Raw genomic sequence first — 123,047 nt, 5'->3', positions numbered from 1 at the left:
TACCAGCTAGTTCTGGTAGAGTAGCTGGTAGAGTACTCTGGTAGAGTAATAGGACATGGATCTCGGCTCAATCTCAGAATGACCCCTAGCCTTGAGAAAGTCCGTGTTTCCTACCCAAGGACGGATCTGCCTAACTGGCCTCTCGCCACCTGCAGGGCGGCTGCTCTGACCAGATCCCTAAGACAATTTTTAACTGGCTCTCTCTCTGGTCTCCATTTCTCTCCTTGCCTTCCCTCTGTCCTTTCCTCTTTCATCCTGGGATCTCACCTGGGACTGGGTCGTGTTCTTTTCGAATTGGGGGACCCAAGAGATCACCGATCTTGCCCCTTCTCTAGGAGCCAGGGATCACAGAGAGCCTGCTGTGAATCTGACCTAAACACCAAAGCCTCCTGGCCCCCACCTAATAAAACAGGCTTTTTGTCTTTCAGAAGACCATGCTCACCGTGGCTGAAGGACCCCAATTCTGGAATCTTAGTGAGTGGGAACCAGCCCAGGCATAACCAGTGACCTCCTGTACTCTGAGACTATCCTCAGGGGATGGAGGAAGAGGGATGAGGAGGTAGGAAGGGGGGAGGGAAGACGGAAAGCAGGCTAGAGGTGGGAAAGAGGGCTGGGGGGAGGGGCCAAGGGTGGCAAGTGAAAGGACTACCCCAGCCTGCTGACGAGTGCAAATTATATTTATATATGTGCTAAATACAGTCACTATATTGGAGCTTTTCACTAGATCACAGCATACAGAACCAAAGGTTTGCATTTCGTATGGAATGTATCCAAAGAGGCCAGCACCACAGTAGGAGAGCTTGCAATCACACACCCTGACAGTTTGGACGAAAGAAAGTTCGCAGACTTTTATTTAAAATGGGTTTGTTTGTTTGTTTGTTTGTTTGTTTGTTTTTGCAGGTGTCATCGTACCAATGCATGCAAAGCATTCCACTCCCAGAAACGACGGCAAAATGAGGTAATAGGAGCAATAAAAAACATTAGTATCCTTTCTAAATAAATAAATTATAATTAAAAATGCAAAACAACTATAAAAATAATTAAATAAGAACCCACGATATCTACAAGTTAGTCATAAATTATGATTGTTAAATATAAGGCATTTAAACTCACAAAACCCTGTAAACTAGCAACGTGCCATGTTTTTTATTTTTGTGGGTTTTTTCTTTTTTTTTTCTTTTTTTTTAATTTTTCTATCAGCTGAAATCGCTCTAGCATTTGCTCTACGCGCGCGCAGGAGATGAGACACAACGGGACCTGACAGACGTTGCTACAGCCCCACATGGGGAATGTTTGTCCCGCAGGCGGGGCGGTGTGGGGGATTTCTTCAGGAAAAAAAAGTCTGGTGGTTTTTCTTCACCATTGAAAAAACTGTGCTTGTTCGGTAGGCGTAAAGAGTTAAGAATGCTTGCACGGAGGCTGGGGGCCTTTACAGAAAGGAGCTTGTGGCCTGTCACAGGTGGTGGCGAGGGTACTTGGGGGACCTGGGGGCCTGGCCAGGAGGAGGAATGTGCAGCCCTTGCTGCCCTCTGCCTGTGCCCAGCTGGATTCGTGGCATTGGGTTGATTGGTGTCCTAAGTGGACCTGCTGCGCCATGGCTGCGGTTAGGAGGCCCAACTTGAACCCGGGGCCGCTGTCAAAGGCACTCATGCGTCTCAGTCAGGAAAGGGTCTGAGTCCCTTGAGTTGAGCAGGAGAACTATGTGTGTCTCTCTCCTGGAGACGGTAGATGTGAGATGCTGAGGCCTGGCCTTTCCTCCTTTCCACTCTTCTCTGGCTCCCTGGCCAGACTGGGCACCTGGATGGAGCAGAGGCATTGGCTTTCCTCCACCCAATCAGGGGTCCCGAAATGGGAACCGGGAGGGTCTAAGTGCTACTCCAGCCCCCACCATCAGGGCACAAGGACCCCAGGTAGGTGGGAAGGGCATGGAGAGGCAGGATCAACCCTTCCCTGTCCAGGTCCTTAGGTTAGCCTGGGGCATTCAAAGAGCCTGCACAAATGGGAGCAAGGAGAAATCGTTCTACCCTCTCACTCAGGCTACATGCCTCAGCCTCTGAAGCAGGTTATGCGTGGGCACTGAAGGCCTCTCAGCAGCATGGGCAGCACACAGCTCTACAAACTGAAGGATGTGTTGATGTTAGAAAGAGTCACAGGATGTGTGTATTGGGAGAAATTTAGCGAGCATCCAACCCAACCCCCTTGCATCACAGCTGAGGTAACTGAGGCCCAGCAGGGCAAGGGGTGTGAGTGGAGGGTTCAGCATCTCCCAGTTTGCCAGTGAAGAGCCAGGACTAGAACCAGGGACACTAGTTCCAGTTCCCTCCTAGGTCCCTGCCAGCCATGCAGGACAGCCTCAAAGACAAGAGCAGAGTGAGAGGCCCCAGAGAGCAATGACCTGCCTAGACTATCCAACCACCTCTGAGCCACAGTCACCTTCTGACGGAATCTTGGTTTTGGCACAGCCATCGGGGAGGAACAGGAGAGAATTCACAAGTTCTGGTGGCTTTTGGTCACCAGCTCCCTGAAATCCTGACTCAAACATACTTGCCCCACCTGGTGGGTATCCAGCCTTTGCACTGGAGACTGGAGTTGGAAAAGGCCACACTCAACAGGGCTGACCTTCATCGTTGGACTGTTCACCATAAGCACCGTTGGGCGTGTGCAGTTCCGCCCGTCCTCTCGTAATTCTACCAGGCAAAGACATCGCCTTAGCAATCATCTTCCTCTTCTCTTGACCCAGTAGACATTCAGCAGAAATTTTAGGAGACACCAGAAGATGGGTTCTGGGAGTAGCCTTCATCTGGCGAGTGGATAGACCACCATTCTTTCATGATGGTGTCCGTTGTGCTAGAAGGATCTCTCTCTCTCTCTCTCTCTCTCTCTCTCTCTCTCTCTCTCTCTCCCCCCGAGTCCAATTATCCCCTGTCAACTTTGACCCTGATACATCCTCGTGGAATTTCTTCCTCTATCTGATCAGCACCCTTGTCCCTTGATACGAGGGCACTGAGACTGGCTAGGACTTGAGGTTGGGGTAGACTCTGAGTGCAAACGAGGGATGAGGATGGAGGACCAGAGCAAAAGAAGGTTACAGAACACCAGGTGACCTGACATTTTCTGCACATGATTAAGAGCTACAGTTGGGTTAGAATTTGGCAGATTTTTTCCCCCCACCTCCAATATTCTGTCCTCTCATTTCTAAAAAAAATCACGGAGTGGGCCAGAAAGCATGTTGTAATATGGTGTCACTAGAACATTCCATCTCCTTTTCCACTCCAATCACTAAACCCTCGGAGGCTCCCGTGAGAGGGTAGAGAGCACACAACGGGCTAGATAGTGTTAACTCTCAGACCCGGGTGAAAGAGACATGGGGGACATGGAGGACACACTGGCGTCTCTCCCCACTGGGACTGAGGCCCAGAGAATGGAACGGACTTTCCCAGAAGAATCAGAAGACCGAGGGACTAGGGACACGGGCCTCCCAGCCCAGCCAAGTAGTCTCATATCGTAGCAAAGGCCGTGGTCTCTGAGAACTGACCAGGCAGGACCCTGGAGGACACTCAAGTTACTCCCGAGGTTATGGATTTGACCTCAGCCCTGTGTGCTAGCTGAGAGCACTTTTGCCAAGGCTAAGTGTATGTACACGGCCAATGCTACTTCATCTGTAGCGTCTGGTTAATTGTTTGCATAGGGAGGCAGCGGCTACATTGCCTCTTTGTGGCAAGATGAGAGCTCAGAATAAGGTTAGGAATTGGCATGAGCAGGGGGTTGCTGGCTCCCAGGAGCATGGAGTAGCTGTAGCCGGAGGCTGTGTGTCCCCTGGCTCAGCGTGGGACCTAGGAAGACAACTGGGCAAAGCAATGGGCCCTAGGACTGGGGAGCCCACGTTGCGATGGACCGCCTTCACCAGCGAGGGCTCTGCTCTCTTCAGCTTGCCTAAATGCCTCCGAAGCCCAGCGAGACCCCATCTGTCACCCCCTTCTCAGGTGCCCCTCCCCCTCCCCCCCCCCCGTGCACTGTAAACATGAGAGAAACAAAGCCCGAGGGGAAAAAAAAACAAAAAACAACAAACAGGAACCCCCCTCCCGCCTCCCAACCGGGGTGAAAAATTATTATCCTTTTTCACCGTAAACAGGATTTGGCTTTTTTTTTTTTTCACCTTTGATTCTTTGTTTTTTTTTTTTTCTTTTTTTTTTTTTTTTTTTTTTTTTTTTTTTTTTTTTTCTTTTCGCTCATAAAGATGGGAAGATTGGGGCTGTCGGTTGGTTGATTCGGTCAGGCACCAAAACAAGAAACTCAATGAGAAATATTTGGTGCAAGTTCAATAATAGCGACATGTCCACCACAGATGACTACAGCACCACACACGACATTTTTTCTTAAGCTAACATGCTCCGGCCGCCATCCACAGAATAGCTAGAGACCCCTACATGGTTTCTACGTGGTCAAGAGGTATATACACAATCAATCCTTCAAAGGACAGGACTGAGGGGCCAATCACCAGCTAGTACCCTCGAGCTCACATCTAGTTCTCAGCAGCTGGGCCCCCCTTCCCGCCCCCGCTCTGGGCACAGCCAGCTCCCCTCCCCTCCCCTGCACAGCAAGGCGATGAGGCAGTCACCATTCTGTATGGGTGGGTCCTTCCCGCCCCTCCTCTCCCTCAGATACCAACTCCTCTTTCCACAAAGTGTGCTTGCAGGGTTCTTCTCTACGTCAAATGGCTCAGAAGGCAAAGTTTGGCTGCAAGGGCTATGGCCGTGGGGGGCGGGGTAGGGGGACCGGTGAAGGAAACGGGCATCCACTGGCTAGTCTCCTCCCTCAGCTGTCGGCTCCCAGCTGTGTCTCAATGTCCACCCGGCAGATGGGGCATTTCTTGCTCATGGCGAGCCACTGGTCCACGCACAGTTGGTGGAAGAGATGCATACAAGGCAAGCGTCTGGAAAAAGAGGAAAGTCAGGTGACCAGGTGATGGGAACCCTTGGGGATAAAGAGGGCTCTTGCAACCCAGATCCTAGTGTGAGGCTGTGGCTGAGATGGGAAACCATGCCTGGAACTCTCGAAGCCTTCTTCCATGAAGGCCTTGGCTTTGTCTTAGACCAGTCCAAGCCAACATCACAGTTTGTCTCCATGACTCCATCCATGCTCATGCTTACCACATCTAGATAATTTCACACACCACTTGGCTAGTGTAACCATGAAACGCTGTAGCACCCTAGAGTCCACACGGAGTACGTGCCTCCTTCCTTGGGCTTGCAGTACAGTGAAAGGTCACTAACCCCCATGGCAGAAGGGGGAGGAAGTCAAAGGAGTGGCCGCTTACCTCACATCTTCCCCATCCTCCAACATAGACAGACAAATTGTGCATTTCTCATCCGTGTCTGACTCTTCACCTTCATCTTTTTTGCCCTTGCTGTCTTGGGGTCTTCGCTGTGATCAGAGGGGAAAAAATGTTTTAGTTATCTGGTACAGACTCCTGCTGGCCATTGGCTTTCTGTCACAGCCTCCTCTCCTCTGGTAACCCCTTCGTTCCCTAGGGACCAACCTCTATCCTAACCCCTAACTGCTCACTCTTGCGTCTGGAGAGAGAAGGTTAAAATCGAGTGATGAAAAGGCCAGTAGACTGTTGATGGTTGTCCTAGACACTGTTGGAGGCCCAGTGTTTGGAACGGAGCGAGGCTCTTACTCATCCTGTCCTTGGCAAAACTACACACTGAATTTTAGCTTCCCCTGTCTCCTTCACATTGTCCACTCCCTCTTACTCCCTGTCCAACATGTACCCCTGCCTCTAAGTCTAAAATGCCTCATTGATTGATTGATGGATTCCTTCCTTCCTTCATTCACACACAGATTCCTCATTCACTCTTTCCACTGATGTCCATTCATCTGTGCTCTCGTTACTAGATGAACACAGAATTTCTCCACCACCATTAACCCCTGTAACTTGTACCACATGGTTCTATATTGTTTTCTATCATCGAGTTTCTCTCCTTAGCCAGGAAGTTCCCTTAAGGTAAGCGGCAGCTCTAGTGTGAGGTTCAACACCATGTAGCTACTGTGCATACATCCTGATTTGCACGTTTCTACCCACAGTTTTAATTATCTGCTAACAGTTAACCACTCTGAAGAACATTTTAAAATGATACATGTGGCCAAGTACAAGGCACTCCATTGCCGCTTAATAAATATTCTTAGGAAGGAAGACTCTAGCCATTGAATTAAATCTGTCCACCTCCCATGTCCCTGCCCCCACGTTGCAGACGTCTGATCCTAAGTCTGAGAGTAACCACAGAAAGAGAATCAGTCACTCTGCCCTTTCTCTAGAGACAAGCAAACTGCAAAGTCATTTTGCAAAGAGAAGTGCCAGCAAAGTGAAGACCAGAAAGTGACACTGGGACCAGGCCTAGATGTCGTTCTACCTACTCTGGTGGTTTAGTCTGGGGTGCCCTGCCCTGGCCAGGACACACAAGGAAACCTATTGCTTTCCCCCTTGATGTGCCCCATGTACCAACTGCAAATGATGCTAGGCTCCTGCATTGTCCTGTATCCATTATCCTAAGAGTCTGCCATGCGTTGTTTTTAGTATTAATAACATCATGGCAATCTGCCTGCCAAAGGGTCAGCAGTCTTCATGGGAGGACTGGCCCTGCTAGAAAAGAACAGCCCAACACAACAGTGTTGAGCCCCAGCTTTATGCCTGGGTACCGTTGCTTTTATCCGCCATTTCTCATGGTTTCCTTTTCCTGTCGTAACTTTACTCCAGCAGCATCTTGTTTGGCTACTTCTAGTCTTTATTTCTCTCTCTTCACATCACATTTCTAATTCTCAGTCTTTAATCTCTTAGAACTTTCTTTTGCTCCATTATTTACCGAACTTTGTGGTGTGGGACATTAATTAGGCGAATGTGTGTTACATTTGTTTCTACTGGGGACTAGTACTTCATTGTGTAAAGGAGTGTTACATTTGTTTCTGCTGCCTTTGTCAACACTGTAAAGATACGTTACATGTGTTTGTGCTGTTTTGTTTAATGATGTAAAGATGTGTTGCTGTTTTACCTTGCCTGCCTAAGGTACCTGATTGGTCTAAAAAAAAAAAAAAAAGCTCAACAGCCAATAGCTAGGCAGCAGAGGAATAGGCAGGGCTGGCTGGCAGAGAGAATAACTAGGAGGAGAAAGCTAAGCTTGGATGAAGAGAAGAATGAAGATGAACTAGGGAGAAAGAGAACATGCCAGGGGCCAAAAACTAGTCAGCTGCCGGCCAGACATGGAGACACTGGGAAGGTAAGATAGAAAATAAGAAGGAAGAGAGGGAGGGAGGGGGGGAGGTGGGGAGGGAGGGAGGGAGGGAGGGAGGGAGGGAGGGAGGGAGGGAGGGAGGGAGGGAGGAAGCCCAAGGCAAAGTGTAGAAGAAAAACAGGTTAAGTTGTAAGAGCTAACAAGAAAAGAGCCTAAGGTAAGGCCAGGCATTCATAACTAATATTAAATCTCCATGTCAAGCCTTGGGTGCTGGTTGGTGGCCCCAAAGAAAGCCTGCTACAACTTGGATTTCAACTTCAACTTTTTTCAGCATTTATTTAATATTCACTATTCATCTCCCTTCTTATTTCCTCAACGTTTCTTTTTAACTTTGATAATCTTGGGTTTGTTTGTTTGTATTGTTTTTGTTTTTTGGCTTTTCAAAACAGGGTCTCACTGTGTAATATTGGCTACCCTGTAACTCAGACTCCCCTCCTCTGCCTCCCAAGTTCTGTGTTTAAAGGCATGCGCTACCATGCCCAGCTTGATAACCTTTATTATTTTATACTTTGCTTTCATTCCTATTCCTATTTTTAATATCCATATTCTATTTTGTTATCAGTTAAAATATACTTCTTGTTTAATATTATTTTAGTCTTTGTTTAGAAAAAAATAGATCGTTTTAACGTTGTATTTGGATCCGCAAATTTATGAGTTTTTTTGTTTCGTTTTGTTTTGTTTTTTACCTTACATTCTTCCTTTTCTTCCTCTTCCTTCTCTCCCATACTTTCCTCTTGGTTCTCTCTTGAGTTTTAATTCTCCTATCTTTTTTCTCACTGATTCAGCCCCCTAAGCTCATATATTTATATGATTCCCAGTTGGTGGGATTGTTTGGGGTGGATCGGGAGGGGTGGCCTTGTTGGATATAATCACTGGCGGGCAGACTTTTAAGATTTCAAAAGACTGCCAATCTTGGCATGCTCTCTCTGCCTCCTGTTTTTGGTTCAAGACGTGGGCTCTCAAAGGTTTCTTCTCGCCTTTGTTTCGCCACTGAGGTCTCCAACATCCTGAAACTATGAGCCCAACTCAACATTTTCTTTTCTAAGTTGACTTGGTTATGGCATTGTGTAACCACAGTAGAAAAGTACAAAGTGCAGAGGAGATGCTTATTTGATGATTCATGGTCTCTGATGCTGACACTTGGCACATAGGCAAGAACTGGGAACAGCGACGCCACTTGCTGCTCCTGAGCACAAGGTAGGAACAAGTCCTTGTGTATGAAGCTGTATAATCCCACTGAAGCAGCCATGTTAAAAATAGAAGAGATGGCCCACAGTCCACAGCCACACAGCTACACCCAGAAGAACTGAAATTCAACACTGGCTGTCTGAATTCAGTCCCAGGTGATTCCAACTACTGCTGTCTTGGGTCTTCGGAGAGTGGATGAAGTTCTCCGGGTGCACCATGGTGAGCCATATCTGTTACCCATATGGCCCAGTCTCAAGAGAAATGGCAAAGCTTCTCTTGAGAGTTCAAGTGTGAGTGTTTATGCACACTTCATCAATGTGTGCAAAGACCAGCAACTTCAGTTTCCTCCGCTTGGATATTTACAGCCTGAGATGGCTCACCTACAGAAACTACTACTAATACCTGCCACCCCTGCACTCCATAATAAACATGCTGAGGTTGCAGGTTTGCGGCAGTAATGTTAGAGATCCCTATCTGAACCCAGCTTCATTGTATGTGCTGTTGTGATTTTAAAAAGCAGCACTCAAGAGAAAGATGCCATGTGTCAGGGCTTGGACGGGGGGTGTTTTTACTGGGGGGCAGTGAATGAGAAAGGGAGGAGAGAGGGTAGAGGAGAGACCAGCCTCTGGGGGCAGGAGCAGCAGAAGAGACAAGAGAGGCAGGAGACAGACAGTCAGTCAGACAGACAGACAGAGACAGACAGAGAAATGAGAGGTGGCCAGGGCCCTTTTTAAAGGGAACATAGCGAATGTGCACAGGTGATGCTCTCAGTGGCTGCAGCTGAGGGCGTATCCTGTCAGGACCCCAAGGACAGGCCAGTACAGTTCCCTGAGTGCTAACATACATCTGTCCTTTCTCCATTCCCTCACAGCCCCTAGCCAGGACCCAAGTCACGAGCAGGATGTAGCTCCGCCTCATAGCTTCTTCTCCTTAGATGAATATCTTGTACTATGTGGTAAACATGTGACAAATGATGGACCAATCCTGGCCATTATTAACTGAAGTTCATTAGTTTCTATGAATTAAGGTTTGGATCTGAACTGTTAAATGTTTGACTGCACACTGACGGCTTTGGAGAGTAGCTGAACCTCAGGGTATTGGTCTTATTAATTGATTAATCTACTGATGCATTCCTAATTTGATAACATTATAGGTGGTGGGAACTAGGAGGTGAGGCCTAGTTGAAGAGAGTTGGTCATTGTGGGTGTTCCCTGGAAGGGTATACTTCCTTACCAGCATTTGTAGCCTCTCTGTTTCCTAACTACCAGACCCCTCACCACAGTCCCAGAACCAGAGACAAGAAACCATGGAGAGACTTCCCAAACTCTGGACCCAAAACAATCTTCCCACATGGAAGTTGTTTGCCTCAGGGATTTTGTCACAATGGGCAAGTTAACTAACTCAGGGATCCTGCCTTGTGTTTTTGGTAAATGTGTAACGTCACCTGTTTACATTATGATGCTGTACAAAATAATTTGCTGCACTAATAAAATCCCTGGCCCTGTTCCTATTCCCCCCCCCCCCCACAATGACAATCCCAGATCTTTTTTCTTTCTTCTTATTCTTCCTCTAGTATTGTTTTCCAAACTGCCATATAGTTCCAAGTATCCAGTTTGCAGCCTGTGGGGCCGCCTTCTTTCACTTTTCAGGGTATACTTAAGCTTCCTCCACAGCTGCCCATGGCTTAATGGTTACTTCTTTTTGTTGTAAAAAAGTAATCCAACATGGATGTTTATTTACTTGTTACAGAACAGTTTGGCTTCTTCCAAGTTTTCATTTGTTTTAACTGAAATGATGTTTTTAAAAGCTCCTGTTTCTGGGTATCAACCCTACAGATCTACTTCTAAGGTCAGTGGGCACAGCCCATTATTCTGAAACTGTCCCCAGAAGAGCCCAACCCCACACTGTTTAGAGACCTTCTTTGCCCATTTGTCTTTACGCCATAGGACTTAGGATTGTTTTCTATTAGCCTTGTGTGCAGGAGCCCCTTTGCTCACCAGACTGATACAAACACTGATGTATCTGTACTCCTACGCATGCACAAACACACGTGACCACTCTAGCCAACAACTACACTCAGCCTTTCTCCCTTCTCTGTCAAGAGCATCCCATCCTCCCTCCTGGCCACATGTGCTATGGGCCAATGAGAAAATCCTGAGGCTCCAGGTAACCACAGCAACGGCTTCTGGGCTTTGGGCTGTCCCGCGCAGACAGGCTGACCACCCCCATCACACCCCTGACTGTGTATCCAGTCAACACAGCCTCACCTTCTTGTATTTGTGGGGGAAGGTGAACCTCTCAATGGTGTTCTGTACAGCTCCCCGAGTCACGTTCCCCAACCTGTCCTCGAGCTGCAGCAGCTCCTGTGAAGAGGAAACACAAGCGCATGTGCTCGACCTGCACAAACACACATAAACACACCCGAGGAGGGTGAGCAATTGGAAGATGTGTGCAGAAAGCAGCCACACAGCTAGCCAGAAGCACTTGTGTGAGGGGGAAGATGCAGTTTCTCTTCCTCTCTTCCTTTCAACCCTGGTACCCACCCCCCCTCCGGCATCTCCCCATCGGCACGGACAGGCGGAGCCAATGGTGTAGGAAGGGTAGCTCACCAACTAGTCAGTGCCACGTGGGGCAGCCTACCTCGTAGCTCTCCCGAACAGCAGAGGTGTGTCGGCTAGGATTCAGTCCCTGGAGAGCGAGGAAGTGAAGCTGCGGGTAAGGGTAGTTCCGAATTTCATGGACAACCTGACAGGGAGAAAATGATCCGACAGAGTGACAACTCAGACTTCTCCTGGCCCAACGGGCAACTCCTCCTCCCTCATCCACCGGCCAGCACACGGTGACCCTAACCCCTTCTTGTCTTCTACTCTGTTCATGACGAGCCAAGCTTGTACATGGGCCCTGATAGCCGTCACCACAGCCATGCTGACCCTGGCTGAGCGCCTGCTACACGGTAGCACTGTTCTGAGGAGCGCTGGTGATTAACAGTTTCGCTGCCTCACATGATGGAAACTGCAGGTACAATTATAAATTCCCATTTTACCGAGGGGGACAAGTAAGGCACAAGGAGGTTACATAATCAGCTCATGTCACTCAAGCAAGTGACAAGAGTCAAGACTCAGGCCCAGGCAGCTGGGTGGCAGGAGCCTCCTCTGCTATCTCCAAGAGCAACAGGATGGCTATCGGTGCCAGGCCAAAAAGAAAGAAAACAGTAACCAAGTTGCATAGTATTGTAACGCCGAGTCTCTAAGTAAAAATGAACTGTTACAAATCCATGAGGAACAAACTATTATCCTTTTAAAATAAGGCTGTAGCCCCAGACTTGCTGAGCTGTGCCTTCTACAACCCTGGCTAGGAACCAGACTGGCTACCATCAAGTTTCCCACTGCATCTACTGGGGCCAGTTATTTAATCTCTGTGGGCCTCAGTTTGCCAATATGCAAAATGGACACAATGCCTGGTTGTGTGGGGTGCTGGCAGGAAGACATAAGATTAGTTATATGAGGTGCTCACAATTGTGTCTGGTATGTAGAAAGTGCTCCTCCCCAAGCCACTGGGTGGCTAAATGACAGAGACAAGTTCTGAGAAGGGAGAATTCTATTTAGGGACAGCAACAAGGGTTTCTCTTGGTATTATGTGTCACTTGCAACCCCAAACCCAACCTGATCTTTCTAGCACATTCTGGGTTCTGTAGCCCCAAGAGGCTTCAGGGAGGTCCCTCTAGGACCTCTTGTGACCCTCGACGCTACCCTGTGAGAGAGACACAGAGTGGTGTCTATATTCCATCTCACCAAAAAAGTAAAGCTCAGGAAGACAAGAGTGAGTGAGTGAGTGTGTGTGTGTGTGTGTGTGTGTGTGTGTGTGTGTGTGTGTGTGTAGGTCAAAGGTCAGCCTCAGGTGTTGTTCCTCAGGAGCGGCCCTCTTTGTTTTGTGAGACTGAGGCTCTCAGTTCAGCAGAGGTGCACGGATAAGGCTAGGCTGGCAAGCCAGTGAGCCCCAGGGATCTACCTGCCCACACTGCCCCAGCTGTGTATTATTAGCACACAACCACCGTGCCTGGCTTTGTGTGTGCTCTGGGAATCAAACTCAGGTCCTCATGTTTCTACAGAGAGTATTTTACTGGCTGAGCCACCTCCCCAGTCCCCAGGGCAGCATCTTTCAGTACTGGGCATTTCCTACCTCTTCCCCCCCCCCTCCCCGACAGCCCTAGGCAGTGCTGGCTTTTGGACCAGTCGCTCTCGGGCTGAGAGTGGAGGGCAGCCGCTGGTCCGCCTAGGAGCCAGGACTCAGGACCCTGGGCACCGCAGAGCCCTGGCCTCAGCTTACCACTAGCATGCAGGGAGGAAGTTCACATCCCCCCAGGGTCTTGTCACTCACCATCTGTGTGGAGGAAGAGTTCCTGGGGAAATGGTGCATTCGAGGAGTCGCTAGGTAGTGCTGATAGTGCTGAGGGGTGGGCCGCACCTGGAACTGGGCAGGGCTCAAGCCAGCGTCCACACTGAGATCCCTGTGGGGACAGCGCATCGTGAGCTACAAAGTGGGAGAGGTGCCAGCCGCTTTCAGAAGAGAGCTCTCACATACCACCTTGGGGCAAAGTCAGACTCGGCTGCTCAGAGTGGGAGAAAATGGCATCAATACATCTTCCTACAAGCTGCTTAGCATCTCCATGTCCCTCTTGAAGCCGCATCTAAGACCTTTCGGTCTGAGGCACCTGGAGCGGCCCAGATCATAAGAAGCATTTTTCAAGAACCATGTCCCTTCCAAGGAAGAGAGAGTCCAAATGGAGTAGGTCAGGGATACCGAGCAAAGGAAGCCAGGACCAACTGAGGATGGGCAGTAGCCGTATTTTCACCATTCAGTAAAACTGCAGGCGATGGACCCCTGTACTGTTCATCCTGCGGGCTAGAAAGGAATCCTAGCCCAGCCAGCCACTTCCTAAAAGTTTAGAAAAACTCACTTAATTTAAAGATGTGTTTCACTAAAACATTTCCAAATTGATGGAAACTCTAAACCTACAGGCTCAAGTCATTAACAAATTTCAGCAGTGTAACACAAAAACGCCTGGTTTGCAGAGTGAGTTCCAGGACAGCCAGGGCTACACGGAGAAACCCTGTCTCAAAGTACATAACAATCATAATTTTAAAAAAAAATGAAGATAAAAGTTTAAAACCAACATGAGATTAAAGGAAAAGGCCCCCCAGAACGAGAAGGTGGGCACAAATTGTCAAGTTGTTACAAAAGCAGCCAAGAGAGAAAGGGTTGGCATCAATAAGAAAGAATGAAGTCTGCACCCAGTCCAAAAAAAAATTCACAATGAAGGTGGCGTAAAGGCTTTTTCCAATGAGCACGGGCAGGGAGGAGTAGTGTTTCAGGCCAGCCCCACAAGAAACAGTCAGTCGGGAAGAAAACGATACCAGTTAAAACTTAGATCCACACAAAGCAACAAAGAAGAATCAGTGGCTGCCGAGAAATGGAGCTAAGTCTGGTTCTGGGGGGGTGGGGGTGGGGGCACAAGAGAAACCAGAACATTCTGATGTAACCAAAGGCAGGAATGCCATGGAGGTGCACCGGGGTCATGGCAGAAGGAATCTTCAGAAGAGGCTTCCACCAGCAGCCAGGTTTGGATGATGTGCACATCAGTAACCATAACTACAGAAAGATATTGAAGGCCATGAAATACACCAAATGTGTGCTCAGATGATGCTGAACAAAGCATCCTCTCTGAAATGTGCCAGGGGACCAGCTCCTACCCCAGGGTGAGCCCAGGGGTGGGTCCGCACAAGACGGTGGAATGCAGACCAGTCTCCAGGATCCTTAATCTTTTTTTCTCGGGGCAGCAGGGAATGCAGAGGTTGAAAAGAGAAAGAAGAAGAAATCTGGATGTAGGAGCAAGCTAAAGGCAGGGATGACTCATCCCACTGCTCCTGACGCTCCCAAGGGTGACCCCACTGTAGGGTCCCACATACCGTGTCAGAGCCTGTGCTCACGTTCAAATCACTCCGCTGTGTACAAGGGCTCTGGGTGCTCGTGTGTGCTGAATTGAATCAAACTGCATTGACTTGGCTGCTGAGGGACAGAATTTAATCCAGACTGCAATTAAATCTTCCTAATTTGAATCTGCTGATTGGGGAAAGGCTGGGAGGAAGTTGGCAGTAGTGGGATCCAACTTTTAGGAGATTGTTCTGTTCAACTGGGAGTACCTGAAACATGCTGAGGATGGAGGACATCAGAGCACACTAACAACACTCCTTCTGGTGCCCAGAATCCGTTGCAAGGGAAACAAAGAATTCCAGGACACACTTGACCTTCGTTTCCCCAATGCCACCATTACAGCCTACTTGTTTCTCTCTGTGAGTCTTCATGTGCACCTGAGTACACATACATACACATATGATGGGCATGCATATATATGCATGCACACCTCTCTGTAGAATAAGCTGACACAGTAGACCACTGTCCTCTGAACTAAACTGCCGCCATCTTCCTGAGATCTGCTATGACTGCTTGGGTATCAGTCAGGATAGGGCCTGTGGACTGTTGGCATTCCCCCAGAGAAGGAGGGAGGGGGTCACTGAACTTCCAGGCAAGGCTGCTTGGGGCTACCCATGCTCCTGTGTGCAGCTCCCCATCCGCACACTGTAAGGAAGCCGGATGCACTCATTGGTTCTCAAGGGGATACTTTGGTGAAATCAAACTTCTGATTTGTCATTTGGACCTTGAAGGTGGACACTTGTCCCGTTTCCCCAGGAAAGGAATTTTAGCAACAGCTACTCAGAACCCCACCGCATCCACTGGTGTCCTTTACCTAGAAATACCCAGTGAATTACACATTGTCTTAAATTATTTGGAGGGGTCTAGTCTGACTCTAGTTAAGACCTGATCTTTCTTTCCTGGGTGACAGCTGGAGAGGTGAATGGGCTACAAAGTCCCAGAAGCATGGGAGACTGCAAGACCGGGGGTGGGTGGGTGGCTACCTGTCTTTAAGACATAACATCCTCCGTCTTCCTCTTTAGCTCCTATCCACAGCCCTTACCTCTACCTCTACCCAAGTCACACTCCCTGCAGGGCCAAGCTTTGTCATTTATCCGTGGATTCTTGCAGGCCGCCCTCTCCAGGAAGCCTTCCCTGACACTTCTGCATTCTCCTCCCAGGCTGTCCTCTAGAGTCTACTGGCTGCTAGCTCTACTGAGCTTAGGAAAGGTTTCACATCCTGCCTCCTTTCTTTATGTCAGGACCATCAACACAAGCCGCAGACTTGGCCCAGGATAGTGTGCAGTGACACTGTGCTACTTCCTGTAGCCAGGCCCTGTAGGCGACCAGTAGGCATGGTAGACTAGGGTCTAACCTCCATCAATGAAAGCAAATCAGAGACTCCATGGCGCTGATGAGGCCTCCCTCCCTCCCTCCCTCCCTCCCTCCCTCCCTCCCTCCCTCTCCCACCCTCCCTAGCATCTTACTCACTCACCAGTCAGTGCCCTCAGCCAGATACCGGGGCTGAGGTGTCTGCAGTTGGTGGCCAAAGTCAAAGCTGGGGTGGAGGCGGTGGGGGGTGGACAGACACTCGATCCTGACTCCGCCTGTACAGAAAGAAGCCTTTGTGTTAGCGGCTGCCTGGGCCAGCCAAGGTCCCAAAAGTTCCGAATGATGCTCCTTCCACCTACTGAGGGTGCCCGCACTCTGCTATCCCCCACAGAACCTGGAGATCCCAAACACCAAGGAATTGTCCAGGTGAGCAGAAACTGGTCCCCTGAATCCGCCCATCTGCTCCCACTACTCGCTTCTCTCCATCACTCTCTTCAAGAGCTCTCCTTCTCCAGGAAGACTTCCATGAAGACACCACCAAATCATGGCAGCCTTTCTCCTGGGCTTCCCACAACACTATCTGGCTGTCCCCAGACAATCCAACCATCTAGTCACCAATGCTTAGGGACCTATCTATCACGGAGCCTGAGTTCTCCCAAACACCCTTAGGAGTCTCTGAAGCCCTTTAGGTATCTTGAAAGGGGGAAAAAATCTATTTTCCTTTTCACCCTTTAGTCTCTTGCAAGCAAATGGTAGAACTTCCCAGAAACTTTGTGATGTAGGGCTCCTGAAGATCTAGTACAGAGGCAGACATGAGGGCATAGAAAAGCTCTGTCAGGTTGTGTGTCACAGAGACAAATGCATTTTGAGTGGTTCTTCTCACTGAATTGATACATGGCCATTTTCATTTTCACAAGACTATTGTACAGGCCCGGGAACCCACAGGTCACTCCAGCCAGGGTAGCAGAGAAGCTAAATACAGATCTTCACTTCTCCTTCCTCTCTCCAGATCCAATCCCCAGTCTCACCTCCAACTCTGTAGCAGACCACATGCTGTGGCCTCTCCTCACCCTCTGTCAGATCCTCTTAGAACACCCTGCTATCCTCCCTCCTGTGGATGCACTTAGCACCCCTGTTTAGTCCACACCCATTCCAGAATGTCAGCTCCCTATACCTAGAAACCCATTTTGCCTGGAACCCCAGTGGCCACGCCCATCAGGATCCCATAAGAATGTCTTACCAGGCAACACACAGTCACCACACTCCCCCAAGAACCAGAGAAGACAACAAAAATCAAAGAACATAACACCCATCCAACAAAGACAAGACCGGATATCAGCACCTAGAATTGCGACCTTCCAAACCCAGATGCCTAGACGCCAGCATAAAAACACAATCAACAACATCCACAACTATATGTCTCCACTAGAGCCCAGCTCCCTGTCACAGCAGACTCTGAGTATCCCAGCATAGCAGAAGCACAAGACAGAGACCTTAAAACAGCCTTTGTGGATACAATAGAGGTCTTTAAAAGGGAGATGAGTGAATCCCTTAAAGAATTCTATGAAAACACAAACCAACAATGGAAAGAAAGGAATGAAACAGTTCAAGACCTGAAAGTGAAAACCAGTTCAACAAAGAAAAACCACACCGAGGGAAATATGAAAAATTTAGGAACTAGGAACAGAAACATCAGAGGCAAGCCTCAGGAACAGAACACAAGAGATGAAAAACCCCAGGCACTGAAGACACAATACAAGAAATGGATACCTCACTCCAAAGAAAATGTTAAATCTAAAAAAAAAAAAAATTCTGGCACAAGACAACCAGGAAATCTGAGACACTCTGAAAAGATGAGGTAAATGGAATAACAGGAATAGAGGGTGAAGAAATCCAGGTCAAAGGCTCAGAAAATATTTTCAACAAAATCATAGAAGAAAATTTCCCTAACCTAAAGAAGGAAATGCCTATCCAGGTACAAGAAGCATACAGAACACCAAATTGAATGGAACAGAAAAGAAAGTTCCTTCAGCGCATGATAACTAAAACACTAAGCATACAGAACAACAAAAGAAAACTAAAAGCTGCAAGGAAATAAAACCAAGTAACACACAAAGGCAGAACTATTAGAATTACACCTGTCTTGTCAGTGGAGACTTTAAAAGCCAGAAGGGCCAGGTCAGATAGTCTATAAAATCTAAGAGACCACAGATGCCAGCCCAGACTACTATACCCAGCAAAACTTTTAGTCACCATAGATGGAGAAAATAAGGCATCCCATGATATAAGCAATGTCTGTCTACATATCCAAACCTACAGAATGTGCTAAAGGAAAACTCCAACCTAAAGAGGTTAATCATATCCGAGAAAACACAAGAAATAAATAGCCCCAGACCAGCAAATCGAAGAGGGGAAACACACAGATGTATACGCACACACACCAGGGCAGCCAGAAACGCATGGTGAGATCCTGTCTTGAAAAAAGAAGAGGGAGAAGGAGGAGGGGGAAGAAATACTTAAAGACTTTCTAGAATGGAATGAAAATGAATAAGCAACATAAGCAAACTCATAGGACGAGTTGTAAGAGACAAGTGAGTGAGGAGCCCGCCTTCTGGTGCCCTGCTTGGAGCCTGTCCCAGTGACCAGCCCATCCGGAGTCTGCCAGGGTCCTAGTCTCACCTCCAACCACAGGAGGAGGTAAGCTTGGGCCTGTTTCCTGTCCCTTCTGGGGCCCTACTCAGAGCCCCCTGAGGACTGGGGACTGTGCACAGGGTAACCTGTCCCAGTGATACAGCCCATCCAGAGTCTGCCTGTGCCCTAGTCCAGCCACCGCCCACTGGAAGAGGAAAGACATCGGAGTATTGGACCTACTTGCAGCAACCGGCAGAGAAACTAGGCCCTGTACCCAACAGGAGAGGGAGAGACCACACCAGTATGCACTGGAAGAAGAGATGGGTAGACAACAGTCAACAATAGAAAGATCAATATGACACCACCAGAGTCTAGGGACTCCACACTAGCAAGACCTCAATATCCCAACACAGATGAAGCGGAAAATAATGACCCTAAAAACAACTGCATGAAGATGATAGAGACCCTAAAGAGGACATGAGAAAATCCTTTAAAGAAATGGAGGAAAAGACAAACCAGAAATTGCAAGAAACAATTCAAACAGTGTAAGGTTTGAAAGCTGAAGCAGAGACAATAAAAAAAAAACACAGTCTGAGGGAATGCTGGAAATAGAAAAGCTGGGTAAATGATCAAGAACTGCAGATGCAAGCATAACCAGCAGAATACAAGAGATGGAAGGGAGAATCTCAGGCATTGAGGAAACACTAGGAGAAATAGATTCATCGACCAAAGAAAATCTTAAGTCCAACAAATCTCTAACATAAAATATTCAGGAAATATGGGATACCATGAAAAGGCCAAACCTAAGAATAATAGTTATAGAAGAAGGTGAAGAAAATATATTTAACAAAATCAAAGAAGAAACTTTCCCAACCTAAAGAATGGCATGCCCATGAAAGTACAAGAAGCTTACAGAACACCAAATAGAGTGGACCACAAAAAGAAACGGTCCCCTTGCCACACAATAATCAAAACACCAAACATGCAGAATAAAGAAAGTTAAGAGCAGCAAAGAAAAAGGCCAACTAACATATAAAGGCAAACCTATCAGAATTACAACCGATTTCTCCATGGAAACTCGGAAGGCCAGAAGGTCCTGGATAAATATTCTACCAGCACTAAGAGACTACGGATGCTAGGCCAGACTACTATATCCAGCAAAGCTTTCAATCACTATAGATGGAAAAACCAAAATATTCCATGACAAAACCAGATTTAGACAATACATATCAACTAATCCAGCCCTACAGAAAGTTCTGGAAGGAAAGCTCCAACCCAAAGAAGTTAACTACACCTACAAAAACATAGACAATAGATAATCCCACTTTGCCAATAGCCAAAAGAAAAACCTGGGTACATCTACTCATGATACCAACAACAAATCCAAAACAAACAAGAATTAACAATCAACGGTCATTAATATCTCTTAATATTAATGATCTTAACTCAAGAAACAGGCTAACAGAATGGATACAGAGACAGAATCCATCCTTCTGCTGCATACAAGAAACCCTCCTCAATCTCAAAGATAGATGTTACCTCAGAGTTAAGGGTTGGGAAAAGATTTTCCAATCAAATGGACCCAAGAAACAAGCAGGTGTAGCAATCATAATATCTAACAAATTAAACTTTAAACTAAAATCTATCAAAAGAGATGAAGAAGGTCATTTCTTATTCATCACAGGAGAAACCCATCAAGATGAAGTTTCAATTCTGAACATCTATGCCCCAAATACAAAGGCATCCTCATTTGTAAAATAAACATTACCAAAACTCATATTCCAAATAAAACCTCACACACTTATAATGGAAGATTTCAACACCCCACTCTCAATACTAGACAGGACCACCAGACAGAAACTTAACAAAGAAACAAAAAGAACTAACAGAAGTTATGACCCAACTGGGTTTAACAGACATTTACAGAACATTCCATCCAAACACAAAAGAATATACCTTCTTCTTAGCACATGGAACCGTCTCTAAAATAGATCACATACTTGGCAATAGAGCAAACCTCAATACCTACAAAAAAAAAACTAGAATAACACCCTATATCTTATCAAACCACCATACTTTAAAGTTGGAATTCAACAACAACACAAATTGCAGAAACCCTACAAGCTCATAGAATTTGAACAATGCACAGTTGCACCATTCCTGAGTCAATGAAGAAAGAAAGGAATTAAAGACTTCCTAGAATTCAGTGAGAATGAAGACACAACATACCCAAACTTCTGAGACACTTTGAAAGCAGTGCTAAGAGGAAAGTTCATAGCACTAAGTGTCCACATGAAGAAAACTGGAGAATAGTCACACTAGAGAATTAACAGCACAACCGAAAGCTCTAGAACAAACAGAAGCAAACTCACCCCAGAGTAGACGCCAGGAAATAATCAAAATGAGGGCTGAAATCAATAAAGTAGAAAGTAGGAAAACAATACAAAGAATCAATGTAACAAAGAGTTGGTTCTTTGAGAAAATCAACAAGATAGACAAAACTTTATCCAAACTAACCAAAAGGCAAAGAGAGAATATGCAAATTAACAAAATCAGAAATGAAAAGGGGGACATAACAGTGGACACTGAGGAAATCCAGAGAATCTTCAGGTCATACTTTGAAAACCTGTATTCCACAAAATTAAAAAAATTAATGGAATTGGACAATTTTCTGGATAGATATCGCTTACCAAAATTAAATCAAGAACAGATAAGCAATTTAAATAGACCTATAACCCCTAATGAAATAAAAGCAGTCATCAAAAAGTCTCCCAACCAAAAAAAAAAAAAAAAAAAAAAAAAGCCCAGGGACAGATGGTTTCAGTGCAGAATTCTACCAGAAATTCAAAGAACAGCAAACACCAATACTCCTCAAAGTGGTTCCACACAATAGAAGCAGAAGGTTCATTAACAGACTCTTTTTATGAGGCAACAATTACCTTGGTACCCAAGTTACACAAAGACACAACTAAGAAAGAGAACTACAGACCAATATCCCTCATGAACATTGATGCAAAAATACTTAATAAAATACTGGAAAAATTGAATCTAAGAACACAGCAGAAAAATCATCCACTATGACTAAGTAGGTTTCATCTTAGGGGATGCAGGGATGGTCCAACATATGAAAATCCATCAACATAATCTACCATATAAACAAATTGAAAAAGAAAAACCACATGATCATCTCACTAGAGGCTTTTAAAAAAAAAAAAAAAAGCCTTTGAAAAAATCTAACACCCCTTCATGATAAAGGTCTTGGAGATATCAGAGATAACAGGAACATACCTAAACATAATAAAAGCAATGCACAGCAAACCAACAGCCACCATCAAACTAAGTGGAGAGAAACTCAGTGTGATTCCTCAAAATCAGGAACAAGACAAGGCTGTCCACTCTATCCATATCTCTTCAATATTGTACTTGAAGTTCTAGCTAAAGCAATAAGACAACAAAAGGAGATCAAAGGGATACAAATTGGAAAGGAAGAAGTCAAACTGTCACTATTTGCAGATGATATGACAGTTTATATAAGTGACCCAAAAAACTCTACCAGGGAACTCCTACAGCTGATAAAATCCTTCAGCAAAGTGGCAGGATACAAGATTAACAACAACAACAACAAAAATCAGTAGCCCTACTAGATACAGACAATAAGGGGCTGAGAAAGAAATCAGAGACATATCAGCCTTTACAATAGCCACAAACAACACAAAATATTTTGGTGTAACATTAACCAAATGTGAAAGACCTATATAATAAGAACTTTGAGAAATTAAAGAAGATACCAGAAAAATGGAAAGATCTCCCATGCTCTTGGATAGGTAGGATAAACATTGCCAAAAGCAATCTACAGATTCAATGCAATCCCCATCAAAATCCCAGCACAATTCTTCACAGACCTTGAAAGAATAGTCAACTTTATACAGAAAAGCAAAAGACCCAGAATAGCCAAAACATTCCTGTAAATAAAGGAATTTCAGGAGGCATCACCATCCCTGACTTCAAGCTCTACTATAGAGGAGCTGTAGTCCTGAAAACAGCTTGGTATTGGTGCAAAAATAGACAGGTAGGCCAATATAATTGAATTGAAAACCCTGGTATTAACCCACACACCTACAAACACCTGATTTTTGACAAAGAAGCTAAAATTATACAATGGAAATAAAGTTAACTTCAACAAATGGTGCTAGCATAACTGGATGCTGGTGTGTAGAAGACTGCAGATAGATCCATATCTATCGCCATGCACAAAACTTAAGTCAAATTGGATCAAAGACCTCAACATAAATCCAGCCACACTGAACCTCTTAGAAGAGAAAGTGGGAAGTACCCTTGAACAAAATGGTATAGGAAACTGCTTCATGAACATAAAACCAGTAGCACAGACACTGAAGTCAACAATTAATAAATGGGACCTCCTAAGAACTGAAAAGCTTCTGTAAGGGAAAGGACAAATTCAACAAAACAAAACAGAAGCCCACAGAGAATGGAAAAAGATATTCACCAGCCCCACATCTGACAGAGGGCTGATTTCCAAAATATACAAAGAACTCAAGAAGCTGGTTACAAAAACACCAAATAATTTAATTAAAAAGTGCGGTAGAGAACTAAATAGAGAATTCTCAATAGAGGAGTGTAAAATGAATGAAAGACACTTAAGAAAGTGTTCAACAACCTTAGCCATCAGGGAAATGCAAATCAAAACAACTCTGAAATATCATCTTACTCCTGTCAGAATGGCTAAAATAAAAAATTCCAAAGACATTTTATGCTGGAGAGGATGTGGAGAAAGGGGAACAGTCCTCCACTGCTAATGGGGGTGCAAACTTGTACAGCCACTTTGGAAATCAGTGTGGCTGTTCCTCAGGAAAATGGGAGTCAGTCTACCTCAAGATCCAGCAATTCTACTCTTAGGCATATACCCAAATGATGCACATTCATACAAGGACGTCTGTTCAACTATGTTCATAGCAGCATTATTTGTAATAGCCAAAACCTGGAAGCAACCTAAATGCCCCTCAACTGAAGAATGGATAAAGAAAATGTGGTACATTTATTTTACACAATGAAATACTACTCAATGGGAAAAAAAAAAAAACAATGGAATCTTGAATTTTGCAGGCAGATGGATGGAACTAGAAGAAACCATCCTGAGTAAGGTTCACAAAAAGACAAGCATGGTATGTTACTCACTCATATATGGCTTTTAGACATAGAGCAAAGGATCGTCCGCCTACAATTCACACTGCCAGAGAAACTAGGGTACAAGGAGGACCCTAAGAGAAACATACACGGTCCCCTGAGAAGGGGAAAGGGACAAGCTCTCCCGAGCAAACTGGGAGCATGGTGGTGGAGAGGGAGTGTGGAGAAAGAGAAGAAGAGAAGAGGAGGGGAGAGGAGGACATGAGGGAGCAGGAAGACTGAGTCAGGGGAAGAATAGAGGAGAGCAAGAAAAGAGAGACAATAATAGAGGGAACCATTGTATGTTTAAGGAGAAATCTGGCATGCCCAGAGACCTACAAGGATAAACCCAACTAACAATTAAGCAATAGTGGGAGGCTATCTTAAATGCCCTTCCCCAATAATGAGATTGTTGACTACCTCATATGCCATCCTAGAGCCTTCATCCAGTAGTTGATGGAAGCAGAAGCAGACACCCACAGCTAAACACTGAGCCAAACTCCTGGAATCCAGTTGCAGAGACAGAGGAGTGATGAGCAAAGGAGTCAAGACCAGGCTGGAGAACCCCACAGAAAAGCTGACTTGAACAAGGGGGCAATCATAGACCCCAATTTGATGGCTAAGATACTAGTATAGGACCAACCCAGACACCCTGATTGTGGATGTTAGTTAGGACGACTGGGCGGTCTATGGGGCCTCTGGTAATGGATCAGTATTTATCCCTAGTATTTGAATGGACTTTGGGAGCCCATTCCACATAGAAGGATACTCTCTCAGCCTAGACACATGGGGGAGGGCCTAGGCCCTGCTCCAAAAGATATAAGAGACTTTGAAGATCCCCCATGGAAAGTGTCACCTTCTGTAGAGAGCAGAAAGGGGATGAGATGGGAATTGGGAGGGACAGGGGAGGAGAAGAGGATGAGGGAACTGGGATTGGCATGTAAAACAAGCTTGTTTCAAATTTAAATAAAAAAATTATCATAAAAATGAGGCAAGTGAGTTCACAGAACTAAGTGCCTACATTTAAATAAAAAAAAAAAAAAAGTAGAGATCCCAGTAATAACCTAACAGCACACCAGAAAGCCTTAGAACAAAAAAAAGAAATCACTCCCAAAAGTAGATGACAAGAAATAATCAACCTCAGGGTTGAAGCCAATAAAATGGAAACAAGCAAATAAATAAAAATACAATGCAAAGAATCAATGAAACGAAGAGTTGGTTCTTTGAAAAAATCATTAAGATTGACAAACCTTCATAGAAATTAACAAAAAGTTGGAGAGACTACGCAAATTCATAAACTTAGAAATGAAAGGGGGAGACATTACAACAGACACCAAGGAAATTCAGAGAATCATAAGGAGTATATTAAAAATATACTCCACTGAATTGGAAAATCTGAAAGAAATGGATCATTTTCTGAATAAATACCACTTACCAAAGTTAAATCACAATCAGATAAACAATTTAAACAGACTCATAACCCCTAATAAAACAGGAGCAGTCATTACAACTTTCCCAACCAAAAAAAAGCTTAAGACCAAATGGTTTTAGCACAAAATTCTACATGACTTTCAAAGAAGAGTTAATGCCAATACTCCTCAAATTATTCTACAAAATATAAACAGAAAGAACATTGCCTAATTTGTTTCATGAGGCCAGGGCTACCCTGATACCCAGATCACATAAAGACCCAACAGAGAATAAGAATTGCAGACCATTTTCTCTTATAAACATAGATGCAATTTTTTTCAATAAAATACATGCAAGCTGAATCCAAGAACACATTAAAAAGATCATCCACCCACAAGAAGGCTTATCCCAGAGATGCAGGGATGGTTCAACATAAATAAAAAAAAATAATTCACCATATAAAGAAACTGAAAGAAAACACACCACACACACACACACACACACACACACACACACACACACACACACACACACACCACATGATCATCTCATTCGGTGCAGAAAAGGATTTAACAAAACCCAACATCCTTCATGATAAAAGTCTTGGAGAGATTAGGGATACAATGGACATACCTAAATGTAATAAAGGCAGTTTACAGCAATCCCATAGCTGTAACTCAAAGCAATTCCATTAAAATCAGGAACAAGGCTAAGTTGTCCACTTTCTCCATACCTATTCAATACAGTACTTGAAATCTTAACTACAGCAAAAATATGAGTGAAGAAGGTTAAGAGGATACAAATTGGAAAATAAGAAATCCATGTATCTTTATTTGCAGGTGATGTGATAGTATACAATAATGAGCCTAAAAGTTCCACCAGAAAACTCCCTCAGCTGATAAATACTTTTAGCAAAGTAGCTGGAAACAAACTTGGCTGACAAAAATCAGTAACCAGCCTATATATAAATAGCAAATAAACTGAGAAGGAAAACAACATCTTTCACAATAACCTCAAAAAATATAAAATATCATGGTATAACTAAGCTTGTGTGACAAAAACTTTAAGACATTGAAGAAAGAAATTGAAAAAGACTAAAAGATTGCCCATGCTTATGGATCAGTAAGATTAAAATGTAAAACGTAAAAGTAAAAATGGCCGTACTACCAAAAACAATCTACAGATTCAAAATTCCACACAATTCTTCACAATCTTGAAACAATAATTTTCAGCTTTATATGGAAACACACACACACACACACACACACACACACACACACACACTGAAAGCTAAAACAATTCTGAATAATAAAGACCTGTCGGATGTATCCCTATCCCTGCTTTCAATTGTACTACAGAGCTATACTATTTTTAAAAAATGCATAAGTATTGGCCCTGAAATAGACATTTTGATCAATTGAATTGACTTGAAGACCCCAGGCATAAATAAACACACCTTTTTTTATAAAGAAGCAAGAAATACACACTGGAAAAAAGACAGCATCTTCAATAAATGGTGCTAATCAATTGGGATGTCTGCATGTGCTGAATGTAAATAGATTTATACTTATCACCCTGCACAAAACTCAATTCCAAGAGGATTGAGAACTGCAACATAAAACCAGATACACTGAACCAAATAGAAGAGACAGTGGGGAGCAGCCTTGAACACACTGTCACAGGAGAGGACTTTCCTGAACAGAGTACCAATAGTACAGGCACTAAGACCAATGGTTACCAAATGGGACCTCATGAAACCAAAAAGCTTCTGTTTAGCAAAGGACACCATCATTCAGACAAAGACGCAGCCTATGGAATGGGAAAAGGGCTTTTTGTTTGTTTGCTTGTTTTGTTTTGCTTGTTTGCTTGTTTTTTTTTTTTAACTACACATCTGACAGGGGGATAATTTCCAAAATATATAAAGACCTCAACAACAACAAAAAAACTAGAAATCAAGAAAACAACCCAATTACAAATGGGGTACAGATGTAAATAAACAGCATTCCCAGGAGAGGAAACTCAAAGGCTGAGAAGTGCTTAGCTGTCCGCATCCTTAAGCCATCAGGGAAATGCAAATCAAAGCTACCCTGAGATTTCATCTTATACCAGTCAGAGTGGCTAAGATCAACAAAACAATGCACTGCTCTCCTGCACTAGTGTGGATGTGGAAGAAGGGGATATCCTCCATTGTTGGTGGGAGTGCAAACTTGTACAGCCCTGTGGAAGTCAGTATGGTGGTTACTCAGGAAGCTGGGAATCAATCTACCTCAAGATCCTGCTATACCACTCTTGGGCATGTACCCAAAGGACACTTCACTCTGGTCACAGAGACATTTGCTCAACTATGTCCATTGCTGTTCTATTAATAATAGCCAGAAACTGGAAACAAACTACATGTCCCTCAACAAAAGAATGGATGAAGAAAATGTAGTACATATACACAATGGAGTGTTACTCAGTAGTACATTTACACAGTGCTTTTAAAGCAAATGAGAACATTAAATTCTCAGGTAAATGGATGGAAGTAGAAAAAAATCATCCTGGGTGAGGTATCCCAGACCCAGGAAGACAAATATGGTATGTATTCACTTATATGTGAATATTAGCTCTTAAGTCAAAAATAACCAAGCTACAATCCACAAGAGGTTAGGTATAGAGTAAGGGACTAGAGGGAGCAGACAGATCTCATTAGGAAAGAGAAATAGTTATGGATGGTAGGGTGGGGGTCGGAAACAGGCGATCAAGTGGAGGAAGGATCGTTTGAGGGGTAGTATGGAATCTTTGTACAGTAAAAGCTTCCTAAAATGCACACATATACAAACACAAACTAAATGAAATAAGGGGAGAGACAGAGCCCCAGCTGGGTATCTCTCGTCGCCAAATGAAGCTTCCAGTAGCAGGGCTGGTTACATATAATTGAGTTCTTGGCCAAATGGATCCAATAAGAATTCCCAGATAACTCAGGATGTTGCCAAGACTGTAGGTTGCTCTCCACAAACTAACAGCTAGGCCCATTGCAGAAGACAACACCTACACAGCCCATTGGACTTGGAGAGGTTGAGCTGGTGTCCAGACAGAGCCTTCACCCCTACATTCTAGTGTTTCTGGCACAGGAAGGAGCTCTTCATGCCACCAAAAGTGAGACAAACACCAACCCAGACACAAATCCTTTGATCTATGACGTGTCCTGCCTGCAAGACGTGCTAGTACAATGGTGGCACAAAGCCTGTGGTAGAAACCAACCATCATCTGATTCAACTTAAGCCCCACTCGAGATGGAACCCATACCCAGCCTCAGTGATCAAGGACCTGAGACTGGATTAACCCTGGGACCTAGGGTAAACTCAAATACTACTGATCTTAAAAAATAATAATAATAAATTAAAAGGCAATAAAACGACTCCTAATGACATTCTGCTATAGTCATAGACTGGTGTCTTGTTCAAATATCATTACAGAAGTTTCCGTAATGCCACAGCCAGACATCTCTCTCTCACACACACACACACACACACACAGAGAGAGAGAGAGAGAGAGAGAGAGAGAGAGAGAGAGAGAGACTTTGGAACACACATCTCTAAGTGGGATGCCTCCATCAAATCCCTCCCCTCGGAGCTTAGGAGATCCTGAGGAAGAGGAAGGGGGAAGAGTCTAAGAGCCAGAGGGGATGGAGGACACAGGAGAATGATGTCTTCTAAAGCATCATGATCAACGATCGCATGAACTCACAAACGGGCAGCACGCACAGGATCTGCACGGGTCCTACACCGGGCCCTCTGCGGATGGATGCACTATGGCACCCAGGTTAGTGTTTTTATGGAATTCTTGAGGAGGTTTCTCATTCTTGTCTCTTTTGGGGGGCTCTCTTCCAACTGTTGGTGTTTGCCCAATTCTGACTGCTATCTTTTGTTTGTTTGTTTGTTTTATCTTATTTTATTATCTTTTAGAAGCCTGATTGTTTTCTAATGGGAGACAAAAAGGGAATGGATCCCGATAGGAGAGCAGGTGGAAAGAACTGGAAGGGGTAGAGGGACGGGGAACCATAATCACCATATATCATGTGAGAAAAGAATCTATTTTCAATAAAAGGAAACGAATTAAAAATTAAAAAGAGAACATTTTATAAATTTAGCACGAGGAGTCAGTTGTTACTTTTAATGAATTAGTAGATACTTTAAGATTTCTAACGTGGTAAAACCATATGGCAGTAGTTATTTTTCAGTGTGAAAAGGGCCCTGAGACCCAGAAGACTGAGAAGCACCCAGCTGTGCTCATTCATTTCTTATTTACAGCTGAGGTGCAGAGAAGGATAGTGACTTGACACATCAGGACATTTGGTCACTGCTAATTTTATTTGGTTTCGTGGACACATAGGCAATCTCCAACTCTAGCTTAGAGCTAGAACCAGTTATCTCCTTTGGTATTCTGGTATAGTTTGGGAAAAATCAGCATCAGGCTGGAGGGGACCCGAGAAGCCTATAGTCAAACCTCCCACGCTACAAACGTTCACCGTGAGCGTCCCTGGCCGCTGCTTACCCAGCTGCTGACCTTGAACCTAAGTGATGTGAGGACTCAGGCTAGACTCTGACCTGAATGAACACCACTAACTGAGGCAAAAGCCATCATCACCTATGGAAACACTTGTGACTGCACCCAAACTTGGCTGTTAGAACCCCTACCCCCTTCACGGCCCCGCCCTCTTTCCTCGGCCCCGCCCCTGCCGACCTGGGATGCGAGACGAGCCTGCGGTGCTGCGCTTCCAGGAGCTGCTGCTGCAGCAGGTATTGCTGGTGCAGGGCCTGAGGTAGGAAGGAGGGACCTGTGACGTCCTGGAACTGCAGGGTGGGCAGCGGGGTCAGCGACTGGTGCAGCGCGCCGCTGTGCTGGTGGGCCGGGGCCATGTGGGCGCTGAGGCCCGGCTGCGACTGCACGGGGTGTGCCAGCGGGAAGTCCGGGGCTAGCTGCTGCGGCTGCGGGGGACCCAGGTGGAAGTGGCGGCAGGAGGTAGCGTGAGGATGCTGAGACCTTTGAAAGGGGGCACCTGTAGAGGCAAAAGACAGAGAGGTCTCCGTGAGGACCTGCAAGAGCTCTCCACCTGAGCCAGGTCCCCACCCCTGGGCAACCCGGAGCTGGTGAAAAGCAAGACCTTCCTAACACAGCTGATCTACAGCTTGAATATGCGTGCCACCATCTTTGGCGCCCCCATGTAAAGGTCCCATGGGCCTTAGCAGAGGAAGAGTGTTTGCTTTAATGTCCAGAGAGGTAGCCCTTTTATAAGTAGCACTCGTGTTAAAGGGGTTCAACAGCCCCTAAAGCTGGCCTCGCTTTCTTAAGTTAGACTCCTCCCATGCAATATCTTATGTGCACACTGAGAAAATTCAGGGCAACTTAGCCAAGCCCTGGGCTTTACGGAGCAATTTCTATTCCAGCATAAACAGCTAAAATAAAATAAAATTGTTGCGGTTGCAGTTTTAAGCGGGAAGGGGACCATTTTACCTTTTAAAATACCCATCAAGCCTGGTGTTGTGGGCTCAGGCCTTTAATTCCAGCTCTCATGGGGCAGGTGAATCTCTGTGAGTTCAACCCTAGCCTGGTCTACAAAACAAGTTCCAGGACATCCAGGACTGTTACACAGAGAAACCCACTCTCCAAAAACCAAAACCAAAATAACAACAACAATAAAACCCTGATAGATACAACACACATCTGCCTCTTCCCCAGCCCCACTAACATAAGAGCAAAAGGCTAAGAAAAAGATAGGGCAGGGGGAACAGGAGAGGTGATACCAGCAGACAACAGATGTCAAGAGAGTTTGGAAAGCAGATGGCAGAATTAGCAAAACTGAGAAATCAGAAACCCATCACCTACCAAAGGGGCAGGGGCAATCAACAGGTGGTGGGCAGATGCCCCATGAGGCTGCAAGGGTCAGGAATGGAAACAGCAGGAGACAGTGTGGGACTAAGTCCAGGAAGAAGGATGCTAGGTCAGCAACAAGCATAGTTCCTTCCCTTCCCGTTCTTCCAGAAAAGGCCTAGTGCATGGTGGGAGGACGCTTAGGTGCAGAAGGCAGGGTACTAGCAAAGCCAAACAGGTGAAATTCTGTCCCAATGTCTGGGAACTTTGGGACCCCTACTTCCCTCTGTCACCAGCCTGTGACATTGCTCTGCACTCTGCACACAGGAATGCTGGGATGGAAACTGGGACTACTTCTTCCAAGACAGTCCTTGTTCCCAGAAGTGCTCTCTAGGTGCTTGTAGTTCAGAACACCCCAATAAAATGTCTAGGTCCCACCAGCCTCTGTATCCTGAGGCCCACCTGTTGGGAAATTATTTCTCATATGTATGTACAGAGCTACTAAACAGCTGTTAGTGACCTATTCTGACATAAGCAGACAACCCAAGGGCGAGTGGTCTTCTGAAGAAGGCTACAAAGTGGAGAGAACACAACAACCTTTATATGAGAAAGAGAAAAAAAAATCCAAGATAAGAGAGATAGCACAAGGACCAGGAAAGAAATTCCAATATCTTTTGCCAAATAAGATATGAGCTCTGTGAAGCAACAGGAAGTGCTCTCACAAGGAAGGGTGACAAAGATGGAGAGCACTTGGAAATTAAAATCACAAGGTGGAGTCTGGAGTTTAGCAGGAGGACCGGAGGGAGAGCCGCAGACATTCCCCCAGGACGCACATGAGACAAAACCCTGAACTTCACTTGTAAGAGAGAAAACCCAGGAGACACTCAGGAGAGGAGCATGGGGGAAACTTTTTTAAAAAACTACTTCCCAGACGGAAGGTCTGTTTTTCCAGATAGGAAAGGTGGCCTCTGTGCCCAACAGGGCAAGCGATGGCAAGAACAGCACACCAGGACATAACGATGAAATGTGCAATCAATAAAGACAAAGAGACAGTTCTAGAACACTCCAGAGTGCACAGATCTGCAAACAGTCACAAGTCAGAAACCATACTGTATTCTCAGATACACTACGAGCTGATACCATTAGATATTAGAAGATTAAAAATTACAAAGCAAGTGCCTTCCAGGTATGGGGGGGAGGGATTGGACACAATATCTAGAAATCTGTGTCTAAACGAACTATTAATCAACTGAGGATAGAGGAAAAAAGCCATTTCAGAGTTTGTTTGTATTTGTTTGTTGACAGAGTCTCGTGTAGCCCAGGCTAGCCTCTGTTGGAAAGAAGTAAATGGAGTTGTTTTTAGAGATCAAAGCCAGCTCTGCCACTAAATTATGTGAGACACACACAGGTAATTTTAAATTTTCACACCGAAAGAGACAGGCAAAGTTAATTTTAACTCTCGTGAATTAAGGAGGTTCATAGAGATGGGCTGACATGAAATTGCCCTTCTGGTGAGCTTTATTGGGAAAGACAGCCTTACAACCACAGGGGCCATGGCTGGACCTTGAAATGGGAATGCATAGGAACACACACAGCAGCAATGCATAGGCGACATCATGGGGCCTTGAAGCCCTTCCAATCCAGAGAGCAGAGTCTGGGACTCTTACAGGTATTCAAAGGGATGATAGATGCCCTATCGCATGGTCTAGCCTTGCCTGGCCTACTTGCCAGGAGGTAGGAGGCAGGAAGACACTGGGGTTGTTATAAACTTGCCCTGGACCTGGACAGCTGAGGGAGGAAGGCTGGGCTACACACACACACACACACACACACACACACTCACACACACACACACACACACACCTTGTAAAGGGCTGTGTGCTCTCAAGGTGCCTGTCAGCCTTTTGTCCTCAAGGACAGACCGGTGGGCAGTAGTTTTAAACCTGTGGGCCAGGACCCCTTTGATGGTCACCGAAGGCCATCTGCATATCAGATATTTACAGTACAATTGGCCACACAAAACTACAGTTGTGAAGCAGCAAGGAAAATAATTTTATGTTTGGGGGTCACCACAGCATGGGGAACTGTAGTAAAGGGTCGAAGCATTACGCAAGTTGAGAACCACTGGTCTAGAACTTACTGTGTTCAAGGATGACCTTGAACTTGTGATCCTCCTGCCTCTGCCTCCCAGTGCTAGGAGTACAGGCATGCACCACCACGTTCAAACAGTGGCTTTGCTCCTTCTGTAAGAGGCACTGGCACACAGTTAGAAAGAAAAGCAACGAAACAGGGCCCATGCTCTGAAGAGGTGAGATATCCCCAAGCATACAACTGCACAGGACTCCCAACGGCTGGGGAATCTGAAAGGCGGTCAGGGAAGAGGAGGATGGAGATGGCATGTGATTGATAGAGACATCCGTAAGAATCTGCATAAATGCCGTAAGAAACAAGGCAGCCATAAAGGGGCAGTGATCATCTCCAGGGAAATAAAAAGTTACGCAAGCAAGCGTAATTATTACACACTACTTGGCTCAACAATGAACAATATACATTAGCCATAAAACAAACAACAAGCTGTATTAGAACGAAAAAAAAATAGCGTGAAGAGCATAAGCAATGGTCTGGAATTTTTAAGTCAAAAAATAGCAATCTAATGGTTTAGTTTGAAATTTACATAATAGTGTGCATAATTCGGGAAGTAAATGCCTAGCTCGTAAGAGTTGGAAGCGTAGGGCACTGGCGAATTTGACTCTAGAGGAGAAGGTAGAGGTAGACAGTAGCTGTGTGGCTAAAGTCATCTCACACTGAAGTTTGTAAATGAGGCACGTCTCCTACACTTTTGTAACCTACAAAAGTGACAAGAAAATAAAAACAATTCCTGCCTGACTCCAAGTCAGTCAGAGAAAGAAGATTTGCCTAAAACATCAGTTTCCATGGACATTTGGGTTAGTCGGGTTCGGGGTACCCAGAAACGGGAGCCTGAGAGAGCAGACACTAACTAGTCTCCCCTTCTCAAGCCTCCATCCATCATCACACACAATAAAAGAAGAGGAATCAAGTCCGTAAGACAGAGGGAAAGGAAGGGGGCATGCGGAAGTAAAGAGCTGCTCTGGGAAGATACAGGGGCAGCAGACAAGCAGAACTGTGCAGGGAGAGAGGGGTGGAGTTGTTTGCTCGTTCTTAAAGGGTACTGGAGAGACTAGAGCCAGCTCTGCCAGGGAATTATGAGAAACACACATGGGTGATTTTGAATTTTCACATTAAAAGAGACAGGTGAAATTAATTTTTAATGACATATAGCAAGACACCTAAAACAGTCTTTCTGCATGTATTCAGTATAAGCGTGTTTGAGCTATGTTTCTATACAAGTCTCCACGGTTGGCTGTGTTTTTGCCTTTCTAATCCTTCCACCCAGCATACTTCATGGTGTGTGGCCTCCCTGTGGACAGTGCAGCCATCAGGAAGAAGCCAACACCTAGAGCTCCAGCCTGCAGCCTTTCCCAGATGGTCTTCCCTCAGATGGGATGGCGAGCCCTCTCCCTCCTACCTGTGGAACCCACACGCCATAGCCTGGTGTTAAAGCTTCATACTTCTAGTCTCCCTAGGTCCTGTATGGTGTGGATGGATGCTCAGTGCATGCCTGGGTATCTGTCTGATTATGGGAGGAAATGAGGGGAAACAGAGGGGCTGAGGGGCTGGGGCTGACTGAACTCAACCCTGCCCAAAACTTACCGAGACAGAGAGGAGTAAGGAGGCCCTGGCTGAACCATGGGTTTAACAAGCGCAGGGCAGGGACAGATCAGGCCAGTGGCCAATGTGCTCTACCTCTGCCCTTCTGGAACCTGTCCTGCTGCCAGGAGCAGACGCTGCCCCTCCCATCCCACAGCCCCTGCTGCCCATCTCCAGACCGAACAGTGGAAGAGGGCAGACTAAAGCTCCTGGCCAGTGTCACTAAATGCAAGTTTCTCCTGCAGAGGACTCAGCTGTGGGACTGACAGCATCCCCAGTCACCTGTATCCCCAGGGAGTTCCTGGGTCTCATCACCAATACAGGGGTGCATAGAAGCTCGGTTTGGCCTCCAAAACCAACAGGAAACTCAGGGGAATGTGGAGTCTTTGAAAGCCAACAGCCAGAGACATCCGAGCAACCCTGACATCCCCAAGTCCCCCGCCCTTTACTAGACAACCCACATTTTTTCCCATTAGAGTCATTCCATCCCATTAAAAAATAATTTCCAGATGTCTCTGATTATTCTATGCATTTATCATATTTCCCCGGGGTTAAAATGCCACCAACTGAAAGATTCATCATGAACTAAATAACATTTTCAGTGAGCAAGGAAATAAACAACATAAACCCCACCATATTAAATAAACACATCAATTATAAGACAGGAATTACTATCAGAAGGGGGAAAATATATGTCCTAGGATTGTGGAAATTGATGTTGACAACTACCACCTCTTGAGACTTGGCCAGGAGCAGTGCCTGACAGTCAGGGGCTGGGCCCAAGCGATGCAGGTGCAGGCTGGGGATGGGAAGGTCAGGTCAGGCCTGAACAACTGGGACCAGAGAAGCCCACAGGCGTGTGTGTGGAAGCCCACAGGCGTGTGTGTGTGTGGTTCACCTGCTGCTCGGCTGGTGCACATGGGACACAAGACAGGTGCTCCACAAATGCCTAGGAAGCGGTTGCTTCATGACTCTCAGAAAAGGAGCCCATAGCAGCCAGTGGCTGGGGAGCAGGTGGATCTGAGGACTGAAGAAGCCCCACAGCCCCAGTCGGGGGAGAAGAGGAGGGAGATGTGGGAAACACAGGGCCAAGGGCTTGTGGGAAGATCGCCTGTCTGGGGTGACAGTGGCAAGCTCTCAAGTCTGAAAGGCTTACGATTTGCATAGCACACACCCTCAGAGTGACTGACAGATGGAGATTTAAGTCTGGATGTCCCCTGGAACCCATGGTGAGAAGAGAGGGCAGGGCCAAAGGAGCTAGGGCCTTGACGAGCGATGCAAGAGGCTGTCCAACTCCCAGTGTGGTGGTATTAGGAGGTAGGGCCTTTGGGGGGTGAAAACTCTCGTAAAGGGATTGGAATCTTTAGGAAAGAGAACCCAGAGAGCTCGCTGGCCGTTCACAGTGTAAGAACACTGCTAGAAGGCACTAGCTATGCTAGCTATGAAAAGGAGCACCTTCCCCAGACACTGTGTCTGCCCACACCTTGACCAGACTTCCAAACTCCAGAACCGTGAGCAGAAATGTCTGTCCTTTGCTGTTTACCCAGTTTGGGCGGTTTTGTTCCATTCGCCCAAGAGGTTCAGGATGGGGTCTCCCACAGAGGACAGTTGTGACAGTTCATCTTTGTTGTCAACTTGATGCCACTGAGAATCACCGTGTAAATAGCTCTGCAGCCATGGCTGTGAGGAGTTACCTAGATTGGCTTAAATGAGATGGAAAGACCCACCTTAAAAGTGGGTGGTATCATTCCATGCGCTGGGGAGCTAGAATGAGTAAGAGGGAGAGACAAGCTGGGCGTGGCATTTGTCTCTGTTTTCTGACTGTAAACACAATGTTGCCAGCCACCTCTGTTCACCACCATGTCTTCCCATCCACGACAGATAAACTGTATCCCCTTCAACTGTGAGCCAAAATAAAACCTCCTTTATAACAAGATAATTCAACTAATACAAGGGTGCTGCAGAGGCTGGAAGAGGGTAACTAGCGGATGCCCTGCTATTTGAAGCCTTCTCTGACTGTGGATGAAAGTCGTGGAGTCAGAACTGGGCGTAGGTGGGAGCAGAGAGCCCAGCTAAGACCAGAGTCCCGGAAGCACTACGGAGGTCCAGGAAGGCCAGGCAGGAGTTCCTCCAGGAAGACAAACGGGGGTGGGGGGGGTGGGGGGAGAAGAGAGTTCAGTTCATTCTGCAGGCGGGAGCTCACACCTCACAGTCTCAAAACTTCAGGGCTGAGAGACACTGCAGTCAAGTTCTCAAAGATGGAGCTGTCCAGGTGTCTTCTGTCCACGGGCACATAAGGCACAGGCCAATCTAAAGCCTTGTGCCCACTTGTTCTGGGATAAACTTCCACTGACTCCTCCTAGGGGGTGGATGCAAGCCCCTGGGGGTGGAGGGGAGGGAGGATGGGAACCAGGCCCTCTAGGCCGGCCTCTAGGGAGGCTGGCAGCCTGCCCCCTCCTGCTCAGGCTGGTTCTCAGGGTGTCTAGTTTCCTGTTGTCCCTAGCTCATTGACCCAGGTTGCTCCCCCACCAGTCCTGGGGCAGAACAGAGAGCAGGCACTGGAGCAGAACCCATGGGCGAGGGAGGCAGACGAGAAGGCTAAAGAGACCCCTCCCCAGAGGCACTGTGCTGGTACCGAGAGATGGCAAGGCCAGCAGCTGGGGGAGAAGGGCCCGGCCTCCTCCCTATAGTTTTGTATAAAGTTTACACAAGCAACTGAGAGACCAAGTCCTCTACAGAGCCAGTATCTGACCACAGAGGCCTCTTGGCAAGTCACTTCAGGTGCAGAGCTCCGTCTAAGATGTCAGGACACCTCCCTTCACAGTCGCAGAACACTTCTCTGAGCCTCATTTTGACCTGTGAACTGTGTATTTTGCTAACAAGGACCCCCACATGGATAGCTTTTAAGTGGGTCTCTCCTCTCATCCACAGGAGAGCCCAGCTGAAGGCATAGGAAGATTCTGATGAACCATATTCATGGTGGCCTGCAGGGCCCCACAGCTGGACAGACCTGACTCATCCCCTGCTAAGATGGGCATCTGATGCTGTGAGGTGTTTGCAGACGGTGAGGACCACCAGGGGTCACTGCCTGCATCTTCCTGAAGCCTAGTCTAAGCATTCTATTGCCACCAAGCCCTCTGCCAGCTCCTCTCTCTGCCTATGTAATCTTTTCTCCCTTCTTTTCCAGCCCCCTCCCAACCCCTCTGGGCTCTCTATGGCTACTCTGTATAGGGAACAGTGGCACCTTCGCTGCCAAGCTGCCATCCTGTCCACTCTTGACTGCCAGGGCAGATGGCAAGTGCCCTTGGAGCCCTGCAAGCTCACCCCTAATGCTGAATTCACCCTTGTGCTTCACTTGTGGGGTTTGTCTTGTATACTTGGCATATGTTTGTTCGAGAACTTCACCTCCAATAAAAGCTTTGAAGTGATTGCCCTCAGGGCAAATGCCATTTGGCAAATGTACTTTCTCTTTAGGGGCTTAGATGCATTCTATGAGGGGACAGGAATTAAGATAAGGGGGGAGGGAGGTAAGAAAAAGACGGAGGGAAGAAGAAAACCTCCATTATCCTAGAGAAGTAAGGGTTAGGTGACAATCTGATAAGAAAATTGATTATTTGTGATATTGCCAACTATCCCAGCTAAGTGAAGCTAAGGTGGTGAAGCATTCACTCTGAAGATGAGGAAAGGCCTTGAGTCCATGAAAGCTGGGGAGGTATGTCCTAGGGCTCCCGGTATTTGGAATGGAGTTTAGACACATTGAGTCCTAGTGTGCTGTGTCCTGCCCCGTCTGTCACAGAATCCCTCCTCCCTCTACAGGACCCTCATACACTTGTGCATGTCTGCCCAATGTCTTCCCAGAGGTGACTCCTCCTCAGGCCTGGCTGCTGAACTCGAATGGCATGCCTTGGCCCTGGCGGCCCCCCTCCCCTCCCCTCCCACGCATTTCCCAAGCTCCCTTAGGATGTGTCTATTCCTGCCTAAGGAAGCCTCTGCCTCTGGCATCTTGTGGAAAGATGTGGAGGTATCAAGGGATGCACATAGTGAGATGGCCCAGGCTGGCCGTGCTGGTCAACAGCTCCAGGCCCTCTCTCTAACCCGAGATCAGGACGAGTCCAAGAGCATAACAAAATAAGAGCCTCCCTAGCAAGACAAATTGTACCAGGTGTCCAGAAATCCCCTTGCCTTTGCCAGAGTTTAACTGATAGAAGGGCAGAAGTATCTAGGGTGCTGAACACATTCAGACACTGTGTATTTGAGTGGACGTTCATGAACTGGCCCCTGATGGTGGGAATGGGGTTGTGAGGCCACTCAAATTATCTGACATGAGGAATGGATGGAAATCTAGCTGTGAGCAGGGAAGCAGTCAGGGTTATCATCAAAAGGACCAAGCCCTTCCGACAGGGAGATTGGGGTCCACGTCAGGAGGGCATCCTTCAGGACGTGCTTTGACCCCCAAAGTGCCTGATCACTGAAGATGCCACAGAGAAGGGGGTGAATACCAGGGGGTGTGGGGTGCTTTCTGGGCTTTCCAGAAAGACAGCACATGTTCCTGGCATTATCTAGCCCCTGCTCTCCTTGTGTATGGGTGGTCAAAGGTGAGGTCGCCAACTGGTCAACCCCACGTATGATGACCTTGGTGCTGGGGGTGTACTGAAGGGGCTGGGCAGCAGGGAAAGCAGCCCTAAGTTCTCAGGGTCTGAAGACCTGGTACATGAGCCACAGTACAAGGAGAGTAAGACCCTCTTCAGAGCTCCTCCACGCCGATTCCAAGAGCCCCATTCCCCTGGGACAATATAGTCTGCAATCCTGTTTCCTGTATCCTCGGTGCATCCTGAGAGACGTTCAAACCTGGAATCCTTGGGATAAGGGAATGTATCTCTTGTGGTTCATTTGGAAGCAGATGCTTGGGGAAGTGCCACAGGAAAAGAGGAGGAAGGATACCCAGCGGAGAGTCGTGAATGACAGGCAGCCTGGCAGTCTGGGGTATATGTATAAGTAACTGCTTGACTACACCAGGCAAATTGGAGATGGAGAATGGGCTGCCTGCCCAGAACCCAGCTGCCTAGGCCCCTCTTCCAGCCTCCCTTTCCTCCAGGTGATTCTGCTCAGCTATTGTTCTGCTCTGACAGCCCTAGGAGACCTATTTCCAGGCTGAGCCTCTTGGGCAGCCTGATGTCTGCTTTCCTCCTTCTCAGTATTTTGGTCCCCTGTCCAATGGAGGCTCACACGGGAAGTGATATGCGCAAAGGGGTCCTTTACAGCCCAGAGCAGCTTTGAGATGCTTCCCCAGGGCCAGGCTTTGATCTCTGATGAAAAGCACAGCTTCTCCCAAGGAGCTGGATTCTGTCTCTCAAAATGGTGCAGGGAGGGGGCTGTGCGGCCCGAGGGAACCCATTTGTCCATGGCTTTTCGGCAATTATTGGCAAGCCTTCACCTAGTAGCAAGGACCAAAGTCATGACACCATTTGCCCCACGGGCCAGGAGAAAAGGACAAAGAGAGCTGAGTGGTCAGAAACAGGATGTAACCACAGAAAGAAAAACATTTAAAACCATTAAGAAGTCTGCAAGCACTCATTCCAACTACAGGCACAACAGAACATTTTCTGGAAAGCCTCTAGAGTCCGAAGACTGTGCCACATGAGGATAGAAACAGGTCTGCCTCTTTCTCCTCTATCCAGGCACCTGACGACAGATATCAGCACACGGAAGCCTCACTAAACGAAGATATGAGGGAGGACACGTGAACGAATACCTGTAGCATCGGGGCTACAGACTTCAGGAGAGTCCAAGTTAACGCCTCCCCGCATTTTAACCCTGTGTGCATTTGCAGATGTCGAGCATCCAGGTAGACACAGGCAGGGAGACTAGCTTTGAAGAAATGCAGAAAGAAAGGCCGTTCTTTGCAACGAGCACACACACAGTCGTGAAACCAGTCCATGAAGAATGGGTCAGCGTGAGTCACCATCAACTAGCCCGGAGAAAGAAAGCCAGAGAGGACGCCCCCTGCTGCCACTGCGGCACAGGTACGAAGCCGATTCCACGTCTGCATTCATAATTGGACAATGACTGGGCGCTGGTGGAAACTGTGGCAGGTGGGCCCTGACTGGAGGAAGTGAATTGCCGTGGGAGGGGGAGGGGTTGGGTGTCTTTGAGGGCCAATATCTTGTGTCTCTCTCTGCTTCCTGACTGACATGAGGTGAGCAGCCTCTGCCACATGCTAGTGTGTCCCCGATGTTTGTCTCACTTCGAGCCCAAATCAATGAAGCGAAGCAACCATGGTGGAAACCTCTGAAACCATGAGCTGATAAATAAGCTTTTCCTGCCTTAAGATATTTTTCTCAGACCTTTGTCACAACAATGGAGTGCCAGCACAGCCAACATACATAAATCAGAAATTCTTCTCAGGTCATGAGTTGTAAGAATTTCCTAGCTTACATCCTTAATAAAAGCTAAGTTAAGGCCTGGGGGGGAGGGGAGTGGGGGGAGGGGGTGGTGCATGCCTTTAATCCCATCACTTGGGAGGCAAAAGCAGGTGGATCTCTGTGAATTTGAGTCTAGCCTCATCTACAGAGTGAGTTCCAGGACAGCCAAAGGTACATAGTGAATAGCGAAATCCTGTCTCAAAAAATAAAAACAAACAAACAAAAGAAAGAAAAGGGGGGGAGGACTCAATAATATTCTTAAGATAAAGGGAAACCTCCAAATATCAACATCTTCCCTGATGTGTCCCCTCTACATAAATACATCTCACTTAACTGGGTACTCAGAGCAGTGGAGCAAATTCAGAAGCCCCCGCACCCCAGAGGTTGCAGAGTATAGCTGATACACACACAGACCAGCCTGACCCGTGTGTGTGGACAGAACAAGCTACAACATCCTCCCTACGCCTCTACTGCTCCCTGAGAATCCTGACATCAGATCACCTTTCCTGTCTTCCTGTCTCTGCCTGGATCTGACCACTGCGTAGTGATGACAAAGGGTGGCACACACGAGCTCTTTCAGCAAGTTTTTGTAGGGGCATCTGTTTCAAGAGACCATGTTCTGGGATTTCAGACAACAGCCTGGTGAAACATTGTTGTTCCAGTCTCCCCATCCTCCCAAAAGACAGCTGAGGGGTGGCTGGGCATCTGCTTGCCTTTGGAGGGAGCCAGTGAATTAAATTCCTTCCTGGAATCCTCCATCTAGTACTCGTGTGTGTGTGTGTGTGTGTGTGTGTGTGTGTGTGTGTGTGTGTGTGTGCCTGTGTGTGTCTATATGTCTCTCTATGTGAGAAAAAGTGAGAGGGAAAGACAGAGAGATACAGAGAGAGGATGTTTGTAGAAACGAAAGAGAAAGGAGAGAGGAAAGTTGGAGAGAGATAAGATTATAAAGAACAGGAAGGGAGATAATAAAAGAAGGGAGGGAGGGAGGTGGGAGAGGGATGAGTTTACCTGGGAACCAGAGAACTGAAGGCTTCTCGTAGCTGGCAGATCACAGAGGCCAGTGTTACAGCAAGGCCCATTTCTGGTCTTCTCATGTGACTCCATCAGCCCTTTGGCTGTCTCTGGTTTGTACTGTGACTAGCCCTCTCTTGCCTTTCCCTAAGCAGACCTGAGTTCACTGGACCTTGTCACCTATGCTAATCGTTTAGAACCCTACATAGTTTCTTCAGGGCAGCATCGCTTTCACCAGGCCACCCATCTGGACCAAGAAGCCCCTGAGGTCCAGCTTTCTTGCTCTCTTGCTGGAAAGCCCCCAGGAGAATACGTGGGGCAGATACCTTCCTATCTCTGGCTCTAGCTTCTGATCTTCAGGGTGAGCCTTTAGCATTCTGATTATCTAATGTGGCGGGTGACGCTGTGATGGATGTCCCACCAAGTAGAACAATTTCAGCCTCTGGCCCAGAGCTAACTGTAGACTCTGGGCTGGGGAGACTTTCTGGAAATGAAGCTATCCCAGATTATGAGAGCATCTATTCCCCTCTGCCAGCCCCTCTTTCTGTCCAGCAGAGGGCAGTCTGCCAAGGGCTGCACCCCAGTCTGGCACTGCCTTAGGGAAGAACCAGGAACTGCACTCTGGGGGTCCATGGTTCAGTAAGAGCATTCCTGCTAGGGCCAAAAACTCAGAGAGGGGATTGTTGCTTTGGATTAACCACGGGTCCTCTCATCCATTTTCAGAGTGGAGATGTGTGAAACGGGGTAATACATTAAATCCCTACTGTGCAGGGTGGGGGAGTGGGAAACCATGGCAACCCCAAATGAGGTAGCAGGGCTGGGGCCAAAGCCTAGTTCCGCCCCGCAGCTGGGGATTGAACAAAGTGCACAATAGGGCTCTCTAGGTCACATTGTCATGCCACAGAGTTAGATGTTACTCAGAACTTGACTTATTCATTCAGAATAATAAGGTTATAAAGAACAGGAGGGACATGATTGCATGCCTACTATGTGCAAGTGATCTTCTGGGTGCAAGGAGTCTGGCCACAAGAAAAACAGTCAAAAACCCCTGGCCTCAAGGAAATATGGTCTCCTTCCGCAATGCTCAGGTGGCTACCACGTGAGAAAGGTGGCTAGTTCAACACAGCAACACATGTACCATAGTACAGAGACTTGACGTGAACTTATATAAAAACAAAACAAAAACTCTTTACATTGATTATATGTTGAAATTTTAAAAGTAAATAGTGCATATTATTAAAATTAAGTTCCCCTGCCTCTTTTTACTTTTTTATGCGGTTGCTACAAAAGTTTAAATTACACGTGTCTTATGCCTTCAAGGACTGTGCTCTAGACGCTGACTAGATACAGAAGAATTTAAGTCACTTATGGATGATGGTAGATGACAGTAGCTGTGCAGAGATCTAAAGCAGGGAAGGATGAGGTGAGGGATGTCCCATTGTAAACAGGTTGGCCAGGAGAGCCTTCCCTGGGAAGAACTTTTTGCATAAAAAATAAAAGAAAAAATGAAGCAGGAAGGTAACCCTGCAGATGCAGATGAATTGTGTGTGCAAATGTCCTGTGGCGAGAGTGACCCTGGAGGCATGCTAGGAGATCTGTGTGCTGGGATCTTGATGCGACAAATCGTGGAGGTGAACATTGGATCATTCAGGACCTTGTTGGTTATACATATTGACTTCCACTCTGAATGAGATTAGGGGCCAACAAATAAAAGAATGTGACTTTCTCCAAGGAAAAGGCAGCAACCGAACAGGAGATAATGGTTTCTTGGGCCAGGACAGTAATGTTGCAGACTGAGCAAGGACTGGCCAGGTTCAAAACTATCTTCTGTTCCAAGTAGAAGGAGCCAGCTTTGCATGCGGATTCAACATGGAACTCAAAGACAAAGGACAAGGAGAATGCTTGATCTCTTTACTTGAGCAACTAAAACAATGGTATAGTTGATACTTTGCAAACATGGCCGCCTCCTCCATACAGTCACCCACTGTAGCTCTTCCTGTCAAGAACCGTTTCCTGTCTCTCGAAGCTCACTTGGTCATGTGACTGACTTTAGCCGAAAACATCTAGCAGAAGTGTCCCCATGCCAGTTCTGAGCCTAGACCTCAAAAGACTTTGAAGTTATCTCTCTCAATATCTCGTCTGTCCCTCTCCTCACTCCTCACTCAGCACAGGCTAACTTCTGCAGGACGAGAGGTCACATGAGGCAGACTGTCCTAGCTGAGGCCACTTTAAGCCAGTCTTATAGCTGTTTAGCAGCAGAGCACAGATTAATAAGTAGGCCCAGATAAGACTGAAAGGACTTCCTAGCTGAGCCAAGTCCAAGCAAGCTGAACAAATAGTAATAGTGTTTCTTCCTGGGTCAAAATGACGGACTATATTGCCATTTAGTGAGGTGGAGAGTATGTTTTGAGTTCTGTTCTAGTTGGTCTGAACATTACATTAATCTAAACACTTAGCAAAGGCTCCATTCTTCTCTCTGTCAAACACCCAGATAATTCTCAAGATGTAACTAGATGGCAGATGGGTAGGTGAGTAGATGAACAGGATGGATGGATGGATGGGTGGGTGGGTGGGTGGGTGGGTGAATGGGTGGGTGGGTGGGTGGATGGGTGGATGGGTGAATGGGTAAGTGGATGGGTGGATGGGTGGGTGGGTGGGTGGATGGGTGAATGAGTGGGTGGATGGGTGAATGGGTGGGTGGATGGGTGGGTGGGTGGGTGGGTGGATGGGTGAATGGGTAAGTGAATGGGTGGATGGGTGGGTGGGTGGGTGGATGGGTGGGTGGATGGATGGATGGGTGGGTGGATGGGTGGGTGGGTGGATGGGTGGGTGGGTGGGTGGGTGGGGGGGGGGGGGTGGGTGGGCGGATGGGTAAGTGAATGGGTGGGTGGGTGGGTAGGTGGGTGGATGGGTGGGTGGGTGGGTGGATGGGTGGATGGGTGAATGGGTAAGTGAATGGGTGGATGGGTGGGTGGGTGGGTGGATGGGTGGGTGGATGGATGGATGGGTGGGTGGATGGATGGGTGGGTGGATGGGTGGGTGGGTGGGTGGGTGGGTAGATGGGTGGATGGGTGAATGGGTAAGTGGATGGGTAGGTGGATGGGTGGGTGGGTGGATGGGTGGGTGGGAGGATGGGTGGATAAAGGAGAGGATGGGTGGCTGGCAGGTGAGTAGATGGATAAAGAGAATGATGGATGGTGGATGGTTTATTAATTGGGTTCTGATCACAAGCTAGGGCCCTATCACCCTTCTCCTGACAAAGTCAGAAGAGCACATCTCGCCTCCCTCCCTGCCCACTGCTCTCTTGAATTTGCAGATAGCCCTTGATTTCCTAGAACTTTTAAGACAGAACTCACGAGCTAGCAACAAAATGTGAAACCTGCAGATCCCCATGTTTTCTTTAGAACATGAAGTACCGACTTCTGGCTTGTTTTGACATCCCACACCCCGCCTCTCCCGTACGTGCTAGCAAACAGACAAATCAATTGTTTTGAATCTTTCTCCCTCCCCATCCTACCCCCCTCGTGCTATGTTAATTAGCAGGAAAAAATTGCCAGCAGCAAAGTCAAGGAGGCTGAGGACAAACCCTGGTGCTGGACAGTCAGCCAGCACTGGGCTCCTCAACCCTCCTTACACTCTGGTTTCCCTGCTCCAGTGCTGTTTCCTGCCTCAATGTGATGGGTGTTCATTTGGGTCTACAGGGATGCGGCACCAGGCGAGAAAGAAGCTCCGTCAACACCTAAGTTCAGCAGCCCTCCCACTCTGGTGCTCCAGGATCCCAGTAAACTCTGCTGCAGTCCCTCTGTGGTGGTGCATAATGGCATCGGATCACTTATCTGAGAAAGCCTTCCCAGGTCATCCGGACTTCAAGGACAAGATAGAAGCTCATAGGGTCAGAGAGCTGAAGCCTCTGACTCTAATTCCAAGCCTGCCTTTCATTCCCTGTCAGCACTGTCAAGCCTGTGTTCTGTGTGAACGGTATGCTTCTGGGAACTCCTGGAGCTAGTCACCATGGTTGACTGGTAATAGATCACGGTCAGACAAGCATCGGTAGGGAGACTCTCCCCACACTGCTCCAGAACAGTGGGACAACCTGGCTCCTGCCCCCTCCCCACCCCAAGCAAACCTAGTGTGTGACCTTTCTTACAACCCTCCTGGAGCCCCTTCCCACCCTTCTGCTGAGGCAACAGAGGTCCTGAGGGTCCTGATTCCACAAGCTATCTATGACCTTCTGAAGAGAGAGAGAGAAAGAGAGAGAGAGAGAGAGAGAGAGAGAAAGAGAGAGAGAGAGAGAGAGAGAGAGAGAGGAAAGTCTATGTGGTGTGTGCACGAGTGTGTACACACACTGAACGCGGGTAGCTTGAGCACCCACCTGTCCCGCGGGACAGCCACCCTGCCTGTTGGCAGTGCTTTTAGAGTCCTGGGTGTCTAGGTCCAGGGCTGCTGGGTCTCATTATGTAGTCCACACATGTGTGGGACAGCCTTTCTGCCTCAGCCTCCTGAGTCCTGAGGGTACAGGCTGTGCCACAATACCTGGCTCTAACAACTTTTCAGTTAAGCAATTGCTCTATGTCCGCACAATACAGAGGCGTTCTTGAGGACTCATCAGGTGGCATCTGCCTGGGAAGCCAGGCAAGCAGCATGCGAGTTCACACTTACTTGCTGTGTGACCTTAGCATATGCTTAGCCTGGCTGAACCTTGGCTTCCTACCCTAGTGTTGATACCCTGGCATTATGCTGACACTGACCCTGACAAGTGACAGGGTATGCACACCGGCATTCAGGCAGATACTTAGACAGCTCAAAGGGCCTTGTGACTATGTCCTGTGCATTGAGTAGCTGCGTAAGGACTCTGTACACATGCGTAAGCTTTCCCTTTTAAGCGAGTGCCTCCTGCCTGTTCTCTCTCTTTCCATTTCCTCTCCCGGTCAGCCAACACCTACCACCCTCCCTTCACTCCCTTTCCCAATAAACTCCACGTGGGTTTTGTTGAGTTTTATGTTTCATTGCCCGGAGCTGCAGCCAACAACACCACCTATAATATACTACTATCATCTCTATTCCAGGACCATCATGGGGTCAAAAGAGACATGCTGTAGGCAATTGCTTTTTTTAAAGTGACTTACACAAATGAGGCCCAATGTTACAGATGCTACCGCGAACACTTACAACCCAGGAATGTGGTGGGAGTTGGGTGAAGTCACGTGATTCAAATGGAAGCCTGTGTGCAGTAGAGTGAGGACCCACGAGCTCTGAGCACAGTGGTTTCCATGAGGGGAGAACGCAGGTGGCTGGGAGAGGGGAATGTGAGTGTCTCTGGGCACCCACAGCCTCTCCCACCACGACTGTGTGTACATATGATGTGGTCTTCGAATACCCCGAGTGGTTTCTCAAAACAATAAAAATGGGAGGCAAGAGAAATGGAAAGGGGTGTGTTCACCTGCCCCTTGTCCTCCCCCGCAAGGCCCTGGGTGCCCAGGGTTCCCACAGTAGGCTCCTGTGTCTTTCCCAAGACTGCATTGCGCACCCATACCCGTTCCCGAGCAAATAGAGATGACTCAGGTTTATAGAGAGATAGATAGATAGATAGATAGATAGAGATAGATAGAGAGAGATAGAGAGAGAGAGAGAGATAAGTCTGCTGGGCCTAAGGACCTGAATGTGAGCCCACATGACGTAAGGGAAGGGTCAACTCCTACAAACTGTCCTCTGACTTCTACCAGTGCACGTGTGTGGATACACACACACACACACACACACACACACACACACACACACTTCTAAAAGATAATATACTGAAGTTCAAAGAAAGCAAGTGTCATTCCCGTGACATCCAGGTCACAGTGCTGGGTTGAACAGGGATCCAGAGACCCCAGGATGCCAAAGACTGGGAGTATACCCTGCCCCTTCCAGAGCTGATGGGAAAGCTAAAGAAAGGCTGCCCCACGGGAGTGTGAGCTCAGACATGTGTGTGGCATCTAATCACAGGGTCTACTCCCTGACTGGGCTGGATGCCATGGTACCGTTTACAAGGCTGGGGCTCAGCGTCTTGAGCCGACCTGTATCCCCTTGGAGAAAGAAAATCTTGCCTACAGTGCTTTAACCAAGTCAAGTTTAAGATCTGCCATTCAAAATGACAAACCTGAAATGAGTCGGGGTCCTGTAACACTATGTCTCTCAACCTGTGGGTCACGTGCCACATACATGCATTACTGTTCACACCATAGCAAAGTCACAGCCTTGAAGTAGCAACGAAAATGATTTCGTGGTTGCAGGTCACCATAACCACTGCCGGACAAGGAGAATGCAGGGCACCCGCAAGCTCTCAGAGTTGGGCTGTGGGTTTGGAGTCATTCTTCACATCCAAAGGCCTCATAAGTTCTGGTGGGCCTTCGGGGAGAGGGAGGACCTGGCAGCAACCTTAGCCAAAGGCCCCTTTGACATGGGGTAACAGAACGCAGTACACATGGCTTAAGGCTATGCCATCTACAGCATGGAATGTGGCCTCTTGATGTCAGCTGTGAGAAGCAGACTCCACTCCCGTGAAGGCTCCCTCTGAGGTGACAAGGCCATATCTAACCAAGAGTGGTGAACGTGAGACATAAGGAAATTGCCCTCATCTCTGTGAGACATAAGGAAACTGCCCTCATCTCTGCCCTCCGGCCCTGGGAACGTCTCACAGGCAGCACCTGTGGGAGACAGGAAAGGCAAGTGAAAAAAACAGCCACGGGCAGCCTTGTCACACCAGACAGCACCCTGACCCTCGGAGCCCTCTCCTCCTCCTCCCAGGGCACAGGGAGGACAGAGCATAGCTCCCAGCACGAGTGACAGACAGAAAGGTGGCCGCCCTCTGCTCTGACTTTTGAGCCTGACAGGCAGCTGTGAGATGCTGCCAAGAGTTGTAGACAAAAGGCAGGCAGAGGCACATCTGTTCCGAGGCTTCCGGGTGAGCCTCTGGGCTGCCAGTCAACCAAGACTCCCGGACCATGGCTTGCCTCCAATCAGCCAGGCAGTGAGCCCACAACAAGATGTGGCACAGCACTGACCCCAAGACCCCCAGAGTCCACCCTTCCACAAACCAGGTCCTGAGGTCATGCAGGGTTCATGACTGGTTGCCCAATTTGGGATCCGACACTGAAGGGTGGAGTGGGGGGGGGAGGGGTTTGCTTTGACTCCCTAGGCTGAGAGATGAGCCATTCTCTCCTGCTGAGCTGGAGCTCTGCTCTTGGGGAGAGAGGGTGTTTAAAAATAGCCCCACTGACTTGACTACCTCTGCTCCCTGCCTGCTGCAAGTCACATCCTATTACTCTGCTGACAGAGGCTTTTAGCCCGGAGAGCTTGGATCATGGATGCCACTCCAGGGTGCCAGGCTCCATGGTGCCCAGTGTCCCACTGAGCCCTGGAGGGGGTGACCAAGGGGGCTGAGCATCCGCGCACATGGCCCAGCCACACACCATAGGCTATACAGCAGAACCTGCTTTCCTTGCCCTTTTGGCTTGCATGAGGTGAGCAGCCCGATAGAAGGTCCCCGACTGAGACTGTACAGGAGAGCATCATGCCTTTGGAATATGAAAAATTAATCAGGGTATGTCCCCCAAGATCCGGCGCCTGTCATTTGCATGGCTTCCTGGTCATAGGCAGTGACACAAAACTAGCAAATACATAGAGTATGAGGTCCACAAGGCAGGACCTTAGGTTAACCACTGGTCTCACTGCTGGCTCATGGCAGTAGCTCACCACAGGTGTGTTGAAATAAATCCATCACTAGAAAAATACTTGGCAAGGAAATCCAGACTGTGGCCTGAACCTCCTCTCTACTGCATGGGTGAAAATTAAGTCAGCTCAAACGTGTGTGTCCCGATGGCCATGTGGCATCATCTTATTTAACAGCAGAGGCCAAGTTCTTAGAGCCCTAGGAAACCTGCCTTTCCTTTCTCCAGCAGCACCACTAGAGTTTGGCTATCTTTTCTCAAACCCACCCAATCCAAAGCTACTTGCCAGTGGCCCCGAATAAACAGCAGTGACCAGAGCAGAAGCACTCTCCAGAAGGGCTCACCTCTCCTGTCTGTTCTGGCTTCACCTTCATCGGCTCTTAGAATTCTCAGACACTTAGGGATTGCACACTCAGAGCTGTCAGCAGCAGGTGCCAGAGTCAGCTTATTTGCCTGGGTATGACACTTGTCACTTTCCACACTGAGGAGCCTCGTCTTAGAAGGCTCTCCAGGAGGAGTCAGGGTCTTAGTGATCTGTAACCCTGGCCTGGAAAATGTCTGAATAATAATTAAACGTGGGAATGTATAAAGGACGCAGGGATGCTCCTCGGGCTTGTTGTTCCGGAGTCTCTCTCTCTCTCTCTCTCTCTCTCTCTCTCTCTCTCTCTCTCTGCCTCCCTTTTCCTGTTGCCTCTCTCACCCACTTTTTTTCCACAGCTAAAGAACACAAAATGAAGGATTGATTGATGCCCGAGGTGCAGGAAAGCAGCGGGGCCTGGGGCCATGCTACCCGAAGGCTGAGGACATGCTAGGACATCACCAGAGTGCCTACTTCTCACCCTACACGTAAATTGGCCACACCAATAGCTTGCCAGAAGCACTGCCATTTGGTGTGAGCTTCATAAAGAACAGAATGGCCATGGGAAGGGATAATAACCCCACTCAACTGACAGCTCCCCTTGGCACCCTGAAGACAATCACACACGGCTTCCTGAAGCTAAGCATACGTGCTGCACTGCAGCTGCTAAGTGTGATCCTTCAGCAGAGGAAGTGAAGTCAGGGACTACGATGTCATTATGAGACACATCGTCCATGGCTTCGAGGGTGCCTTGAAGCGGCGGTCCTCAGCCTTCCTAATTCTGCCGCCCTTTAACACAGCCCCTCATGCGGTGACAACCCCACAACTGTTTTCATTCTTGCTGCGTAGCTACTGCTTTGAATCATAACGTAAATATCTGAGTGCAAGATGGCCTTAGGTGACCCCGGTGAAGACGTCATTAGACCCCAAAGGGATCTCCACCCACAGGCTGAGAACCGGTGCCTTAAAGCAAAGAAGGCAAAATTCTAAAGGGGACTTTGAATCCACAGTTTTCTAAATACGGAGCCTCGGAGAGAGAAAATGAATGTCAGAAAAGCCACCTTCTGCTACTCAACCCCAGTATGGGCCTGGGCCCCAGCAGCCCTCCACTCAGCCTTCCACTGCACCAAACAAGGATTGTTACAACATCTCCGTAGTGGTGGCCTGGTCATGGCAGCTCCTAGCACGCCCTCCTAGGCTGTCTGTGTACTGCTCTTGTTTCTCCCCGGTGCTAGGGACCTCACATGTGCTCCTGGGCTGCATCCGAAGTTGCCTCACAAGGGCACTCCTGATGACTTTGCCCATGGGCCTTGATGGAGCAGCCCAGGAATGAAATCATAGATGCCTGGTGCAAAGGACGGGCGTTTGCAATCATTCCCACGCTTCTGGGCATTCACCATAGATGGTGGACCACCCTGATACCTGTCAGGTCAGCTGGGGTTTAGGGTAGCCCAAGGCCAGTTCTGGCTCACAGGAGGCAAGAGATGGTAGGCAGGGGCTGCTTCCAGAAAGATGCATTCACACTGTCATTGTCCCTCAGAGCAGCATCAGACACTTCCTGATCATCCTCCAAACTGACTAGGATGTCACAGCTTAGCCCCAAGGCCTCCTCCTCCAGGAAGGTTTCCCTCTCCAGCTCACGGGATCTTTGCCACCCTGATTGCTGAAGACACTGTCTGTCCCCTCCCCTGCCCCCCCCCCATGCTCCTCAGTAAGCCAGGCGGGCCTTCACGAGGCCTTGTGACACTGGTGATGATGTAATACCTGGGCTTTTTTAGATGAGTGGCTCTTGTAGGATGCAAATCCCTTCTATGCATGAGTTACTTGATATGCCTCAAGGTTTAGAGTCCTGTGCCAGCTCCCAGCAAGTGTTCCCTTGCTCTTAATTTAAAAATCCAGCTATGAATAACAGCTGTGACTCATTTCTTCCCATGCAAGCCACTGCTAGAGTCTCAGGTCTGCAAATGCCCTGGGCATTAGAGGGGATTGGCCTCCAGCATTAAAATAAAAACAATCAAAACAAAACACACTAAACTAAACAAGCCCTCATCCGCCTGGGGAGAAAGTCTAGATGGAAAAACACTGCTAGGCTGATGTGGGCGCACTGGGTGGTGGGATTAGAAATGATATTTGTCACATTTCTTGATCCATGATGTTGTAATGGGAACAAGTGGAGCCGTGTGACTACAATAATAACAATAAACAGTATATCCAAGAGAAGAAAAACACACAATCCAGCAAGAGTCAACCCCGGGCCAGACAGCAGCCTCGCTTGAGGGATGTTAAGGGCTGCTAACAGGGGGAAACAGGGTACCTCCAAAAGACTGGCAGGAGGCTGGAAGTGGGACTTCCAGGCCAGAACTGGTCCCCCACGGGTGGATTAAGGACTTCAGCGGCCCTGGAAAAGGCAAGCCTGAGCCTACCGAGACTTCAGGTAGGTCTCAGGTACAGCAATTTGGGCTGAATGAAAGCCAAAGAGCACTTTGTGTAAGACACAAAGAATGAGGGTCATTCCCCACCAAGCAGAGGCTGGGGCGAAAGTCAAGTGTAGCGCAGAAGTCTTAGGTAACACTCAAATCAGAGTTCTGTAGCCATTTTAAAAGGGAAGCGTGGCTTTCTGGCACCATGACAAGGCGACGTCAGGGAAGACCCTTTACCTAGTCCATCCTGTGTGTTCCCATCAGGTCAGGGATCCAGAAGCAAGGGGTCAGAGCCCAGAGCTACCCTACCGGCAGCTATTTTCCCTTTTTGCCAGCAGCCATCCTGCCCCACCCACATACAGAGCCAGCTCTCTACTGCGCAGGTGCATGCCCAGTAGAGAGCACACGTGGCCCCACGGGCCAGTGCCGGGCTCACTGCTGACATTGTGCCGTATGCCTCACTCTTCACAAGCTGAGCCTGCACCTAACCCCAACTTGCCAGCCTGTGCTACTCTAGTGGCTTTTGCCTCAAACAAAAATACCTCTGGGGCTTGCTTCAGTTTCCAGCCTGTCACAGCCTGGCAGGCCTCCCCCTGAACCTTGATCAGAGGAAGAGCCCTTTAGATTCTTACAGTTCTGAGATTAATGACATTCCAAAGCCACCTGGCCTGGTGGGTACCAGAGGCCTAAAGTTAGTAGACTGGAGTCCTTCAAGCACCACTGATGTGCCATCGTAGCTCCTATGTCCAGCCAGTGTCCACACAATCAGCAGCAGCGGGGAACTTGGATATCCCACCATGGACCACTTGGCTGCCGCTATGGCACAGTTTCTAAGCATCAGTCCCTTAATAATGGTCACCGTCTGAGGAGGCAGAGATGCAGAAATATACTCAACAAGAGTGTGCTAAGTGAGAAGGCATGCGTGTATAAGGCATGCGTGTGTCTGAGTGTATGAATTGTGAGTGTGTGGGGCTGTGGGTGATTGTATATACACAGGGCGCATGGCTGTGGGTGCAGCGGCCAACACACTGTGAGTATGCGCATATGTGCATGAGGGGAATGTTGCCTGGGAGAAGGAAGCCTGTGGTGTGGGGGTGTGGGTGTGAAGGTGGTCCTGCAGAGAAACTGTGCTCACAGGGTTACTTCAGGGGGGTTGTGTATATCAACAGCTCCAAGAAGGGCTCCTCTTACAGCAGGATCCCCAAACTGCCACCCTCTCCAGACCATAAGAAGCTCTGCTCTAACCCCGAGTATATTAGCCTCAACTCAGCAAAGCAAACTTCTTCCTCTCCAACTCCCAGTGCTCTCTCTTGGGATGCAGGACCCTGGATCCTTCTTAGCATTTTGGTTTTGCTGTCTTGCCCTCTCTTTCTGGCCAACTCTCTGCTGGCATTTACGGTTTATTATTGTGGGATATTAATTTAAGATGTGTTATATTTGTCTATGCTGTGGAACATTTGCTTAATGATGCTAAGATGTGTTGTATTCCTTTATGATGCATTTGTTTAACTCTGCGAAGCTGTGTTACTTTACCTGTCTAAAACACCTGATTGGTCTAATAAAGAGCGGAATGGCCAGTGGCTGAGCTGAGGAAAGGACAGGCAGTGCTGGCAGGGAGAGAGAATATACAGGGGGAGAAATCTGGGAAAAGAAGATCAAGGAGTAAGAAGAGGAGGAGAGGACACCAGGGGCCAGTCACCCAGCTACACAGCAAGCCATGGAGGAAGAAGTAAAGAAGGGTATATAGAGTAGAGAAAGGTAAAAGCCCAGAGGCAAAGATAGATAATTTAAGTTAAGAAAAGCTGGCTAGAGGCTGGGCGTTGATGGCACATGCCTTTAATCCCAGCACTCGGGAGGCAGAAGCAGGTGGATCTCTGTGAGTTCGAGGCCAGCCTGGTCTACAAAGAGAGTTCCAGGACAGGCTCCAAAGCAATACAGAAAAATCCTATCTCAAAAAACCAAAACTGAGAAAAGGAAAAGAAAAAAAAGAAAAGCTGGCTAGAAACAAGCCAAGCCAAGGCTGGGAATTTGTAAGAAAGAATAAGATTCCATGTGTGATATATTTGGGAGCTGGGTGGTGTGTCCCCCCCCACCTGCCCCCCAAAAAGAACAAAGAGCTAAGAGCCAAAAGAGTAAAAGAGCCAACAGTTCCCCCACTTCCTGTAACCATTCCCAAGCACTCCAGCCCTGCCTCACCTGCGCACACCTGCCCCACTGTGGATGGTCTGCTGCCAACCGCCAGCCCTCCTTGCTCCCAGCAGCTGCGCCGGTGGTCTCTCCCATCCCAGCCCTGCCTGCCCCTGCAATTCTGGAGAGCCCTTAGAGCTGAAGAGTGACTTCCCAGCCCTTGAGCTAAAAAGTCCAGCAGGGGATACTCGACAAAGCATTTGAACTCCCTGAGTCCCAGAAAGCACACGACAGGCGTGTCCAGAACCAATATGCTACCCACTGGGGACAGAGTCCTAAAGGAAATTACAAGATGAGCTTAATCTAAAAGGGGGTGGGGGGACAGGGTAGCCATACAACACTTGCTTGCAGATACGCTCTGCACCGGACCATGGAAAGGTAAGAAGTCTTGGAGCCCAACAGAGCTGAATGTAAGCTCCTTGTCTGCCACAGGGCCATGCAGCTGTGTGACCTGGAGAATCTCGCCTGACTTCTCTGAACTTCAGCCTCACTTTTTGCAGCTCTACCGTGGGACTAACAGTCAGTCAGGGCTGCTTCGGTCCGAGAGGTGTCTAGTGTCTCACGACGTCAACACGCTTCCTTCCTCATCCTTGACCTACACCCCCCCCCCAACTCCCTAGCAAGAAGTCGTTCATTAAGTGAAGGAGTAATGGAGTCTTTCAGCGCCGGGCTGCCTGCACACCTTCCATCCAGCACGTGCAACTGCAGCTCCTCTGAGCCAGGAAAGCATATGCAGATGTGCCTAGGTCCACCACCATTATGAGGAGTCAAGAATCCCGCAGGGCTGCAGCCTATAAACTGCATTTAAATTTTCTCAGGAATAATGATGAAATCCAGAACTTACTGTGGGGATATAAAAAGCACCTTGACAAATGATGGAATTTGAAATGGTCTGTGATTGCTTAGAAAGAGGAGGCACAGGAAGGGACCAGTGCTCAACCAGGGGCCAGCAGAGCTCCCTAAAGTATGTGCCTTCGTAATGGGGTCGCCTAGGTTGATAGATGAAGGACACTAAATTGTAATGAATCTCACTCTCACCGGACAGCTGGCTCGTTGCAAAAGGAAGCTTTCAATACACTCGTTGAAATGAATGGATCTGAAAATTGAAGATGTCTGGCCTAAAACATTCATGGATAGAAACGAGAGAGATGTAGTCTGGGTAACAGCTACATCACTTCAGGCAGCTGCCCCATTTGTGGGTTGAGGGTCACAAAGAGGAGTGAAGGGAAGAACAAGGAAGGAGAGAAGCACCCGTGGCCAGTTGTACTGGGTCACGTTTCCACCAGTTATCTCCACTGAAGACGGACAAGCCAGGTGGGTCCAGTTTGGCTTTATTCAATCCTGGTAGAGTAGGACGTTTTGCTAGGTGACTCCCTGGAATTCAAACGGCCTGGAAGTATGACCAAACTGTCAGGATGAGCTATCACAGGCACAGCAAAGGCCAAGTCCATGATGTGCCCAGAGGCGGGGAGGCCAGGCTGGAAGCAATCCCAGCAAGGGTAAGTCTGGGTGGGGTTTGAGCTCAGCAGGAGCCGTGGGACGTGGCTCAGTGGAGATAGCACTGTTGTAACTACTATTGGTGAGACTTGACCCAGACGGTAGAGGGACGATGGGACAGGTGTCAGCTCTCAGGGTAATGGATGCACAGCTCCCAGGCCTTTGTTCTCCCATGGTACTTACATGAAACAAACAGCCTTGCCTTTGCCCTCACCTCTAAATAGGACCAAGCAGTTCCCAGGGAACCAAGCACGCGGTATTCCTAGGCGGCAAGCCTGTGTCTATGGCCCTGAGAATTTAGCTTGAGGCTAAGTTGGGGTCAGGGCTATCTACCTGTGTGTGTGTGGGGGGGGGTCGTCTGTCTTTCACAGCTGTCTTTCACACCAATCAAGAACAAACAAACCCAGGGGGTCATAGTTGTAAATGCTTCCATTAGCCTAACCCGGAGACCCTGGCCAGGTGTTCTCAAGTGAAAGCCCAAGAGGGCAATCAAATGGTTACAATCAGTGGTTACAATCAAATAGTTACAATCAGTGGTTACAATCAAATGGTTACACATTAGTATTTGGCCTCAGGCACAGGGAATGCAGTGATAGGGATGCAGAAAGCCTATGTTATGCAAAGTGCCCCTCCCAGATTGTGTGGCCACAGGGGAGAGTATGTGTTAAAGTACTCTGCAAACCAGCTGTAGAAAAGTGAATGTGAACAAAAAAGCTAGACAAAACAGCCAGAAAGCAAGGGCAGGCTTGGCCTGGGAAGGACACACGCCACCATAGCTTTTTGACCAGAGGTCACAAAGTGAGAATATAAACTGTGAGCCTGAGCCCAAGCTAAAGCAAAGGGTGTGGCCTAGAGTGAGTGAGTCTGTGTCTTTGTTTCCTCACTCACTAAAGTGTCTTCCATTGTAGTTGCATGACTCCCAGAGCTCTGTGTTCCTCCCAAGGGAACATGACAATACAGGCCTCCAGGGTTATTCAAGATAGCTCGGACTGTTGCCTCATCATCTCTCCCTTCCCTGCTTCTCAAAGCCTACCTGATCTTGTCCCAGAGCTGTAGAGATCTTCTTAGAACCATCTCTAGCCATAGCACTCCCCAGGAAGACCCATGCCTTCATCCAGCTCAAGAGCACACATCCCCAAGAGGTCTTGCAAGTCTGCTGGGAGGCCTTTGATGGAGGAAGGGAGTAGGGGTCCCTGTATCCATGGAACCCAGCACAGCACCACCCAGGCTAGCCTATCGTTCTCAGCCACTTATGAGCACTGCCTTGGCATCAAGAGTCTGCTCTGCCATCCTAGGTCCATCCCTGCTCTGTGGCCCTGAGCTGACCCTTCTCCAAATGCTTGCCTGTCCTCATCTAAACAGTGGGCACAGCTGGGCCATCTCATAGGGTGCAAGTGAGTTCTAAGAACTGTCCTACAGTTGGAGGCATGTGCCAATCAAAAGACTTGACACAGTTCCTCAGGACCCACTAAGACTTTTTTAACTGTACGTCATCATGTCCCATGTGAATGCTTATCGTCATCAGGACCTCTAGGACCACACCCAGGGGTAGCTCTCTCCCAGATCCTCTTGGGGGCTTTTTGGTATAGTAAAATTTCTAGTCACTGCCCTCTCTGTGAGTTCCAGACAGTGGTTAGATGCATGTCTCCTTTGAGACGCAGATGAGAAAAGAAAGGACAGGAGCCACTGACCAGCAGTTTCCATAAAATCCCCAGGAGCTGAGCAGCAGGTTCTTGGCTCAACAGCAAGTGATTGGTGACAGCCATCCCCTACCAACCCTGAAGTGCGGGCCCAGTTGGACCAACCTCTGCCCCCCTTTCGGAAGCCCTAGGCATCAAGCCCTGGCCATACCTTTGCGTGTTTTAAAGAGCACCACCCAGTCTTGCCAATTGCCTCACCTGCGTCAGGCCCATGTCCCCACCACTAAGCACCCGGAGCTGAGATGCTCCTTCTGGTCCATCCATAGCTTTGGAGAGGCTCGGGGAACCTGGCAGACACCGAACAGTCATATCTGGTCTCCTGGCAATTGTTCTTCCTACCTTCCTGTGTTATTCTTTCTCTTGCCGTCTCATGACTACACACACACACACACACACACACACACACACACACCTCACAGTGACCACACACACACTCCCCTTAACATCTCTCTATGACCACAGACACACACATGTATGCACACACGAACTCCCATCTTCACACACTCCTTCCCACAAACACACTTTCTCATCTCACAATGCATGTATGAAAACGTTCTCCCCGTACTTCGAACATGCATACACACCCCCTTTACTACCTTGTCACCATGCAATCTTCCCTGCCTGTGCTCCTGTCACCCGGAACAAACTGCACACCTTGGTCTGACACGCCCTGTCTGGGACTTGGCAGCTCACTTCAACAAAACTTGGCTTGGGTGGCCTTGGTTATGAACCTGCTGCCTATTGCATTCAGCTCCAGCGGCTCCAAGAGGAACAAAGCACAGTGCTCAGCTCACAGTTCTGCTGTTCAGACCATGTCCAATAATCATGTTTATTAGGGGGCTGCTGTATGACCCCAAACTTACCTGGTGTCCTCCACTCCTAATGGCAGTCCCCACTCCTGTGCCCAGGAAGGGTTATAAGCGACGATGTGAGATGGAAATGACATCTAGTTAAGGCCTTTCCCTCACCCTCCAGGCTGGGCTTAGGAAGCAGAGGCATCTTCGCCACAGGCCCTTGTAGCCAGTACCAAGCCTTAGCCCAGCCTGGCCTGGGGGAGGTGAAGCTCACTGACTCCTCACAGGGCACTTCCTGCTTCTAAGAATCTGGACTTCGGAAGGTGGTGCTGCCCTAGCTGCCGTCACACTGACAGCATTGTGATGATTCTCAAGCCTGTCTCAGATGTCCCCTCCTGAGTGCCCAGGCTTTTAAAGGACAGGAGAGCCAGCAGGTTCCTTCAGACATCCGCTGGATTTGGCTGAACTAAGCCATCTGAAAATCCACCCAAGCCACATCATGCCAAGACCTTGCAAAGAGGTTCCAGACACTTGGCCTCTGCCACACCCACCTCCTGCTGGCTCAAGCTGTCTCAGCTGAGTGGAGTATGCTAGTCCGGCATTGCCAAGGCTGCTCAAATCGGTTTCCTGCAGCCCCATAACAAACATGATTATACTTGGACATAGTCTTGACAGGCAGACTGAGGTCTGAGCTGAAACCAACAGACTGTAGGCACTAACAAGGACCACAGCATTCACATTACATTGAAGTGAGTTGGTGTAAATGAGCCTGGATTAAGTTTACACTTAGTCACTATTAACAGAGTCTGTTGTGAGCCAGGCACATGCTAGATTGTAGTGCTTACTTGGCAGGGATGAATACTGGGGAACAATGACCATACCCTCACCGAGCTTACATCCTGAGAGGTGACAGTGATCTGTTTTGTGTCTAGGAGGCAAGAGTCTCTGTAGAGATGCCCATGCCCGCTGATTTTCCTCTCACTGATGGATCCTGAGCTTCCCACGGCTAAGTCAGAAGGCCAGATGAGCACTGTGTATGTCTGGACAACACAGCTTCTATCCCCACACCACTGGCTATAATGTGACTCTTCACCATCTCTTATCAACAGAGGAGGGCTATTCCCTACAATGAAACTAGGCTAGTTTAGAACTTACTGGCCAGTAGAGAAGGCCTGAGCCTGGGCCTCAGAGAATCTCACACCATTCCTCTCTGATTCCTGGTCCTACCATGCAAGCAAAACTGAGCTCGGCTACCATACCAAGAATGCCACAAGGAACAAAGCCAGGCTGGCCATGCCATCCCACCTGAGTCCACATTTACCAGAGGGTCGAGCCACAATCAAGCCAGACCCGCATAAAATGAGCTCTATTGAGTCTCAACTAATCTGAAAGGATGGGCAATGATATTAAATGTGTTCTTAGCCATGGGTCACTGCATAGCATTATCATGACAATAGTTACCAACCTGCACCCAAAATCAGATAACCTACTGCAGAAGAACACCATCATCTGGCCCGGGGAAGGCCCAAGGAAGAGAACTTGGGACTCCTGCTCTAGACCCCAGATAAAACACGTCTCCCAAATGCAAACCTAGGTAGGTTACTAGCTGCACATGGCTGAGATCCTTCACTCCATGAAGATTTTGTGTGTGCAAAGAGCTAGGAATCCTGGAAAGAAAAAAAAACTTTGCTGAGAGCAAGAGGTCTAGCTTTGTGTCATAACATTCATGGTGTGAACCAGAGGACAACAAATTAAAAACAGTGATGGATGTTGAGCAAGTCATGGTTTTTGTTCAGCAGTGTAGCCAACGCCACTCTGGAAAAAGGAGGCAGGGTCAAATCTCCATGGCCTGTTGGGATGGAAAACAGGCCAGGCCACTGGATTCCTTCACACAGATGCCATGAAGAACAAAAGCATCACCTGTGGAGAGGATACACTGATGAACTAGTTGGAGAATCTCAAAAAGTACATCCTGATATAGAACTGTCTGTCCTGGGCCTGGGAAGGAGAAAAGGGCAGGCCTAATTAAAAGTCTACTGCTAAGTCACAGCTACCGTCTGATTCATCATAAAACAAATGTCTGATGCCATGTAAGGTGTACCACAATTTAATTTGCACACCAGAATTCAGATCACAATATCTTTGCTGGACAGTCCTGACTTCAGTAAAACTGGCTTGTAGTAAGTCAATAGGATCTTTGTTTAAAAATAGCAATTCCAGCTCCACAAATACTATTATTGCTGCTATCTCATTCTAAATATAGGGGTGCACTTAATTAGTAATGTTTGGCTTTCCACAAAGATGGGAGACAGCACCTCAAAAATCTACTGAAGATTCATTTTATACTTGCATTCATGGGAAGGTTAGTTGAACACTGTAGGGGTGAAGGGGGGAATCTCTTCGCTCTCTCAGAACCAAGCAAAGGACTGGCCTGCCTGTGTGTCAGTTTGAGATGCTTTTCCTTCATTGGCAATGGCTGAAGATAAGGAGGCAGCTGTGTCCCTGTTCTTGCCAATTTAATTAGAGCCCTCTAGGAGCAAGAAGACACGGCCTTTTACTACTGACAGGCATTTTAGTGTGGTTGCGCACAATACCATACCACAAATGAAGACTCTTTAAAACTTCTCATGCACACCTAAAAAGCACAGGCTTTGACGAAGAGCAGACTCATGTTTGGGTCTCAGGTCTGTCATCTACTAACTGCAGAGAAGCAAGCTAACGTATGCAGGCCTGGAAGACTCATCCGTATAGCAGGGATGCTGCTGACCTGGGACCTCAAACCCTTGCCATGAGGACTGCATGTCACATGTGTGGCTGACAGTATCCACACTGTACACTTGGCTAAGATGGAACGACGTGTCCCTAGAGAACATCTGGGAATATTTAGGGACATTTATAGCTGTTGAAACCTGGGCAGGTATACCATTGGTACGTAGTCGGGAGAAGTCAGAGATGCTACTAAAATCACCACAGATCTCCAGAAGAATTGTTCAGTCCCAATGTCCACGGTACCAAAATAAAGAAACCTGGTTATTGGGGGCACAGCAAAGCATAACAGAGATGGCTACGCAGCTCACTGGAATTACGGGGATTCCTGCATGCTTCCGTCAAGGCTCAAAGAATACTAGCAGAAAATACGCTATGACAAAGAGCTAGCTTGCCTTCTGTCTGGGCTGAATTCAAGCACGAAGCTTGAGCTCTGACAGGGAGGTGACACATCCGGGTGTCTAACAACCAGGATTCTGTGTCTCCACAAGCTGAGTGAGGCTCTGCCTGGAACTCAGGTCACACCTGGAGTGGAGCCCGCACATAAATGCACAGGATTTCCCTGACACACTCTGACAGAGCATCTGCTTCAAAGAACTATTCTGTAACTTCATTCAGAAGGCCCTTGGCTGTTGTGGAAGCAGTGTGGGGACCATTTCGGAGATCCACAGCTGCTCTTGCACAATGATGGGACGTGTAGGGGATCTGAACCTCATAATTGTTGGGACTGGGGATGGTGTAGGGAGGGTCATGAGATTGGTACAAGTATGTCTCAAGCTGGTTAAAACTGCATGCCATTTGACCCATCTGGGTAGAAAGCTCTTCTGTGTTAGTAGTCTAAAATGAAACTCAGTGCCAGGCCTGGTCATGGAGAGTAGAGGATGGAGAGTCCTGACCCACAGCAGGGATGTCTCCAACCATGTGGGCATCGGGCAGTAGACTATTTGGGAGGGGGAAGGAGAGGTATGGCAGGATTGAACCAAGCACAGACGACCTTCAGGGACATTTGGCAGGCTAGACAGAGAACAATGTGGCAGGCTCAGGCTGGAGCCATGGCTGGCTGGGGCCACAGATCCCCAGATGAGGCTGTACCTGCTATTGTCCCAGAAATATCATGCTGTCACAATGACTTCAGGGAATGTACTGTCACTTCAGGACCTCGTTTCCACCCCATTTAGTGCCCCCCTGTAAGGGATGGGGGCTCTTTGTCTTACCATCTCTAGTCACATGTAAGTAACATGAAAAGAATATTCTAGAGGCAGGAGATCAATGGCAGCTTGGTCTCCAACAAGATGTGTACTCTCCAGGGGCAACAGGAGGTTAGTGGGGAAGGTGGCTCCTAATTCAAACCCTGTGGTGAAGAAGGACAACCCAGGAGAGGCTTCTGTTGGAGCCTCGTATCCCAGTCAGGAGGTGGGCATCTTATCTCATTGGGCATCCATGATGGTTCGTATCAACTGTTAACCTGACAGGAGCTATCATCACCTGGGAGATGTGTGGCTGGGCATAGCTATAGGGATTAAACTAGTTAAGACCCACGTTAATTGTAAGGAGGACCGTTTTTTGGAAGGGGATCCTGGGATACAAAAAAATGGAGAACGAGAAGAGCTCAGAGCGTAATGTATCGTTCTCTTCTGATGGCTGCTTCAACCTCCTGCCGCCACGACAGACCATGCCTCGAGCCGTGAGCTAAAAGAGATACTCTCACCCTTAAGCTGCTTTTGTCAGAGTACATTGTCACAGCAATGGGAAAGGAAACTAAGACAGTATGACAGCATCTGGAAGGGTTAGGAGGCACACAGCTACTGAGTAGCGGATAGGCTTTGCATTTGGCTTTGCAGATCCAGTCTGGCTGGATCATAGAATTGCTCATGACCGCTAGTCTTTCCTGCCCAGGCTTTGTGACTTCTCTACTTACAGGCCATTTACCCAGTGACCCCTGCAGGGCAGCCAGTGCTCTGGTAGATGTGTGAGTCACCTGGAGAATTCATGGAGGTTGAGAGGCATTTGGAGTGAGTGGCAAGGGGTCACACAGTGTAAGGACAAGCTGGAGTCTTGCTAGATGGAGAGCAAGGTGGTGTGGCCCAAACAGGAAGTGAAGCTGTGGAAAAAAGAGAAGGGAGCCCCCAACTGTGTTTCTAAATCCCCGAGCACAAAGAAGATTGTGTGTGTGTGTGTGTGTGTGTGTGTGTGTGTGTGTGTGTGCCCCTGGTGGGTTGGGGGTGGAGTCTGGCCAACTGCCTTTCTCACCTGAGCCCTGGGATGTCCACAAGCCCAACACAAGCACAAGAGCTGGGAATATTCACACACACACACACACACACACACACACACACACAACGGGAAGTGATCAGGAAAAAGCGGGTTGCCAGGCTCGCTTACAGAGATTAGCATTCATAACACAATGTCTTTTCCGAGAGGCCTTTTTATTTTATTTATGTCTGGTTTTCATTTAACCCAGGCTGACATCAAACTCACAGCCATCCACTTGCCTCAAGTGCTGGAATTACAGGCATAAGCCACGGCACCTGATTCCTTACCCGTGACAGATCAGTACACCTGGGATGCCCAGCAGACCTTGTGCATCCCACACCCCAAAGGACTCATCCTACCACTGTGAGGGCTCTGTGCCCCTGGGTCTCTACACCAACAGAGAGCGAAGGCCCCAAGTTCCTGCACGTCTCTTGTGTTCCTTGGGGCTGAGCACAGAGGTAAAGAAAATGGAGAATCCCTCCATAACGGCAGGCCCGTGTCACCTTGCCAGTTCAGCTCCACAAAGGTGTGCCGTCATCTTTGCCACTGAAGCAGTAGTGGCTGCCCCTTCTAAAGGCCCAGGCTAGGAAGGCTGAGCAAGGGACAGTATCATACCCCGTCTGAAGTTAGACCAGTCTTGACCTCAAGCCATAGGTCATCCCTAGTGAACTGACCCATCATTCCCTATATGTCGTCCCTAAAGCAACCCCGGCTAAATCCATGTCCACTGCCCAGCAGGACATAGCCGCAGAGCACAGGAAGACATGGAGATTCCTAGAGTGGTCCTCATGGGCTGGTGAACAATATGTCCAGCAAGGGACTGAGGGCCTTTGCCGAGAAGTTTATAGGCTAAAAATGTAGACCGTACAGGCAGCAAGAAGCCCCAAGCTAAATCCTATCAAATGTTCTACTGAGAATCCGGGCAGCGGAGGAATCACCATGGACTGGGGGAGGGGTGAAGATGGAAGATGGAGGCCGGGGAAGGTGACAGGGCAAGACAGAGGACAGTGGTGTGTAACAAGCAGGAGGCAGGAATAGGAGCTGTGTGTGGAGAGGAGTGCTGTGTGAGCGAGGAAGCCAGCCCTCCCACGGGGAGGTGGTCACATGTCACAGCGCGGGGAAATGGCTGGTGACTGTTAATCGGTGTGTCAAGGTTATCTAACATCCACAGGCCAAGGGAAGCACCTCACCTGAGGAGGAGGGAGATCTTACTGCTCACACCAGCCTGCTTCAAAGGCCTACCCCACAGGAGCCCCCAGAGCCCAGGACTCCTCACGATGATGGCCCAGGAGAGCGGGTCTCCTACACAGACGAGCTGACGATGGGCATGGAGCAACAGCCTGACATCGCCAGTTCCCTTAACTAGAGAGCATGTGGTGGTGCCAGCCATACTCAGCCCTTAATCCCGGCCTCTGGTCCTCAGGACAGCTTCCAAGAGCACATCACATCGGGGAGATGAGAGCCTGGTATCATCTCCTGCCGCTGGGAATCACAGCCCCTTTTTGTGGGTAAGGGAAAGTAAATGCAGAGACAGAGGGCGCCAGCACAGAGGTGGTAAAGAAAACCAGGCCCAACCCAGCGTAGGATTCAGAGTCACCATCACCCCACATTCCTTCGCATCTTTGTTTATACCCCAAAAGCGGCACCATGGAATGGTGGCTGGCGGGCTTACTGCCCCATCAAACAAAGTGAAAACAGAAGCTAGCCTGTCACCATCACTCAGAAAACGGTCAGGGCTCCCTTCTGCAGGAAACTGGGTCTCTAAGCACTGTAAGTTTGAGTTCCGCTGAAACCAGGATGTTAGATGCTGAAACGGCACTACACCACCTGAGGACACAGGAACAGTGACACACCCCATCACTGTCACTGGCTCTGAGGCCAGGGACGACTGGTAGACCCTATAAGACCATTAATCAGCTCCGTCTCTGCCTTAGCCCTCCCTGAGCCAGGCCACCCTTGGGACTAGGAAGAGCAGAGCCACAGAGTCTAGAGGCGGTAAGAAAGGCTTCGGGGCTTTGTTGCATCTAGGAAAACGAGTCTGCTTATTTAGACAGTGATGGGCAAAGGGAAGCAGGGGGAAGCCAGCATTCTGGATGAGGATCCAACCCACATCCTACCCAGACTCAACCAGTGTGACTCAGTCCACCAGAAGGCAGCAGAAGGGTTGGTACAGGCGGCTGTGGGGAACGTGGCGGAGGAGCAGGGAACAGAGTGGTCAGTGGTTGGAAATAGCCATTTCATTTCCTGGAGAGGGCTGCTCTGGCTTGAATAAAATGAAGGAGGATGCAGGAAAGCCCCCGGATGGTCCTACATTGCCACAGACAGGAAACCCACGTTTGCAGAGCAGGTGTAATATCCCCCACCACAGTCAACCTTGATTGACAACAGCATACTCTGGGTCATGAGTGGGAGACTCCCTGTGAACCTTTGGCTGGTGGCTCCTCCCCAGCCTACCCAATGTTTCTTTGCCTACCAAACACAAGAGCTGAATTAAATAACTGACATGTATTGTTTTCTAGAATATATCGTATATCTGTCACATAGAAAGTTACCTAAAGCATCGAGAACTTACAGGGAGCAACAGACAGTGTGTTTGTCAACCCTGTGGGGAAGAGTCACACGTGTGAATTTTCCCCATGGCAGAAACACGCTCTTTTAGTGTCAAAAGCCTTCCTTAATGCTCTCACTTGCTCTTTCTTGGCTCCTTGGGCAGGAAACAAACATGGTGGGCTTGTTTCTGTGGAGTCCTAATGTTGAGCTATGCTATAGGGGAAGTGAGTAACAGAGTCCTCTGTTGTCCCCAAGCCTGTGACTCCTCTTACAAACAGTTGTTTCCCATTTGTTGTGGACTTTGGGGCAAGAGGCGAGTCCGGGTCCGTGGAACTGTCCATAACCTGGAAGTCAGTAAACTAGAAGGAAAATTTAATAAACTGGGCCAGAGCCAAGAGTGCAGGCTTGCCTCCACGTCAGTGGTTTTTGCCCTTTGCTTTTTAACCTCTGCCTTCCTGGCTCTGATCTGATGTGTTCACTTTTTGTGAGGCCAGGGGTTGAACTCTCTGGGCACATCTTCTGCCACTGAGCAACACACACATGCACACACACACACACACACACACACACACACACACACACATATACACACACACCCAGCTCTTGGGTATGTGTTTGTGGTCTGTAAGGGTGCTACCATACCGCTCAAACTCTTCCACATAATTTCATCTCTCCAGGACTTCCTCATCTTCTCCTTACTCTAGGAAGCACAACTTTCTTCGGCTTATCCTAAGGAGTGCCTTCCCAGAACGTCTCTTCTTCTTGACTAGGGTTCCATAAGACTAACCTGCCAGGGCCAAAAGAAGCCATTGAGATCCACGAATCTCCAGACCCTGATAGAGGAGAACTTTATTTAATGCCAATGCCATGTATTTACTGAGTCTGTGACCATGGACAAGGCAGACTCTGGGAATGCATATTACCTTGAGCCTGCCCTCTTGCCTAGCCAGAGGGTCCCATGCCTCCCAGTAGTGACTCTGAAGGGTTCAGGACCAAATCCACAGAGACACACTGAGTTTAAGGCGTTAAACAGACACCTGCCAACTCTCCAAGTCCTTAATGCATCACTCCAGCAGTGAGTGACTAACTGAAGCTGTTTTGAATGGAATTTCTCAAACTTACCCAGCCAGGGAACCCAAGTGCCTTGTGAAAGAGCCACCTCACTAAGTAGCTGCCTGCTCCTCTCAGCTCCCGACTGTAAGAGTCATGTGACATTGGGCAAGCCATCTCTCCTCTCAGGTTTACTTTCCTTCTACGTCAGATAATAGGGTAGAGGTCCAGATCTGAAATGGGCCTCAAACACCAACTTGAATGTTGGGAAGATGCAGCCTGTGGATGGTGTTCTAAAGAGTTCCCAGGATACCTTCAACTTGGGGGTGGAAACCACCACCATCAATTAAGCTGTTGCAGTCCCCAGAGCTAAGCTGTCGGCCTGAGACCAGCTACCACTGTAATACATAACCCTCCAAGTCACCTTTGTGTAAACTGGCCCTGTAATCCCAGAAGTCCCCAGCATTTGCCTCTCCATACTTGTTTCAGTCCTGGAAGCATCTGGTCTGTTCTCTTTGACGGCCTGTGGCCTCGATTAAGCTGCTGGAAAGGTCTGGACCCCCCCCCCCAGTTCATGGTGTCAGCCTGGTTTCCCATCTTGCACATCTACACTGAAAATCCTGCTACATATCCTGTCCCTAGTGGACATCTGGATGCTGGATTCTCCCCAACTCTTCCACCATCCCAAGGAAAAGTTGTTCTCCTCATTTCAGAGTGGTACCCAATGATGCTTGGGAATCAACGAGGAGCTTGTTTTAATGCAAGTCCCCCACCCCCAGGTTGAGTGGGACAATTGGACTAGACAGATGGAGCCTAGTGATCTCTTTTTCACCTCTGCTTTGGTGGAAAACTGACATTTAAGGGTCACAGGACTTCAACAAACTTGTCTCCTGAGATAGCCAAACCTGTCAGCATTCATTGCCATGAAACTTTCCAGAAATCTGTTTCCCTTGACCTGCTTGCTTGTCCAGGTCACCTCTCTCCAGCTGCTGTGAGGAATAAACTACATAAAATATGTTTGCAAAGGATCTGATGTGACACCAGTACCCTAAAAACACTTGTGTCCTTCCTCCTGTCTGTAATGTATACCGGCTCTTCCAAACAAATCCTGCCTGACATGCTGAAGGGTTTGAAAGCAGAAGCTGGAAAGCACTCCACCCCCCCCCATCAGTTATCTGGGGTCAGAAGGAAGAACCAGGTGGTATGAAGTCAACACACCGTGTTCCTCCAAAAGTCTCATGTCCAGGCTCCCACAGCACACCCTATCTGGAAACAGCATGTCCCTGTAAGGAGACCCCTGCTGAACACATAGCTCCTACATGTGGGAAACAGTCTTGTGCATTCATTACTACTACCTACAATGTTGACATGAAACACTCGTGTAATAATTAGCTGTTAGTTGGGATGGGTCAGTATATGGATGATATGGATGATGGATGGATGGATGGATGAGTGGTTAAGATATAACACAAAGTCCAGTAGAATGGTACATGCTTTTAATCCCAGCACTTGGAAAACAGAAGCAAAGGGATCTCTGTGAGTTCAAGGCCAGGCAGGTCTGTACAGTAAGCTCCAAGCTGGCCAGAGCTACACAGTCAGACCCTGTCTCAAAAGAATAAAATCAACCAAAAAGACATAACACAGTCTAGAAAGGAAAACAGATTCAAGTTCTGGCCCCAGTGCTTGCTTCTCTGAAGAGGAAATTGACATTAATCTCTCCAAACAATCACAGCTTTAACCACACCCTACTCCATCACAGAGAGAAAACATCCCAGGAAGAATGGCCTGCACACAATAGCACTTGGTAAACCGTCAGATTATACGTGGGTCAACAGCAATGGCGACGGCGATGCTTCTGATACAAGAGTAGCCAGGAAGCCAGAGGCCACAGCACGTGGACAGAGAAGGCTTTGTTTAACACGGGAGCCAGGAGAAGGAAAAGCTGCAGGAGAGAGGGGGTACCCAACCACAGTCCCGCCACTCACAAGAACATTCTGTCTGAACAGATGGGTCAAGGCACTTGTTGCTGAGGCCTCACGAAGTTGTGAGTGAGCCCCAGAGCCTCCTTTCTAGCAAAATAACTAAGGAAGAAACTCTGGCGCCCTGGAAGCAACATTTTCCTGCAGACAAGGGACTCGTGAAGCTAGTGCGCTGCGGCTGGCAGATGCCACAATGAGTCAAGCCCTATCACCTCATTTCATGGAGACAATATTACAACCTTCTTGGCATGGATTACTAAAAGCAATTCCTCCAGCCCTAGACACCTCACCAGGTTCCACTGAAACACTTGTCACTTACAGAGGGAAAACGAGCACTTTTCCGGGAAGAATGCAAACACTGATTTATTAATTAATTACCTCCAGGGGGGTCTTGCCAAACTGCAGGCAGAGAGCAAGAGGGAAGCTGGGGAGGAACAGAAGCTGTGGGAGGAGGTGGAGTGCTTGGCTCACACTCCAGGCGTGAGAGCTGACACTTCCCGATCAGAGCTGTGGCCTGTGGTGAGATCCTTCTCTGTGTGCATTTGAAAAGTCTTGTTCCTGCTGCCAGCACCAGCAGGAAGCAGCAGAACTGGGGGGCTGGGATGGGATGGGGGAGGCTGTCCTATGAAGGAGCAGAATTGGGGGCTATCCTTGTCCTCTAAAGTCAACAGAGCCACCATGGAAAATCTTCCAGTCTCAAAACTGACATCCTCAGTTAGATATCACCTTCCTCTTCAATGACCCTGCACATGCGTGCACGCATGCGCGTGCACACACACGTGCACACTTATGAGCATGCACACACACACAAACACACACATGCACGCACACTCTCACTTATGAGCATGCATACACACAACACACAAGCACACACATGCACGGATGCACGCATGTACATTTATGAGCATACACACATGCACACACACAAACATGCACACACAACACATACATGCATGCATGCATGCACACACACTCATGAGCATGCACACACACACAACGTGCAAACACACACATGCACGTATGCATGCATGTACACTTATGAGCATACACACACACGAAAGTGCACATGCAACACACACACATGCACACATGCACACACACTTATGAGCATGCGCATGCACACACACACTTATAAGCATACACACACATGTGTACATGCACACTTAGGAGCACGCACACATATTCACACAGCCTGGCTAGAGCTCAGAGGAGCCCTCCAGACAGGACAGCGTGTTGTCAGTATTTACAGCCACTTGTGATGATGAGTCTCCACATTTGCTCCCCAAGGGAGTTGGCAAAGTGACTCGCATTACTGTGCTATTGGATTTGGACCTAGAAAGCAGCCTTTTAATTCAGAGACAGGATGGCCTTCCTCTGGTCCCTGACATCATACATCCACTTTGGGACTCAGTCTTCTCCAGCCCACAAGATAAGGCTGGCAGCAGCATGGTGAACAGGGCCCTTGAGGACGCACACAATTGTTGGTTGGGCCATCTTCCAATTGATATTAGGGAGGTTTGCCAACTGAGAATCCGAGGGGTCCCTGGAGGCCACTCCAGAAACCTCTGGGGGGAGGGGACAAAGCCACCATTTAGAGATGTGCTGCCTGCTCCAGGCAGTAAGGGACACAGTAAGGAGTCGGGGGGGGTTGGAAACCCTGGCTCAGGGCCGCCTCTGTGAAAGCAAAGGGCATTTCCTAATTAGTGCAAAGGTAAAGGGATGGCTCAGCTGCACCCATTTGACAATGTGGGCCAAGGCAGGGGTGGGCAGCAGAGGCCTCCTGTAGGGTTTAGTGACAGGGACATGCACAGGGCAGCCTCCACGTGCTCCCAAAGGGACCCTGAATAGAACCTTGGCTTCAAACACTTCAGTGGAAGGCTTAGCAGCCAAATGTCCCTATTATAGGGAAAGTTCGGCTCCCAGAGAAGCAGCAGAGCACCCGCCTTTGCTGGAGACACCTGTGGGCTTGTTGGAGAGAGAAGGGATCCCAGACAGAGCTGAGGACGGTACTGCTGGCCAAACCACAGTGGGAGTTTGGAAGCTCTCCTTACCTCTTCAAGATTGTCTCCCCAACTATAAAACCATGAGGAGGAGCAGTGGGGTTTCCTACCGCCTGAAAAATACGGTTTCAAGCTCAGAACTTAAGCTTACCAAATTGACCTGCTTTTTGTTTGTTTTCAAGTTGAGTGTTACAAGAGGTCTGGAGTCTGTCAAAGTGTAGCCAAAAAGCTTTAAAACTCTAAGCTGGATGCCCCAAGCAATAGTTAAGAGGGCTGTCCTCACCTCAGTCACTAGCTAGGACAATAGTGTCCTCTTTTATGATGGGGCAAAACCAGAAATCCTCACGCATCCTGGGGACCAGTTCCAGCAATGCCCTCTGAGGTCTCCTCATCTGTCTGCCTGAGTCCCGGACACTGGGGTCATCACCTTACACCCAGCTGACTTTAGATGCTGTTCCCCTGAACTGTACAGGGGAGGTAGGCTAGATGCCCAGCAGGGAAGACCCTAAGCCTGAGCACAGGTCCCCACGCCCGCCCGTAGAGCGGGCGGCATGGAAAAGGCTCTGCAAAAGTCTCTTGCTGTGGTGTTGAGAGGGAGGCGGGGTCCACAGTAGAGGGAGGCGGGGTCCACAGTAGTGGTTCTCAACCTCCTCACGCCACCCTGAGCCTCTGCTACAGTCCCTCGCGTTGTGCTGACCCCCAACAACCATACAATTATTTCCGTTGCTGCTTCATAACTGTAACTTTATCACCGTTGTGAACCGTACTGCAAATTTCTGTTTCCCGATGATCGCAGGCGGCCCCCATGAAAGGGTCGTTTGACGCTAAGGGGGTCACAGACCACGGGTCGAGGACTGCTGGTCTAGAGGGTGTTTTCCAAGTGCGGAAGTCTCAGAGCCTGGGTGTTGCCCCACACTGGCCTGCCCTCCACCCACTCCCAGTTATCCAATCGTTTCTCTCATCTCTGTCTGGCCTTGAACACCAACTCCACAAACTTGTTTCCTGGTACACACCGATGATTGGCGGGAGGGGGCTCTCATTCAGGAGGCGCAACTGTGAACCCCAAGGCCATCTTTCACGGGCATCAACTCAACTGCGGCGACGGCTCCGTTTCCAACAATGCACTTCAGTTCATAGTTGTGTCCTGAATCTTTCTTTTCTCCCACACACAGCCAAATAGCACCCACAGTAGCCCTCCTGCCACGGAATTCACCTCACGTCAAGCCCCACCCACCTGTACCACCAGTACCAACATCTGCCCCATCATCTAAATGTCATGCGTTTATGGCCCGTGCCATTTCCTCTGTCTGAAACGTTCTCAAACTTTGTTTGGTGAACTCCTATTCGATCCCACAATGCCCCAAATGACAACTCTAGGAAAATTCTATCTCCATGCCTTTGCCCTTGAACAAAACTAGCTACACCCTTCTCTGACCTCCCAGACCTTGTCTACAAATGAACCTTTTTCTCCAGTCCGCGGCCATGGCATACCCCCACCCCCCGACTCTCACCTGGCAAATTCTACAGTATTTTTATCACTCCTTCCACAGAGCTTCTCACAAACTGTCTCTAGCTGGTCAAGACATTCTGGAACTGTGTTGACACTACCTTTTGTTTGTCCTGCCCTAACCACCTTACTGAAAACACACATTTATTGTGTCTAGCACAATGCCCGAGGCATAGCGTGTTCCAAGGAGGAATGAGTGAGCGCGTTTTAATCCCGTCTCCAATTTCTAGTCTTCATTTCATGAAACATCCTACTCTGTCCTTTAAAATCTACTTATCGGCAGTCCAAGCTTGGCTGGCTAGTGCGTTCAATTGTTTGTTTCGGTTTTTTGAAAGAGGAGCTTGTTATATAGCCCAGACTGGCCTCAAAATCATGACTTCTGCCTCGACGTCTGGAGTGCTGGCGTGCTGGTACCACAGGGGTGCTTTCGTGCCCAGCTTTGACAGTGTAAGTTTAAATGTGACTTATCTTCTATCTTCTTCAGCTCTGGCATGTTCTCCATTAGAAAACAAAAATGCATGGTCTGACCATGTGCTGCTCTGGGGTTCAGACATAAGGACACACAGCATCCTTCCTCAGGACAGAGTGACGAGGAACCTGGAGTAGATAAACCCATGGACAAAACTGTAGGATAAAGTTTGCTGGGGAGAAATGGGCAGTTCACGTGTAGTGATAGGTAGAGCTTTGGGATGGCAGGGAAAGTTGTACAACCCTAGTGAACGTACTTAATGCCACTAATTGTGGTGCTTAACATGGTTTTTAAAAACCAAATACACATTCTATGTATTTTAACCACAATAACAGCATAACCATTTTAATGAACTAAAAGTCATCTGGCTGGTACCCAAGTCTCTTAGTGACCCCTGCAAGCTTCCCATGGCTGGTACTCCAGTTTGTGAGAAGGGCTGCCCTTGGTGGGGGAGGGGATGTGGGGGACATGGTAACAGGAATGGCCCTGGCCCAGCCTGCGCTCACACCACGGGAAGAAAAGAACAGCAAGAGTATTAGGAACACGAGGACCTGAACTTACCATGGGAACCGCAGCACCGGGTACCACAGTGTCTCTGTGGGAGCCCCTCCCATCTGCTTCTGGGGATGCGGCAGCTGCCAGGAGGGCTCAGGGCACAGACTGGGTCTGGGAGCCCAGCAAGCCCCAGTTCTGCTGCCTTAGGCATCCAGTTACTCTGAGCTCAGCATCCCTGTGTGATGCAGATAAGAGCTCCTTCTAATCCCTCCTCTATCGCCTTATAGATCCTTGGCGGCTGAGTCCCAGCAAGAGCCATGTAAAGCCACACCCATCCATGGGGAGGAGGGTGCTGTCCTCGGAGCCAGCTGGTATATCTGGGTGCTCAGGTTTGTCAAGCCCTTGCGCTCAGCACTTTCAATAGAGTATCCATGGTCAGAGGTACCATAACAGAGGCCACTCACCCCTGATATGCAGCCATCTCTGCCAGCCCTTCTGCCCCAGGACAGGGGGACATTGAGACTCAGAAAGCTTGGAGAGAGCTCACAATCCCCGACCCCTCTACCCCAGCCCCCCCCAAGCTCCCTGGAGGGCTGGCCACCCTTCCTTGGGACTCAGGGCACGAAGGGCAGAAACGGAACCTCGGTCCCCCAGCCCCAGCAGAGCAAGAGGCATGCTGCCAAGCTCAAGGCCCTGGAGAATATGGGTTTCCAGAGCTTTCCTGACCAGGACAGGCAGCTCACCCACTCATGGCAGTGTGTGGCATGGGAGGGACGAGAGCCCTGTGTCCATTTGTCACCACTGATGTTTAACCCACTCTGTGCATCCTACACACACTCACACGTATAGGAGCACGCATGCGCATCTCCCTCCCTTCCTTCCCTCCCCACACCTCCGAGGTTCTGAGTGGAGGGCACCCTCCATCACTGCAGTTGTGTGGGTGCCCTTAGGAGGTTGTGGAGAAAGAAGGGGGAAGTGTGTGGGGGGGTGAGGCTTCTCTTGCCTGTGCCCTGGTGGCTTCCTGGACCCCATGCAGTCATTATGGGATGGCATTGCAATAAAAGGTCAGAATAAGGGGAACACAGATTTGGGCCTCTCCAAATGTACAAGGCTGAACAGTATCAACAAAACAGCCTGGCAGGGAGGCAACCGACACCTGCTTCCACAGCTAACTAGGAGGCTCCGCTCCCTCCTACTCCCAGATATTAATAGGAGAGACCTCAGGCTAGCCCCTTTTGAGACTCCTGCTAGGGCAGCATCCACACCTCTGCTTGTTACCACGGTCTAGTAAGGTGGCCCCCCACAGTGGTAACCAATGACAAGGGTGTCCTTTATGTCACACCACGCTGCTTTCAGGCTTCGCTGTGCTCGTGACCCCTTTGGTCCCCACACGGAGTCCTGGGGGTGTGCAGGCAGGAGTGTGGTAGCGGAGGGATGGCGGAGGCCAGGCAGAAAGGTGTGGGAGGAGTGACTGAGGGTACAGTGAGGGGACTGTGTCATCACAGCCAGCTGTGCATGCCCTCTGGGGAACCCCACGCACAGGTCCAGGTGCCTCGGAGTGGACTGCTCGGCCATGCCACATACGGCTTCTGAAGCAACCCCGCCACCGGCACTGCCATCTGGGGAGCTCCTCAGCGGATGTCGGTCCCTCGGTCTGCCCTCTGCACAATGCCTTTCCTTTAAGACACTGTCTGACGTGACCCATCCAGGGCTCTCTACTCAGCTTGCAGAAATGAAACTGTGGTCAAATCCACTTCGTTGTGAGTCAGCTTATAAGATACACTTACTGGACCAGTAGATATGAGTCAACAACGAACGGACGGATGGGTAACCCATCCGCCTCTGAAATATATGCGCTCTGCCTCTACCCCTTCCTCGCTGTGACCCTGACCTAACCCTCGCTCTCTCAACCTGCCCACTGGGAACAAAGCTAGGGCACAGCTTTCAGACAAACACCGGTACTTCATGGAGGGGGCCCCAGACCATGACTTCAGCTCCCAGTTCCCACACAAGTAAAGTAATGCTGCTGTCTGCTCAGCACCTGATACCAGACAGAGGCTATATGCCTACATCGTCACCCAAGCCTACTGCCCTTCAGAATCTTTTTGTTTGCACATCTTTGTAAACGTCTCCCTTAAGCAGAGGGTGTAAATGAGGGTCCAGCAACAGCTTGTGTCATCCGTCAGACTGTCCCCACGGTCAGACCCACCACACTCACACACCCCACCCCCAACCCAGGGGCGTCACCCTTCCTACTCACTGAACTCGAGCCCCTGTCCCTCCCCAGCGGCCGTCACTCCTGTTTGCGAGGGACTTGTGGGGGCCCATTCCTGCCATTGCGGGCCTCCCCTTCCCTAGACCAAGTCCCTAGTCCCTGGGAGTCCATACTAACTGCCCCAGAGGGCCACACTTCCCTAGGCTGACCCTCTGCAGTGCGGGGGCTCCTGTGTCCTCACAACTGTCCCTCCACCCCTGTGGCCTAGGGAGTGACTCCAGGGAATGGTGGATCTCTTTAGGGCTGACAGGGGACAGGGCCTGGAGGGGCTTTCTCCCACATCTGGAATAAGACGGGGAGGTGGGACTAGAGCCTGATCCTGAGTGTGAGCATGACTTGTTGCCTGTACGGGACAGAAAAAGCATCAAGAGACCGGCTGAGGGGGTGGCCTCTCCCAGCCTCCCTTCGCCGCCACATCACTCACAGAACCAGGGCTATGTGAAGAAGCAGGCCAGGCCATGACCTCTGAACGCTGATCCCCTCTGTGCCAACTCTGCCTCCACACTCCTTTCTGTGGCCCTGTCTGGCCATGATAATGGGGCATCCTCAGTCTTCTCTGCAATGTTACGTCTCCCTTACCCCCTCCCCCACAGAAGATGCTGTGAGGATAGGTGTGAAGAAGCCACTGAACACAAGGCTGGTCCACTCTACTCTGCTGGAAGATGTTTTGGGGAAACAAGAACAGCAAGAAATGTTCTAGTTCCTTCCCCTTGAGGGGAGTCCCAATAGCAAGAAGCTCCCCTATTCCCAAAGGCCAAGTCAAACCATCTCCAAATTCAGACTTGCGTGTGGGTGCAGAGCATGCTTGCATGTGTGTGCAGACCACCAACAGCTGTCCCTGGAGTGGAGTACTCTGGCTGTTTACATCCAGATAGCACCAGGAGGAGAACGGACACAGGCTCCCCGGCCTCTTGAGGAGACGCAGGCGTGAAATTTGACTTTGTCCACCGGAAACTGAAGCACTTGGAGAAAAGCTGAGCAGAGCCCAGTGAGGCTGACTAGAAAAGCACCCCCATCTAAGGACGGAGCTGTTGCCAGGCCGGCCAGCTGTCTGGCTGAGTCGTGCACCGGTTACTAGGGGAGGGGAATCCTGCCTGCATACCTAAAGCAGCACCTCAGCACCTCAGCAGCCACCTTCTGAGGCACCTGCCACCTCCCGTGGCACTCACAACATGTGCCCCAACATTCCCAGAGGCTTCCATGTCTCAAACCTCCCACACACCGCTTTCTCCAGGTGTTGCCTTTACCCTGGTCCTGTTATATGTGTGCGCGTGCGCACACACACACACACACACACACACACACACACACACACACCAGGCTTCAAAGGCCCTTCCTCTCAGCCTCCTGCTTCTCCAACTGAGTCTAATACAGCAGCCTCCCCGACTCAGCCTAGTCCACAGGGACAGCATCTTGTGTGGCTCACGGGTACCTGGAAGCCACATGCTGGCTCTACAATTCTCAACCTTATTTACTGGTTCCGCTTTGTAGGACCACTCCATGGGGCTTGTTCTATTTTATGGGGCCATGGAGCAGTGCATGTACCGAGGCTGGCTGGGAAGGTCTGTGTGTGATGGCTGAGATTACAGCATGGAAACAAAATGCACAGATTCAAACCCAAGCCTTCCATGACTAAAGAGGCCACATTTCCCTTCTCTGTGTGAGTGCCATGTGGAAAACCTGCCCCAGAACAAAGATCGTGTGGCTTCTCCATATGGCCAATGGGGACACGAACAAAGCCCAGGGCAGGGTTTCATGAAGGTGACACGTGTATCCCTAGCTCGTAAGAAAGCTGGAGGAACCCGTGGACGTCTTCATTCTTCTGTATCTCACAACCAGTCCCTGACCTGGGGATTTGGGGCTCTCACTCAGGGACCACAGGCATTTAGGGTGTGGCATAGGCAGAGGATAGGGGAGAGTAGTAGATACGGGTTGTAGTGGTTTGGATGAGAATGGCCCCTGTAGGCTCTTATGTTTGAAGACTTCCTCCGCAGTGGACAGACTGATTGGGAAGGATTAGGGGGTGTGGCCTTGCTAGAGAAGTGTGTCACTGAGGGTGGGCTTTGAGGTCTCAAAACCCTCATACCGTTCCCGGTTTTTCTCTCTCTGCCTCGTGGTTGATTGTGGGTCAAGAGCTCTCGGCTGTTTCATCGTCCTGCTCTCACGGACTCCGACCCTCTGAAACCGAAAGCCAAGTTAAACGCTTCTCTTCGTAAGCCCCCTTGCTCTTCATGTTTTATCACAAATAGCTACAATGAAAGTGGAAACCAGGGAGTGGGCTGTTGCCGTGACAGGCCTGGGTGCACTCTTTGGTTTTGTTTGGTTTTGTTTTTTGAGGCATATGAAGACTTTGGTCGGGGAACGCTGTTGAGTGCGGTAAGTGTAGCTGACTGGGCCACCCGAGCGGGAGCTTGGAAGACAGTGGGGCTGAGAGCCATGTGGATTATAGACGCCGCCGGGCTCAAGAGCGTCAACAACTGTGAAGGCAGGATATTAATGAGCTCACTGGACCCAAGATAAATGACAAACGGGTGTTTTCTTGGGGAACAACTTACACAGATAAGAGTAAAGAACCGCCCTGCCATTCCTGCCCCAGAAGATGCAGTCTCTGCCCTTATGATCCAATCAGAAAGCCGAGAGAACCCACGCCCATGCTCCGCTACCTTCAGGGCATGTCTGCACCTGAAGCCACGCCCAAATGGGTGTGGCCACTAGCACAAATTCACTGCCAAGGTGAGATGCTACTATGCCACCAGGCTAGAGACAATTTTTGTAATTTTTTTTTTTTTTTTTAAGAATGTGGCTGTTTCTCTCCCTGCCCTGAGAATCTGCCTGAGGCTAAACTGAAAAGTCATGGGCTAATTTCATTGGTAGAGAAGATGTCAAGAGAGCCTAACATTGACTCTGCTGTGTGGTTCTCAGCAGTCTCTTATGCAGGGTTATGGTGAAAAGGAGCCAATGAGGCGAAAAGAAATCAGTTTGAAATGAAAGGGGCTCCGGGAAATGGAAGAGTCAAGACTTGAACTGAAAAAGATGAGGAGAAAACTAATCCTAAACGGAATAAAGAGAGGTACCCTCAGGGCCAGACCCCAACCAGCTAAGATTCCAACTCCAACTCGTGAAAGGAAAAGGCCTATGAAGTTTCTGCTCCCTGAAAGCAACACAAAGGAAAGTGGTTTCAAATGTGATTCAAGGGGGCCAGGCCCCCTTCCCAGCGGGCAGCTCAACGTGGCTGTGCTGTGTACGCAGTTCTGGCTTTAAGGTCAAGAAGGGGACACAGGTGCACCAGAGGTTTGAGATTCCCTTGTGCAGTTAAGGAGGGCTGCTAAGGCCAACGTGGGGCAGAGTGTCCATGCACAGAACCCTGAGAGGCTATCGTGTGAAGCTGAATTGCACTGGAGACCCCATGACGTTAGAGGCACCAAAGCCAAGGGGTATCTTACGAGAAGAGCTACACTCGGAACAGAATTCAAGAGGTGTCAGCAAAGCCAGAAGGGCGGAGCCATCGAAGCTCTCTGACGTCGGACTTGGAACTACACAGCCTATGGAGTGTATGCTGGGCTTCAGTCTCTCTTTGGTCCAGCGTTTCCCCACTATGCCCCGATCCCTCTCTCTTTGGAATGGTAGGTAATATACATTCTGTGCCACTGTATGTTGGCAGTATATAATTTGCTTTCTTATTTTATAAGGGATTACAGTTAAGAGATTGCCCTGGGTCTTAGAAGAGACTTTGGCCTTTTAAACAGTGTTACGACTGTGCGGAGCTATGGGGGCTAAATGCATTTTGCATTATGATATGATCACGTGCCAGTGGGGTTCAGGGAGTAAAATGAAATGGTTTGCATGAGAATGGCCCCCAGAGGCTCCTATGTTTCAACACTTGGTTCCCAATCGATGGGACTATTTTTGAAGAATTAGAAGGTATGGCCTTGCTGTCACTGGGTGTGTCACTGAGCACAGGTTTGGCGTTTCCAAGGACTCATGTGATTCTCAAAGTGTCTCTGTGCCTCATAGTTGGTTGTGGATCTAGAGGTGAGCGGTTCCCTTCGCCATCATGGACTCTAACCCTCTGAAACCATAAGCCAAATCAAGTGCTGTCTTTTATAAGTCGCCTCAGTCACGGTGTTTCATCAGAGCAATAGAAAAGTAACTAAGATGTGGGGAAAGAGTTAAATGCTTTATCAAACATATTTTGCTCTCTATTTAGGTCTATAAAACCCAAGTATATCTCACCCAACAGAAGTATATATGCACAACTCCATCTCTAAGGATGAACCCACTTAGTGGATTCTAATAGATTTAGCACAGATAGGATTCAAAGAAACAGCAAGGTCTAGAGCACACCACCATTAGTGGGCATCAGAAAGTCCATATAGGTTGTCGAGCACAACCTTGAAGATTATAATTGAGTAGCTCTGAGGAGAGGGCTAGAACTCCATCTGCTTAACAAGCTCTACAATGGGAGTGCTGCTTAGGAGATGATACCTAGGGACCCAGTGGTCTCAGGTAGTGATTCTCAAACCTATCTGTTCATTACATTCATGTGTTGAGTGGGTAAAGGTATAGATATCTCAGTAGGAATGAAATGAAGCTGTTTTTTTTTTCCCAAGGAGCCCCAGGAAAAGGTGACATTTGAGCTGGGTATAAAGTAAAAAGGAAGCATTTGTTTGGTGGAAAATTGGGAAAGGGGCTGTAGAAGAGAGAACACCAAGTTCATAGGAAGGGAAGAATTTTGCAAAAGCAATCAGTCTTGCGGGAGGCTAGATATGAGTAGAGGATGGAGGGACATAGGAAAAGAAAATATACACCTGTCACTAACCAAAACTAGCTGGAGTCAAATAGTTTTCTTGTTTTAGGCATTGAATAGACTGCATGAGGACCTCTAGCCTCTAACCTCATACCCAGGGAGATTAGAGTACAAAGCCACAAGTTGCAGGTAGAGTAGCCCAAACCAGGTTGGTAAAGACTGTTGCTAAAGGTCATACAAATATAACTTTCTCCTTGTCGGTTTGATGCAGTGCAGGCTCAGGCCTATATGGAAGGCCATCTTTCCTCTGAACAATCTGATTATGAGGCTATCAGGAAATGGGCCCAGCAAACCTATCTACCATTCAGTAGCCAACTGTCAGGTCACGGTTTCAGCACAGATGAGCGCATTTCTTCTCTTCTAAGCAGAAACCCACTGCCTTCCAGGCCACTGCTGTGGACAAACCATCCCCGGATGCCCAAGCAAGCAGTCCTGAAACTGGAGCTCAGATCCCACAGTCTTCTGAAAAGACTCCAAAGTGTTGAATGTAAAGGCAGACACAAACATTGGGGGTCATCTGATCTATTCACCATCTGGGAAGCAGATACGGGAGTAAGATAGAGCTAGCTGAATGAGAAGCTAAGCATCCTAGAAGGCCCTTGGCAAACATGCCAAACTATGTAACTGTAAAAAAGAAAAATCTCATGTCCCCCAGCAGACAGGCAGCTGGCGGGAGCCTTTCAAGCCTGTGTCTTCCTGTTGTTTGCTTTAGAAGATTCGAAACGTTTTGCTTGGTCACTTACTTCCTTTTTCTTGGAAGTTAAGTATATGATGAATCTCCTCTTGGTGTGAATCCCAGAAGTGCAACAGGACTAGGCCCCGTGCCAGTGTTAGGAAACCTCTTATTTCCATCAGGACACCAGGATCTTTTCCCAGGCTTTGATCTTCCTGCTTGGAGATGGCTGCATTTGCTAATGTTTCCCCTGGCCTAGTGCTGGATTCAGAGTGAGCACCCTGCCTGTGTGTACTGGGCACACGGGTGGGTGAATAAGTGAGTAGGTGAGTAGAGGTGAGCTTTGCTGTAGAGCGCTCCCAATAGACAGGGGTTGAATGAGTTGTGAGTACTTCCCTGGTGAAGGCTTGCACACTCTGTGTCTACATTTGGGGGTTTTCCTTTGTCCAACAAGAGGGGCTTAGCTGAGCCACCATCTGTTTTAGTAGCTTCTATATTGCCCTGCAGGGTTCCTAGTAACACTAAACTCTGGGCCCAAGGATGGCATCTAGAACAGAACCCCAGGATTTGGTAGAGCAGCCCAAAACTCCTGTGACCTGCCAGGCCTCCACCACACTCTGCTCCACAACACATTCCTTTATCTCAAGTCTCTTCTTGTAAAAACCTTATGGGGAAAACTGGCTTTCCCAATAATTCATCCCAAGGGTCTGCTGGGCCCAGGCCATGGTCTCTGGAGAGAAGCTACTGTTTGCTCCTTATCTGCTTCTGTATCTTGGATTTGCCCCCAAGCAAACCTAGTGCATCCCGTGGCACTTCACCCATGAGTGGGAGCTGGGATCAGGAGGGGGTGCCGTTAGCAAACCAACCATAGTCAAATTCGAGCTCCATTTTGCTTGCAATCTGGAAATGCCTTTGAAATCCTTCAGGGACACAAATGAGCTATTATCTTCAATGCTGCTCTATTTCTAATTTCTTTAAGTGGGGAAACGGGGCATGAAGTAGATAATAGGATCATGGAAATTTGAGCTAAAAGGGATCTTCAAAAGCGTATCACCCAACCCCCTCTCCTGCTAGTGTAGAAGTCTAAGGACTGGGGAGGGACAGAGCGTGTCACCCAGGAGCACACAAACAGCAGAGGAGAGGGTGACTGGTCTCTGGTGTCTCCAGCTTGTGCTTGAAGAGGAGGTAGTCTTGGCTGTGCATAAGAAGGGCTCTTCTACAGAGAGCCGGCTTGTTAGCTTGTTTCCCCTCATTCTGAGATCGTGTGTGTAATGAGAATCCTGAGAACAGCACTAACAGAGATCAAAGGAGCTGACATGGCATGGGCATGGTGGTATTTGGAAAGGTCCATAAGAAGAAACCCCGGAGGGCAACTAGCCCTGGGGAGGAAGAAGTGTTGCTTGTGCGCAGTGCCCATCCTCAGGGTACTGTGTGCCTATAATTCCCAGTCAAATCTTAGTGCACTCACACACACACACACACACACACACACACACACACACACATGCATGTACACCTACTACATATTCAGGGCTTCCTATGCCATTTTTAAATGTGTTTTAATACACTTCTTGCTCTTCTTAGAAAAACAAGTCTACAGGGATTGGATTGAAGTTTCGTTCTAGAGAGCACGGCTAAGTGATGCTTTAACATCTGGAGCTGCCAGGAAATATCTAGGTTCAGAGTATCTGGTAGGCAATCCCTGATTCAAGTGGACCAAGAGGCAATGGGCTGGGAGGGCTAGAAAAGTGTCACAGTTCATATCAGGAAAAGGACACCTGCATACCACCTTTGTCACCAAGAACTTGGGTAAGCTGGTCCTCTTCCCAACAGTGCTCCATCTCTCCTGCGCTTCTCTGGGAGGTGCAGGATGCCATAGAAACCCCCTTAGAAAGTGTCAGCAGTATGCCTGCTCTGGAGCTAAGGCCCCACTCCTCCAAAGCTCCGTAGTCCAAGGCTGGACACGTACAGACTCCCCCACACAGTGAGCCCTGTGACTATTCTGGTGTTCCCAGAGGTCCCTGCACCTGCTTCGTGGCCCAAGGGAGCCAGAGAACACAGGCCTGTGGAGGCGATGGTGAGGCAGGCCAGGGCGAGGGGACTCTTCCACAGAGGCTGAACCTCCTTGCTCCTGCAACACTGACAACTTCCCTAATTAAGATCAGGACTTTTTTGCTGGTGCTGCCTGGGCTTTGCTCCTCTCTCCTATGGAAAGGAGAAGGATGGAAAGGATGGATGAGCTGGAAAGCTGGGGTTGCTGTGGAAATGCCTTCGAGAAAAAGACACGATCCATGAGGGTTTCAAGAGTGTGTTGGTAAGAGGTTTCAGAATTCAATTGCATTTTCCTTAGGAACCCCGAGTTCCCAGGGCACTCCACAGACATAAGATTACTGTTTTCCCTGACACCTAGTCCAGCTCCTGTAGAGCCCACCCTCTGTGTTACCCCATGATGGACAGTCACAAACACATCAGCCCCCCTGCTCTTTTTCTAGCGCTAGACCTCACCATGACCTCAAAAAGAAGCCGGTCTCATGGAGAAGAGGCTGCTCTTGCACCATCCATATGACTGAGACATCCTGGCTTGAGGCCAACAAAGAGTCAATGATTCTTGATGCATCCCGTTAGGATTTAAGGAGAGATGGAAATGGTACTTATACTTCCTAGGAAATGCCTTCATGTCTGAAGATACCCTTCTCTTTGCTGTAAAGTGTATAAATCTAACAACTGCAGCTTTAGCAGCCATCTCGGTCATCAGTGGTTGCGGGAGTGGATATTACAAATGGCAGCGCTGGCCATAGACGTAGAAGAATCCTAAGTGTCTGACAGTGTGGAATATCACACCAGCCCCAGAAACTACCTGCAAACTTTTTTTCCTAAATAAAAGGAGTAAAACAAAATAATTTTCAGCCAAATAGAATTATTAGATGCTAATTCTTCTGGGTGGAATACCTCTAGATTCTCTGATGTCAGTTCTCACATTGTCCTTGCCAGACCCTAGTCTGGGCAAAGAGGCCTGGAGCTCCAGCCATCCACGTATTACACCCTGTGCTGAGAACTGTTCTCTCACCATTGGACTGCTAATGTCACTTCATCTCCAGGTCCCTCTTATGCGCCACGTTCTCGGGAAGATTACTTGACCCTCCCTCCCAGAGCTGTTCATACTCTCCCGTTGTAGAGTTCCATCCCTTTGTAAACTCCTTACCTAAGACTCACCTTTCCTAGCAGGCTGAACATAGCCCCTGTAGGCAGGGAGCAGCCAGGCTTGGCCACCTTGAGTCAGTCCCCGGGCCCAGTCATCACACTTGAATTGCTGGGCCAAAATCGATGGTAGCACGAAATCGTACCACACAATGCCAGCGTCTTCTCATAGCTGTTGGCTCTTTCATGGAAGCCTTGGGTGGACCTTCCTACCTCCACTTTACAAACGATAACCAAAACCCAGGAAGGGCTGGGACTTGCCCAAGATCAGTCAGGACTGTAGCCCACAGTGGGATGGATGCAGGGGAGGGGACTGGAGCTGTGCTGGGGCAACAATAGGGTGGCCAAGAGAGTCTTTCAGTCCGTTGTGGTCCTTAGGCCAAAAGCAGAGCTTTGTGAGAATCCTTGGAGCAGGGGCCATCAGTGTGGTGACAGAGGTGTCTCATTCACCCACATTTCTCCCAGAAACACACAAAGGAAAGGAAATGGAGGGGCAGTAGATCCATACAAGAACAAGGAAAGAAAGAGACAGTCCCCGGTGTTTGCAGAATGGCCAGGGCCAGAGGCTCTGGGCTTGGGTAATACATGTCAGCTCATCCACCAGCCCAGATTACAGTCACTCATATTTCAGCCACCACGCCTGAAGTCCAGGCACTGGGAAAGGTCACAGAAGCTTGTGCGTGTGTGCACATGCACGCATACACATACCATGATACCTCCTGCAAGGCAGGAGCAAATGAGGGGCCTCCAGGATGGGCTGCAGCCTACTAAGTTCTGCGGCCTCATTGCCCTACAGCTCTAGCAGGCAGCTCTGAGGGGTCGGGGGCTTGTGGTGTGGGAACTTTGTGCATTCCTGACTCAACTGCTTCACTCATCCACATTCACTCTGCTCATCACCATCTCATTGTCACTGAGCTATCCAAAACTACGGAGGCTCCCATTCCTGGAGCCTACTGGGACCCATTCTCCCTCTGGTGAGTCCTCATACGCTGCCTCATACACGAGTCTGCAAAATGTATCCTTGTGAGTTGAGCTGTATTGCCCCCAAACTGGTGTGGTCCTAGGCCAAAGCTTGTAGATGGACACTTCTCTCTAGATGGAATCAGTTAGGGTGAGATCCTGATAATGAATGCGTCATACAACTTACAGAGGCACTGAGACAGAGTGAACACAGGTGATAACGGAGGTAGAGACGGGAGCGCCGTGTGCACAAGCCAAGGGACCCAAGGACCGTCGGCATCACCAGACCAAGGCACTCTGAAGGACTGACTCACCCTCCACTTAAGAAGAAGCGGGGCCTGCTGGCCCGTTGAGTCCATGATTTTATCCTCCAGGGCTGGGAGTCAATTTCTGTTAAGGCACGGTTTATGGCACTTTTTCACAATGACAAAATAAATAAATAAGCCCAGTGCCCTTGAGTGAGAGTAAGTAAAGGACTCGTGGCTTAATAGATGACCCTAAGGGCCAGCTCCTCTCTCCACCTCCTCACCAGCATCACACCCCCACCCCCGCCCAGGTCATTTGCACGGTGGCACACATGACCTCTGACACGCTACTGACCTGTCTGCTGCTATCTCTAGTAGAAGACCAAGCTCCATAAAGTTGGGACTGTTCCCTGCTGCATCCTCAGCACTAGAACATGCTAGGAATGGGGTAGAGGATGCAATAAATATTTGAGGAATGTGTGAATGGATGTATGCATGAATGAGTGGATGAGTGGGCATCCTTAAGGCAGTGTCTTTCAGCTTCTGCATAGCTCCTGGCAGACTAGGGCCTTAGTAAGCGCTTCGGTGATAAATAACAACAATAATAAGAGTGATGGAAGTTTGGACCATGGGCCAGCGGTGGTTAAGCTACAGTAGTCGTTAAGTGGCCCAGAGCTAAGGGTCACTGGGAGGGAGAATCAGACCAGTGCCTGGACCAGCAGCTCAGTCACTCAACTCACTGCAGAGCCCACTTATATCATCACAGTCATTGTCACCATCATCTACAGTGGTTGTATATCCAGAGTGACAAAGCCAATCCGGATATTCAGGTGGAACTGTCCTGCAGGCATGGTGAGGCATGACTTTGATGACGTGTACAGAGCTGGGTTTGGGAAAGGTCTAGGGCAACTGAACACCTAAGGGGTAAAGAAATCGAGGGGGTAACCAGGGAGCCAGGAGACAACAGGGACGTAAAGAACATTCCAAGATACTTAGAGACCATGGTCTCTGGGGAAATGAGACAAGGAGGGACAGCACCCTTTCAGGTCATCTGTATTGAGGGGGTTGGTGTCCTGACTTCATCCAGGCACAGCAAGGGGACTGGGCAGCCAGTTTGTGGGGAGAAGGGCTGAAGTTGTTGCTTTTCCTGGAATTGATTCTGGGGTGAGTGTGTGTGTCCTCTTCAAGCTTTCTTAACAGCGGGTATCTCTGAGACTCTCCTTAGAGGCTATACGGTAATGGAGATAGAGGGCGTGCATCCCTGGGACAGCGAGAACCTGTAGGCCATGAGAGAGGAGAGCCAGGCTGCCCCGCCCAGGGACTCTGGGACTTTACCTCCTCATCCTCTGACTTCTGACCTATTTGTTCATCCCTCCAAGTGTTTGAGCTAAATTATACGTCACAAGCATGACGGAGGAGAATCAAGTTAAACTATCCATGTCACAAGCATGACGCAGGTTAAACTTGAGTTAAATTACTCATGTCACAAGCATAACAGAGGAGAACTACTATGGTAATAAAGAAGGTTGTGTCTTACAACCCACAAACTTGGCCATGTTTGTTTGAGGTCTCTGTGGATTTGTGGTCTCCCAAGCTTTGTGTATGGATGAGTCTGTAATAAAAGAATGTCAAATGGCATCAACCTACAAGGCCCTAAGTTTCGCTATTTTTTTTTTTTTTAATGAACCACTGAAAGACTTCCAGGAGGAAATTAAACGTGTACACCATCATTAGATAGCATAGTCCACTTTCCAAGATGTGAGATGTGTAAGTGTGTGTACTCTAGAATCATATGAATGTGGTGGCTAGCAGGAGTGGGATGTTCTTTGAAAATCCTAAAGGGGACCGGGTAAAGACCCAGGAAGTAGTTCAACATAAGAGTTTTTCCCAGGGAGCCTATAAGACAGAACACAACACCACATCCTGCCAACAGCACTGGTGGTTTGAGAAGTTCCTGCTTGTTACATGTTCTATGAGCAATTACATGTGCTTCCTGCATTATGTATACACCCCTCTCTGATGTATATACCCTGTCTGATGTATACACCCCTGTCTGATGTATACACCCCTGTCTGATGTATACACCCCTGTCTGATGTATACACCCCTGTCTGATGTATATACCCCTGTCTGATGTATACACCCCTGTCTGATGTATATACCCCTCTCTGATGTATACACCCCTCTGTTTTTTCCCCTCTCTGATGTATATACCCCTGTCTGATGTATATACCCCTCTCTGATGTATATATACCCCTGTCTGATGTATATACCCCTGTCTGATGTATATACCCCTCTCTGATGTATATATACCCCTCTCTGATGTATATGCCCCTCTCTGATGTATATACCCCTCTCTGATGTATATGCCCCTGTCTGATGTATATGCCCCTGTCTGGGTGTACACCCCTCTCTGATGTATACACCCCTGTCTGATGTATACACCCCTCTCTGATGTATATACCCCTGTCTGATGTATATACCCCTCTCTGATGTATATACCCCTCTCTGATGTATATACCCCTCTCGTGTTATACCCCTCTCTGATGTATATGCCCCTGTCTGATGTATATGCCCCTGTCTGATGTATATACCCCTCTCTGATGTATACACCCCTCTCTGATGTATATATACCCCTCTCTGATGTATATGCCCCTCTCTGATTATATACCCCTGTCTTTTTTTTTCCCCTTCTGTGTTTGCCCAACACAATAGAATAATCCACAGTTTTGAGCAGAAGGAAAGGGAGAGATGCAGGGTCCAGGGTGACTTAAGAGATCCCTGCTCTTCCGGTTCAGGATAGAACGCAGAGACTGATTATAAAGACTTTGGTCTCTGTCTGCTTAGGACTTGGTCAAGTCCCTTCCCCTCCCATAAAGAGAAGGGTAACTGGAACCAAACATCTCTAGGACACTTCCCAGTCTACAAACCCTGAGAGCTATCTATGTTCTGGTGGACCAGGAGACAGAATGACTTGGGACCCAACCAAGCTCCCCCACCCAGAGGCCCTGCTATTCCAGCCCCCAGGCCCAGGTGTCTGGACTGTCACCATGGGCCTCGGTGTCTGCTTGTCTCTTCCCTAGAGCGGCCTCGTTCCCTCAGAGAAGAGCTGGGCAGGAGAACGGGGCAGACGCAAGCCCAAGAATGAAGGGCACTGGCTTCCCCCAGTCAGCAGCTGTGTCCTGGGCCCGTCATTATTGCCCTCAGAGTCTCAGAACACTCCCTCACTCACATCTGCAGACAAACGGATGCAGTTACAATGGCAGTGAGCCCAAGGACCATGAGCAGACTAACTCTGAGTCCCTGAAACTAGTTAACATCAAGGGGGACCCCACCTCTTTCGACGGCTGGCTTGGGAGGCTCCGTACCTCCGCTCTCACTGAAGAACCTGACCCAGAGCCCAGACACAGTGCCAGGCACTTCCTACGGACTCTCAAGGAACATCTCCATCAACCCAAGGGAAACGTCACAATTCCATCCCATTCCTCAGGTGAGAGAGCTGGGGCACTGGAGGTCACTTTGATGAGTGCTGTGGTGGTTTGAATGAGAATGGCCCCCATAGGCTCACGTTTGAATGTTTGCACGTGGTAGAACTGTTTAGGAAGGATTAGGCCTGGCTTTATGGGAATAGGTGATGACTCAGGCTGGGCTTTGAGGTTTCAAATCACCATGTCTAGTTAACTACCTGCCCTCCACTTGCCTAGTACCTGTGGATCGGGATGTAAGCTCTCAACTACTGCTCTCGATTACATGGCTACCTGTCTGTCTGTCGCCATGCTCCAGGCCATGATCATAGACTCCAATCCCCTAGAACCACGAGCCCCAATAAACTCTAAGTTTTCTTAGTCATGGTGTCTCTTTACAGCAATAGAAAAAATGCCTTGGCTGCAGCAATAGAAAAGTAGCTAAGACAAGAGTCTATTTATACTGATCCTGGGCTAGGCGTGTCACCATCACCAACTTACGTTTTGCTTTCTCACAGAGTCACCTCCACAGGCCACGCCTTACTGGAGGCAGGCGTGTAGGAGCCTGCATTCCCCTGAGAAACATCTAGGCTCTGAAGCCAAGGTGAAGACTGGAGAATGGAGGAAAGCTTGCATTTATTTTAGCAAGCTTCCAGATGATTCTTACATAGTGTAGGTTCAAGAAAGTGAAATTTCCCAGCCAGATGACACCTCCCCAGGGTCTCTCTCCAGCATAGATGGCTGAGTGTCCCCACTTGTCCTGCTCTATCTGCAGAGCAGTCCACATGCCAGGACATCTCCTTGGCACCAGTGCCGGGGCTTGCCTAGCAGGAACTCCTGCCTTGTGGTCTCAGAGGTACCAGTATCTGCAGTGATTTATGACCGAGACTCCCACACATGCTCCAGGGCAGAGAGACCTGGAGGGCTGTTCACAAATTAAACCCAGTCCTCCTCTCCTCCCAGGTAATGGGTAGATCTGATGATGGAAGAGCTTATAAACAGCTATCGTCAAATTAATCTTGATGTTGGAGAAATCATAGTGGCCGTAAAGAAGACTGAGTGTGTCTGGCTCACCAGCTTGTTAGGGCACTTCATAAAACAAGGCAGCAGCATTAATATCACTCATCCTCTTCTACTCCACAGCTGGGGTGGCAGAGGGGAGCGGCCACCTCCGCTGGGATCAGGACAAATGCCTGGAGCAATCGGGGAGACACCAGCAATCACCCGACCTCCGTAGACTGTGCCCATACCTGATGCTCAGACCTTCGGACTGGGGCCACGAGACGCGATAACTCTTCCTGATGCCCTTATATGCTATCTACACCTCAGGGCCTGCCTTCTCTCCCTCCCTGCCAACATGAGGCACACCCTCTCTCCCAGCTCAAGATCCACCTCTCCCCGGATGACCTCCCAGGCCGCCAAAGGCCTTGTGAAGTCGGCTTGACCCATGATGGCAGAGATCACACCAAGTCAACAGGCCCACCATCTTGGCGGCGGTGACCGCACCTCCCCGGCTGTGTTTCTCAAGAATCCATGGAGGCAGCAGCGCCCAGAGGATACATAGGTGTGTAGGCCCAAATCTGAGGCCGGCATAGGCTGGCATAGTCAGCACGGCTAGGCCTGGAGACGAACCTGGCGAATGACCTCTGCCTCTCTGTTGGGATAGTTACCTTGGGAATTGGGTGATGTCATGGTGAGGGTATCACAGGGCACAGAGGACAAGTGGGAGAAAAGAAGGCAAAAAACCAACAGCAAGACGCTGAAGCTTGAATTACTGCGCATAATGTTGATGTGTGCGCGCGCACACGCAAGTAGTGAGTGCTGAATGCGCAGGGCCCAAATGAGCAGAGTTAGTAACCTCCCAGAGGAGACCCTCCTTCTTCACCCACGTGAAGTTACAGCAAATGAACAGCTGTTGGGAGACGTGGACCCCTGCACACCCCAAATCTGTTGACAACACTTAGACCGATCGTGGACTTCCAAGGATCCAGAAGGGTAAGAAATGAACTTCTGTTTTGTTATTGCAGCTGTGATAGACTCAGACGGTAGCTGAGGATGGGTCCTCTGAGGAAGGTCACCAGTCAACATGCCAACTCCCTCGATATAGGGAAGCCGCCCTTGGCCAGCCTTGAGCTGGGTTCCCAGGCTAATACCTGCCATGTCATGTTCCAGGCATCAAGGTTAATAGATGTTTCTAGAAGCCATACGCTCCGATTCGCGTATATGTGCACACAGAGAAAGAACACCAATGTCTGTGGTTGGATAGTTTTAGGAAATGCCAGTGAAGGAAAACCAAAAGTCTCTCTTTGTGGCAGGCCCTTGCAGAGCTCTGAAGTAAGACGAGGTGAAACTCTTCAAGACGGGCATATGTGCAAACCCTGTATGGCTGTCACATGGGTAGCCTCCCCACAGAAAAGCCTTTTAGCAGCAAAGGGCCCTGGCATCTGCTGGAAAGGCATGAGAATTGTCACTCCAAGCTCCTAAGTCAGGCTCAGTCCCACCTGCATCTTCTAGAAGTCTTTCAGACATACGCCATGCTTCCTCCCCTTCCAGACCCCACCCTCCCATCACCGAGTATGTTAAACCCATGGTCTTCTAGAACAACACCCAGCTCACAAGCCTGGGCTCAGGGTAGACTGTGGATGCTTGATTCCTGGGCAACAGGCAATACTATTCTGTTGATGGTTGACAGTGAGGCCTGATGGTGCCCCAGGTACCCAACCCTCCACAGAGCTCCTTACCTACCACATGATCCCCCAACCGCTAGCCTGCTCAGTGTGAGTCCTTTAACCTTGTGCAGCCTCGACATCTCCTCCCCAACACATGTGTCTGTTCACATATTAAGAGAACCTTGGGCCTGTCCTCCCTTCCATCTCCCACAGAATTCAATGTCTTCAGGGCAGGTGGGGACTGGGGCCATGCCTGGGTACAGAGTGGACATTACAGGGATGTCTGCTGATGCTCACGTGTTATTGACATCTTTCTGTCCCCAGAACATGGCATGGGGTTCCTGGATCCAGGGCAGAGACCTGTGCTCGGTGTGCACCTGCTAGAGGAGTCAACAAACTCACACTCAGAATCTCCTTATAACCCTGTTGGGAGGTCACTATGATGGTCCCCATTTCACAGATGAGAATGTTGAGGCTCAAAGATTCTTCCTCTTACCGTATTCAGGGTGGCAGGAGGCAGCAGAGGGGGTCTGCTCATGGCAACTCCCAGCCACACGTAACAGTGAGGGTATCCTGCTGTGCACCAGGCATCATGCCTGGTGCAGTACATCCATGGCTGACCCCATCATGGCAGGAAAAATGGGAACCCTACTGTCAGAGGCCAGAACCAACAGCCCAGAAGGGTTGGCCACTTCAGAGGGAGACTTTGAACATCCCGTCACCCTCACATGACTCTTTTGAGGACAGAGCAGCCCCCATGGGAGAGCTCAGGCCAGGCGCAGACCAGCAGGGGGACAAAGAGGAAGCAGAGAGACAGCAGAAATGACCAGGCCAGGGGAGAGAGCAGGAGAAAGAGTGAATGGGATGGATGGGATGGCAATGAGGCCAGAGGGACCCAATACTCCAGAAAAAGAAACAAAAAAACCCTCAAACAAAAGTGACAGCCCCAGGACTCTGACATTTACCTCTCGGATTGGATTTGGGTCCATGTGGGCAGGCAGGGGCCAGAACTGGCCTGACATCTGTAGAGTCCAGGTCTCCCTCCCTTAGAGGACCCCCAGAATTCTGCGGGGTGTGTGGCCTCTCCCTATCCCATTTGGCAAAATAGCGGTCCGCACAGACTGACCAGTGGCTAAATTCAGGTTGTGGATCCTGTCTGTGCATTCTCTACCATTGCAGGAGTGTTCAGAGGTGTCCCTGGGGAGGCTGTGGCCAGAAGCCATCTGCACCTCTGCCACCCACACCCCAACCTGGAGGCTCATTACGGCATAGATAACTGTGCACCGTGCCTGACCTTCTGTCTGCCCAGAAGCCATTGCACTCTCCATATCCCCGGGACTGCTTCTGACCTGGGCAGGCAGGTGGTGCTTGCAGAAGGGGAGTGAGCACACAGGGAGGCTTCAGAGAATGACCATCTTCTGCTACGTACATCCAGGACTTCGCTTATCTCGCACTCTATGGGCATCGTAATTGGCTTCTGTCATCTACTCATGGCGCTGGGGTTAAATCAAGTCTGCTCTATCTTTTCAGAAGAGGGTGTTAGTGTTCAGGGAAGAACAAGATGCCCAACTGGTAGGCAGTAAGCCAAATGGCCTGAGAGCAAATGCTAGGCATTCTCTATGTGTGTGTGTGTGTGTGTGTGTGTGTGTGTGTGTGTGTGTGTGTTGTGTTGTGTATCTTCCTCTCTCTCCCTACTCCTATCTCACACGCTCACACACCATCACCACCACCACCACCCCATCCCTTTCAGAAGGACACTCAGCAAATGCAGCCCCTGCCCTACCTGGGAATAGACCCCTCCCTGGGAATACGGAAAAACTAAGGAAATGCTCATTTGAAGTGATTAAAGAAAGATTTGGAAATAGCAAACAGTGATGTCCACACGACCGTGTAGGGGGTGTATATAATACCACTGATTTAAAAGGCAAATTTTATGCAATAGTATTTTACCACAATAAGAAGAAAAGTTTCCTTAGGGCATCCAGCGCACCAAGCACAGCTCCAGCTCAGTGTCTCCTCGGGGGCCTCTCCCATGCCCCAACTGGGGCTTCATCCTCAAGTCCTGACCTCCTGCCCAGTTACACCCTTGTTGTCTTCAAGACTCATTCAGGCACATCTTCAGTAAAGCCACCTTTGGGGACTCATGGCACGTCTACCCAGCCTTAAGACAAGACCCAAGAGCCCACTGGCCCCCGGAGTCAAAACACCTGGCTCCCATCCTTACTGGAACTTGGGAGAGCAGAGTCCCAACTCCAGCCACTAGCTAGCTTGCATTCCCAGCACAGGGAAGATGAGGCCTTGGGCCAACCGAGTATTCCTCACCTGCCCCTGAAGTGCTCACATTTAGAAGTGGAGCGAAGCCATCCCACAACCAGGGTGTGTCCTAGACAGGGTACATCACAAAATTCTAGCTTTCCCCTCAAGTTTGTGTGAAGTAGGGTCCCTTGCTTAATTTATCTAAAAGTCACCTTTGTGTAAATTCAGAAGTAAAAGTTGGGAACTGCAGTTTGCCCCTCCTTAAGTCTAGGCCCTTTCATGGCCCCAGACTCATATTTCTGGGATCTTCCAAGCACATGTCTAGTTTCCCTGGAGTCTAGAGGCCACTTGAGTGTGGACACCCACTGGCCAGGGGGCGCTCTCCTGGAATCCATGCTTAGGGAGGCTGGGGGGGGCAGGGACAGTGTGGCCCCTCTTGCCTTTCCTCCCTGCTTTTGCTTTCTCCCATGTCTCTCTGGGAAGGCACAGGAACCCTCCAGCAGAAATGCCACCCCAGGATATCACCAGGCTTTGTGTTCACTTCTTCTACCTGCCCTCACTCACCAAGGCCCTCTCACTCCAGCTGGCCAATCCTCTCACCCATGCCACAGCCTCACCCTTGCATCATGCCTTTTGTCCCCTGAGGCTCTGCAGCAGGCAACAGCCTCAGCCTGCAGAGGAGCAACTGCAGCATCGCTCAGTTCCCTCGCCCTGGGGAGCCTCCCTCCCTCCTGACCTGGCCTGACTTCTTCCTCTGCCCACAAGGCGAGGCCTGGACTGTGACTTGCCCACTCTGGCATCCAAGATTAGGGGCTCTGGTGAACACTGAAGGGGGACTGAGGCCCGCCTGGCCCGCCACCTCCACCTAGCAGAAACTGTGGGGACAGTAGTTCTGGATGCTGTGAGAAGATGCCGGGCTTGTCTTCCCAGCTCCCTCCCCTTTCTGTGGGATAGGGTCTTCAGCTCTGGTCAGCAGGCCAAGGCCTCTGTGGTGAAGAGACAGGTAGTGGGAGGAGCCTGCCAGGTCTTCTGGGACAGCACCTTTTGGCTAAGGAAGGACAGCCCAGAGTGGAAATGTTAACCCAATGGTTACCACACAGCCAAGGAGCAGAAGCTGCAGCTCTGAGATGTGGTGGGCCAGAGGAGCGGGCAGCCCAGAGGAGCCCCCCCCCAGCTCCCAGGAAGCAGGGAGAGGGATTCCGGCAGCTGAGGAGGAAGCTAGAGCAGCTTACCCTCTCTGGAGAGGCACCCGCCTCTGCCTGCACATCAGAGGGGAGGCTGAGAAGCAGCAGCTGTCCAGATTCTTCCACTCTTGAGACAGGTGCTAGCTGAGTCCTGCTCCCTCCACCTCCTCTCTGACACTTTCTCTCCTGGGCTGGGGAGGCCAGCTCTAAGGGCTATGAAGCACAGGCTGGCATTGCCGTGCCCAAGCCACCATGGGGTTGATGTCACCATCCCCTTCTGGGTCAGGGGGCCTACCCAGTTCATGGCAGCACACCACGTTCGTGTTTCAAGGAGAGCCGCCACCTGCCCAGCACTGCCCCTTCCCAGCCTACAGCACCACGTGTCCTGCCCACAGAAGGGCACTGGCCCACAGGGCACCAGAGCCCGAGTGGCTGCCTCCCAGAGAAAAGGCAAAAAGGGCAGAGGAAGTACACGTTCGCACCAAGAGGAAATCAGGGGTTTTTTTAGAGCAGGAAGGGTAATTAGACCGATTATCTCCTTGGCAGACAGGAAGTGAAGATGGAGAGGCCTCAGCTTTGGCCAGCCTCGTAGGGCAGTCAGTGACAGAGAGGGATGGAAGCCAAGACAGCCTCCACTAAGCTCCACAAGGGCCTTTATGATTACTTTTGCCTTTGGCTGGTTTCTCTGCATGTTTCATGTGACAAACCCCAGAAGTCACCGTGTGATGAGCAGAGTCCCAGAACTGAGGGGGAGACATACTTGGTCAAGACCATTGGAGAAGCTCCTGGAAGAACCAGCCCCTGGGCTGTTGATGGGATTATCTCAGGTACTCTGTCCTCCAGCCCCTCACCTGTATCCGCACTGAGCTTGTCAGTAGAAGAGCCTTAGCTAGAGCGGGCCACCCCAGAGAGGCCTGGGGTCCATGACACTCCTAGTGTGCCAGGAAGGTTTTGAGCCAACTATTATATGGCCACTAAAGTGAAGCCTGTAAAAACAGCAGCAAACTGTGAAACTGTGAAACTGCTCATGTCATAACATTAAATAAAAATGGAGAGTGTAGCTGGGCTTCGGGTCGAAGGCCTGTAATCACTCTGAGGCAGGAAGTTCGAGGCCAGTCTAGACAATGTGGGAAGACTCTCAAAAAAAGGGGAGGGGGGCTGGGGTACCTCAGTGGTGGATACTTGCCTAGCATACGTGAGACTCTGATTGCATCTCCAGTACTGAAGATATAATTTGTTTATATGCCAACTCTACAAGCACACCCCAATGCACCTATGACAAAAACAGGGAAGGCATTCCGCTCACGTGCTCACACGCTCACTGGGTCACACAGGGCGAAAGCCCTCGCCTTGCGGTCTAAACTTTCCAGGTTGGGATTCTGTCATCTCTGTGATGTGTTGCACGTCCTCTGTGAAGTCACCGAGGTGATCTGAGAAGGAGTGCAACATGGGCGCATGGCGTGAGAGGCACCGCTGTTCTATCTGCAGAGACCAGGGCGCAGACTGCACCTCCCAGACCTCGAGCAGCGGCCTCTGAGTAAGCATGTGAAGGCAAAGAGCTCTCCATCCCAGAACACAGCTCCCAGCTGGAGACCCGGGACAGAGCCCCCACCCCCGCGCATCCGAACCCTGTATTCCTGAGATCCCTTGAGGGCTCACCGGCTCAGAGCGTAAACCTCCGCTAGTTTGACCTCCCCATGTGGACATGGAGCCTGGCTGTCTGGAGTTGCTCCCACCAGGTACCAACGCCAAAGACTGCTTCCTATGCTTCACTCGGTGTTGGGACGGGGACACGGGGACCCTGACAGTGTACAGACTACAGGGACACGGAGACCGGGTGGCCAGCCACCTTGGGGCAGCCACTTGTGTTAACAGGGAGACGGTGGCAAAGGCTTTTGACACTTTGGGCCTCAGTTTCCTTCCAGGTCCTCAATTACCTCCTCACAAGCCATGGCTATACCTGGTGGATTATGGGCCAACCTTGGGATCACACCTCACTTGTCTCTCTCTCTCTCTCACACACACACACACACACTCACACACACACACTCACACTCACACACACTCACACACTCTCACACTCACACACTCACACTCTCACACACACTCACACACTCACACACTCTCATACACACCCTCACACACTCACACACACCCTCACACACTCACACTCACTCACACTCACACACTCACACACTCACACTCACACTCACACACACTCACACACTCACACACACTCTCACACACTCTCATACACACCCTCACACACTCACACACACTCACACACACTCACACACACACTCACACACACTCACTCACACACTCTCACACACACTCACACTCACACTCTCATACACACTCACTCACACACTCACACACACTCACACTCACTCACACACTCACACACTCTCACACACTCTCATACACACATACACTCTCACACACACTCACACACACTCACACACACTCACACACTCACACACACTCACACTCTCATACACACTCACACTCTCATACACACTCACACACTCACACACACTCACACACACACCCTCACACATACACCCTCACACACACACACACTCACACACACACTCACATACTCACACACACACTCACTCTCACACACTCACACACTCATACTCACACACTCACACACCCTCACACACTCTCATACTCACACACACTCATACACCCTCACACACACACACCCTCACACACACACTCTCACACTCACACACTCCCTTGGACTCATTGCCACACCCATTCCTTTGATCTCCAAGATTGGCTCTTTCTAGGGTATAGGAGACTGACTCTGTGTGTGTGTGTATGTCTCTTTGTCTCTGTCTCTCTCTGTCTCTGTATGTCTGTGTATGTCTCTGTGTGTGTCTCTGTCTCCCTCCCTCCCTCTCTCTCTCTCTCTCTTTCTTTCTTTCTTTCTTTCTCTCTCATCAAACTAGCTAGGGCCCTGGCACTCAAATGCTCTAGAGGCTCTTTTCTCAAGGATTGAAATTAAAGAAAACTTCAGACTGTGACATCTGGACAGAGTGGCCCAGCTGCCAGAGAGGCTGAGGTTTTGAGACAGGCCGCTCCCAGGGTGAGCCTAGCTCCTGAAGATATACACGTGAACAGCCCAGTCGGGGATACCAGATGCAGAGAGAGCATCTAGACAATAGGAGCAATTGTTACTAGGGAAGCTTGTGTTCTGCTCCCACTAAAGCTGCAGAAGAGTTCCAGACGTCTCTGTTCCTAGATGTTACCACCGTCGCCTTTGCTCTGCCAAATTCCAGGTTTATCCACGTGCTGAGCGGCTCATAGTCCCCGGAGCTGGCTGCTCTCCTCGTCTCTGTCCTTGTGATCTTACACTGTCCAAGGCACACCAAAGCCCTGCTGTCCCTCAGACCTCCACTTCAACTTGATCCTGCTCATTCCCCCTTCATGGCAAGGCCCACCAAGTAAGCCTTCCTACCCAAGACCTGGAATCTTGGCCTCTATCACACCTGGAAGGCTGCCATGGCCTCCCCTTGGCCTCAGTCACAGGTGCCAGAATAAGTTGCATGAACACCTGCCTATCCTGAGAGTCCCAGTGGCCAAAGAAGCAAGTCCAAACTATCCCAAAGGCCTCAGGAACTGGCCTCAAAACCCCTTCCAGGCTCATCTGTACATTCTGCAGACCTGGAGTTGTGGTTTAGGGAGATGTGCTCAAACACAGGACCATGACCCTACTGCTGCCCCTGCATGTGCAGAAAACAACCATGCTACACAAGTCTCCCCGTCGTCACCCATGTGCATACACCACATGCATGTCCTGTTCTTGGGCAAAACTCACTTGTCTCCCACACCTTCAAGACACACACAACAACCTCCACAACACCATCTCTGACCGTGTGTGATACTGATCCCGGGGACAGTAAATACCCACAGTTATGAAGGGGGAGGCGGCTCTCTAAACCTGCCTTTGACACCTGTTGCGAGCCAGGTGGCTTGGACAGTTTTAACACACCGTATGGGGCAGGTTTTAGGGTGGCCATTATCCAGATGATGTTCAGAATGACACCTACATTCCCCTTCCAAGTCAACACAGCTAGGACTCAAGTTCTAGACTACTCCAAGTGAGGCCACTACCCTCCACGTGGACTCTCTGCTCAGGTGTCTCAGGCCGCATGAGTCACAGGTCTGTCTTCAGCACCCCCTTAGGGCAGGGTTTGGTCCAAGTAGGCACTGAATGAATGATCATTAACTAAAATGCAGGAACAAGTAAGCGAATGGAGGAATGAATGAGTTGAACCTTTGAGGAACAGGCATTGCAAGTACTTCATCAATAAGTATTTCATCAATTACCCTGAATCTGAGCCTCTCTGAGGAAAGCCCCTCAGAGGCTAAACCATACCAGACACTGACAAATTCCACTCACACTATGAGCTGGGAATTTTTTTTAAGCTATTTACATCCACGGAGTAACTAATGTGAACGTGTCCTGTATTTCTGGGCAGCAGTGGTCCGGTAGAACTGAGGGACCCACAGTCATAGGTCAGAGTCAACGGCTGACTGTCTTCTGGCCAGCTCTAGGGAAACTCCAGCTAACACCAGAACCCAAAGCTGCGGCTTCGCCCTCCTAGAGAGTCATCAAGTTCCCAAAGAGAAACATCGAGATGCTCATTTAAAGAGAAACGGGACATAGAGGAAACGTGAGAGAATCGTGAAAGAGGCTGCCCTGGCTGTCACCTGCGTAAAACACGGTCAGCCGTCTAGGTGGCTTTCCCCCTCGTCTGCTGCAAAGTGTAATCGTATTTGCTGTTTTGTGGGGAATTTCTACTTAAGAAAGCTCATTAGTTAAGTGGGACTTATCGAATGCTGGTCAGAAGAGAAATCCAGAGACCATGGGATGGGTACCTGGTCCATTTACAGGCAGCTTGCAGAAAACCCTGGAGTCAATGCTCCCACAGCAGGTACAAGGCTGAGAGAATAAAGCCCACGTGCAATGGCTCTATAGTTGGGTCTTGAGTCAGGGGAGAGTTCTCCTGCACGTTAGGCATTTAGCTGATAACCTGGGTCGTGTACAGTCCAGACTCCATGTGTTGCTAAGGCGCAATTGCTATTAAGCCAATTGCATTCTGTACTACTTCTGGATTACTGAAGAAGTATCTTTGAAATGTACTGCTGGAGAATTCTGAAATACTGAACATTAACTTTAAAAAAATGTAAGATCTTAGAGTTGATTAACACTGATCTATCTTTAGGGGGAAATGACAGTGGTCACTCAATGTGCTTTGATCGTTACCGACGTTGGTTGGAAGTGTCATTTTGCTTTTACCAAACTTAGGTCTCAAATAAACCAAAAAGAGAATAAATTAAAGACAAACCAGGAAAGCTTCAAGGGCCTGGCCTCATAGATCTGTATGCTCCCTTTTGCACACACCATAGCACAAGCCTCCGTCAAGAACACCCATGTGTGCCCATGTGTCACGTGTGTCCATGTGTCACAGTGAATCTGTTCGGCTTTTCCTCCCAGGCTGGGAAGAAAGGAACAAAGGACCAGAGCAGAGAGGGCAGCTCTTGGGGGTGGGCAGTGTCTCGGGAGGCCACAAAGAAGCAAGGAAGCAGAGGGGTCAGGCTCCCGTGAAGTTGCAGGCCATCCTCCCTGAGGGGACCGACCATCGGAGACCCGCCCAGAAGACTTGGCCTAGACAGCCAGGACTAAGCACATCCGCCAAGAGAAACGGCTTCAAAATGATGACCCCTTGAAGGAACCATGAACTTCTTTAATCAACTGATTTCCTCTGGTGTCTAAAACGCCTCATTTAACAAAGCTTGTTCTGGGCTAGAATTGAATAGATGTAATTGACAAATGCATGAATTTGGGTTCCACTCTGGGGGGGGGGGCACTTTTCTGTTGGCTTTTCCAGAGCAATTGCAGGAGGGGGTAAAGGGTTCTTGCAATTCAATTTGGACATGGGTCCTGACTTCCCTCTTGACCTCCCCCACCCCGCTCCAAGGGGCACACACTCTGAGACAAAGGCCAGATCTGCTTTGCTTTCTCCCCAGAGAGGCCCTAGGGCCACAGATGAAGCAGCTGTCGGGCAAGCAGGCTGTAATCAGCTTTAACTGGCTCACAGCCCACAGAAAGTGCAGACTCCTATCCCTACAGTCCAGATGGGGCTGCTGCCCTGGGATGGGGAGGGTATCAGGGGCTTCCATCCCAAACATCTTCCTTACCCAGGGTCCAAATGACAAACTTAACATTTGTAGGTCTCAGGAATTCCAATGCACACATAGAAAGGGATGCTTTGGATCATGGCTTCAGCTACATGTCACACGTGTCTCCCTCCCTGCCCCCCCCCCACCGCATGATTTGTAAGGACAGTAAATCAATGAGACAGTGAACAAAAAGTCAAAACACAACTCAAAATGGGCTTCTCGGGTGAGTCAATTCTGCAAGGTTGCTAGTTAAGTACAGTACCCCTTTCTCAACTCAGTGTGACTTTCCCCTTTCTCTCCAATGCCTCGTTCCTTGGACCTTAGGATGAAAAGTGGGCGGTTGGGCTGTTTCAGTGTGGCAGGACAAGTGACCCTTCCCGTGGCCCCAGGCTTCTATTGTTATGAGATATGGGCTACATGACATTAGAGTCATCATCTCTACACCACAAACAAAAAAAAAAAAGGAAAGGAAAAGGAGGGAAGAAAAGGGCATTCACTCAAATCTTACAATGGGAGGTGGGGTGGCGGTGGGCGAGGTTGAGGACAGAAAAGCAAGGAGGCTCTAAACAGCAGGGGACGACAATCAATGGGGGAGACAGCAAGAGAAAAAGCACACTAGGTTAATATAGGAAAACTAGTTCTTTATTGAGATTGTATATTAGTATTAGTGGATTCTGTGTGTAACAATGTCATCATGCACACGATACAAAAAAAAAAGAAAAGGAAAAAAAAAGAAAAAAAAAAAAAAGAAAAAGAAAAGGCTGGGCCCACCATGCTTCGGAAGGGTAACAACAAAAGCAGCGTACAATGAGCAGATGGCCGGGCTACACGACCACAGTACGGTTCAGCAGGGGAACGTCTCTAACCGAGCGCTGTACAGTGTCAACTGGGGGATGTAAAAAAATACAGACCATGCTTTAGTTTTAGTACAAGGTGAAAAGATACACAACCAAAAGGATATTTGATACATAAAAAATTACCCACAAAATAAGAACAAGAAGTAAAATTCAGCACAGCAGAACACGCTACCCCTGTTTAATGGAAAACCATTTTGCTGAGGTTTTTGTTGTTGTTGTTTTGTTTTGTTTTGAGTTTTTCTTTTTCTTTTCAGATTGCCAAACGGCATTCTGGGGAGGCTGCTTATGACTGTTTTGGAAGGGCCCTCAAAGTAGGCGCCTTATTCTTTTATGACTGCTGCTGTTTTGTTTCAGTTTTCGAGCAGGTCTGGCTGGCCAGGCAGCAGAAGGGAGCCGGCTGTTAAAGGGGCAGCCCTGAGGGCCAGGGCAGATGTCCAAAGATGCTCTTGACATTGTACAATTAAACAATTAGGGCCCTATGGCCACAGCAGCTCCCCTTAAGCCAGAGACCTTGGTTCATCCATTTTTTTTTCAGAAGGCTAAAATAAGCAGCAACTGTCTTTCATCATAGATTTTCTTTTTAATATATATATTTAATAAATTTTGCCTCCAACTAAATGTTATGCCTGGGTGCTGCTGGGAGGCCAGCTGATGGTCACCCAGACAAGCGGAAAATGGGCTGCTACAGCCTCCAAGCCAAGGCAAAAGGAATCCACTTAACAGGGATTTACAGTGCAATGTACTCAGCTAAACAAGATGAAGATACAAAAATGGTTATTTCTCTACATCTATTCTGAAATGGCCTACATCCTACACTACTACAATGGAAACTAAAAGAACAGGCTTAAGCTAGCAGACTAATAGTTTTACAAGAGAATTTGTGGTTTAGGACCTTTGAGTTAAGCTTTAGTATCCTCTATCAGAAGGGTCACGGGTTCTTAGCGCACCGTGTTAAATTTCACCCACAGCCCAACTCACTCCTCAGACCCTAAAATTTGATGTGGGTGTGTTTACCGTGAAAGTTTGCCACTGCAATTCTGACAGGCAGAATTGGTTTTGTTGGATTTTTGTTGGTGGAAGGGAGGGTTAGTAAAAATAAATCTTAAAGGCAGCTGAACAATTTGAATTTCAGAACAGGGAACCAGCATGCTGCAATGATATTTAGAGATCGGTGGTATTAATGAGGATGATAATGATTTAATCAGGGTAATTATACTTTCAGGCTCAACACCCTTCTTAATCATTTTTGAATTTCTGCCTAGTGTAATGCTCCACACCCGTTTTAAGAGGAAATGCCAAGTAATAAGAGATAATTGTGTATTGGGGAGCAGGGTGGCATTTCATAATCTAGTCCTGACCTACTCTACCAGCCCCCCCCCAACCACACCACGCTGGCCTGAGATAGGGGATACCTGCCGCTTAAATAGCAATGCCTTCCTCGGATGGAGACAGGAAATGGTTAAGAGGGTGTCACAATACAGCTAAATGCGGAGGCAGAAGGGTCACAGCGCACACAGCAGCGAGTTGACCATTCACTGAGCTACACAATGAAGGAAAAAAAAAAAAAAGATTTGATAAATGCAGAATGTCATCATTCTATCAACACACACCAAAAAAAACCGCAGTTCAAACAGGCCTAAGGGGCCAACCTTGCCTTGAGATTTCTGGGGAGAGGCACGAGGTTGGGGAGAGTTGGACTGAAGGAGGGCTGGGCTTTCCTAGCCTGGTGCAGTCTGGCCCCTGGGGCGCACTAAAGCGCAGGTTCCGTGACCCACCCCCAGCTCTGACCAGAGGGGGTCGGTAGGCCAAGGGAAGACATCATTCTTGTAAAAGGAGGGGATGCTTAGCCAGTAGGGATTTAAGCAGATGTGGACTGGGTGAGAAGAAACATTTCCAAGAGAAATGTGAGTCCAGAGGCAGAATACAAAAAGAAGGAAAAAAAAAAAAAAAATGAATTGATGTATTTCAGATTTGCTTTGGGAGGTGGGCATTTTTGATTAAAAGAAAATGGAAGAAATGTGGAGTGGGGGAAACCAAGCTATTGTTGCAGGGAAATGTAAGGAAAAGGGGGTGTAGGGAAGAGGGACCGTGCAAACACACCCCATATACCACAGTTAAAAACAAAGACATCGCCAGCCTGCTGCTTGGTCAACCCCTGCCCCGGGCAAAGGCCTGGCGTGGGGGCAGCTTCCCACCTCATTCTCACGCACAACTCAACACCCAAGAAACAGACAACCCGCTCCGGACCGGCCCAGGGGTGCAAGGTAGCGCACGTCTGATTTCCGAAGCGCGTAAGCACACGCGCGCGCGCACGCGTATACATGCATACACACACATACACATGCACACGCATACATACAAGCATTTTGAACCTGTAACTGCTACTGTCATACAAAGACAGTTGCCGGGGAGGGAGGTGTGCAGGCTACAGAATAAGGGCAATAAAACAAAAAAAGGATTAAATGAGAGAAAAGGGACAAGAAGGTACCAGTAACCATGAGAAGGAAGGAGCATGGGATGGGGCTGATCCCAGCTCACCGCCATTGGCCTTAAGACCCCCAAAATGAAAAAAATAAAATACAAAACAGAACAAAACGCACAAATGTCTTTTAAAAAATCACTGAAAACCAAATCTACCCCCCCACACACACGCACGCGCGCGCGCACACACACACACACACACACTCACGCACGGCATGCATCTCCTTTCGGTCACACAGGGCTAGGTTGGGGAAGGGGCTGATTTGGAGGAACCATGTCCGCCGCAAATAATAATAATAAAAAATATGGGGCTGGGGAGGAAGGGACCCAAATTCACCAAACCCTAACTTCACTACAAAAGCTCCCGCGAGGGTGCCACCCCACACTCGGGGGTCTCCCCAGAAGGGGGTGGGAAGCAGCACCGCTCGCCTCGCCCCGCGGCTGTGCCTGCGCCCCCGCCCGCCGCGCCCGCCCCCGCCCCCGCCCCCGCCCGGTGCCTGCGGCGATCCGCGCTCGGAAGGAAGCAGACCCCGAAAGGAAAAAGCGATACCTCTGTTTCGCACAGAGCCAAACACTGGAAGCACGAGATAGCCGACGTGGACCAGGACCATCCTGGCTCCTCGCGCGGCGGCGGCGGCGGCGGCGGCTGCGCGCGGGCCCTTTGTGGCGCGGCTCCGGGGCGCGGGCGGCGAGGCTGCGGGAGCCGCCGGGGCGGGAGGCGGAGCGCGGGGCGCAGGCGGCGGGGCGGCGGCTGGCGGGGAGACAGATGGCCCATGGAAAGGCTCCCTTCCCGGCCCCTCTCGACATTCAAAGGCGCTGGGGCCGCAGCTGCCGCCACACAAAGGCGCGCGCAGCCAATGGGAGCGGAGCGCAGCGCGGCGCGGCCTCGCCGGAACCGCGGGGGACAGCGGGGACCGCGGGCGCGCGGGGCGGGGGAGGAGGTGACGGCTAGAGGAGCAGGCGGCCAATCGCGGGGCCCGCTGCGGTGCGCGCGGGGGATGGGGGGAGCGCGGGGCGCGTGGAACCTGGCTCGGTCCTCCGGCCGCAGCGCGCAGCGCCCTGCACACACACACGCGCGCACACACACACACACACACACACGTGGGCGAGCGGGCGGACGGGCGGCGTGCACACGGAGCGTGCACACAACGGGAGACGTGCTCCCGGACATGCATTCGTCAGCGCAGTGACAGGCAGCCAGTGCACACGACCCAGAGGTCCCCGGGCACCGCACAAGGGTCACTCGGGGACGTGCGCACCGATGCTGGCGCACGTGCAGAGCCTGACTGCAGGCGCAAGTAAGGCTGGAAAGACAGCAAGCAGCCGCAAACAGGACTCGGGCATTGCCGCAAAGACAGACTTGCACACAACAACAGACAAATGTCTTGTTAAGGCAGGATGTGTGCAGAAGATGCATTCTCCAAAACACACAGAAGTGGACACACAATGCAGAAGCCGGTGAGATGGCACACTCCAAGCTCTCTACCTGACAACCGCGATCTTGCACTCTTAAGAGTACAAAGCTCTCTCAAATTTGCTTAAACGAAAACCGTTTGCTGCAACGTGCACACCATCAGCGCAGGGATACACTATCCAGAAACCCAAGTCCCCTTCTCCACCTTACTCCTGCTCTGTCACTGGCATGTCCAGCCATTTCACAGGCACGCCCACTTCCACATTCTCAGGCAGATAGGTGCAGATTCTCATGTGGAAGCCGAGCTTCCATGCCTTGTGTGACCGAAACTTGGCCAGCCAGCCAAGGTACTTAGAGACCAAAGCACCTTCTGAAACTGTTCTCCGTCAGCCGGGGCTACCTCCAGGCACATTCGGCCTACCTAGTAGGAAGACACTGAGAGAAGGCTTCGGGTCCATACCAAGGCCAGAGATCACTCACCTACTGGCAAGAGAGAACAACTCCTACACCAGGCTTCTTTTCGAAATCTAGTATGAACTAGCTGGTAAAACCACAGATGAAAATAGGAGTGATCCCCTCCCCTCAGGACAGCCATCTGTACTGTGCTACAATCACAGCACCTGGAGGTGAAGCATGCAAGCTTGGGAACCCAAAGCCTGGGATGTGGGATGTGTCAGTGGTGCAAAGGGGAACCCCCCACTGAGTCAGGCAAGATGCAGACTGGGTGCCACTGGGTGCTTGCCCTGAAAGGGAGGTGGCCTGGAGAGGAGTCGGAGCTAGGGGAGCAGTTAGTTGAAATGACCCCAGGAAAATGTCCTCTGACACTTTTGAGATTGGCTAGCCCCAGGATGAAGGCAGCCAGAGCAACCTAGCAAAGCCCCACACACCTTGCCCTCAGATAATCACCTCAAGCAGGCATCAGCTCTTCCCAGCTTTCATTATTAAACATGCCATCTCTAAAAAAGGTTAAAGAACGAACACTTTAGCCAACGCCTAGGAGAATGTCTTCCTGTTCTCGTCCAGACCCTGCCTGCCACGTGCACCTGTGAACATTGTCGGTGTTGTCATAATGCACACATTTCTACATTTTAACACATGGCTCGGTTTCCTCTACCATGGGTCTGTCATGAGGAACAACCGAGAAAATAGATATTGTGCCTTTAAATAATACAGAGAAATACAAACACATAAGTGCAACAGCAGTTACAAGAGGGAAACTTGGTTGTTACCTTGCCCTCATACGCTTTTTAGATGACGCTCAGAGACAGTATGGACATGCTCACCATCATCCCTGGCTCAGCCCACACCTCCTTAGGTATAGCCGGTGTAACTCTTTATTTCTCTTTTTCAAAGCCATAATGGTGGGGTAAGTGATATCCACTCCTCCTCCCCTTAGTTAAAATCTATTAAAAGTACAATCAAACAAGTTACCGATACGAAAAAGTCCTGCAGACATTTTCTGCTCCTTGAGAGAAGGCAGTGCCTTCGTTCATGTCCCCTTTGTCCATTGCCCAGAAGCATGCACTGCTTGCTGTCACACTTAGCATGTGAGTCTCAATCAGTATAGGAAACAGACAGTAAAGGCCCATCTGTGCTTCCTGACCTAAAATGGGAAAACATGACCTTCCAGAATTAACAGTGTTAGGGATGGGGGTGCAACCCCATGGTAAAGCCCCTCCCTAACATGCATGTGGTCCTAAAGCCAATCCCCATGACAGCAAAGGCAAGTAAGTGGGCGCTGGAGAGATGGTTAAGACCCTGTGTTGCTCTTCCAGAGGACCTGGACTCACAACTATCAGTAATCAGAGATCTGATACCCTCTTCTGGCCTCTGTGGGCACCAGACATGCATATGGTACACGGCCATACATGCAAGCAAAACACCCATACACATAACATTAATTAATTAGTTTTAAAAAGAAAAAAGCAAAGATTGTACAGAGTCAGTGCTATCTTTGGTCCCAGACCCACACTCTAAGTCCTCTCTTCTGGCTCTGCTGTAGCCCACCCACAGAAAAATTTCTACAGTTCACCATGTTTCAGGAGTCTAGGGCATCTGTTTGGAGAAAAACCCGGAGGCTGTTTGGTTTGGATACAAAATATTCCCAGTGGCTCATGTGTTGAGGTTTGGTCTTCAGCTGATGGAGCTGCCAAGAGGTAATTGGATAAGCACATTTATCTCATCAATATTAATCTGTAGCTGTGTGGACTATTAAGAGAAGGGAGCTGGAGTAAGTCAGTTGCAAGTGGTGAACCTTGTCCCTGGTCCCTTCCTCTCATTCTGCTTTCTGGGTTCTGTGAGGTGAGCATCACTACTCTACCAGTGCATACATCACCATGGTGTCTCATCCTGTCTCATCCTGGGCCCTAAAGCAATGGAGCCAGAATTGATCAAGTAGTTTTTCACAACAGTGCAAAGCTAACACGCAGCTCAGTACTGATCTAAGCTATGAGCAATCATTTTCCCTGTATCCAAGGTGAAAACAATCCACCATAGTGGTCAAGTCAATTAAAAAAATGTCTAAGCCTAATGACAAAATTTCTACTCATCTCCATGCTGTGCTGGCACCAAAGTCTGTGCAAAACAGAAGTACTTCTCTGAGGGAACACTCCCCATGAGTGAACACTCCCTCCCATGAGTGAACACTCCCTCTCATGTGTGAACACTCCCCCATGAGTGAACACTCCCTCTCATGTGTGAACACTCCCCCATGAGTGAACACTCCCCATGAGTGAACACTCCCCATCATGAGGGAACACTCCCCCATCATGAGTGAATACTCCCCATGAGTGAACACTCCCCATCATGAGTGAACACTCCCCCATCATGAGTGAATACTCCCCATGAGTGAACACTCCCCATCATGAGGGAACACTCCCCATCATGAGGGAACACTCCCCCATGAGTGAACACTCCCTCCCATGAGTGAACACTCCCCCATGAGTGAAAGCTCTCTTGTGACTAGTGACACTGTAGCTCTGTGTTGAGCATGACTGGGATTCTTGAGGCAGTCTGTTACAGAAAAAGGCTCAACTCCTAAGGGTCAGGCCACAAACAAAAGAAAATAAGCCATCACAAAGAGCCTCCCACACCATCTAGGATGAGAGAGGTGGACTTGAATAATTAAGAAATCCTTTTAGTGGGTCAGGCTGAGATGAAGACCCAAACGTTTGGATCCATCGGAAGCAGGCACTAGATTTGACACTGGGGACGAGGGCTCAGAAGGAAAGTCAGAGAAAGATAAAGAAGGTGCCATAAGCAGAAGGAACTCGAGGGAGAGGAAGGAGACCCTCAGCCATTTGGGACGAAGCGCTGTGTGTTCAAGCTGAGCTGATATCCTGGGTTGAGGGATGCATAAGAGCAGATGGGATTGGACTCTTCGTTCCTATCCCCGTACAGTCGCAGCAGAGCCTGGATGCCGGCACGTGTCCAAGCTGAATGAAGTAATTCAGCTCCAGCCAAGTCCCCAGGTCCACATCTCCAGTGCCACAGGGAAAATATCCTGACCCTGGTGAGACACTGAAGATCCCCAAACACCTAGCAGTGAAGTGGGATACCATCATGAACCCTGAGATGTTGTGAGGTGGCTTTCTCAGAGATTAACACTCATTTTGGAGAGACGCTAGAAACAGGTTAAACACAGGGAAGGAACCAAGCAAAAACCGGACCGATCCTGTCCAGACTGCACAATGTTGAGAGATGGATTTAGTAAGAAGTAATGAAGAACTTTATACCCACAGGACATCGTACTTCTAGGCAAATACCTCCAGTGATGCCTCAACAGCAAAAGGAAGGCAATGGGACATGATGAGTCATCTCTCAACAGCAGTACCAGTTGAGGACACACCTTAGTCTTTCCAGAAAGTGGCACCAGAACCTGGTGAACCTGATCAACCTCCCCGCCCCTACCCCCTACCCCCAGAATATCAATAGGAAATGGAAATGTGACGAAAATTCTTTGGGGATTCATGCAATCAGCAATGTCCAAGGCAAAGACTGAATGGGACACACCAACCATTTCTGCCAAAAATCAATTGCCAGAAGAAAAGGAGGGACGGAGGGGGAGCCTGCAGAGGCAGAAAAGATCGGTTATCCAAGCCTTGTATCTAGGCTTTTGTGAAATGTAATTCAAAGAAACAAACTGGCAAAGGCAATTTGTGACAGCCAGTCTGACAGCCAGTCGATGGCCTTTGGGAAACTAAGGATTGTTTTGTTTTAGAAGAGATAGTAGTATGGTGTTGGCCCCTCCACAAGCAACCTTTCCCTTACTTGGTGATATGAAACTGTCCAGAGCAGTAGTCCTCAAACCTTCCTGATGCTGAGACCCTTTAATATAGTTACTTGTGTTGTGGTGGTCCCCAAACATAACATTATTTCATTACTACTTTGTAACTGTAATGTTGCTACTGTTATTAATTGTAAATACTTTTTTGGAGATAGAGGTTTTTCAAAGGGATCAAGACCCACAGGTTGAGAACCACTGGTTTAGAAGGTTCTTACTGCTCTACAGAGGATGGTGCATGCGTATAAATGAAACCTTGCTTTTGCAGACAGGCTTTGAGTTAGTAATTGGGGAAATGTGTGAAGGTACATCATGTTGTTATCCCTACATTTGCCTTTGAGCCATCCTTGTGGCCCTTTCATCTGATGGTGTTAGTTCAGTCCCCTGCTGTGACAGCTTTGCTGTGGTGGCTCTGTCCCTCATGTCTCAGCCTCCTTTAGCTGCTCAGAACAGGTGTCCCTCTAAACCAATGGTGTCAAGAGGGCCACCTGCATGCTGGTGGTTATAGCTTATGCAGAGAGCCAAGGAAATATGCTGGTGTGTGTGCGTGTGCATGCATGTGTGTCTGTGTGTGTGTGTGTGTGTGTGTGTCTATGTGTGCGTGTGCGTGCATGTGTGTGTCTCTGTGCATGCGTCTGTGTTTCTATGTGTGTGTGTGTTTCCATGTGTGTGTCTCTGTGCGTGCGTCTGTGTTTCTATGTGTGTGTGTGTGTGTGTCTCTGTGTGTATCTGTGTTTCTATGTGTGTGTGTCTCTGTGTGTGTTTGTGTGTATGTCTGTGTTTCTATGTGTGTGTGTGTTTCTCTGTGTGTGTGTATCTGTCTATGTGCCTATGTGTGTGTGTGTTTCTATGTGTGTGTGCTCGCGCGTGTGTGTCTGTGTGTGTGTGTGCCTGTGTGTTTGTCTGTGTGTGTGCCTGTCTGAGTCTATGTGTGTCTGTGTGTGTGTGTCTGTGTGTGTGTGCCTGTGTGTGTGTGTGTCTGTGTGTGTGCCTGTGTGTGCTTGTGTGCCTGTCTGAGTCTATGTGTGTCTCTGTGTGTGTGTCTGTATGTATGTATGTATGTGTGTGTGTGTTGTATGTGTTCATGAACCTGGGGAGGGACTCAAAGGTTTATTTGGTAGGCAGCAGGGAGCACTAGCACTGTGAGAGCTGGCGTGGAGGATTAGGATAAGTTCTGTACCCAGTCAAAAAAACAAGCAGGGCAGTGGACGGTTTCTGGGGCTTGGACATCAGTTAGGTGGGTTTGAAAAGCCAGGTGCCAGAGCATTACGTTGAGTCTGAGCACCAGTGTGAGGGTGGAAGAGGACACACCGAACATTCCTAACCAGGGAAAAGAATGTTCTACAGGCAGCTTTCCCGATGACACATGAGATTCCACAAGCAGTACCAAATCCATCTGTCCCCAAACCCAGAGTGGCACCATTTAAAGCCTGTCAGACTCAGCTCTGAAAGGCAAGCATCCTTCCTATTACCCATGCTTTGACTCTCAACATGTCCTGATTGCACAGGAAGAAGACCAAGGCGCTGCCGAGGAACGGCTAGCACCCCCAGTATCTGCTCTGCTTTTCTTTGTTGAGGGGGCAACCTCTTAGTCTTACTTGAATATAAAGACTACATTTCCCAGATTCCACTGCAGTCAAGTATGGCTCTTGGCTCACTTCTGACCAGAAGAACTTACATGTGATATCTAAGAAACGTTCTTCAAGGCAGGGAGTTATGCCTTTCTTCTTTTTGTTATCATTTGTACTGACTGGAAGGTGGGACTGGAGCAGTCATACACAGTAAAGTGGAAAGGACAGGCTGGAGATGCTGAAGGAGAAATTCGAAATATCTTAGATACAGGGCGTCTTAGTTAGGGTTTCTATGGCTATGAAGAGACACCGTGACCACAGAAACTCTCATAAAGGAAAGCATTTAATTGGGTGACTTCCAGTTTCAGAGGCTTAGTCCATTATCATCGTGGTGGGACATGGCAGTGTGCAGACAGACATGGTGCTGGAGAAGGATCTGGAGAAAGAGCTACATCTTAATCCATAGACCACAGGAAGTGAACTGTCTCCACACTGGGCATAGCTTGAGCATAAGAGATCCGGAAGCCCGCCCCCACAATGACACACTTTCTCCAACAAGGCCACACCCCCTAACAGTGCCACTCCGCATGCTCATGGAGCCCAGTTACATTCAGAGGACCACACTGAGTGACTTCACACCAACCCCAAGACAGTACTCCTACATTTAAACACAGGGGGGGGGGGAATTAAACTTCTGTCTTATTGAAGTCAGCTGTTTACAACTCCCTCTGGTTTTCTCCTACCTACAGCCAGGAGTCAAATTATTCCCTAACTCACTCTGTACACTAGACAGAAGTGACGGACTTTGACTGTGACACAAGAGCAAATGCAGGCTTATTGAAATGGATAAACTGCAAATTCACATGCTTTAAAATGCACACAGGGAGTTTACCAGGAAAAGGAGGGCAGAGGGAGTGGCCTGGGGTTTTAAGGGAATGTTAAAGGTATAATGAATGGACTAGGTCTGAGAGGATGAAATGCTTATTTAAACTTGCCTGCAGCTGACAGAGACGTTATGACCTCATCTTAGTTCTGCATCCCCTCAGTGCCTCTTCTTTGGCTGGTGGGTGGATGAGGGGCGGAAACACACGGAGATGGGCAGCACATGGAGCTCACTGGTGAACCCGTGTTTCTAACCAGTGGGCTCCCGGTTTAGTGGGACACCCTGTCTCAGAAAATAAGGTAGAACATGACTGAGCCCCAAATGGACTTGTGGACACCATGTACACATGCACACAAACATACATGTGTATTCATCACATACAACACACACACACACACACACACACACACACACACACACACACACACACACACACTATTTAAAAGAACAGTCTCCAGATCTCAGTCCCTGGGACTCAGAACACCCACGGCAGGATCCTGGAACCTGCATATCTTTTTCTTTTTAAGTTATTTTTTCTGACAGCTTCATTATTTGACAGTAGTGGGGACTGAACCTTGGGCCTCAGTGCATGCAAGGCAAGTGCTTTTCCACTGAGCTACACTACTCCCTCAGCCCCTGAACCTGCATATCTTAATAAGTACCACCTCCATCGTGCAGATGATGGGTTCCTCTTAGAAGAGCATAGCTCTAACTTCCTTCAGCCCAGAATGGGGCTGCCTTGTGCCTTCTTTGCTCTGCACCAAAAGCCCAGCACTCGGCACCATGAGGATGCCAGGGTGTCTAGCACTGGTCTGTGGCAATGAGGATCCCTGGGTGTCCTTGAACAGAGTGACCTGAAGGGCAGCCTAACCTGGCTCTGATACCCTGAAGTCTGTGGAGGAAAAACCCAAAGAAGTTCTAATGCAACAGAAAATATGCATTTTTCTCTTTTTTTTAAACATCAGATTTTTAGGCCAGATTTGATCCTTCAATGTTTCAGCCTGCTTTCTGCTTCACACAGTCATCTGTATGACCCTCAGTAAACCAAGTCATTCTTTGGAGACAAGGCCTGAGCTGCTGACAGTCCTCATCAGAGAAGCTTCTATTTCTCAGTGGATGACAATTAATACAGAGACAGACACCACTGGTCAGAGTGGAGAGAATCCGTGTCTGTGGTGTGTTCAACCATCAGGAAGCATCTCCATCACACCCCTTCCCCATCCCAAGGCTCAGAGACCATTGGACCAATCTAGAAAAATTGGAAAAGCCAGAGCACAGAAAAGGCCACTGCAAAACAGCATCCTCTGGGCAATACAAGGGTACTGTACCTGTGGACTCAGCAGTTGTAGCTGCCTCTGTAAGCCGCACACAATACCTAGCCAGACCACATGGTTGCTTGGATCAGAAGTGCTCACAACTCCCCATCCCTGGGTGAACAGCTACTGCAGGCTTTGGGGACGGGGAGAATCTGGTCGCAAAAAAAAATCTTTGCAAGGCTTCCTATGATTGACTTTCTGAGTGCACCTATCATAGCAATTGAGGGGCTCCGGTAGTGTGCACCAGCGTCTCTGCCTGGGCAGCCACTATGCCACATCACTAGCCATTGTTTACAGGTGTGAGTTACCAACCCCAAGGAATCTCAGATTATTTCTTAAGAGATGCTTATTATTTTTAACGTGTGTGTATGAATGCCAGCATGTCTAACAGTGTCCCATATGCATGCAGTGCCCAGGGAGGCCAGAAAAGCTTATCAGATTCCCCTGAATTGGCATTGCAGATGGTTGTGAGCTGCCCTGTGGATGATGAACCAAGGTCATCTACGAAAGTGGCAAGTGCTTTTAACCACTGAGCCATCTCTCTAGCCACTCTAGCCCCTACTTGAAAAGTCTTAAGCTCAGGACTCATCGACGAGATGACACAAAGTCTGTAGGCAAAGTCGGACAAGAGTTGGGGACACATTCTTCTCAAAGCCTGTTACGTGCATGCAGCTTGCTGGTCTAAGAGTTTCCCTCAACCTTGTCTTGTCTGAGCGTCTTCTCTGCAGTTTGGCAGGTATGAGAGGGGCTTTCAGCTTTTGTTGCTTACTCTGGCAGGGAGAGACCTAGTGAGTTTGGTCAGTTGCAAGGACTTACTGTAGCTACTTAGAGTCCTTTACCTTCCTGCTTAAGGAGCTTCTCTCGCAGGGCGAAATGTTTGGTGTTCGATTCCTTCCCAAGCTGGGAATCAAATGATTATGAGACCCTGAGGCAGAGAGTGCAAGGGACAGGCAGTCATCTCCTGGCAGGCCACACCCGCATCACGACCCTGGCACTCCGGCAGGGATGGAGTAGCCACCCACTCCCTGGCAATGCCACCCACTCCTGTGTCCTCATCTGCATCCTCCTGAAGACTTGGGCATCTGCATCCTCCAGAGTATAATGCTCTCCCAGAGGGCACATGCCCTCCCCCTACTCCAGCAGGAGGCCAAGCACTTGGCTTGTTGGTTTGTTCATGAATCCTTTCTTCTGCTCCAAGGCCTGGGACCCGGATTGTCTTGGTATGTCACTTTTGTTTCTCAGCTTTGCTTAAAGGGAAGTGCAACATGTCCTCAACCTGAACAAAGTGCAACATGTTCTCAACCTGAACAAAGTTTAGGCCAAACCTGAATCTCATTTGGTGTGTTTGCTTGTTTGTTTATATTGAAAATGGTACTTGGCTAGAGAGTTGGTTTTGTGGCTAAGAGCACTTGATGGCCTTGCAAAGGACCCGGGTTCAATTCCCAGCGCCCACATGGAGGCTCACCACTTCCTCAGGTACCAACCATGCGTGTGGTGCACAAACATACATGCAGGTGAAACACTCATACATAGAAAATAAAATAAATCTTTAAAAAAAAAAGGAAAAGAAATAAAATGGTAGAACACAGTTAATGTAATGTCTCTATGAATTTGCCTATTTGGGGTTATCTCGGTAGTCATAAAACATGCATCCTTTTTGTGTCTGACTTAATGTAATGTCTTCACAGCTCATGCATGTTGAAGCATGGCCAGGGTTTCACATGCACCCCTAGACTGAATAGCATTCCATTGCACAGATAAATCACATTTTGTTTATTTGTTGATTGACTGTAATACCCAGGTTGTTCCTACCCTCAGCCACTGTCGGGTCAGGGGTGCATAAGCATAGGAGCTTAGTGTCTAGCTCCCATACCAAGAGATTTTTGATGTGTATCTAAGAGAAGGGTTTCTGGGTCATATGGTAATTTCGTTCTTAACTTTTTAAAGGAACCTTCAAACTGTTTTCCTTCGTCTTGAATTTAAATGCTGGGAAAACATCAAGCCCCCAGTGGGACATCTGAAACGCGCCCCCTGTGCTCTGGGACCTCCTAACACACAGAGAGCACAGACCACACAACTGCCTCTGACCAGCCTGCTGTCTGGCTCCAAGTGCCTCGCAGACAGAGACAGCACCTACCCCACCCTCCTGCCCCTAGCACCTCCCATCAGTGGCCTGGCACATGGTAGACCCCATACACGGTTCAGTGAATCCCTTTTGCTAATTGACTAGTAGTCAGTTGCTACCTTGGACTGCTCAACCACCTGGTTGGCATGCTGACTGAACAAACATGGCACCTCTCCCTCTTATCCCTGCTGAATCATGTTCCTTTCCTTTTGGCTGGAACTGGGACACTTCCTGTGACCTGTCTACCATGAAGGGATTTAGTGTGGGGCCAGAGATCCAACCTGTACTTGTCAAGTTGCCATGAAAAAACCTCCTGGAGCCTTGATTTTTTTTTTTTTTTCTTTTTCATGTACACCCAGAGCGTTGTGTTGCTGCCTCCCACTAGGAGCTGATGAGCACTGACAGATGAGTACGGAGCACAGTGCTTGGACACCCCAGTCTCCACACACGTCTTTAGACCCAAGCACCCCAGCTTTCACACAGGTAGTTAGACTCCCAGCACTAAGAGAAACCATGCTTAGCCCCTTTCCAATTTCTGCCTCCCACAGCTTCCTGGTTTGGTTTTAGATTTCCAATCTAGTACCTAAATAAGTGCCTGGTATACAGACACCCTCAATAAACATTGCATGAGCAAACTGCTAGTTTGTCCTCAACTCCAGTGAGTCACAGCTTTTATTCCAGGCACCAGAAGACTCTGAGACCAGAAACAAGGTCTGAAGGTGCTATTAGTCAGGCTACCATCAACTGTGATGGGCAGGAAATCTTGTGCTCGATGCTTAAACCACAAATCCTTGCATTGTTGACTTGACATGATATCAAGATGAGTTCAAAGGACCAACAATGTAATCGAGGCCTTGTGGGGTTTGGAGATTTTGACATTTTGTTTGTTTGTTTGTTTTTCCAATCTTTTGACCCTAATTGCCCATGTAATGAATGTTTTTTTCATTTTCTGTTTTATCGTCACAATTGCAGAATGACTGCCCAGCCTTGGATCACATCTTCATGTAACAGCCTCAAAATCAGAAAGAAAAGGAAAGGATGAAAGTCTGCCTCTTAACTGCCATCAGAGACAACCATTTGGCTCCACCACCACCATCCATCTCTAGCCCAGATGCATATCCTATTGACTGGAATAGGCTGGTGCTAACCCAAGAGTCCTCCCGACATAGGCATCAAGATCACCCTACAATGAGTCTCAAAGGTGACATGTCTCCCATCAGTCAGGCAAAGCAGCATAATTGGTAAAGATGTTTACCAATTATGCATCTTATGGAAGGTTACTATCTAGAATATATAAACAACTTTAAAAAAACTGAATGTCAAGAAAATAACCCAGTTTTTAAAAGTATAGCACTAAGCAGGAGAGTTCTCAAATGATGAAACACAAATGGTCAAGAAACACTTAAGGAGTGACTGGAGAGATGGCTCAGTGGTTAAGAGCAACGCATGCTTTTCCAGAGGACCCAGGTTCAATTCCCAGCACCCATATGGCAGCCCATAGCTATCTGTAACTTCTGTTCCAGGGGACTCTGATGTGTTAATATAGGCATATCTGTAGGCAAAACACCAATGTACATAAAATAAAAATAAATAAATTATTAAAAAAAAAAAACACTGAAAGTAATGTTCAACGCCCTGAGCCACAAGGGAAATGCAATTAAAAACTACTTTGGGATTTCATCTCATACCAGTTAGAATGGCCAAGATCAATAAAGCAAATGACAGCACATGTGGCTAGCACGCAAGGAAAGAGTTACACGTATCCGTCGCTCGTGGGAGTGTAAACTTGTATGGACACTATGGAAATCAATGTGGTGGTGCCTTGGTAAACAGGGAACACACCTACCTCAGGATCCAGCTATTCCACTCTTGGGGCTACACCCGGAGGGCTCTACATCCTACTACAGAGATACTTGTTCACACAGCGCTGCTCTGTTCCTAATAGCCAGAAATAGGAAGCAGCCTACGTGTCCATCAACTGATGAACATGAAAATACAGTACATTTATTTGGCTGCTAAGAAAAATGAAGTTATTAAATTTGCAAGAAAATGGATGGAGCTGGGAAAAAAATCATACTGAGTGAGGTAACTCAGACCCAGACAGACAAATACCATATATTTGCCCTTATCTGTGGATGTTAGCTTTCAATATGTGTGCTACAATCTGAATAGCCACACAGGTTAGGGACCTAGTAAGGGACCAGGGGACAGGGGAGGCTCTCCTAAGATGGGAGAAATGGAAGACGATGTTATGAAGAGATAAAGCGGAAACCAGAACAGGGGAGAGAATGGGGGAGAAAAATAAAGGACTATATGGAGAGGGATGCGTGTTTTAAATAAGGTCTCTATTGCTGTGATGAAACAGCGTGACCAAAGACAACCTGGAGAGGAGAGGGATTGCTCCACTTACACTTACAGATGACAGTTCATGATTAAGGGAAGTCACGGCAGGAACCCAAACATGTCAGGAACATGGAGGCAGAAGCTGATGTAGAGACCGTGGAGGGATGCTGCTTTCTTATAGATGGAAGGTTCCCCAGCCCAGGGATGGCACCACCCACAATGAGCTGAGACCTCCCCCAACAATCGTTAATTAGGAAAATGCCTTACAAGCTTGTCTACAACCTGATCTTATAGAGGCATTTTCTTAATTGAGGTGTCCTCCTCTGGTGACCCTAGCTTGTGACAAGTTGAGAAATAAAACTATCCTGCATGACTAATAATAAAAGCCATTGAAAAACCATATGGAGAACCACTATTCTAGAAGATATGTATGTATGTATGTATATTCTAATTAATATATGTGTTTGTGAATGAAATATGTGTGGTGTGTGTATGTGTTTGTTAATGTAATCTAAGTGGAGTCACCAAATTATAGTGAAGATAATGCCTCATCTAGATATTTTATACCACCAAATAAAACCAGGAATAGATTACCTCTTATTGTGTAGTTGATCAAAGGGGTCCAACGAAGTCCCCCAAAGCATCACAGACTATTGCTAAGGCTATGTTACTCTCCACAGCCTGGTAATGAGGCCCTATTGCTGAAGAGAACACTTACTTGTGTCATCAAGCATGAAGAAGTTGAGCTGGAGCCTAACTAGCCCCCACCCCCACCCTCTCCCTGACTAACACTCATGGTTCCGGAAGGTACTCTTCACACCACCAGAGGAAAAGAGTACCAACAATATCACCCATACCTGACACTGCGAAAGTGGCCAAGATCCTAAGACTAGCTAGGTCATGGGCCTAAGTCTATGATTCTGCTAAAGGGGCATAGCAATAAAAATGATTCCTGGTGATATACTGACATGCCACTAGATTAGTGCCTCACTCAACACCCATCAGAGAAGCAGTAGAAGGGACCCTAACACAGAACACGTACAGAGAATAAGAAAACACTATCAGTCCAAAATGGGATGTTTTCACCAACCCAGTCTCAGGCCTCAGGCATGTACGCGGAAGAGGAGGTGGGAAAATTGTAAGAGCCAGAGGGAATGGGTGATACCAAGGGAACAGTGTCTTCCAGACACAAATGAAGTCACAAAGACTAGCAGCACACACAAGAGCGGCTTAGGTTCAAGCCAGACAGGGTACCAGCAGATGAGGGAGTGGGCACAGGTTCTCACTCCTGACCAAGACGATATCTGTAGTTGCTAACCACCCGCAAAGGGAAAATCCGTTTCCTCCTAGGGCGTGTCAATGGGTGTGCCAACCACATCCCCAGGCAGGACCCACGCCCAGGAGGCAGGACCCACGCCCAGGAGTTGCTGACTAACACAAAAGGAATGCAATAGTGTTTTTGTGGACGTTTTGTGTCTTTGTGTTTCATTTTGGCATTTCTTTGTCCTATGGATCTTATCTATCTTTCATCTGTTTTGATTTTCTGTTGACAGAGGATCTTGTTCATGTTTCTTGCTTTGTTCATGTTTCTTGGGTCTGTTGTTGTTGTTATGGTTGTTTTAAGAGAGAGAGAACATTAGAAACATAAAATTTGGTAAGAGTTGGAGAGGATCTGGAAGAAGTTGGAGAAGGGAAAAAACAAGATCAAAACATTGCATGAAAAATGTTTTAGTTTTAAAAAACACTATCACAATTTGATGTGTCTCCATGACCTACTCAGAGTGTCTAATTCCATCCATTTTGTTTCCTTCATATCTGCCACTGCCCTTAATTGTAAGCTGATGGCCAGGATCCTCTACTGAGGAAGATGGAGGCCAAACATCCTGGAGTGCAGGAAGAGGAAGAGAGAATTTTAAAGATTGTTAGTATCTGCAGGGAGACAAGAGAAGATATTCCACAGCAAAAACACTGCGAGAATGAGGGGGAGGGGGGAATGGAATCTCTTGGAAGCCAAAACCCTGAGAGCAGATGTGAAACTTGTTCTAGCAGAAGAGTTGTAAAATCAACCTGAGGAACCTTCTGGAAAAGACAAAAAAGGAGACACCAGGAGCACCAATGCTGAATACGAGAGACAGAGAGGGGAAGGAGGCTTCGCAGGTGAAAGCACTTAACACCAAGTTTGACAGCCTGAGTTTAGTTCCTCAGACAAACAGACATACACCACAGAAAGACAGCACTGACTTCTACTGTTAGTGATCCTCTGAATACTACACATGTGCCATGGCATGTGTGTGTGTATGTGTGTGTGTGTGTGTGTGTGTGTGTGTGTGTCTGAATACAGAAAGGTGGAAATGTGAACTGTTCCTCAAAAATAATGCAAGAATATTTCCACATCTGGAAAATTTTGAGATACAGAACTATTGTTAAAAATGGGCCAGTTGGGGCTGGAGAGATGGCTCAGCGGTTGGGGGTGCTAGCTACTCTTCCAAGGACCTGTATTCAATTCCAAGCACCCATATGGCAGCTCACAACTGTTTATAACTCCTGTTCCAGGGGATTCAACACCCTCACACAGACAAAGCACCAATGTACATAAAGTACAAATAAAAAAAAAATTGGGTCTGTCATCTGCATCTTCTCTTCTGACCCATACCTAGGTTCATGGAAAATTCCCCAGCATCTCACTGAACTGGTCTGTACTAAAGAAAGAGAAAGCAAGGCCAGGGTCTCTCAGAAAAGAAATGGAGATGTGGCCTGCCCTGGGCTGTCCTGCCTAGGAGCTGGAGCTGGTACTGCTTCCCAGCCTCCCATGATTCTGTGTGGTTGATGGTTTAGGTTTCCTGAGAAGCAGACCCTGATTCCAATATTCCAGTTTAAGTACTTATCTCAGAGGTGACCCCAAGAAGACATTGCCGAGACAGTAAGGAAGAGAGGCAGAGAAGGAAAATGTGTGGCAGATTGTTTAATGGTCTCCATTCTTTCCACTATGGCCTCTGCACACCTGTCTTTGGTAATGCAGCTCTTTCCATCAGGACGGAATGCTTTTCTCCACACCACTGATCATGGGCAGCATTGGTCTCGTGTTGGCCAATAAGATGGGCATTCATGAGTTCTGAGCCTGGGCCTGGAGAAACTGGTAGGTAGCCACTGCCTGTGGCCTGTCAAAGCACTGCCTGAGACAGTCACATCAGGAACCCTTACCATCAGGAGGGTGTGAGGTCATTTAGAGGAAAACCAAGGTACCCAGCAAATGGCAAAAGTGTGAATGAGGCCATCCTGGATTTTTCCAGGTTGGTCAGCTTCCAGCTGAATGAAGCCGTGTGAGTCCAAGCAAAGCCAGCACAAGAAACTCCAGTCAACCCACAGAATCATTTGCAATAATTGATGACTGCTTAGCAACCACAAAACTTTAGGATGGTTTGGTCCGTAGCAGTAGATAATTATTATCTCAAACCCGTTGCCACTAAGGGTGACTGAAGTTCAGTGCTTCTGGGTATTCCGGGACATGTCAGAGAATACAGCGGAGTTATTCAATAGAGCCTAGGCATTTATTCGCAGACTCTCCCCTCATTGGTTGGAAGTCACTTCCATTGCCATCAACTCCCTAGCTCTTCCAGGTTGCCCTGCGCACTGGCCAGGGAACGGTGGGCCAACTTTGGCCTGTGGCAATGGAGGCGCGGGAGTCTTCTCGTGGCGCTGACAGAGCTGCTCAGACCCAGGGTTGTCTTCTGAAACATCTTTTCTGTCTAATCAACGAGGCTCAGTGCCTGCTCTTGCCTCCTGAGAACCTGTGCTGTTTCCCATCCCAGGCTTTCCTGGCTCCCAGCTAATCTAGTCCAAATGAGGAGCACATAGGAAAATTGGCTCTGCACACCTCCCGCCGCCCCCCTCCACGGCTGGAACTCTCCCAGCCAGATAGTCTCCAGGCTGCTAGTCAGGGTCCAGGTACCCTACAAGCGGGATCATTAAGTGTATGCAGGCACATGGCTGGTTTGCCCAAGGAGGTGTGTTTGTCTGGGTCCCTGCCCCATCACACCTCACTGTGGGGCTTTAACACTTGCTTCCCATTCAGGACTATAGTATCGTAGAAT

At 48.7% G+C, this 123,047-nt stretch overlaps 1 protein-coding gene across 1 annotated transcript; it reads right to left on the bottom strand.

Moving 5' to 3' along the window:
- Positions 1-4,664: 4,664 nt before the first annotated feature.
- On the bottom strand, positions 4,665-106,013 carry Ark2c (arkadia (RNF111) C-terminal like ring finger ubiquitin ligase 2C). Its single transcript, XM_051202084.1, is given in 9 exon segments — positions 4,665-4,933; positions 5,318-5,424; positions 10,745-10,840; positions 11,118-11,222; positions 12,855-12,984; positions 15,943-16,025; positions 16,027-16,054; positions 29,730-30,045; positions 105,573-106,013. Coding segments are annotated over 9 exon segments (1,044 nt in total). The 5' UTR covers positions 105,634-106,013; the 3' UTR covers positions 4,665-4,815.
- Between the last annotated feature and the right edge of the window lie 17,034 nt (positions 106,014-123,047).

This window comes from Phodopus roborovskii, unplaced genomic scaffold, assembly GCF_943737965.1.
Source record: "Phodopus roborovskii unplaced genomic scaffold, PHOROB, whole genome shotgun sequence".
Lineage (NCBI taxonomy): Eukaryota > Metazoa > Chordata > Mammalia > Rodentia > Cricetidae > Phodopus > Phodopus roborovskii.
Note: the sequence above shows the minus strand (reverse complement) of the source record. Positions and strands in the feature narration are given on the sequence as shown.